A 137,345-nucleotide genomic window follows, 5' to 3' on the forward strand; every position below is an offset into this window, starting at 1 on the left:
TCTAACTAGAATTTACTGGCTTGCAGGATGCTTGGAGATGTAGCACTCCTCCACCAAGGAAAGAAAATCAGAGATGCTGTAAAACAAAGAAACTCAGAGAATAACATTTTTAAGGTGACAGAAATCTTTGTTGTCACCCACTTCGTACCATCTGAACGTTAAAGCTATGGACATTTCCAGAAGAGGAAATGCATTGGAAGGGCTCTGTTCAGACTTGCCTCTCCTCCCCAGCCTACTTTGCTTTCAGATTCAGGCTTCTGTATTTTGAGGACAACCTGTGTCACAGCAGTGATTTTTTTATTTTCCCACACTGTTCAGTGAAGTTATGAATCTGTAGTGACTCCCATCCAGTTGTCACTGCAGTTTTCCAAATGAAAACAGAAACAAACAAGGCAGGACCCTCAGACTATCTAAGAGTGGTAAGCACAACTTCACTTTGAAGCCATCTGTCTAACATCTGGCTTCAGAAGAAAAACTTACCAAGGGAGAATGTGGAGGAACTCAGGGTGTTTTTGTTGATTTGGGTGTTTTTTTTTCCTCCATTATTTCTACTCCTTTCTTTCATCTGGCTAGCATTAAATACTTTGTTTTTCTCTTCTGTGTGCATCAACATGCCACTGTGGGATTGTATTGCTTCATACACAGATAAATAAAAATAAGAGAAAGTTACCAGTGTTCAAGTGGAACCTCAGCTGCATTGAGGTATAAACTGCTCAAGGTTGAAGTAGAGGTGTGTTACTGGCTCTCAGGTAGGGGACAAGTTGAATGTTTTTTTTCTAAGGGAAGAATATAAAACTATGGATCAGTCCCATAGTGCTGAGGGTAAATGTGGAGAAGAGTTGGAAAAGAGAGAAGGGAAATTTCACTAGCTGATTCTAGATTGACTTATGAAAAAACTCATGGGAATCAAGACTGGAAAAGAAAACACATTGTGTTAAGTCATCTTATCCGATCCCTGCAACCAACCAGTGTAGGCTTCCTCCCATGGGGTTTCCAAGTAAGTTTAACCCTAGAGAATAATGAATGATTGTTGCTGAAGTTCAAAATTAGGTTGGCTTCTGGTTTCCACTGGAAGAGCTGTCTTTTCCTCTTTCTGGTCCATACATCTTCTATATTTTACACCCTGCCGAGATCTCCCAGACAAATATCCTCTTCCAACTTGAAAAGCAGGTCAAAAAATGGCAGTATCAGGAAGGACAGAGATTTAGAAGATCTCAGAAGTGGGTGGTCAGATAAGTTGTTAATCCCTTGAAAGAATGATTTCTTGCTTGTCCTGCTCTAAGAAAAATATCTTCTTCCTGCCCCCCTACCTGCCTTTGCAAACACCCTAGCAAAGATGATGATTTACTAGTTGTTATCTAACTTGGAGCTGTCAGTTTCCTGAGGACAAAGGCCCAGTGCACAATATGACAACAAGGTCTTACATTTAACCACAAAATCCCTTGACGCTGCAGCGTTCCAGCACAGCAGGCTGGAAAATGTGTTGCAGCTCCATATAAATCGAGAAGAAGGAAAAAGGAAAAAAAAAAATGGGAGAGAATATAATGAATTAAATATGGAAAGGAATAATACGCTCAAGTACAATCTCTTTTGTGTTGTCTTGATGTTCAATTCCATTTATTTTGTGTTGTCCCCACATGATCGACTTGCAGGGTTGCGCAGATTTATGTGTAGGGAATATGGAACTGTTTTATAGAGATTATCTGGAAGAAAGTTGGAGTCTTAGCCATGGAGAATAAGAAAGGCTTGTAAGTTCTGAGGGGCTTAAGAAGCAGCATAAGGGCAGAGAAAATCATGTAAAACTGTCATATTCTGCTGGGGTAATTGTAAGGATGCCCCAGCTGCCATTGAAATCAGTGCCTTTAGATTTTGTGAGACCATTAGCTCAGGCAGAGGAGAGCTGCCATTCCTCAGACTTGTTTCTTCAGACAGGCATTATTTAACTTTTTGGGAGGAACATCTAAATCACAAGTCAAAGTTTGGCAGCCTGGAATAGTTTTGCAGGACAACATGAAGATTCTGTGGTTCAGAAGCCTTTAAGCCTCTCATAATGGAGCTGTCCATCCCTATTCTCAGTAAGTGAATCTTACTGCTTTGGTATAAAGACGTGCTGATTCATTTTTTTTTTCTCTTTTTCTAACGCTCCTGTTATTTCTATTTGAGGTTTCTTTTCCTTTGATCCCTAATAGGTGTAGACAATGGTGAGCCTGTGTGGGGTTTTTTCCCTCTGGTATAGATAGATTGCAGATTTCTTCTTGGGAGCTGCTACAGAGTGAATGTCATACGATGTGTACTGATCCAAGAGTAGGTTACCTTAAGATGGTGAGCTACCATGCACTTACTGTTTCGCAATAACTGTCCAAGGACATGCTCTTAAACCTAAGCAGTTCCATGTAATCATAGCCATCTGAGTGCTAAAATGTCTGTTAGCATCTGACAAATTCCAAATGGCTTGTGATTTCATTATGTCTCTAATGTTAAACTATACGTGCAGCTAGGAAATCATATCCTGCTTCATTCAAAGCTGCATTTGTCTAACATCACCCTGAAGACTTTGTCTCTGACTGAAAGACTGATTGGTTTGTTAAGAGATCTTTGGTATGCTATCTTTAAAAGTACCTATCTTTAAAAGTACACATTTTGACTGAACTCAGCTAAAAGCTTTCACTCATTGCATTTTAAGGCATGATACCTCTCACAAGATTACTTTTGTGGCTTTACTTTGAACTCTAAGACATCCATATCTTGTCTGAGTTCAGGACGCCCAGAATGAGGATACAATTCTTCTAGTTATTTTAATAGTGGATGACCCAAAGACAAAACCACATCCCTGTTTCTACTCGAAAATTCCTTTTTCATACACCTGTGAATAATAGTAGATATCAAAACACTGCTCTGAAATGTCATGTGAATTTTGCTCATTTTTACTTTCTGTATGCTGTTTGCTGAACCTGTGCTTTGCAAGACTGAGGTTTTCACCCTGAGAGTAAGCTCTTCAGCTCTTCAAGCTTCAGACAGATTTTCCTCCTGGCAGTGCCATTTTTTCTTCACTGAGGAAGCTTTAGTCAACAAGGCTCTTAAATATTTCTCTGTCAGGGGAGGGAGATGAGTAAGGTTGAATCTCAGCCTTCATTGCCAACTATGATTTATTTCACATGCCTTCAGTGAAATGCTTGTGTTTGTTGTGGTAATTGAAGCAAGTAGTTCACGTATCCCCCTGATTCAACCTGTCCTCTTTGTTCTTTACTATCTTCATTATCAGTACATCATCTGCAAATACCACTATCACAGGTTTTGTATTCTCTACTTTGTTGTTGAAAACACTGTTGAACTAACAAGCACTTTCCTAAAGTATCTCGCTAGTGATGATCTCATTTGTATAATGCCTCTCCCATTAATGACTACATTATCTGTAGCTGAGATCTGTCACAGAAACGTTTTGGTAAGTCTAATATATGCCTTACTATTTCCTCACAGTGCTAAGTATTTGTTTCTTAACTAGGATCTCATGAGATACTAAATTATATGCTGTGCAGAAAAACAAATATACTCTGTCTCTATCAGATTGACCTTTGTCCAAACAAAGGTATCAGGCTGCATTTCCCCTGTGTACCAGAGCAGTTTTACATCTCTGTAGGTCTGTTTCTAAAATACATTGAATTTACTGGCAATTGGGGTTTAGCAGAAGACTCATCAGAAATATGCAAAGCTCAAATTTACTGCCTCTACTCCCATTGGGAGATGTTGGCATTTGTGTCTGGTTGTTGTTGGCCAGCATCTCCATTGTTGTCTGTTTCTTGCATTTCAAAAAACATGACCCTTTCTTTGAGGAGGTATCAGATTTCCTTGAACTCAAAGTCTATGCCTCTCTCTTGTGGTCTTGAAAACTTCATCCCACACTTCAAATGCTTGTAAGTGTGATCTGCCATGTTCCCCAGTTCTGAGGGATTAGGTTTATTTACTTCCAGATAGGGCAGAATTGGGTTGACAGTCAATGACCTGGAAGGACAACTTCCTCCTTCTAATCAGTTCTGGCTCTATTTTCCCTCCTCCGGAGATACTGCTGTTCTCCAATGTGGTGCTCAGGCAATAAGGTGTTATACGTGTGTCATGCTTTTCATATCTTGTTGTTCTTGGAACCCACCCCCTTATTTTCTCTGGATTTGCCTTCCTCACTGTATCATGTTTAACTTCTCTTGCTAAGGGCCTTGAAGCAGGGACCTGTGATTTCTTTTTGCTGTTTTTGTTTTCTTCTCTTTGTAATTGTAAAGGCCTGCAAAGTCACAGACCTCCTTAGCTCTGAATAAATAATAAACAATGCTTATGCTCTTCGTTCCAAGAACTTAGTCTGCAGATTCTTAAGAGGGAGCGTAGCGTCAATGCAATCGCAAAAGTGCACATCATCACCAGATGGGAATCAATACAAGGCATCACTGTAAAAGTCCACATGGTAGCACTTGTCAGTAATTCTCCTCCAATCTGTCAGCACAGTACTCTATCATACAAACAGGAGGAGCATGTTGTGGGTTTGTATATTTGACCCTCTCTGGGGACATCACTAATATAAAAAGCATTTCCACCAGAGGCTTCTTCTGTGCTTAGCAAAAGGAAATGCGTTTTCCTTCGTTCTCTCCTCGAGCATGTGGAAGCCCAGATTCAAAGATCTGAGCCACGCTCTTCTTTTATAGAGATAGCAGTACTGCAGGAGCCAGCGGCAACTGTGGTAGCAGCCTCCTACTCCTAAAGATTGGCCTAGGACCAGACTCTAGTTTCACATCAGCTGCATCTATGCTCAATTTTAATGCTGTTTCTGCAAATCGAGGCAGTAGAGCAATGGGACAATGACGTCCACCCATAGGAGCTTCATGCCTTTCCATGAAGTTCCCAGACTCTGCCACTTGGAGGAGGAATAACAGTGCATAGTGGTCTGTTGAGCCACTGCATGGGTACAAGGATGTAGCCATGCATGAGTTCACAATGGGTGTCCTTGACGAACGCGATGGCGGCAGTAGGGCCGCAACTCATTAGTCAGCCATCTTTATTTCTTTGTTTCCAGTGGGAGCTCTCCACAAGATGGCAATGTAACACCACATTCTGTCCTCTCCTCTGGAAGATGTCCTCTGTTTGGGGTTTCCTTCGTTCCAAGAATGGTGCCATTGGGTATCTACACCCATTGCATGTGGGTGTGCAAGCCCAGCTTGGGTTGAGGTGAATGCAGACGGTCTGCCTGGTGGCTTTCTGCAAAGGTGATATCAAGTATCTAGGGAGAGCACAAAGTCCAACGATGTGACTTTGCCACTCCTGGTTGGCCATGGGAAAAGACCTGCCATGATCGTATGGAGCCGCCAGGCCTGGAGCAGCATAGTGGTTATCTCTAGGGAAAATTGTAGTCTTAAGAAACAGAATCTGTTATTTTTATAATACTGAGTTTTACTTTATTGAACAAATAATCCTGCTGCAGTACATGGGACGTCTGTGAACCAGAGGACCACCTTGAAATGAATAAACTTGCCAAAAAATGTCTGCATTGTCTTATACCTGCTTCTTATTAACTTAAAAGCAGTCAGGAAAGACACTAGTTGAAAATGAGATGTGACCATCAATAATTTGTTTTTATCTATTTCGACCTAGCAACAGTATAAAAAAAAAGTGCAAACGAAAGATGCATAACACTAGCTTCCTTCTGTAATGCAGGCCAGGATTTTGTGAATTATCCCCAGATTTCAGTACTTCCCCTATGGCTTCTGTTCTGTCTCTTACAATAAATATTTGCTTGCCAACTTCTTTGAACAGCGAAAGCAAGCCAAGCCAGTCCTGGAAGGGGCTGAGCTGTGTTTGTTGTGTTATGTTTTGGGAAGCCCTTTTTTGATACGTGTGGATGTACTTTGCCCCCTTAATTCTCTTCATCATTTTGGGGGATCTATGCTTGTTCCTTTAGTTGACTCCTTGAGGAACCCTCCTAGAACATCTAGGGCAGTTGAGGGGCAGAAGTGGGAAAGATGGTTAAGCAGCTCCTTATCTATTCAGAGAAGGAAGAGGTTGTGTCTGAAACTGAACTGTCTTCTTGTCACTATGAAGTTGTGTTATTTTCTGAAGTACCAGGTGTTGGTCATGGCTGGAAAGAAGAGAGCAGATTAAATGGATGCAGTGGACTAATCTGGTATGGCAAGCTTTTTGCTCTTTGAAGCCTATAAGGACATTTCCATTTCCAAACCACAAATTATTTCCAGAAACTGGGAAACAAGAGGAGGGAAACAAGAGGAAGGAAAACTTGCACATGGCAAGCTCAACAGAGAAAGAAAAAAATCTTTTGCAATGAAGTCATTGGACAGAAAGTAAACTGCCCACAAGCCCTTTTACCAGAAGAGTTTGGATTGAGTTTGGATCAAGAGTCCGGTGAATAAGGGAATTATATGTAACACATACATATGAACTGTCAGGGCAATAAAGAGGTATTGTCTATGTGTTGGTCTCAAAGCTTCCACTGAACTCTTCAGTGCATGAGTCAGTCACAGAGAAGACCAGTGTATGTGGTCCCTGTTCCAGAGCCAGATTAAAGGAAAGGTGGAACTTTTCACAGAAAATAGTTAAAGCTTTGCTTTATCAGGCTTGCTGTTCACTAAACTTTACTTATCTTGTGCAATGGTTTCTGGCTCCTTCGTATGGCCTTCACCTTTGAATACTATTGATTAACTAGTACCTAGTTTGCCATATGATATGAAGTCCTCTTACATCTTTCTCTTCTTTATCTAATGGAGTTGATTCTTTTAACCCTTTGGCTGGGAACTTTGTCATTTACTTGGTGACTGGCAGCTCTTCTGTACTGCTCTGTGTCAAGGCAGCAAGTGAGAGAGACTGAAGATCCTCAGAGTGAAAGCCAAGCTCCTTTAAATTGTTAAAGCTCTGAATTATTTGTGTTGCAGTAGCATCTAGTAGGCGTGCTTCAGCTAGGAGGGTGGGCCTGCTGTGTAAGGCACAGGACCAGCGCATAACAAGAGGGCTGCTCCTGCCCTGAAGATCTTGTAGCCTCAATAGAAAACACAGAGAATGAGAGGAAGACTAGAGGCACAAAGAAAAGAGAGGACTTGGCTAAGATGATTGAGCAGTAAATCAGTGGCAGAACTTCGAAGAGTTCCCTTGAGTCCTAATCTGGTGACCTTTCTAGTGGGGCAGGCTGCCTCTGGCTTTTCACTGAAGTGTGCAAAGCATTGGCTTTTAATTTGCAAATAGATTAGAGCATACAGCATCACATGCCAAAAACTTCAGTGGGAAGTTAATGTTGCCTAATGGTGTCTTGTGTTGTTCCAGAGTGCATAAAGGATTAATCCTGAGCAGGAAGTCAGAAATTAATGCACATTTAAACTTCTGAGAAGTGGGAAACATACAGGTACATTCAAAATAACTGAACTCTGTCCTCTTCCAGCATTGTCACTGTGTATGCTCATGCACACAGAATCTCATTGAAAATTCAAGAAATGAGGCACATGGAAGCAGTAAGTAAAGCCTAACACATTTTCTGTCTGAGTGTATTTCATCAGGAGAAAAGGGGAAAACAGCAGAATGCTCGTTCCCAACATAAGCTGAGAATGGCAGATGATTTGATGTCTTTGAGATTTGAGGTGCGTGTGCTCCTCCGTGTTACCTCTTGCCAGGGCAGTCTGGCCCTGATACCCATCCTCTGGCCCAGCTTTTGGGATGTTTCATCCCAAAGGAGCTCTGAGTTCATCCCAGAGGAACTCTGAGCTCATCAACATTGTGATGTTTGCCATTGGTCTTTTAGTGATGAGGCCAGAGCCTCCGTGGTAGGATGTGGTTTCCATTTTAGATGACCATAATCTCAAAGCAGTTGCATGCAATGCCTCACCATGGTATCCCAGATGATCTCAACAATAGTCTGGACAGTACTCTCAGTTATATGGTCTGATTTTTGGGTGGTCCTATGTAGAGTCAGGAGTTGGATTCAGTGATGCTTATGGATCCCTCCCAACTCTGGGAATTCTACGATTCTGTGTTCTTTTAAATTTCTTCATACTCGCTTCCTAGAAGTTCATAGATTTTAACACTGGGAAGACGTCACTAGACTGTCTGACCTCATCTATACCAACCTACAAACTTCTGATTCAGCTATATTGAGCCAAATGTACTGAAATTGTCCACAGTGTCTTCAACAAAGGCTCAGGTTCAAATCTCAAGTGCTGTCGTTTCACACAGTGGAGCTATTGTCTGGGAGTTTTAAGGAGGTCATGGATCTGCTCATCCCCTCTGTGGTCACCACAAAGTTGGCATGCTAACAGTGGCTTGGTCAGGAAAGAGATTGCATTTTGGGATGGTGAGGCATGCTAGTTTAAGAGGCACTTGGAATAGTTCATCTATAAACAGAAGGTGATGCTTGGTTTTACCTATATTAGAACCGAGATTCCTCTAATACCTGACAGATTTAATCTAGTGCCCTTTTACTTCAGGGAAAAGTGGTCCAGCAGTGATGCATGTCAGTCGCAATTAACGGAACAGTTGGACACTTACAATGTTGAGATTCCTCCCTACCTATAAGGTGTTCACAGCTCAATTTTCCCCACCAAGAACAAATCAAACATCAAGAGTAATGTTTTTCTGTGAAGAAAGACCTAGTGAAAGAGCTGGGTAGGGCAAACTCAGGCTCTCGTGATACTTAATTGAACATGAAATGTTTGTGGAGAGTGATTTATTTGATATCTTTTCCCCTTATGTGCTCAGATGCTTTGAGGAGTTTCTAAATTTTGCACCCTGTGCAATGTTGAATCATCCCATCAGACAAACTCCAGTCTCCCATTATTAGCAATTTAGGTGCAATATGATTCACTCATTTTTGACTAGATGTCAAAAGTCTTGCATCCTTCCCTTGCCTGGATGAAAGCAGCTGTTTCTGTCTTTCTTAAAAAGGAAAGAAATGGTGGCTAAGGGAGAAGAAGTAGCGTACAATGGATGGCAGTTGCAAGTTATTTGCATAATGAACAATATCTTAGCAGTACTTCCATGTCACTGGGACTAAAATCCATACACCAAAGAGAAAATGACTGAAAGGTGACATCCATACAACCTTACTCATCTGGAGCTGGTCCATCTGGTCCTTGTCCTTCACACATCAGGACTTTTCAGTCATGACATACTTTTATTGTCTCTGTTCCATAGTGACAGTTCCGTCTCATGGTGGGAACTGAGGCATTGGCTAGTGAAAAGCCTTGCACTGTGGTTAGCTAGAGTCTGGCTCCAAGTCTTTTATAGCTTTTTCTTTGCTGCCCTGGGGCACGTTTCCATGTGTGACTTATTCTGTGGGGGCAAGAGGTTTCCAAATGCACCCTGGTTTCCCTAAGGGACCCAACACCCATTTCTGCTTTATCTCTGCAATGCCATTTCCTAGAAGCTGAAAATCTGTCCATGCCCTGTTGCTTTTCCTTATGTTCTTCCTCATATACCCACTACTGGCTACTGTCACACTAAAAATGCTGCACTACTTGGACATTTAGAGTTATGTAATATGGCATTTATGGTCTTATGAGGTTTTGGAGTTTTCCTGTTTTTCATTGTGGTCTCTACTGAGCAGTCAACATGCAGAATGACCCCAGCAAATTTGGTGTTTTTGCCAAATGCATGTCTTAAACACTTTCTCTTCCATGAAATCCTGCCTCCAGCAAGATTGGCAGTTGACAGAACACTCTACCAACCACCCAAAAATGTTTACTAGGTATGTGTTGTGCATTCAGCAGAGCGTCACAAGGCTCACTAGTGTAATTAAGAATTGTGCAAGTGAAACATGGCAGACTTCAAAATCCTGATCATTTGTAATGGCCAAAAGGAGCTGCAACAATCATGAAATCTGATTTTCCATGTAAAGCGGGCCTCAAAATGTATTCTGTTAATTGTTGCTGAGATTCCAGCTGCTTGTGCTTGTGTTGGAGGAGATATATTAGATACTTCATCAGCAATGGCCAAGAGTTAGATGTGAGGCTTTGTCGGAGGACAGGGCAGTGGTAAGGGGAGAGGCAGGTGCTGAAGCCAGACTGGTGCAGCAGTGGCCTGTCAACAGGGATGTGATTTTCAGAATGTCTCCTTCTATTTCTGGCAGAAGATGTCAGGGCCAGTGAATCCTTGAAGCCCTTGTGTGCAAGTCTGGATATGTTCTGTCCCCATTTGCCAGCTCTGCTGGAGAAATGTCTGTCACACCACTGTCCCATCCCTCGGAAGCTATTTGGCAACCTCCTTTTTACATCAACAAGACAGCTGTCTTATATGCTATCTGCTGACCATTTTCTTAGTTCTTCCACCCTTATCACATCCATGTTCAGAATTTACCAAGTGTCAGATGTCCCATCAAGAACCGAACTTAGATGAAAAATGCTGCAATGATGGTGGAAATTGCCTTTAAGTGACATTATTTAGCCACTGGTAAAGTACACTACAGCCAGTGTCAGGGCAAGTCCAGGATCCCCTGCAATCCTCTGAGCCCCTGCTGAATTTGCGGCTTACGTGAGGTCCCTGCTCTGTGCCATATCCCTTGTGGATGGGCACATTCTGCAGCAGGACTAGCCAGGTTCAGAACAGGAGAGGTTTATCTCCCTTGCTGTCACAGCTATTTTGCTCAGGTCCAGCTTAGAACATCTCTCTCAGTCAACCCATTGGGTCTACCAGTTCCTTTGCACCAGCTAACACCTTCAGATCCTTCCAGTTTCGGGGTCTGGGCAAGGTCAAAAGTTATTTTGGAATATGTCTCACCTTGAAAAGTGTTGCAAAACATGAAGTCATTGCTAGAACTGTTTGGAAAAATTATTTTATATGTTTTATATGTTGGGGTTTTTTGGTTTTTTTCTGCCACAAAAAGAAAATGTATTCAAACTGAAATTGTGGGGAAAGGGATGGTTTTAACAGACTTTCCAGCTTACAAAAAGGTTACAAGACTTCTAAAATGATTTTCTCTCTCCTTTTCTCTGTAGCTGATTAGAGGTTTGGCATTGTTTATTTATTTATTTATTCAAGTTTGGAATAGCATTTCTTTTTTTTTTTTTTTTTTTTTTTAATTCAACCTAATTTTTACTAGAGGAGAGATTAAACAGAGAAAAATCCAAATCAAATATTTGGAAATTATTTTTATCGGTACCAGTTTTTGTTTTTGCCTAGTGGTCTGTTAACATTTTCAGCATTTCCTTCCAATTTCTTTCTGATGTGGAGAGGAGCATTGTTTGAAATTTCAAAATCTTTTATGAGAAAGGGAAAGTCTTTCCTGCCAAGCTCTAGCTATGGCTAGAGTATGTCTTAAAACACTAACTGTCAGAAACTGTGATCTGATTTACCAGGGAGGGTTTTCTTGTGTTGTCACACCCCTGCATAGCCTCTGAGGAGTGAGTAACAGGGAGCTATTCCTGACGGCTACCACCTGTGTGAGCTCTTAAACATCTCTAAAATAAAGTATATCGTATTCTGGGAGAGGGAGATGTGCGAGGAGCCTCGAGTCAGCCAGGAGCATTTGTAAACAGAATGATGCGAGGTGGGAGTCAGTGAGTAAGAATAACAACGTGTAGGAAAGGATTGGGAAGTTGGAAGTTGGGGTGACTCAGTGTGAAGCCCACTGTGAGCATGTGTCAGTGGCTGACAGTGAATGTCCAGGGCACCTGTGAGGCAGAGTGTGAGCAGATCTCTGGCACAGTCCTTGTGATGTTGGCAGCTCAAGGTCTTCTCAAACCAGAAGAAACATCGTCTTGTTCACAGGCATGGCCAGCAAATCTGAAAATGCACTGTAAATTTGGATAAAAATCTTGTATTTGTGACTTATTCAGAGTCAAGTGGAAATGTCTGCTGAGCCAACAGAATATGTCCTGTGGTGCATGGTTATTAGGGCATTGGTCCATCTTTTTCCCTGCCTTTCGCTGATGCCTGGATTGCCTTTCAGATCAAATGCGCATTTAACCTCTGATTAATATATATGCATATATATATTCCCTTTCTTCCACTGAAGTTTCAATTGAAATAATCACCAAACTGCAGATTTTAGTCATTCTTTTAGCCCCACTTTGAACCGTATCTCTCCCTAGCAGAGCTGAATAGGTGAAATTCAGTATATCTCAGTACCTCAGAAGCATCACGTGCTCTTTCTTAGCTCCCCTACATGAACCTCATGGATGCTTTGCTCTTTACAGTGTGATGTATCTGACTGACTAGCACAGGCTTGGTAGAGGCAAAGGGAAGTATAAGTGCAGCGAGTTTCCAAACGACCCCAGAGAAGTGTAGAAATCATGTTGTTAACAGCCATATTCTTCATGGCAGCTATCCAGAGCCTTGTAATTAGATGTGAATATTACAGTTGGCTTCAAAACGATATAGAAATTAGAAATTGCTGTCACTTGGGGAATTAGAGCATCCTTTCATTGAAGGGGGGTGGGAGCAGATTGGTGGTGGGCTCGTTTCATGTTTTTGTATTCCAGGCAGTTTGCCCGTTGAGAGGAAGCTATTTATTGATCTCCGACTGTGAGGGTTAATAAATCTCTCTTCAGACTGGTTCAAACTCTGGCCAGGTCAATTTGAGGCAGATGATAACTGCTGCTGAAGCAGAGGCAAACCGACCAGTAGGAGCTACCCAGGTCTGGCCTGTGCTGAGAAGCTGGGGCTGTGTGGACCCTTGACCTTCCTTCCAGCCCCTAGCCTTGGGGAGTTTGGATTTAATGCATCTGGCATGGCAGTCCTTTAGTTAGAAGAACTGCATGTTTTCCTATCCCTTCACCCATGTCACCTTAAAGGAGGGGGGGGTGAGAAAGGTGGGGGGAAGCATCTGCATGGCAAACAGGCTGCTCTCATTACCCCATCTCCTCCCCTTGCCTCCTGAAGGACGTCTTCATTAGGAACCTCCGTGTGTGGAAATCAGCTTATGCTCCAGACAATATGCAAGGGTTTTATGAGAGGTCACGCTCTCAAGCCCTGTCTATCAGTGGTTACCCGGGGTGGCCACCCCACCCTCCTCCCTCCCCGGGTCTGCCCTTTGATTCCTCACCCCGAGTGGCAAATGCCTCTGCTTCAATAGACTTAATTTCCAATTGTCTCTACGCGCTTTGGATGTCTATCACACCCTGAACAAATACACTTTTTTTTCCCTCTGTATTTGTTCTTCTGCACTCGCTGCTGATTAATCGGTTCTCTCCCCACTGCAATGTTGCTGCTCTAATCAAGGACAGATTCTTGTGAAAATAGGTTGGTCCTCCCCTCCACCACCTTTGTGTGTGTGTGTGTGTGTGAGTGTGTCTGTTGTTTTTTTAAAGAAATTTCCTAGAACTGGTAGATTTGGCTGACTCTCAGGTCTCTCCTGATGAAGTAGGGTTAAAGGCAGTGCTGGGCCGCCTGTTTGCTCTCGACTTTAACCTTTTCATCATTCACAGAGAAAACCCTTTCCCCTACTCCCCTTCCTTAAAGGGTGCAAGTGGCATAGGAAGCCTCAGGGAAACTACTGATGAAGTTGGGCTCAGGTAATGCTTCCTACCATCCCTGAAGCAGTGATTTGATCACAAGAGATGCTGGACACGTTCTACTGGGTGCTGAGCACCCTTGATGACCTCAGGATCTGTGGCATGTGGCATTTCGTAGGTGCTTTCAGCCTTTTTCAGGGTTATTATGCACGGATCCTGAAGCATCTCCTGTAGTGTGATGGTGAAATTCATCATCAAGTAAATAACTTTCCTGGACTTCAGGATTCCCACACTTCCTGTTAGGTGTGGAAAGGGCCACACAGAATCATAGAACTTTAAGGAAGGTTGTAAAAGACCGCTAAGATCATCTAGTCCAACCGCTCACCTACCATCAATACTGCCTACTGACTACATCCCTCAGTGCCACATCTCCTGAGTCCTTGAGTGTCTCCAGGGCAGCCTGTGCCAGTGTCTGACCACTCTTTCTGAGGAGACATGAACCTGAACCTCCTTTAGCACAACTAGTAATAGGGCAAGAGACAGTGGCCTCTAGTTACCCAGGAGAAGAGGCTGACTCCCACCTCTCTACAACCTCCTTTTGGGTAGTTGAAGAGAACGCTTCTCACCTTCCAACCTGGGCCCTGGGTGTCTGGCAGCCGGGCAGACAGGTGAGCTCCTGCAAAGCCTGCGGAGGGCACTAGAGAAGTACAGAACGGGCGAGACAGGGCCAGAGAGGTAGTGCATGTGGCTGCCATCTGCACTGCTCCTGGTGCCGGCCCTGGGAGGGTGAGGTGAAGGGTGGGGAGAAAAAAGAACTCTCAGACCTCTTTATTTTTTTTTTTAAGTCTTTTTTTCCTCCGTGCTGTTCTGTGGAGCAACTAAGGTCTTATCAACACTTCCCTCCCCATCCGAGCTGTGATTACTGAGCCTTCCCATGGACACGCTGGGTGTATGTGTGCATAAAAATATATGGCTGTATAATTAGAACCAGCCAAGAATATTTGGCTGAAATGGTAGTGAAAGTGGGCGGGGGGCTCGGGGGTGTTCAAATATACCGATTCATCGGAGCCAGAACTCTTCATGGGAAGTGTCAGGTTTGATGAATTTCCCATGTTCAAAAAGAAAAAGAAAGAAAAGGTTTTGACATATTTGAAACATTCCAGTGCAGTGTTTTTTAAACCATCACCTCCCAGCCTCATTTTTTTTTCTGTTCACAGAGGTTTTTGAGATCATTCTGAATCAGGCAGAACATGGATTTGAAGTGTAGCCAACATCCTAAACACCAGCTAAACAGCATCAGTCAGTCTTCTTCCCCAAAAAAAGCCTTCTGATGGAACTGGTTGAGGCTGAAATGTTTCATAGGGATGTGTCAACTCTAGCCAAGATGCACATTTGACCAAATGAAGCAGTAGCCACCTGAAATTAAAATGCTTCCTTCTCCTATGCACTTGGAAGGCTCTTCCCGTCCCCAAGATACACTTTCAGTCCTGCACAGAAGCATCTCTTCGTTCAGTTCCCTTAGCTGAACTGGTCTTTCCTTAGTCCACAGGTTTCCCTGTATGTTCCCAGAAATGCAGAGACACAAATATTGGGATGTTTGGGAAACTGATCTAGCGCAGGGAGAATTTGGGGAACTTAAACCCACCTGCCTTAGAGCATCTAAGCTATTAGGAGCACATCGGCTGGAGGGCCATGTGGCCAGTGCTTTTTGCCCAAACTATTATTCATACTTGCTTAGGTAGAAAGCCCTTGTGTGGAAGCCCAGATCCTCAAAGGTTTGGCTTGCCTGGGGAGTCAAATGCCTAAATACCTTTGAGGATCGCAGCCTTAGTCACTGTATCCACAGCCAGCTTTAAATCCACTCTGGAGAACTTATAAATGCTTCTTTATGAATTTTTCAAGCTGGACTCTGACCCTGACTGTCTTCAGCCTGGCAGCACTGAGTGCTGCAGCCACCCTCCTTGCACCCCTTCTCCTGGTGTGGAGAGGTACCAGGGGGTGAACCCATTTCCATTGCCAGGGTGTGATGGGTGTCACCAGCCTGAAGGACAGAGGTTTGTCACCATACCAACACACACTTCAGGGGGCAGTGGAAGGGATGTGAGGCATCGCTGTTTGCTCTCTTGGAGGTCAAGTAAAAAACTTTCCCTGGAGGTTCTGCACCTTCCCAACCATTGTTGGGTACAGGCTACTGCATTAAGACGAGCTCCAGGTTTGGTCCAACTTGAATATATGTCCCCTTTTGTTCTGTTCCATCTTTATTCCCCTCAAAGCGTGCTTTCCCCTCAAAGCATGCTTTCCTTCCCCTCTTCTACACTGAATTACAGATGGCAATCACTTTATCAATGGTACCGTGAATAGTAGCAGCAGAACACAATGTAGCAAGAGATGAGCAATACAATGTCACAAGGAACTCCTACTGCGAAGTATTCCAGTGTTGGTGGAGTACTTTTAAGTGTTGATAGCATTTCTCTAACTTAGGATGTTTGGAGTCCATGTTTGGATTTCTCTTGTTTTATATACTGACAAACTCAAGCCTAAGTCCAGGCAGAGGTTGAAGGATTGGTCTGAGACTGTTCAAACATAGAAGGAAAGTGAGGTGTTACTGTGCTGGGAAACCTTCTGGCAGGGGTGCATGACTGAACTCCAGGGGACTACCTGTGTGAACTCTGCTGATGTACACATTGCTGTGATGCTTCCAGAGAAGCCCAACCGTGCCACTGCTGGTGGCCCCGCACCCAGGTGTGTTCAGCAGAGATACCCACTCTGCAATGCCAGTGACTTGATCCTCTGTAGATCCCTACAAAGCAGTATCAGTCCCTGACCTACTTTTGTCTCCAACTGCTTTTAAACAAAACCTTTCATATTCTTCTTTTTGCAGCTTCTTGCCCTGATTTCCTGCTTGCCTTCCATGCAGTGTCTCTGCATGTACGTTCAGACCCTATACTCTTTTTATGGACATTTTCTTGTAAATACTCTTTTTGGCTGCAACGCATTCTGTTAGGCATCCAAAGGATGCTTGATTGGCAAGTTTCTCTAAATCAACAGGAAAATTGACTGCACGCTACTCTTTTATTTTCGTCTCCAGAGATCTGCTCAGACTCTCTTGTTCTCGGAGCCAGTGATCAGACCTGCCCCCTCCCCACGGACATTTAGGGGAGCTTTAAGGATGCCCCGCATTGATTTTAGGTCCCAGGGAGCCCTCAAAGTCGAGCGCTGTCGGAGTGCATTGAGCTTTGTGGAAGAGCCGCGCATGACTGCTCCGGCATTCTCACGCAAGGTCTGTGGGATCGCTGGCCAAGCTGGGAACGTGCCGTGTCCAGCCCTCATTCCTGCTCTAGAGCCGGCACGGGTGTGGGTGAGCATCCTCTGAGCCAGTGGAGGCAGCAGCTGCGCGCTCTTGTGCTGCTGCCTCTCATTTATTCACCTGCTTTTGTTTTTCCCCATGTCTATCCCTGCCGGATTTCCTTCAGGCCCTTCTCTACTGAACTCCGTGCACAGCATAGGGTGGGCTCAGGACTGAGTTTGCCCAGAGGGCATTGCTTTGTACCTACCAGATGTGCTGGATTTCTCACTGACTCTCTCTGAGCAGCCCCCTGCTTCCTCTTGAGCTTGCTGTAATTTAGACTCACAGCCTTTTGCCAGTCTTTGTAGTTGATTTATTCTCCTGGTGTTTAATGTTGGATTTGCCTCTTTGGAGGAAGGTTATAGCCACCTTGGAAATATTTACAGAGCAGAACTACTCCTTTTTTTTTTTCCTTTTTTTCTTTTCACTCCTTGAGAGAAAACTAGTGTTACAGTATGTGGTTAGTCTGCCGTTCCCCAGCTAACAAATTCTCCACTGCTAAGGTCTCTATGTGAGCATTTGCCTTCTGTCATTAAGCCTTTAAAGATCTTGCCAGCCATTGGTTTGGCATCCAGTCCCTCTCAGCAGGACTGGTTGCCTGTATCCTGTCTTTAGCTAATGCTCTGTCAACCACAGGGGGAAACTCAGCCAACAAGATCTCTATCAGCCTTTCAAGGACCAGCAGCTCTGCCATGTGGACTGGAGTCCTGCACTCTGGCCCGATCTATTTATTAAAGAGCTCTGCCAATCAGTAGACCTTGTCAAAAATAATGTTTCCCCTTCTCCTCTCCATCCACCCTGGAAAATGTTGATGTCAATGACAAAATGTTTGTTTTTGTTGACTTTTTTCATGGAAATTTACAGGTTCCGTTGGAAAATGAAAGATGTGTTTTCAGCTGTTGAAGTCTTTTCAGATTTCCAGTAGAAGAAAATTAATTGAAAAATTATAAGGAAAGGCAATAATGACTGTGAATACACAGGTTTTGCTAAATGACCAGATTCTTGACAAGGCCACACTTTACTTATACTTAGTACCAATGAAATGGTTTTCTTGTCATGAAGGTGCTTCTGCAGGATGGCTGTGATGTCTGCTGTGACATGCATGCCACTTCCTTTTCTGAACAGTATTGGTAATCTCTCGCCACCCCCTCAGGATTCATTATTCAGCATTGTTGGTTGTCTCATCCAAAATTCCCTTCTTGCTGTGTCTAGTCACCTCCAGTGATTGCTGCTTCTATTCACCTCTCATCTCTGCCTTCCTCTTTTTACCTCTTTGCACGTGTGTGAAGATGACCTTTTTTCTGGTTGTGATTTTCTGGCTGGCTGCTCATCCAGAGGGCCTTCAAACATTGTTTCAGGAAGGACATTATTTATTTCGAAGTCAGGTGGGCTTGCGTGGATTAAATTCTTTTCAGCAAATATTTTGATCTGGTTGCTGTTTCCTTCTTTCAGTGTGGACTGTGCTGTGGCTATGTGAGCCATGACTGCAGTCTTCACTCCTTTGTATTTGAGAAGCACTGTGTGAATATAGAGGGAGCCCTCCCAACCTCATGGGACCTTAAGCAGGGGGTTTGCATGGATAAAGCCAAGGACAAGACCCTGTCTGAAGTGGTAGTGCAGATCTTTATTTGCTTTGAGACGTGCAGCAATCTGTGACAAAACCAAGAAGTTAATGCTGGTGACTAGTCCTGCACTTTGACCACAGCATCATCCTTTCTTGCTCTTTCAAGCACATCTGACCCATCCACCAAGTCCTGGCCTGCTGTTACGCTTCCAGTCATATACGCATGAGCATGTCTTTGTTCTTATCTACACCATGGGCTTTGCAGACCAGATGTGAGGCATTGTATCACATCAGGCTCCCTTCTGCTGTACAAGCATGAGGAAAGGTGAAGAGGGCTGTTCAGATAAAGCCTGGAACTGCCCCATTAGCTAGATATGCTCGCAAAGCCACTGGGATCACTGGAATTAAGCATTACAATATTCTGAGCAAATACTGTCCTAGCTTAGTTCTCAGAAATGCCTTTTTGTGTGTTTGTATGTGTGTGGAGGGGTTTTAGCCAAGTGCTCTGGCTCAGCCTCATTGGACCCATGGCTTTAACACCTTTTAGCACCATGGCTTTCCTTGAGCTGGTGTCCAGCTCAGCTGGCAGCTGCTGTGGTAGGAGAAAGTTTTGGAAACCCAGAAGGCCTGCCCGTGCCTTGCAGCTGCATGAGGTGCATCTGTCCCCCTTCCAGATCCTTTTGCTCTGGAGGTGTAAGCCTCAAGGAAAGAAATATGTCCTTCCTGCTGCTCCCTGACTATATCTGTGTTCAAGCTGCTGGCTCTGGGAAATAGATGCGCATGTTGGTGTTGGTCAGTGTGAACCGTGGTGTGATTGGCCCTTCACTCCAGCACCTCTCTTGTGCCATGTGCTTAATTACATAAGGGCTGGTAAGAGAAGCATGGGAAGAACAGTTTTTTGCTTTAGAGAAGGCAGCTCTGTTGAAATTCCAATTGTCTTGAAACATTTTTAGGATGAAAACTTTTTATATCCTGAAGTAACTTCTAAAAATGTGGAGCATTAGCTACTGTAAAGTGTGAAGTAAAGATATTCAAACTGTCTTGACCAGATTTGAAATGAGGAGTATTTTTTTCTTTGTTTGTTTGTTTTCACAGAGGATTTAGCCATATTTGGGTTTTGTCCTAACTTGGAGAGAAAATCTTTCTGATCTTGAGCGAGACCAAATTCCAGTGCAAGTCCTTACTTATTTTAGTGAAACACAGTCTCAGGCCACCATGGAAATTAGCAACAAGATTTCGCTCTGGGGTCAAACTCTGTTACTGCTTTGTAACTGCTGTTGTTCAGAGTGAGTTCTCTTACAAAAGGCTCAGTCCCTGTCTGGAAAGCAGGAAAATTACCAGGTTGCTAGTGGGAATCAATCATGCAACACAGACCAAATTGAGCGTGGTGATGGTTCGGAAGAGGAACAATCATGTGGGTAGAGCAGTGGTCTGGGATGTGAAATCTGGGTTCTCTCTCACCTGCAAACTCTCCCTGTGGCCATGGCTTGGTTCCCTGAGATCATCCTCATTAGATAGTGGTCTCCCAGTGCTGTTATTGCCTGGGCAATAGCTTTCAGCATGCCATTCATACCAATGAAATGCATTATGTATGCAAAGCCTCAGCCTGATGACGAAGGTGGCCGTTGGTGACGAAGGTGACTTGGTACCAGATACCAGTTCCTTGGCAATAAGGAAACATGCAAGCCTTTTTCCTCCTGGCTCCTATTACATTATTAGCACATTGCAGGCAACCAGGAGAAAAGTAGATGCTGGGAGCCTACAGGAAGCTCGCAAGATGTGGGATTGCTGGACGCAAGACCTGATGGACCTGGGAGTGAACAGGTGTATTCAGCAAGGGTTAGGTGAGGGCAGTATGTTTTATTTCTGAAGTGGCTTGGAGAGAGAAAGAAGAAAGGAAGGAGGAACAGCTGATTGTTGCTGATCAGTCCAAAAGAATGTGTATAAAACAGCTTTAGATGTATGTTCCTAAGCATGTTAAATATATTTACTGCCTGCTCTAATTGGTACTGCCTCAGGTTAGCCAGGACTAAGAGTTCCCATGGGAAGTATGCTTCAGTGAGTCAATGGTCTGAAGATCGGTGCCCGGAGTGCAGCCCGTGTTAATCATTGCCTCCACGCTGTCCTTTCTGACAGCCTGCTGCAGGAACATGGAGCTGGCTGTGCCAAGGGTCCACTGACCAGCTTGCTTCCTGCAGGGCAGCACCAGGACTGGGTGGCACCAGGGATGGAGCCGCCATCACAGGTGTCAGTCCCAGCGAGTTGCAGGCAAAGGCTCTCCTGTTTTCAGCACCTTTTCCCAATGCAAAAACCAAAGGTGTTCTTGTGCATGCAAGGACCCATGTGTGCACACTGCATTTGTTACCAGCATAACTCAGATGACCTCTCTTTTTTTTCTGAAGTGTTCAGTGCAACATTTGTCAACGAGGGGATAAAAAGGCATAAAACTGTTTCCTACTGCAAAATATCATATTGATGGAACCAGTGTTTTTGGCAAAGCCAGTGTGAATTTCAGTGTTTTGTTTTGTTTCTTAAAAATATCAACAACACAGAAAATGTCCAAATATGTAATATTGACATTTTCTGAACCAAATGCTTTGTCTCTTCCTTCTTAAAATGAAATATCCAATTTTGAGTTGTATGTGTTACTCATTGTCCAGGCTGGTTTGTCCTGAGGATGTTTCCAAAGAGCCCTCTGCAAGGCCTGCAATACTTTGGATGGGCAGAATTTCCCACCAGCTGTGTCGTGCATGTGTTTGTAAAAAGTCATCCTTGATATGGTACCAAAATGCCAAGGCAGGGGCGAGATGCAACTGAGATTGCCATGTCAGGTCCAAAAGGGAACAGATTGAAAATATAATCAAGTGTTGCTGGATTTCTAAATGTTTTTCTCCCAGAAAATGCTCAGTGGCCGGAAGAGTTAAGGTGGGGTGAAATCTGTGTGTGTGTTTTTTGCTGCTACTTTAGAAACATAGAGATTATGACTAAGGGGTGGGGTTTGGAGGAGCTTCTTCTGATAGTGTCAGTGCTGTTTTGAGGACAGATTTGGGTTGTTCTTTCAGCTGTCAGATGTGGTGGGTAATACAGCACATCTTCCAGGGCAGGCAAAATGGTATAAGGGTACAGCCTGGGGACTGCTGCTGCTTTGCATGTTGCCAAACCGTCGGTCATCGGATGTTCGTAAGGAGCAATGGTGTGGCTTATATTGCTTTTTGAGCTCCCATGTAATCGTTGTCTTAAGTGTTGTTTGTGAAATCTGCCTTTCTCCACCGTCAGTTCTTTTCCCTTGGAAATACAGAGGGAACCCAGAAGGATCAAGAAGCTGAGTACAGACAGTTTTGCTGGCCCTGGCTCTGGCCTGGGCTCTGCTTCCCTGCAGCCTTTTCCCTCCAGCAGCCCCAGCTCCAGCTTTTCTCTGGGTGTCCCAGTTAGGAAAAGAAGAGGTAACTACTTGCCAGCTAGTACCTTCTTATCTAGTCACAGTATGTTCCCCAAAGGGAATTTTTGGCCTGGTCTTGTGTGTGTGTGTGTGTGTGTGTGTGTGTTTTTATATGCTTTATTTTTATCTCAGAAAGGATAGACAGTACATTATGTTTTCAGTCCAGGAGGTTACACATTAGATAAGAGACAGACTGATACAATACAACTGCTCTGCAGAGTTATGTTCCTGAGATAGACAGCACCGGGAATGCAGCAGGTAAATCTCTTCCATCCCCCCACATCCAGGCAGTTGATTTTGTGTCAACAAATCCAGATCCAAGTAGAGATTTCAATGTTCACATTCTGGCAGCCAGAGAATAAAGTCCATGCTGCTCCCTCTCTCTCTGGTCACCCCTTGCCCATCCCACCCACTCCCCCTGCTTCCTCCTGGGCCCTATCTGCCCACCTCCAGGCTGTGGTTCAGTGGTTGCACCTCACTCCTCTCAGCTCCACTCTGCCAGCCCCAGAGTAGTGGCTGAAGGAAAACCCCACTGTTCTGCATGAGGAGCAGAGAAAGTGGGAACGCTGGGGTGCTGATGGTAGATGTTTTGGCATTTACAGCTAGGATCAGAGCTGGTTTATGTCTGTTTTTTCTGGCCCTTTTCTTGAGCATCCCTCCTGGATGCTTCTTGCCCTTTTCTTGAACTGTGGGCTAGTTAGTGCTGGAGACAGGATACTAAATTTTCAAGGATTAAGGGTGAGCCCCAGTACATCAATTCATTTTTTTTCTATCATTGAAATAACAGCTGTGGCAGGCTCGCCGGGTCTGGTTCAGCAGCATCACCTGGCCATTTCCACCAAGCCATCCCTGCTCTGGCAGTGGGGGTGTTGCAGGGCCACTGACCCACCCCATAAAGCTGTGTGCCCTCCCTTGCTGTCCCTGAAGGCTCTGTCTCATGTTGTGAAGATTAATGGTGTGTTGCAGCATGGCTGCGCTGCAGTGGGGATGGGTTTGTTTTCTCAGAAGAAACAGATAAAGGTGGCACCAGCTACTACCCAACACCAAAGCCAAATTAGTAAATTTATGATTCTTTTACTGACAGATGTGACGGGTTCTTTTGCATTTTGATCCCAAGCCTAGCAAAGCCTATGACCCCTGTATCAGCCTGACAATGAGCAATTGTGGCTGTGCTGCCCCAGCATCCATCAAATCCAATAATTAAGTGACTTGATTGGCATTGCAGAGATAAAAGTCATTGTAAGTAAACACTGTCACCAGAACAATGTCTCCCACTTAGAAAATGTTGTCGTAACTTCAGCTCTAGTTTCTGCGTGCTTGCACGATGCTCTCACCGTAGGGTCTCCATGCTTCACAAATGTTACTTAGCCTTTATTGAGCATATCTTTGTGGTTTACCTGTGAGATAAGAGCAATGCCTTATCCTAATTCCGTAGTGGGGGAAATGAGGTACCAAGAGATTATCAGCAAAGTGTAAACACTCATTTTAATACCTAACATGAGTCATACACAAAATAATTTTCCCCTTTAGCTTGTTTGTAGCTCTTTACACATCTTCAGCACAGCCTTAGGTAGCTTCGAGTCCAGTACCAGAGGCTGACTGCTGCTGCTCATCCAGTCTCTTATCTGGTATTTGGCAAATTGAAATGAGGGATATGTACACACCTCCCAGCTCTCTAAGTCTCTGACCTGTGAGGGCTTGGCATCACCTTCTTGGTGTCCTGCTGCATTTCTTCATGCCATAGTCCTACAGTATGCATTCGTATTTCATGTGAAGCTGGCACTACATCATCTCTGAACTGCCCGTTACTTTTGAAGACTCCCGTGGCAGTGCTAATTGAGCCATTACATAAGTCTTGCTAAGTTTATGGTAACAGAGAGTATCAAACAAATCTCAGGACAAGCTGTGCCTACGCCTCCCTTCCCCAGTACTCTGTCTTGACTGTCTCAGTGCTATTCCTGCACTGTGGATGTGGGAACCTTTGTGATAACTTCTGGAGTTCATTATAGTGATGGGAGACATGGCTGCTGGAGCCATGGTCAGGAAAGTCCACGCAGTTCTTACAATTCTTCTTGCTTACATCCATTTGAGGGATTATTTGCAAAGTTTTCCCAGAGCCTAAGGTCTCCTGGATTCAGTATCAGTCTTCTCAGCTATTCCATCACTCTTTGAAGCTACGTCCACACTGCAGCTCAGCTGTCTGATCTGTGCAGGATTGCCTCCTTCCACTGCATCCATTGTTAGAAGGGCTCCTAAATGCAGAGGGTCCTCTGATGGATGTTGCTGTGATCCTAAGCTCCCCAGAACAAAAATCCATGTTTTGGAAGAATTTAAATCCAAAACAATCTCACCCTGAAGGCATCCATTAGAAACTATGGAGTGAATGAATTGTGTCAGGAAGATACCCATGACTTGCTTGGCAGAGTGCAGTAATATTTTATCATTTCATAGGACTGAGCCAAAACTCCAGGCAAATTGTGTAACCTGCCCTTGGTGGGGGGTTGTAACTAGATGATCTTCGAGATCTTTTCCAACCCAAGCCATTCTGTGATTCTGTGAACATTGGGTAGAATTCAGAACCCATAATCAGGAAGAGGATGAAAAGAAGGCAATTTTCCATCACAGCTGAGCTAGAAGGACAGCATTTTGCTACTCTGCTTGACACCCCAACTGCAGAAAGGACATAGTGGACCCACAAGGGTACTTCATCTCCCAGTGGAGTAGAACAGCCTGCAAAGAGAGAAGTCAGCTCTTGCTCATGTGGATGAGACCCATCAGTGGGCACAGTTTGGTTTTATCTTGAAAATCAAGTCTTTTGTATTCGATATATTTCCACCAATGAGGTAAGACACTGATACTGGCTGCAACTGGATTTTTCCAAAGGGGTTCTCATTCCTTGCAACTCTCCCCGAACACCCCTGGACACTGTCCTTCAAAATCTTGTAGTATCTGCACCTTGGGCACCAAGCAGGCACTGTACTTGCAGTGATGCACAATATTTCAGTGCACTAAGAAGATAAATAGTAAATCACATCCTGAGAAGTTCCCTGAACATTCCTAAAATGGATTTTTCCATTGTTTAGGGTCCCATGCAGAACCCTTGCTGATGGGGTCTGGGAACATGATGTTAATTTGCTCATTAGAAGGTGGTTGTTTTTTTGTTGTTGTTTGTTTTGTTTTACAACGGCCTTCAACACCTATGAGCTTTCTAAAACTCTCACTATACCTCGGTAGCAAACTTCACTTGGAGGGAGTCATCCTCCTGGATCATAGATTCCATCCATCTCATCAAGTCTGTCCTGAATCTAAGCGTTTCCCCAGGACTCCATTCTCCTGGTTTGACACTGACACACAGATCACTTCCTAGGCTGGATAGACCCAAATGTTTTTCCCTATCCATTCCAGGAATGCACCCCATGTCTCCAATAGCACGCGTGTTCGTGGGGCCAGGAGCTGGGCAGTGACATATGGGGAGAAGCAATGCGGCTGTGAGCACCACAGGGAATGCCAAGGATGCCACAACAGGAAACGTGGAGACATAACACGGCCAAGTGGGGGGAACTGAGGCAGACAGAGTAGGAATGCGATTAAATTACCCCCGCGGGATTTGGCTGAGACACCCGGGCTTGCTGAGCTCATTCCCCCGTCAGAGGGAGGAAGCAATTGGACTGGCTTGGGCTATTTGCATTTTGTTTATCAAGATGGGAATACAGGGCAGCAGAAAATGGCACGGGTTGGGGAAAAGAGGTATTTCAGTGCATTCCCTGGCTCCTTGCCCCTCACCCAGAGCACTGGGAGGGAGGGCGAACCTGAGACTCCCTAGCAAGCACATCCTGCAGCCCACAGCATCCCACCACAGGTTCCTCATGGCTGAAGGGCTGCTGAATGCCTTTGGATTTGCCAGTACTTCCCCCTAGCAGCACAGTACCTGCCCACTGAAGCCAGGAAGAGGGTCCTTTTGTAGTAAGTCATGGGTATAGCATTGGGGGCTGTTCTACAGTGCAGCTGTGTGCCTCTGTGCAGGCTTATGCAGCATATGAGCCACAAGACCCTTCTTTGGACTCGTTCTCCAATGTAGTTCTTCAAAATAGTTCAGTTTTTTTAGCCTGAAAATGCTGGTTACCCCAGAGCCAAAGTATCAGAAGAAGACAAATCTGAGTTTTGATAGTGGCAAATGCAAACAGTCTCGGTTGTTTCAGCTTTGTGGAATCCTGCACTGAAAGTATTTTAGGTTCAGTAATAGTGTTATAAACAGAGTGAACGTGAAGTCGAAAAAAGACAAAACAAGTTGGGAAAGGTCAACACTGAAACATAATATTTTCTTGCTGCTGATCTCTGGACGTATTCATTGTAACTAAGGCTTTGATAAAGTTTTCAAAGTCCTGGCTTTGCCCTGATTCTGGTGATTTTCACAGGATTAGGAAACATTTTCCCACTTGCCATATTGATTATTCAGAGAGCAATGATCTCTTTGTCCTCGCGCTGCACATCGTGGTAGTGTACACATGGGGACGTGGGGACCGGTGTCCTGGCCCCAGCTGCAGCCTGGCTCCCTGAGATTGAGCTGCCATGCAGGCTGAGACCAGTAGAACAGAGACAGCATGTGTTCAGATGCCACTTGGGAAACAATGAGTTTTATGCCAGGCATGAAGATCATCTCTATGTTGATAAGCATCTTTAAGATAGTCAAATTTTAGAGTCAGGGGTACAGAGCTTGAGGCAGTTTTCTGTATTAATAAACCTTCTGCATGTTCATGAGGTGTTGCGGGGTCCAAAGCAGGACCAGCAGTCTGCTGGTGCACCTTCAGCAAAACTGCTTTAATCCCTAGATATATTTCCTTTGAAATACATATTTTTCCTGCTTTTTACCAGGTAACACAGTGCTCACAGTGCTACATTGTCCAACCTTTTGGGTTGCCTGGGTCGCATTGAATAGAGAAGAATTGCCCTGGGCTGATGATTTGGTTGTTGCTGAGCAATGGGACTGTGTTCAGGTGGGCCATGAACTGTTGCTATGATGGTAAGGAGCAGGGGGTGGGCTGCAGTATAAGCTGTTGTGAGCCACGTGTGGCCCACAGGCTTTTTCCCCTACCTGGCAAAGCTGCAAGTCTCACATGGTATCTGAGCAAGAGGTGAGGTTGCTTCCAGTCTTCTATGTAATTCAGAAGTCAGGATGTTTATTTAAGAGTTTCCAGGCTATGTGGACCGTGTCAGAGCTCTGAACTTTGCTGGAATTTCTGAAACAGTTGGCTATGGGTTTCAGCTCACATTTGAGAAGAGAATTCAGGTGAATCTTTGTCTCTTGGTACATTCATATTTCTTTTCTTGTCCTTTCCACTTTTAAGCTGTCACCTACCAAAAAGATGCTGAGGTCAGGATCCAGCTGGAGGCCTCACTGGTGGGCCTGCAGTTCCCTCTTTTAGTATTGCATGAGCTTGGGAGTGCTGATCTTTCTGAAAACTTGTTTTTGTCAGTGCTCAAAGCCATTTGCATGTTACACAAGAGGCTCAGAAGAAGTAGGCATGAACTTGTTAAAGTAATTTCTCTGACTGCAAGCTCTGACCACTACCTCCAAAATGCCAATTTAATGGCAACCCCAAGGAGTTGCCAGTCACTCTCTACAACCCCTATCCCTGGCTATTAGCACTGTCAGGTTTGGTATTTTAAGGTCAGCGAATCAGACATTCTCTCTGTTCTTGTTATTATACGGCAACTAGCAACTCAGACACAAACTAGAAGCATATCAGGGCACCTTTTTTCTGTCTTTTACTCTCTGGGTATCCTAAACTGATGGCTGAGGAACAAAGCAAGGTTTCAGCACAAACATGAACTGCTGTATGGATCTTGAGATGTTGCTGAAGATGTTTCTTTGAGAAACAGGAGGAGTCCCATGGGTGTTTTTGTAGGAGCAACCTTGTTAGTAGTCCTCTTCTGCATGGCCATAGCCAGACAACGAAAGGATGAGACCTTTATGTACTGTGAATATCACAAAAGCTGCAGGCTCAAGACATGGCCATAGTGATGACTCTCCTCTGGCTCGTTAACTTCCAAAAAGACTTTAGCCAGCCACCTTGACTAGAAAAACACACCCAAAACCAAAATGACACAGAAACAAGAACCTAGCTGGTTAGGTATAACCAGAGGACTTAGCTTTCTCCCTAACCATTGTCCACACTTATTAATGGTTAAACTCCCTTTCTGTCATTGCTTGCTATTTCAAGTCGAATCAGTCTTTCTTGAGTAGGGGAAAAAGTGAGCAAGGGAGGGGGAGCAATCTGAAGGACCCGTCTGTATTTCTCCATTTAAAGCAGCACCTCACATTGCCTCCAAGAGGCACTGGCTTTCCTGCTAAGGGACTTGTGTGAATTTAGAAGTGCGTGAATGAGAAGAACCCTTAGCCTTGCCTTGAAATGGATGAACGGACATTTCTGCACAACTCTCATCCTTCTTACCTACATGGCATCCTTCCCTTACCTCCATAGTATCCAAGAGCTTCAGTTTTCCTCTTATTTACTGCTGTAGTCTCCTGAGGACTTCTTATAAGATATCTCCTTACCAAAGCACATAGGGAGCTGTTGGCAGCAGAGAGGATTGAGCTGAGGTTGTCAGATTCTAAAGATCAGCCCTACATCTGGTGCACCCCAAATGTCACAGCAGGGGCCGTGTCCTGCAGGTGGCCCAGCACAGCGTGGCTGTGGCCACAGGAACTTCACTTGCCATAGTGCTGCAGGAAGATATCCATGTCACTGCTCAGCAATGGGTGTCTCAGCCCTTTGCTGAACTGAAACTGCTGAGAGCCACACATTTGCTAGACCAAATGTTTTTTCCTGTTGCTGTCAGATGTTCAGTGAGGATTAGATTCAGTCCCCTGCCTCGCTGTCCCTTCTGTCTGTTAGCCATGACGTTATATGCGAACCAAGTACACCTGAACTTGCTCCATAGGTGAAGATCCATACCTATTCCTCACTTGAGACTGGAGCCAAGCCACACTTGACCCTTCTGTTGAGTTTGAAAAGTTCATTCAACATTTTTTCCAACTTTTGCATTCCTCTGCCCTCTTTGGGATTTGATTCTGGAGGCAGAGACACCGAAATACCCTGAGGAATGCTGCCTTGCAGTACTTCTGACCCTGCTCAAACCGGTCTTTCTGATTCTGGTTAACTCTTGCCATTTCCAGGCCTTCATAACATTTGGGCAAGGTTCAAACAAGCATCCAGGCCAGGGGCTCTTGTTCGCAGGTGATCAGTCAAAAGACTCTCTGATGACTTCAGTGGCACTAGGCCAGATTACACTGACAGAAGATTATGATCCCAGCACTTTTCATGACTTGTCCGCACCAAGTAGCCGAACGTTCATGTTTCACATTAACCAAGGGTTATCAGAGTGCTTGGCACTGTAAGAGATGAGCTAATGGGGCAGGGCAACTTCACCAGCTAATCGAGAATTTAGACTAAAAGCCTGCAGGTACACTCAGGTCTGACCTCGGAAACAGGAGGCCACCACGTGCTTTGGGACTCTTAACAGAGTTCTGTGGATTTTCCAGTCAAATGTTTTCGGCTGTTTGTTTTTTATTCTTACGGTCAATTAAGTAATTTAACAAAACTTGAGTTTTTGCTAGGGTGCAATTTGTTTTTTTCTTTCCAAGCCATTGCTTCAGGAAATATATTGGAATCTGTGCTTTGCGTTCACGTTTCAGGATGAGGGAAAATAGCCTGATGTAGCCTGACGTAGGACAAAACGAGTGGTTCCTGCCTACCTCTCTGCCTCTGCTTGAGCCTGGTAGAGGTGAGGCAGTGTCAGACCCTTCTGGCAACCCCCACATGCGGCACCTAATAACCCAACCTTCAGGCAACACTGAGGCTTTCTGGGGGTCCATTGCTAAACTTCTGTGACATTTTCTTGCTCATTTATCAGGCAGAGTGCTGAGAAGGAGAACTGATATGAGTATTCTGCCACACAGAGACATCATACAGCATAGCTAGGGGCTCTTGAGCTATCTATCTTCTCCCCTTCTACCCCTGCATTACTTCAGTATACTCCTGTGATACTGCTGTAGTCCTGGTCATGCCCTGAGAACCTCCTGAGCCTTGGAGGGGGTGAGGGAAGCCTGAGAGCATCAGGGCTATACCAGGGCATGCATGATACATGTCTTACCAGCAACTGAGCAATGAAACATTACGTGGGAGATAATGAACCTTTGGCAGATAATTGACAATAGCATTCAGTGACGTTTCACCCAACCTGGATGGTTTGAGTAGCTTCCACCTATCTACCCCGTCTCAAGCTGATCAGAACTTCCTTGCTCTGCAAGAAAATTAACTTTTTAATTTAAAAGGGTAGGGGACAGGGAGGTGGACTTTCCTTTGTCTAACATGTTAATGAAAGATCATTCAGTTGACTATGAGAACAAGAACAGCCCCTTCTCCAGCTTTGCACAGCTTTTCTCAGAAGCATGCACCCTAAAGTACGGCACTGCAGGAAGAGAAGGCAGATGGGTTTCGGGGAGGTTATTGCCTCCTAGAGTAGGCAAGGCTTCAGGATGAAGTACTTGATGGCCACTCATGTGCACATCAGAAGTCCTAGCTGAACCTCCAGCCCTCCCTTCATGCCACAGCAATGTGAGAACAAACTGTATAGTAAGAAAAGGAGGCATGTTAAGGATTATACAAACACCCTGTGGCCTGAGGGAGTAAAGGGAGGGATGACTAATAGCATTTTCATGGCGAGGTGTGTTGTTCTGGATGGATGCAGCATATAGCAGCACCTCCAATTTCTTTAGCAAGAGGTGAAAATGAGTTATGGAGCATGAAAGCAGTGATGCCTCCATTGGGACTGAGAGAGTACCATATGCAACAAACAGTTCTGCTCCAGGCAAAGAGCAGTCAAGTCCCAAAGGATGCTGCTTTGCTTCCTTGCTGGCTTTTCATATTTCTCAGGGGAGACAGGGAACCTCCAGCCCATAACCCAGTGCCCAGACCTCCAGAGCAGTGACCCACAGCAGTGCTCTTGCTCCACCCGGTACCTCTGCCCAGATGGTGGGTTAGTTGAGCTTGTAAAGAATTCTTCTAACATTTCAGATGTGGAGAAACAAAAACCTAGAAAACCAAAATACAACTGGTGCCCAGTTGCCTCTTTGTCTGTCTGTGTTTTATTTGCACAGGCTGAAGAACCTCGTGGTGCCAGGAGGAATGTGATAGAAACTCTTTGTCTCATAAATTATTTTCACCTCATCTTCCCCAGGGGAGATAAGGCCCAAGAGTAGGGGCTGGCAGCACAGGCTCTGCTTCCAGCTTTGGCACTGACCTGCTGGGTGACCTTGGACAACTCACTTCACCTCCCCTGAGCTTCTGTTTCCCCTCCTCTCCTTTGTCTGCCTTGTTTATTTGGACTGTCAACTCCTAGAGAAAGGAATTCAGCCTCCCTGGCTGCTTGCAGTTCGCAGAGCATGACGGGAGCCTGGTCAGACTTGCTCCTGGGAGGTACTACAGTAAAAAATTCATAGTGATGTCTAAAAAGTAGCATTTAATAAACGATTGTATGTGAGCTTTGAATTATTGAGTGGCAACCATGAATAAGTGAGATGTCTCTGGCACTTTGGAGATCCAGGGGTAGCAGCGACTGCTGCTTCCCTTTCCCGTGGCCACACCAAAGGCCACATTGAGCAGCCCAGCAGACTGTGACATCTGCAACATGGGAGGAGTGGGGAGCGTCTGCCAGAGCAAGGAGAGTTTGCTGGAGGTAATGAAGAGTGCTCCTCTTGGAGCCTCCCCCTCCTGAACATCTGGACAGATAACAGCTCTTCTAAGACAGATTTAAGGAGCAGGGAGGCCTCCTGGAAAGGGCAGGGAAATGGCCAACCTCGGAGCAGAGAGCAGAGGGTTGACAGGGGGCAGGTGGGCTGACACAGCTCTATGCTCTGGGATTGGATGCTGGTTAGTGGAACCAGGGCCACCAGAACTCTATGGGGCCGATGCTCTTTCTGTGAAGCTGGGAGAGCCTCAATCCCTGTACATGCCCACTTTAGGCAAGTGTTGCAGCCTTGAAATCCATATGGATGGTAAGCAGCAATGGAATGAAGTGTTTGCTGTTGTGTCTGTGGCTCTGGAGGTAGCTTTTCCACTCGATGAGCCCCCCAGCACTGTCTCTCAGCTAAGTTGAGCCATGAGCCATACAACAGGCACAGGCACAAGATGAACTGGTCAGAAGAAGAGGCTTTCCTTGGCCTTAAGTTTCCTTCTCTCCGCTGCAGCAGGAGCCTGGGGGACTCAGGAGAGGTACACATAGAGGTGCAGGAACGATGCTCAAGCATAGGGCACAGGGGAAGTTCAGGTTGAATATTAGAAAAAGCTTCTCAGAAAGAATGGTCAGGCACAGGCTGCCCAGGGAGGTGGTGGTTACCAACCTTGGAGGAGTTCAAGAACTGTGGAGATGTGGCAGTGAGGGACATGGTCAGTGAGCAAAGTTGGTGGTAGGTGGACAGTTGGACCTGATGATCTTAGAGATGTTTTACAACCTTAATGATTCTTTGAGTGCTGCCAAGGATGGTTACAGGGCTGTGTTTTGCCATTGGGGCCAGCTTGCTTTACACCACATACAGCAGGTTAAGGTCATTGGATGTGTATTTAAAATAAATGCAGCAAAATAAGAGAGAAATCTCTCTTTTCGAAGCTTTCAGGTTACTGCTAAGCACTGCTCCTTTCCATGGCAGGCACTGGTGCTCAGAGACCACTGCAGACAGGCAGTTGCCAGGGTCTGAAGGGCTAAATTCCTGCTTCTCAGTCTCCAAATTCCTCAAATAAGTCCCTCCAATTTTTCTGTTTTCATAAAGACATGGCCTGCTGCCGGGTGACCTGGAAGAGGCATCGCAGTGCTTTGTCAGCACACTCTCCTCACTGCAGAAGCTAGGGACCAAATTGTCTTATTAATCATTTAGAAAGTGGGGAGGGGAAAATGAAAATAAAAATAAAAAGCACAGTTCTGGCTAATTGTAAGGGGGGGTAAGGGAGGGGGGGGGGAAATGAGGTCAGAGATCATTTTTCTCTCCACCACCACTTCACAGTTCACTGGCTGACAAGGGAAGCAAGATAACAAGAGACAGGAGATAGCTGGGGGAGCAGCTTTGCTCTGCAAAGAGGGGTGGGGAGTGCAGGATTCTGGCCTGATGGGGCTGGTACAGGGTTCTTCAGCTGCTTCAGGAGGGCTGCCTGGCACGACACATATGGTGCATGGGACACTGTCTTGTTTGTCACCACCCCATAGAAGTACCGAGATTCGTGCTTCTTGTAGCTCAGTTGGGAGTACTCATGCAGAATTTCCATTAGATGCATTCAATGCGAGCTCAGCCTGTGTGTTTGTTCACTCTGTTTTTATTTATTCATTTATTTTTTTGGTTGAACATCTATGTGAGAAATCAGACTTAGGGGGTGAGCAGAATCCATCCCTTCTTTCCTTCTATCCCCTCTGGCCGCTCCTGCTCCATGTGGTGAGGGCTGAAGCAGGCTAGACCTCCTCAGGAGCGTGAGATCCAGCATCATTCATTTTATGGGGCCCTCCCGCAAGAGCGAGGGATTTGTTACCCTGACTCCTGCTGGGGAAAGGCTCCCACAGCCAGAATGTGAAACACAATACAGCACGGGCTCTGACATTCAAGCTGGGTTATTTGAGGAGAGTTCGTTACACGGGGCCGACGCAGCACAATCCCAGCAGTAATTATACGGGCTTGCACCATTCTGACTGGTTAAATGCTAACTCTAGCCTGAAATTACCGAGCTGTGAAGCAGAGCAAATGTGCCGTGGCCAGATTTGGGGGTGTAGAGGGGGGGGAAGGGGGTCAGGAAAAGAAATTCTGACTGGATAACGCCTGTTCAGTGGAGATCCTTGCGTGCAGGACATGTGCTTGGGTAGCGCAAACACAGGAAGTTTGTTCCTGCAGGCAGGAGCAGAGGGCTATGGCAGGTGGCTTAGGAGCTTTCTCGGCTGTGCCACTCATGGTAATTCTAGTGCTAATACCAGTGTTAAGCTTTCTGCTGAAGAAAACGAAGTGATAGATGAGCAATGCAACCTGCACCAAAATCATTAGGATTGCGTTAACAGGGTCAGAGGGTTTCATGGGAATGTGAGCAAATAGTGCTGGCAAAGTGTCCCAGCTGCCACAAGCAGATGGGGCTGCTTGGATTCACGCTGCCAATTGCTGGTGTCCTTACCAAATCTAAAACTTCTGGCTGCATTTCAGTGCTGGTTTTGAAAAGTCTTTCCCACTTGGATTTCTGTCCATAAGTGGAAAAGCCAACACCGAGCATCCACTGTTCATCCTGTCTCATAACTTGGTGGAGAACAGCCGTGCCTGAGAAGCTGCAGCTCTGTCATCAACACTGCTGGATTTGGCCAATACACGAGTGATATCTTGTGGTGTAGGTTCAGAAATGAAGGCCTTTACCAAGGCAGTGAAGCAGTACCTCAGTCTTGGACTGTGAGAGTCTCTGGGTGGCAGCTGAATTTCTTCTGTGATGTTTTCAGTTGTATGTTGGGACACCAACCACAGCTGCTCAGAAAGGGGGCCTGCAAAAGAATCAGGAGCCCTTTGTAGAGCATCTTTCATCTGAAAGGTGCAGAGGCATCAAAACCAGCGTCCTGAAAGGTTTTTTCTTCCTCAGTCAAGCAAGCAGAGCTGATGCAGAGCATAGGTGACAGGGAAAGTTTTAATTCCCCCGTGATAAATCAGCCCATCTCCTGAAGCCCAAGTGTTGGAAGGTCCCCTTGATAACTTCAGCAGTGCAACAGTGCTGGGAGTGGGCAGGTAGGCTGATGTGACCAGAAACTAGGTAGCACTGAGCTCTGTCAGCACAGATGGCTCCATGCTCCCAGGCACAAAACAACTTCCAGTCCTGAAACAGTAAAGCACACGAGAAGAACCAGCTTACAGGTGTTAGCATTGGGAAGGATGAGCAGTGTGATATTAGAATCTCCAGCATCACCCATCACTGATTTTTCCCCCTTTTTCTTTTTGTCTGTGACACCAGCAAGGACTTTCCTGCATTTAGATGTGAAGGAAGAGAAGGCAAATTGCCTTGTTTTCGATAAGACAGGGCCTGTTCCTCCATTGCTCAACTGCCCATTTGCACAAGGCTTTCTGGCCCCGTCGTATCATGTTTCCCGGGGGAGTTACCATTGACATGGGGAGGTGAGGCCATGTTGGAAGGTAGCCTGAGGATAACAGGCGTTATAAAGAGGAATTTTTTTCCCTGCTGTTTTTGTTTGTTTTACCACAGAGGCTCAGAGGAGCTGGCCAAGAGCCTCACACAGCAGGTGCTGCCTGGGAATGCAAGGGGAGCAAAATTCCTACTAAATGGAAGCATTATTTGACACCACCGCCTTTCGCAATCTTTTTCTTTTGTTTCAGACAAACTCCAAGGCCTCCTGGGCTTTGTGGTCAAAGCTGTGTTGGACTCTTCTGCAGGGGAGGAAAGGGAAGTAGTAAGGGTGTCCCCAAACATGCCAAAGATTTGGGTGACAGAGACTGAGCCTTCTGGAAACAATATCACTGGGTTCCCACAGAAGTAGCAAGAAGACCAAGAAAAGCAAAAACAAAAAAACAAAAAGCAAAAAAAAACCAGCCCACTTTTGGCTCCCTCACAGCAATTTAATATCCCATTTATTTATTTATTTATTTATCTATCTATTTATTTATTTTCTGAAGAGATTGAGCCTATGCACCCACACTGAAGTGCATTGGACATTTGGTGACTGAGCTGCAGGAGTAGGTCGCTCCTCTTATTGGCTATGGCTCTCCCGTGGCCACTGTAAGACTGGAAGAGGCAGCATGGACAGGGGGAAGTGGAATCCTGCCTTTACCAAGGGCTTCCCCTGTGACTAAGGCCTCTCTTTTGCTTTGGTATTCCATCCCTCCACCTGTAAAACTGGTAGAAACCATGTGGGGATGATATGATAGCAGTATAGGTTGTGCAACTGATAAATCAAGTGGTGGATCTGCAGAAATAGCCTATCACTTCTGGAATTTTCTGACTTCCTTCTTTCTGGCTTTCTCATGGGCTTCAAGTCCTGTCCTGTTTTAAAGGCAGTCAGGTTGCCTAAGTCCAAATGCTCCCCTCGCAGTGAGAATGAGACAAAGATTGCATTTGGGTACCCTCGATTCATGAAACCAATATCACAATAATGACATCTGTTGTGTCGGGAACCCCAGAGCTTCCCTCCAGGTCTGCATGCCACTGCTGTGTATGCAAGATAGGCACTGTGGTATCAGATTAACCTAAGTGCAGCTGCCCTGCATCACCTATTTGCATGACAGTTCTAGGTGCTGCTTGCTATTTGTGAATGGAAGAAGAGGAAGTCATGAAAAAGCATGTGCCTGTAAATGAAAATGAGAGGAATAAGTGGGTGACTGCTTATCATACCACTCTTCGCAAAGCTAACATATTAGGCTTTCCAGCTTTCATGGTTTTTCAGGAATCAGGGTGATTATTTACATGTTTTAAGGCAGATGATAAATACATGTGCTCTTAACTTGAACACCCAATCAAAAGAATCCTTCAGTGGAGGTGGTGAAAATCTGTGTTCTGAAGTGTTGGTTTCTGGCAGGGGCAGTAGAGTAATGGGAAGAATTCAAGGGGAATTGGAGAGAGTTTTTGTTGTATTTCATGTACTACGGAAGATGGAGAAATCTATGCGAGACAAACATCTGCTTCTTCCCAGCTCTGACACTGTTATTTATTAAATACGTTTAAAAATGAATCCCAAAGGATATCAATAGGTGGAGAAGAGAAAGTCAGAGAGTTCAGAAAATGAATTTGAAATGAATCTCTTTCTGAAGGCCGTTTATGTAGCATTTAAATGTCTACCCATTCATAAAGAAGGAAGGACAACACTGAAAAAAGAAGAAGAAGGAAAAGAGAAAAAAAAAAGGGCTTGTGGTATAAATTGTCAGTGGTGAGAAAAGTCTGTCCTCTGCAGATAGCCAGAAGGACTAACTGTGACAATGGTCAAGCCCTTTCAGATAGGGAGTCCCACAGAATGGCAGAATGGTATAGCTGCTGAAAAACAAGAAAGATGCAGAATAGATTGCACAACTAATTCAAAGTTGGCAAATATGACTTCCTGGTGTGAGACACAGATCTAGCTCTGTCTGCGTGTCAAAATGGGATGGGGAAAGAGTAGTAATGTACGATTCATATATGAAAGGAGATGAGTGAGGTATTCAGAAGCCCTTTGGCAAGGCAAATCACTACACTGCCCTTGATTCAGCAAGAAAAGTCAGTTTGTGTTTTGCAGCAGCAAGTCCATTTTCTGTTCTTTTTTCTGAATGAGAGTATTCTGAAAAATATTTAACAAATATCCCAAGATCTCCAATGAACATTTTCTGAAAGGCAAATCTATGTTTCCTTATATGGAGTGGATTTTCTCTGTATTATTTATAAAGAAATAATAACACAAGCACTGGTGCAAAATTTTTTTAAATAGACAAAACCGAAGTAAAGTTGACTTACAAATGTTTCTGATCTTTAGTTCCAGTGACAGTCAAGAGAAATCCTCCAAAGTAACAGAAAATAGCTTGCCAGGCAATGCTGCTCATTTGTAAAGCAGGGAAAGGTACAGTACTGATGGCTAGACACAAAGCCAAACAAAAGTGTGTTAGAATCAAGGCACATTTTTGAATTAATGTGAGCTTCTAAATCAAGTGAGGTGGTGAGACTCCAGCTTTTGATATGTTCACATCCCCTTATCTCAGTACGTCCGGAGCTGGATGTTTTTCTGGAAAATGCAGCAAAATGCCTGGGCTCAGTACTGGGCTAATGCGCTGCAACCAAATGGCTTTGAAATATAGGAAGTCATACCAGATGTTCTCATGATTCCTTCTGGCCTTAAACCCTGTGAATCTATGAATGAGTTTCTGAATCTGTGAAATCCCAAATTCTAAGAATACAAACATATGAGTAGAGTTATATTTCTGGCCTCCAGATCTGAAGAAAGATATTGAATGCGCATTGTTGCGATAAATCAAAGAAGCAGCTGAATCTGAACTGTAATAAAAGTTGACTGCAGATCTTTGTGCAGAAATTGGTCATATGTCATGTGAGGACAAGGCTCAGAGAAGTGATTTCCCAACATCTGTAATGACTGCTTTTTGGAACAACCCCTTCCAAGCTCCACTGTGGTGGAGATCCTCCTCTGTCCTTCGTCCTAAATGCCACACAGGAGCTCGCTTGACAAGTGACGATCAACGAGGCACGAATCGCTGTTGACCACAATGTAATCGAGATGGGTATCCCTGCCATGAAAACCACCAGTGAGGCATTCAACTTGAGAGAAAGGGTTTTTGTTATGCTGGGCTGGTTTCAGGGGAAGCTCATCAAAACGGAAGAAATTGGAACCCGTAGTCAGCAAGAAACCGAGCCACAGTCGGAGCAGGGCCACGCCAAGCATGGATCCCTCCTCTCTCCCTTCCCCCACAAAAGGAGAAAGAGCAACAACAACAAAATGAATTATGACACTTTTGTATGATTTACTAGGATTTTTAAGTAATGTGATTTGTTTCAGGAGGAAGTCCTGCACGTGACCTAGAACCAGATTCAGGCAACATGATTTTGAGTCTCACTACTCTAGCTCACTCTTGCCAAGCTCTGAACATCCCATTTGCCAGATTTTCTCAGCCACATCTCTGCATGGAGAAGCCTCTAAAGCAGGCAGGAGCCAACCAGCATGCCCCATCATCACACCATGAAGCGATTCATGGGATGTGTGGTTGGCCACCACGTTGCAGGCCTCCCTTTTGCATGTGTGAGGATGCTGATACTTGGTGCGATGGACACCTACACAGCTGCTTGAAAGCAAACCTCCTTCAGGAAATGGACACCTCAGATGAATGAAATCATCAAAAGAAAAGCTTGCACTGACAAAATTCTCGAGGGAAGTGACCTTGTTATATAATGCTGAGCTGCATGTGCTCTGCAAAGTGCTGTGTGTCATTTGTAGAGGGCTCGTGGATTTTCCAGCACCTCCACCGATGTCACGCAACGCTGGGCGAAGGAACGAGTGCAGCGATGTCACCAGGCACTGCATAATGCCAATGACAGTGGAACTAATGTAGAGGCGATTATCTTTACATTATTCAACACTTCCAATTGCTCTCAGTTTTAAGTGGCTATATGATGTAATATTATATAAATACTGTAATAGAGGGTTTATTTATAGCCATCTTCACTGTTACCAGTGGAAGTATTAATGCATTTTTCCCACGCTATGTTCATTGACTGTTGTGGAGCAACCCATTTTTGAGGGACTGTGTCAAAAGAGTGTTTAAGCCATTCCTCAGTTGCAAGAGCGGGTGAAGTAGGTAAAGACAAAATGTAATAAGGGAACAACAACAAAAAAAAAAGAGAGGGAAGAGAGAAAAGAGAAGAGAAGAGAAGAGAAGAGAAGAGAAGAGAAGAGAAGAGAAGAGAAGAGAAGAGAAGAGAAGAGAAGAGAAGAGAAGAGAAGAGAAGAGAAGAGAAGAGAAGAGAAGAGAAGAGAAGAGAAGAGAAGAGAAGAGAAGAGAAGAGAAGAAAGAAGAGAAACATGCTTGAAGTGTTTATTAAGAGTGTTTAAGTGTCACTAAAGCCAGCAACTGTTTTGCAGGCTAGAGACTAAAGGATTCCCTGCACAGTAGGGCTCTGTAGCCCCCAGCTCTCAGCTCAGCCAGGAGCAGTGTTGGGGGAGAACCAGCCCTTGGGGCTGCATCAAACATGGGAACAAAGGCAGCTTTAGGGCTCAGAAATCAGAAATGATGTCATTTGCACTGCGAGAGTCACTCTGGATTTCTCACGGCGGTGGCCTTAATCGAGCTGGCATTCCTGCATGATCCTATTCAGCCTTCAGCTTTTCTCCTACTCTGGGGATGAGCTTTCCCTGCCTCTGAACCCACTAACACATGTGGCTCATCATTGCTTGCAGCATGTGCTGGGTCTCTCCATTAACAGCTCCACGAGTGGCAAAGCCATGGGGAGAATTGAGGGAAGGTGCCAAAGCTTCTCCAGCTAGAATAGGACTTTCCTCCTTCCTTACAGCTTTCTATTCTGAAGGCATGAAAATCCATATGAGATTTCGGTGTGGCAGAGCACAGCTTTTTGTGTGAGTGATGGCAGGAGGGGCCATCCCTTCCACACAGCACTGGCGTGCTGCAGGGAAGCGCAAGAAACTGCCTTTTTTCTCCATTTCACAACAAACAGAGCTGTGCTGTAAACAGCGTTCATCACACAGGGAGTTCCACTTAGAACTGGGTGAACACTAGAAAAATGCTGTTTACAAGTCCTCCTGCAAATAAAAACCACGAGTTTATTTTGGCAGCAGCAGCAATCCTCCTAGTGATTGCTGCTGGCCAGCAATCGGGCAGGTACAACAGTTGCTGAAATATTCATGGGATGGGGACACGTTGCAGAGACTTGTGCAAATATGAACACGCAAATCTGTATTCAAGCACATGTGTGCAGAGAGTGGTTTGCATGAGTTGATTGTGGGTCTGAGGCTTCTTCAGTCAAAGTGGAGAAACTCTGCTGCATGATAAACAGCGACACACACACGAGCTCACCAAGAAAGCACAAAGGAAAAAAAAAGGCCAATATCAAATACTTGAAACACAGTCAGGATGTGTGGCTTACAATCAACCCCGAGACCTAGAAATGGCTACAAAAACCGTATATGTAATTGCTGAATGTCAAACTCGTTTGTAATGTTCCCGCAGCTTTTGCAAATGGAGGCCCAAATTCAGCAGAATTCACTTGGATACAGTTCAAATTTGGTGAAGGTGAAAATATCTTACTGCAGCAGAGCCAAGAGATAGGACTCAATTGCACCACTAGTTGTGTTTGGTGAGTGGTGGTCCAGCCAGGTTTCCTGCAGAGTGGCTATCAGAGGTAGATTGATGGATACTGAGACCATTATGAGTGGGGATGGCATGGAAGGGAGCAGTGTGCGGTGGGAGCATGGGCTCACATTCCAGAGGTGGCCCCTATGGACAGGAGCCCACAGCACAGGGCTGAGAAATGACCTGTAGCTATGCTCAGGCTTTGTAACCCCAGCTGCACAGCCTTGTTGTGGCCAGGGACTTAACTGTGTGCTGGCTGCAGCCAGTGTATCGGCATGTGCAAGCAATTGCAATGGCTGGGAGGACTTGGGTTCTGTTTTATTTGCATTGTTCATTTCCTACAAATGCAATTACCAGGGGATAAATTAAATTAGGTTGTAACGTTATTTTGAACATCTTTTCTGTTTTTCTTTACTTCAAATTTTCTGAGAGGCCAGTGTTTACAGTTGAAAATACAACTTGGCAGAAGTGCAATCAGGAATGAGCAACACGTACCACAAACAAAACCATTATGGCCATTTAGTAAATTTTTTGTAGAGGGCAGTCAAGTTATGGGACTAATTTCCCACTTGATAACCACAGTCTTATGTCAACATTAACGCCATTGACTTCAGCTGAGCCCTGCAGGCACAGGACTGGTGTGATGAGGTAGAAAGCTGGCCCAGCCAGTGATTATGTATATTGCATTATTCAAAAGACAAAGCAGCTCCTGGGGGTAAGCACCCTGAAGGCTCTGAATGAAGCCTGTTTCTCACTGAAATCAATGTCAGAGCAGCTGCATGTAACAGGGGGCTGAAACTAGGTGCCCCAACCACCACAAGGAAGGCACAGCCACAACTAGTGCACTTTTTGGGCTGGATGCGTATTTAGAATAGGACCACAGAACTGTTTAGGTTGGAAAAGACCACTAAGATCACCAAGTCAAACCACCATCCCCACCATGCCTACTGAGTCATATCCCTCGGTGCCACATCTCCACAGTTCTTGAAGGAGGGGATGAGCACTGGAGAATGGATGGATGACTGCAGAGAGGACTGTCTTCCTCCTTGTACGCATCATCTCCAAGCCACTAATAATACCTTCTAATTGGTTAATGTTTCTCTAGTATTAGAAGAATATTTAAATTATTCCTGGCAGACAAGGAACTCTCAGAGTCACCATCCCTGGAAGTGTTCAAGGAAACATGTAGATGTGTTACTAAGGAACATGGTTCAGCTAGCAGTATTGGTGGTATGTATACAACTAGATGATCTTAGAGGTCTTTTCCTACCTTAATGATTCTGTGTTTTCCAAAGCTCCCAAACCAGTCATTTTATACATACTTGTACAGTCTATATGTGTAGGTATGGAGATACATAAACAGGAGAAAAGGCACGTGTTTTTTGTTGTTGTCACTGTTTTTCATTTTTAGGTCTAGTACGAGAGGAATTGTATCAGATATGCTGGGTTGACTAGCAGGATGGGTAGAATTGTTTGGGAGAGTAGAAGGCTGGTGAATATTTCAGGGTAATTACTAACAGTTAGTCCAAGAAAACAGAAGAGAAAAAGAGAAAAAGAGAAAAAGAGAAAAAGAGAAAAAGAGAAAAGAGAAGAGAAGAGAAGAGAAGAGAAGAGAAGAGAAGAGAAGAGAAGAGAAGAGAAGAGAAGAGAAGAGAAGAGAAGAGAAGAAAAAAGAAAGAAAAGAAAAGAAAAGAAAAGAAAAGAAAAGAAAAGAAAAGAAAAGAAAAGAAAAGAAAAGAAAAGAAAAGAAAAGAAAAGAAAAGAAAAGAAAAGAAAAAAAGAAAAGAAAAGAAGAAAAGAAAAATAGTGCAGCTTTCGCCTGTTACTGATTTCCTTTTTGGTTACAGGGGCCATTGTTTCTTTTAATGACAGGAAAAGAGAGCTGTCAGGAGACATTTGCATAGTGCAAATAGGGTCACAGAGGGGATGTGTAGATTAGTTAGCAGGGAGCAGGCAGCCATCGGTGTGCAACTGCAAGAATGGGTTTGTTTCCTGGACTATGGTGAAAAGCTGATAGGTTTTCCACATGCCATTGAGCAGTTGAGCAAATTTCAGGGCGAGAAGTGTCCCTGCTTCCTCCTTGCAGCAGGGTTGGAAAGGCTCTGGTGAAAGCGTTGCTGTTTGTTTATTTTCATAGCTGTGTGCTTAAGATGCATTCTTTGAAAATGTAGCTGATACGTCTGTTTGTATAGACTGCGCTGCTGGTGAGTTAGAGCAGGGGTTTGTGTTCATTTGGGAAAAGAGAAAGAATCCTGGCCATCAGAAATGTTTACTATATCAGGAAATGAATTCACTACTTGAGGGTTCCAGTGGACATAAAACAAAAATTAAAACAAGAGCCTTGTATAAACCCACTTTGTATTGTCTCCTCCATAAACAGCCCCATACGTGACAAAGCTCAGAGTGGGTGAGAGGTAGTTTTATTGGGGCATGTGGAGGGAAGTTAATTGCTGTCGTGTTTTGATTTTTTTTGCACATGTTGGTGAGTTCGAGGCGAAATCTGGTCTTCTTTTCTTCCTCCCGTTCCAGGGAGAGCTGAGCCTTCGCAGAGAAATAACACTAGGCAAAATGACTTCAAGCTGTCACCATTACACAACCTAAACTTTATTTCTTCATTAATGCATTACAGAGCAAAAAAACAATGAGAGCATTCCTCTGGAATGTGTGTTTACTGAGCACAAAATGATATGTTTACTGAAATAGCAGTTGCTGACGGGTTACCCAGTGGGAGAGAGCTTTCTCTTTCCGCACCGGTCCGGGACCCGGTGCCACTCTGCTCCTCAGCCTCTGGTGCAAGCAGAGGAGCTTTGGGATGTGTCCACATCAGCTGTGATGCCAACCCGAGGCTCGGCCGCATTGCCAGCACCTTTCTGCTGGCTTCGTCGGGGAAAGGAGAAAAAGGAATGAGGTTCGATGCATCCTTTGGTGGAAGAGGCATGAGTCAGAGGAGAAGGGCTAATCCTGGGATTGCAGGGCGGGCACTCGCCGTGGTGCGGGAGCTAGGGGATGCTCCGGTGCTGGTTGCACTAGGTAAGGAGTGGGTGTCTCCAGCTCCTCAAGGAAGGGGAAGGGAAGGTCCCTCCCCGGAGCCTAGGGGTGGCTGAGGACACACCGCAGCTCCTGGGACGCAGAAGCAGGGCAAGGAGAAACCCCGCGGGAGGAAGGGTGGGAAGGCAGGCGATGTCCCTGCGGTCACAGCAATGGAAACGGCGTTCCTGCCGCCGAGTGTGATGCGCACGTTGTGAGTGCCCTGGACAAAAACAGCCGGAGGGGAAAGAGGGGGAGTCAGACAGACAAAGGAAAATGAATCTGGTGGAGAAGCTTCCTGCTTTCCCCCAACGACTGAAGCAAAGCACGTGTGTGCTGGTGCATGCATGCACGCGCAGGTGCACACACACTTATATGCACACCTACACATCCAGTCTCAAAATGCAGAGGAAACATAGGATGATTCTTTCTTTCTTTCTTTATGCCACTAAGGTTCAGGCAGTAAAAGCAGTAATTAAGGAGCTTTTGCTCAGCACAGCTGCCAAGCAGACATCAGGTTGGCTGCTGCGCTGTTTGGTGTGGGTACAGCTCTCCAGTGATTCACAACCAGCTCAATCAGAACAGGGCTTTATCGTTGCTCCAACCAACAAAAACACAACTGCAGTGTTTTCTGTTCATTCCCTTCTCCTTTAAAGAGGAATACACATATACACCAAGGAAAAACAAAGCCAGAGAGTGCTTTTTAACCTGGTACAGCATATTACACTAATTAGGGGATGCTGTTAGTCATGCATCATTCACGACCCTGCCAAAACTGGGAACAAACAGTCCCTACAGTCTGGATAGGACTGTTTGAGCTAAACTTTGCAGAGCTTTCTGATCAGACAAAGCCCAAATAGGAAATATCCTCTGCCCTGCCAGTTCCCTGCAGTTTGCAGTGCTGGGGCAGATGCTACAGCAATGATGGAGAAGAGAGACCTGGGAAAGCGATTAGAGAAGATCAACCTGTTGACAAAGCAGTCAGGCTGGCAACAGCCTGTCTGCAAGGCAGGTTTTGGGGACTCTTGGAAGTTTTAACCTGCCCTTCCTGTCTTTATAACACTCAAAAGTATTATGTGGGGTCTTGGGCCATGTACTATGCCTGCATGTCCTAACAAAGCTTCCTGCTGACTAGTAAGTGAGACATGCACCATCAGTTGTCCCAGTGTGCCCATTCCATGTCTAACTGCTGAGCTGTGTTGGGTTCTCCCCCAGCATCAGGGAAGTTTATAGATACCAACCTACCAGCGGAGCACCTACATCCCATTATTTCTACAATGTGGGCTCCCTTCCTGCTCTCCTTCATTCTTTCCTTTTGGGTGGTGCAACCCATGCACCAGGACAGTGACTTTCTCCGTGTCTGTAGAGCGTCAGCATCAGAAGGCTGGTCTGGTGGGATTCCTGTTAGAGAGTGAGCTCCTCTGACACCACACTTCAGACCTGAGGGCTGTCTTCAGATCTGGCCATTCAGTGTTCTTCAAACAACAAAGTGATGAGGTGAAAAGTCCACCTTGCTTGTTTCCTACTTGTTTCTGTTCTCTGACATGCGTCAGCTACTGGAAATAATTGAAGGTTTCTTAAATTCCTATAATTGACAGAGCTCTCAAAGGGGAGTTGAAGCCTCAGGTTTATCACACGAGTCTCAGAATTGTACTTTTCTTTCTTATCTGCCATCTTACATTTGGCAGCGTAAAGTCTGATGTTTAGTCATTGTGTGCAGGAGGTTACAACAAGGTAGACTTCCTCATGGATGGAGAGTGGGGGCTTGTGGCCTCGCCTGCTCATGTTGAAGCCCTCAAAGTGGGTAAAACGTAAATGAAAGAGGAGAAGATTTGGGGACATCCACATGGTTGTCATCCCACCAAAGGTAATAGAAATCACTTTGTCAAGGGGTAAGATCCATAAGTATCCATAAGACTCTTTATCAGCCTGCTGAGTCCCAGCCACATCCCCCAGCTTCAAAATGCTTTGACTTTGGTTCTCCTCCACCCAGACCTTGTAATACAGGAAGCCACACTCGTGTCGTACCCCTGCAGGAGAAGGATGCTCTGTGCATCTCAGACTGATGGCAGTGTTCATGGCTATGGCAGGGACTGAGAGCTGAAACACTTGGATGTGCTTGGGATGAAACCACATGCAGAGTTGCAGGAGATGTTTATGTTCATGTCTTGGTGGACACCTCAGAATTTCATGCATGTTCTGGAGGAGATACCCTTTACATGGTGCTGTGGGGTTCTTGATGTCCTGGTTGATGCAAGAGGACACTGGGGCACTGCTCTCAGCAGAAACAGAGACATCCTTTACCCCTGAAACTTTCATGCTGGGGTGCAAGGAGGAAGGGCAGTTCCTTCCTCCCCACAAGGTGCCGGGGGAGCCCATCGCAGTTTCTCTGGACATGACTGAGGGCTGGGGAGGTGTGCTATTTGCGTACATGCCATGTCTGCATCTCAGCACCATGCTGCGAAGGATTGACAGGAGCTGCAGAAGGCTGAGTAAAATTTTCCAAAATACCTAAGTGAAGTAGAAGCCTCCTGTCCTATTTTTAAAACGTGACTAAAGCAGGCGAGGCCCAGAGCCTTAAAGGTACCTCAGCAGGAAGCTCTGATGGGTTGGGCAGGTGGCAGGCACCTTTAGGGGCTGCGTGCCGCTGTCCCACCCCCTGGTGACCCATCCTCTCATCAGTCTGAGAAGCCACAGAGTCAGTCCCCCAACACCCAAGAAGATGCATCTTCTGCACATCCCATGAATCATAGAATTGTTTGAGTTGGAAGGGACCCTTAAAACCATCTGGTCCAACTCCCCTGCAGTGAAGAGGGCTACACTAGATCAGGTGCTCACCCTGTCCAGCCTGACCTTGAATGTCTTCAGGGACAGGGCACGCACCACCTCCCTGTGCAACCTGTGCCAGTGACCGTGCACAGGGACCTGTGCACCACATCCACCAGTGGAGAAGCCCTCTCTCTTTCCAGCCAGTGCAACCAGTGCGGCTCACCCATGAGTTTGGTTTCCAGCCATGATTCCCTTGGTTTTTTCTCCCCTCTGCTCTTGGTTCAGGAGTTGCTGCCAGGTGGTAGCCCTGCAGCCTGGCTGGCATCCAGCCGGGTGTCCCCAGCCTCCAGCTGCCGCGCGCAGGCACGTTGCTCTCAGCAGGCCTTGTAATGCTGGCACAAGCAACATGGGGACTTCAGCATGGCTGTTGTCATCTGCCAGCGCGTTCCACGAACCCCAGCCCGGCCCAAAATACCTCAGGCAATGAACTGTCCCCTTTTTAATTGCTGCTGGTTAGTGACAATGACAAAGGCAGGTGGCTGGGGAAATGAGAACAGCAAGGCTCAGAGAGATGGGAGGAGTTAAGAAGTTCAAAAAGTAGTTATTTTTGCTGCTGGCTTTGTGCGTTTTTGGAAGCAGAGGACTGTTTGCATTAGATGTAGTGTGCACACGTTTCAGCTGCAGCAGCACAGTCTTCCCACTCCGTGTTTCTGCAAAACTTTCTGCCTATTTGTAGCACCTCCTGCTGTATTGCTCACACCAGCCCTTGCTCAAGAAAGATACCGGAGCCATACGTTGGAGCCGTATGTCTCAGCGGCGCGGCAAGGCTCAAGCAGAAGTGATTGCCAGAGGCAGAAATACCCTCATGGATGCAGCCAGTAGAATAGGTGGAAATTTTCCAAATTTCTTTTTGCAGCGGGAACTTTTTTTCCCCATGAAAAATGTGGAGGGAATGAAGGGAACGGTTGATAATGGCTTTTCTGACATGTCCTTTCCTATTTCTAACTTGTTCTAGTTGTCTTTTCTATCTCACGATGCCCTTTGCGGAGGTCTCAGTCTCCTGCTGATGTCAAGGCAGGAAGAGTGAGGAAAGAAATACTGTTGCCCAAGCTGTGGTGCTGAAAGCTGCTTCTTGTCAGCGCTCTGATACAAATAACTGTATAGATAGCAGGGAGTGCTCCTAGGGTTTCTGCTTTTGTGCAAGAGCCCCCCTGGCCTCTCAGCTGCTGCAGCAGGGCAGTGAGCTTGTCTTTCCCATGTCTCTGCCAAGCAAATCCTTCCTCTGTTGATCTCTAATATAGTAGGGAGAGAAATCTGTGGTAGTGGGTTGCTGGGCTAATATTGCAGAGATCATCCCAGGAACTTGGAGTGGTGTGAGCACCTATCCAAGTGAGTGCTCATTCAGGCAGGTCTAGGAAGATGAGCTGCATGATCTCCAAACACCATCCTCACAGTATGAGTTCACCTCTCTTTTAGATACCAGGATGTCTGTTTTCATAGAATCATAGAATGGCTTAGGTTGGTTCCAACCCCCTGCAATGGGCAGGGCTGTTCCCTCCCAGCTCAGGCTGCCCAGGGTCCCATCCAGCCTGGCCTTAAACACCTCTAGGGATGGAGCATCCACAGCTTCTCTGGGCAGTCTGTGCCAGTGCCTCACCACTCTCTGAGTAAAGAGTTTCTGCCTAACATCTCACCTAAATTTCCCCTTTTTTTTGCCTTCCTGTGGAGTTGGGAGATAATAGTAGAGCCACCGCAGTGATTTCTGAGCCTGCACATGAGTGGGACAAGACAGAGCCCTCACCTTCAGGGTCTTTCCTGCCGCCACTTCCCCACTGACCCCTGGACTACCGTGTGTCCTTCAGACACACATCCCTTCTCCATGATGCAGTGCTGGCTCCCATACCAGGGGAGCCACCAGTGTTCAGTTGAAAGCTTCTGATAAATGGCCACCCTCCCACTTCCCTGCTGCATGGACCAGATAGCTGCAAGCCAAGGCCATTACTCAGGGTATCGTCAGGTGTGTAACTGTGTCCTGTGTGCTCCAAATTGGCAGGGAGATGGCTATTGGAAGGAAGCTAAAGCCAAAAGGCTGTGGCACCTGGCCAAATCTGCTGTCGATTTTAAAGCTGATTCCGCTTTTTCTCCAGCAGAGCAAAACAACCATATTTTTCATTTTGCAAAGGACAAAGCTCAACAGGATGGCAATTTTTTATTTCTTTTTTTTTTTTTTTTTTTTTTTTTACTTTTGCTAGGAATTTATTGAACTATGTTACATTATTCTTCTTGCTGTCAGAAAACAGTCTGACTCCCCTCCCAAGTAGCAAAGTTTGGCTACTGAGCAATCAGGCTGCATGGGGCTTTTTGGCTACTGGTGAGGCTACTGTCTTAGCTGGTGGCCTATGAATGTCCTTCAAAAGCTTGGCATCCAGACCATTGGCGCCGGCGTTCTGCTATCAATGGGCAGCGAGCGGGTAGCACAGCTCATGGGCCCGAGGAGAGCAGAACCCCGCAGCTGTGCAATGTCTAATACAGCATCTGGTTTGCTTTATGCTCTATGTGCACGGCATGTCATCCTGGGAGAGCAGCCCTGAGCCGCTCAGGGTGAGTGCTGCGCAGTCCAAGGCCATCAGGGAAGGTCCCCAGCTCCTCAGTGCCTGGGTGAACTGAGAAATGCAAACCTCCCTTCACCGTGACCATGCACATGGTGGAGACACCACCATTTACCCCAAGAACCTCGTGCTCAGCCATCCCCCAGACACTCTATTCCGTGGTGGATCAGGTCTCCTTTAGGAAAACCTCCCTTGCCATGGAGAAATGATGCTGCTCTGCTGCTGCACTAGAGCAGCAGCAGAGCAGCAGTTCCCTGGGTTCACCATTCCATTATTCATTGTTATCCTCCCCTCGGGCCACCCTGAACAATTTCCTTCCCCTTGCCTCCATGTACACCCTTCAAATGGTTTTAGAATACAGCAATGAAAAATAAAGATAAAAAAAAAAAAAAAGAAAGAAAACCCAAGGCATTGAAAACATTCGAATATATTGCTCTACTCTTTCCTCCCTGCACCATTGTCTTAGGGGGACTGGCACAGGACCAGACTTCTTTCTTATTACCAATCTTAACTACTCCACTGGGCATCGAAAAATAAAGCCCTATAAAAGTCACTAATTAAATAAGTTCTCCCATCTGACCTAATATAAGCAACATGGGAGGTTGTACGATTTTATTTTATTTTTTCCTTCCCCCTCTCTTTTGTCAAGCCCACCCTTCTGATGGGGATTTGTTGTTTTTCTGGTGAGGGAGAGGGATTTCAAGGTCACGGAATGAATAAATGATGATAATGCGCGGCCACAGGGATGGGCGGGTTCAGCAGCCGCTTGATGAGTGAGTGAGGTGGGGGAAGCAAGGGGGCCCAGCTATCTCCCCTGGCCCCATCTCAGGGGGAACGGGGCTGGGGTCTCCCCTCCCTGCAGCAGCTGCTGGGCTCACAACATCACCGCTGCTGTTTGTCTATGAAACAAAAAGCTTTAGGATTCCCACTGACCCGATAAAGGGGAAGTCCCTTCATCATCATCAATGTTATTCATTAACAATAATAATAATGATGATGATTATGACGATAATAACAATAACAACAATAATAATAATAATAATAATAATTTTCCCCTCTAGCAATTTGTGGTTGTTTTGTGTAACCCAAGCTCCGTGGGGCTCCCCAGCTCTGGGCTGTGCAGTGTGTCTTTCTGCCCAAAAACTAGAAATATGGAAAATTTATCCTGTTGTTCTTGCAAATTTCTGATCATTTTGTGTGGCAAGATATTTTTCTCCCTCCTTTCCCACTTCCAGCCTCCCTGGGCATTCATTCACACGAGCCCACAAGTGAGATGAGATGAATGGTCTCAGCTTGAGCATGGCAGCAACCTTAGCCTAGTAGCACTGGGCCATTTTCCATCCCCATCTATCCCTCAGCTGTTTGAGTCCTGTCCATATCCAACAAGAGAGAAAATGGAAAAAGAAAGAAAATTTGAAATTCGACAGTTCTAAACTGATTCCTCTATATCTGCGTGATGTATTCAACATGACAGCCTTAGTATGGGATGCTCCATATGCTCTGGTCGAGGAGCCAGAGCCAGTAAGTAGCCTCGGATTTCCAGAGAACAATCAGAACTGCAACAAAAAAGCACTTTGCATTGCATCTGATCCTCTTTATTTCCTTCTTTGCCAACTCCTAGCTAACAAAGACTGCCTCTTGCTGCAGCATCCCAGGGTTTTCTAATAACAGGAAGCTAGGGAAGCCTCCGGCTGTGTGTAGAAAGAGGTGTGGCTGCCTCCAGTTTCGAGGAACAGCAGTGTCACAAGAGGTTTATTCTCCCCTTCTTTCTGCTCAGGCTGCTTCTCACCTGCTCCTGCACTTACCGTACTCTTTTTAAAAAAATTTCCTACCCCAAAAGTGATTGCACTTCCTTTGCCCATCCTTCCCTTGCGAAAGAAACCTTGGAGCATTGCTGCCCCATTTTGGGATGCTGGAGCTGTAGCCTTACAGATGGTTGGAGCATGCACCATCAAGGGATTTCATGAATTTCTTTCCCTTTTTTCTAGCAGGGGAGCACAGCCTCTGGCAATATGTAAGGAAGCTAAAGCTGGGTTTGCCCAGTGATAAAAGCTCTTGGCTGCTGCTCCTGTAACTCCACACTGGCAGAGTGAGGCAGCACAGACCTCTGGGGACGCCTCCTGACTGCCTCAATTTAGCTTATTCTAGGCCATGCTGAGAATTATTACCTAGAGGAGTCTGCCTCTCTCCTCTCTGCTACTAGCTTTTCTTATTTTAGCTTGATGCTTTGCTTCCCTCCAGCCAGACTTTTCACTCTGTTTTCTGCACTGTAGTAGGATAAACAGCCAGAATCTGGGAGGGGACTGTGACTATCTTGGAGGGCAGGAATGGTGGGAATCTTGTGATGGTATTTTCCCAGTGAAACCTCCTGAAATGCAATCCCTGAGCAGGAGCAGCAACAAGCCATGCAGCACTCACTGGTCACACCTGCATCCTTTTTCATCCTCTCTAGATTTGCACAATGGCCAAGGAAACCTAGCGGTGACACAGAGCAGGCAGGTTTGCTGCTAGCAAGCCACAACCAGCTTCTTACCTCATAAAGGGAATCCTTCAAATGTAAATTCAAATGTTTTTACATTAAAAAATGAGATAAGTATGCACGGTCACTAATTTACTGCCCAAGTAAGATTGAGTGAGAAAAAAGTGAGATTAGGAGAGAGGCCAAGTCTTGAGCTGGAGCACAGAGAGGAACTGTCCTGCAGCAGAGGAAAAAAATGGTTGAATATCATGAATAATCACTGAAGCTGATGAAGGGTCTGGCAGACAAGTCTTACGAAGAGGTAGCTGGGGGAACTGATATTGTTTAGTCTGGAGAAGAGGAGGCTCAGGAGAGTCCTTATTGCTTTCTACAATAACCTCACAGGACGTTGTAGCAAGGTGGGGGTTGGCCTCTTCTCCTGAGTATCTGTGAGAGATGATGGCCTTAAGTTGCACCAGGAGAGTTCAGGTTGGGCGTTAGGAAAGACTTGTTCTCAGAAGGTGTGGTCGGATACTGGAACAGACTGTGGAGTCAGTGTTTCTGGAGGTGTTCAAGACCCGAGGAGGTGTGGTACTGAGGGATGTGGCATGGTGGGGATGGATTGATGGTTGGACCTGATGATCTTAGAGGTCTTTTCCAACATTAATGGTTTCTATGGTTCTGTGAAGCCTGTATAGATTGCCAGATTTGTTTGGTTTCTAAACATCTTCAAAAAGCACATGATCAGAATTGGTTGCATCCTAGCTTAGTTTTGTAGTAAATTTTTTGCGAGTTGTTCACCTCCCACCTCTATTGGGAGGCGGCCTTGGTGATAGCAGAGGAATTGTATCTAGATGATCTTAACGGTCCCTTCCGAACCAAACCATTCTATGATTCTATGATTGTAAATTTTTTCCTTGTATCTAACCTAAATCTACCCTCTTGAAGCTTGAAACCATTTCCCCTTGTTCTGTCACCACAGACCCTGCTAAAGAGTCTGTCCTCTTCTTTCCTGTGTCTCCCCTTCAGATACTGAAAGACCGCTATCAGGTCACCCCAAAGCCTTCTCCAGGCTCAACAGCTCCAGCTCTCTCTGCCTATCCACGTAGGGAGGGTGTTCCATCCCTTGGGTTGTTTTTATGGCCCTCATCTGGATGTGCTCCAACAGGTCTATGTCTCTCATATAATGGGTTAGTTTCTTCAGGAACAAAAAAAAATTGTGATGAATGGCAGAAAAAGAAAATGGATTATAAATATATTTTAGCGTAGCTTCGAACAACAAACCTCTAGAAACATTTTTGTGTGGTTGGTGCTTAGGTACTTTAAAATTTTAAACAACCAAGATGAGAAAGCATGCAAATGTATTACAGTATACTGCAGTAATGTTGGGAGACATTCATGCAGATCAGAGAATATGAGTGTTTTCCAATATTCACTCACAGCTTAAATGTACGAATTCAGCTGTACATTTTCATCAAAAGAAATCTGCCTTCAAATGCTTGGTGAAAAGGGCTCATATTTTTATTTTAATTGTGTTTCTCTCATGAAATATCCTCATGTTTCTAGCTTGTTAGGTCACTGCTAAGAAGGAAACAACCAGTTATGTACTTCATTATTCTAGAGAGCAGAGAAAATCTCCTAGGAATATTTGAAATGTAAAGGGTATTAGAATACCAAAAATGAAATTGCATGGATTTCGATGGTGTGTCAGCACTTGCAACTGGCTATGCTAACACTAATTTTGGGGGGCCATCACACAAACTGCACCCCAATAGCAATGAGAGGAGTATTTTCTTACAAGGAGTTGATCTGTGTATTTTCTAAATAATACCACAAAGCAAGGCATAGGTGGATCCTTTAAAAATAATAATAATAAATAAACTTTTTCTCATTTGAAAAACCAAAGCTTTGGAATTACCCTGATAGTTCATAACATCAGCCTTCGAGACTGAACTGTTGAGGCAAATCCCGACATATTCAGAGCCGCAAGCAGCATTCAGTGAGCTGAAATATGCTTTATGATAGTCTTAAAATGAGAATTACCATTTCTAGTATGTGCTGGAATTTATGGGAATGCATTAAAGCTACAGCAAACCACCTCTGACAAGTAATTTGCTTGTAACTCTTCCTTCGGCACACATCATGGCGATGTGGTGCAAGCGAAAAGGATGCTGCTCAGCAGCAGGCAGGCGCTGGTTTTCAGTGCCAGACTTTGGATTTTCATTTCAACAAGGAAAATTATCTTAACCTACTTTATCCATTTGCTCTGAGAAAGAAATGCTCTTGTTTTTTCCAGCAACTCTCTTGATTTTATAAAATGCTTGAAACTTGAGAAGAGACTGGATATGCTTTGTCTCCATGAGAACTGCTTCATCCTGATAGATTTAGTGGAGAATGTGTCTGTGCTCCACGAATCTCCCCCTAAGAAATAGCTGAATGTATTGTTTCCAAATACTAATTCTCTCAACTTCTCAAAATCCCTTGGCACTTATTATATTCATTCCTCGCAAGCAGTAGTGAAAACAAATGTTCTTTGTGTAAACAGACTTTGACAGAATGTGGGAACCTAAATAAATATGGTTATAATATGGCATAAAAATCAGCTTCAAATCTGAAGCAAACTGAAATTGCATGTGTAAAGAGACATGTCATTCAGCTTTAGGAAAAAGAAACAACAACAAATGTATGCTGCAAAGCATTAAAACAGGTACATTTCAGTGCCAGTAACAATACGATTGAAGACCCGAGAATGGTGTAAATATGCAATGTTAAGTAAAACAGTTTCTCCAAAACGTCCTTTCACCTAAAAGATGATCTCTTGTGTGTTGTTTTCCTCCAAGAAAAATGAGCGTCCTCCCAGCACTGCCAGAGATGCGGGGCGTAGCTGTCCCTTCGGGTGGGCAATGACGCTGTAGGGCCGATGAAAACCAAAGATATTGTGAAACATTTACGTGGCTTAGTTAAGTTAGGAAAAAAGTCCTTACTCCAGAAAACACAACTGGCCACAAAGCCTTTCTATGAGATTGGATACCCTGGGTGGCTTTCTGAGGCACAAGGCCAAAGGCCAAAAGAGCAAAACCACCCAAAAAGTGTAATAATTACCCTTCGGGGCAATGAAATGGAACGTATGAATAAAGACAAGGAAAACCCATTAAGTAATATTATTGACATGTGTCTGACATCACCAGTAGCCAACCAGCATTCTCCACTTGTACTCCGGATTTCTGAAATCATTTCTTAATGGAATAAGGGTTTTTAATTCATAATGTCCTTCTACAGATGCTCAAGCATGCAGGTTTGCCAGCCATTCACATTCCCAGCCTACATGATGTTAATAAATCCAAGGTTTAGTGGAAGCACAGTAGTACTCCTCTGTCATATTAGTATGCAAACAAGTTTCAGCTTCACGCAATAGCATGAAATTGCTGTTATATCAGCATTTCTTAAGCACCTGTCCCTGACAGTGCCAAGCCGCTCTGAGAATTACAGGGGGAAGAAATGAGAGAGACCATTTTCCATGCGAGATGTATTGCTGCAGCAACAAATATACCTTTTGATTACATAGTGCAAACAGTCTTCAGTGCCAATTTCTGAGGGAAAATAAAGGAAAACAGGGCTCAGACGATGCTACAAGCCTGAAAAATGTGTCTGGACCACATAAGAAAGGCATAAATGGAAGATTTGTGACTCTTGAGGTTTTCAAGCTTTAGGGTCCAGACAGCTGCTTTACTTCCATGTTCTAATAGCAATGCAGTTTGAAGGAGAAGTGAAATCAGAGCAGAGAGACTATAGGCTGAATAATGCAGTTGCAGAACCAAATCTGAGTACCTGTTTAATGGAGTGTGAAAGGTTGGTCGTGAGGATGTGAGTAGTCATGAAACCAGGCTGTGTCTCCCCTGCAAATGTTTGTGCTCCTTCTCCTTACCTGTACAACAGCAGAGATGCAATTCCTCTCAGGTTTGATGCAAAGAAGACATTTTTTCCTGAGGAAGGTGCACCAGCAGGGTGTGTTTCTTACAATCTAGGCTTAGGGAGAAAATGAAGCCTTTCTTTGTAGGTACAGTGGGGTGTGATGATACAGATTTCTCTGGAGTTTATCCTTTCTTTTGTTGTTGTTGTTTTGTTTGTTTGCTTGTTTTTTCATGTGTGCAACATTACAAGTTTGCAGATTTAATAATGGTTCTCCTCACTGCTCTGGGCATGTGCCCTGCAATTGCCCAATTTAAAAAATTTGACCTCACCTCTGAGAAGCAACATCATATTTTGATGAGTAAAGAACAGGTCATTTGTAATTCCAAAATTCAGCTATTAATGACAGCTAAAAGAGGTACTTTGGAAAATGTGTTAATCATGTTAATGTATTGTGGCAAATTGGAAGTGGTGGTACCATCTTAAAAGTCAGAGAGGATTCAGACTCTGCACATTGCATTTTGGATGTTGAACATTATGAAACTGAGGATTACTAAATTGGTCTCACAGGGACATTTCCTAAGTATGCTATCAGCCTTCCCTTGGGTAAAGATGCTCCCATGGTTTTGTTTCATCCATGTCTTAAGATGTGACACTTCAGTGTTGTTAATGGTAAAAAAGGCATCTTTTATGTGCTTACCACAATAGCCCTGCCACAGACTGGGAGTTTTGGTAAAGAAATCACATTTCACTTTAGAGGCAGCTGGCAAAGTTTCTTTCCCATCAGCTTTTCTCTCTTTTTGTTAATTTCCCCTTGAAGCCATTGAAGACCAGTATCCTCAGCTCATATCCCCTGTGTGGAATCAGCAGACTCCTCCTCACGATGCATCTAGCAAGCCTGCAGCAGCAGGGCCATACTGCATCCCAACCTAGCTTAGGGACGCAGAGGAAAGGAGGCTGCAGCCCTCCCCTGTGCCTTACCTCTTCTACTGCTGTAAGATACAGAAGTTGGAAGCTTCTGAGTTACCAGCAATTTCCACTTTGGTGCATTATTGGCTTTCCTGTGGCGCTTTTATAAGACTGTTTATAAGACAATAGACAATAGAAGAAGTTGCTGAGGCTCCCAGTGGACACATGTTGACAATAAACCCCTGTAACAAAGGTCAAATGTGTGTTCCCAGAATAGCAGAGGGTAACATTGCCAGAGAAGCACAACATGGCAAATGAACTGATACAGAAGAGATGTCTTATTGTCCAAGCCATTGAGTCAGCTTGGCCCAAGAAGACTAATTTTCCAGAAGACCTGATCTCTTTACTTACAGCAAGGATATGACAACATGTCTCTTACATTGGTAATGCTTATGTCTATGCAAAGGTCCCTGTAGTCATAGATATAAAGCTAGTTAAAATGGTTTGAAGTGTAAAGATGCAACACCGCCCTGAATGTCATGTTCTTGACCAGGTGCCCCCATCGGTGGAAAGCCCTTCTCTCCAAGCGAGACACAAGAATGAGTCAGACAGCAGTTTAATGTGGGTGGGGTGGCTCTGCATAGTAATAGGGGGAAGGAATTATAAAACGCTATGTTCTATTTCTAGAAAGTTGTAACTTAACTTTTCTTTTCCCTTGTATGAAGTCTCCTTGGGCAGGAAAGCATTTTTAACACATGTTAAAAAAAAAAAAAGATGACCAAGTGAAGTTTTACTCTTTCTCAGGTCACTTTTCAGCTTATTGCAGCACCTAAAAAGAACTGAAAGCTCTTTTTTCATGTGTGTTTGCAGACGTATTGATTGTGATCTGATAGCTAGAGGATAACAAGTTGCCTGATGAAAGGGGTCAGCTTGTGGTCAGCCGTGGTCATTTCTGCTGAAGGTCAACTGCTGGTGCACAGATCTCTCAGGTTGGGTTTGGGGTTTGAAAGCTATCACACCAAGTTCCCCTTGGTGTAACACACATTGACCTCAAGTTGGCATGAATGGCAATGTGAGCTTGTACACGAGACCCTAGGTTGACAGAAAAGTTTGCACAGGCTTCAGAAGCACTTCTGCAAACAAAAACATTCTTCTTGAAATCTATATGTATCACTCCACAAAAAATACACCCAATCCATAAAGTGATCTAAGAAAGAAAGACTGCAAGACAGCCTGAGTCTCCTGTGTGCGCCATTGCTGCAAGAGCAGAGGTGAGATTGCTATCATGCAGTGGTAACAATTGTCCTCTGTTTAATGCCTATTTTTACTCTTCATGTCTCCACTTTTCCTGGCGTGCAGAGAGCTGGAACCAAAGGCACCGCACCCTGGTGTGATGGGGGATGTTAAGGCAGGAGTGCCGTGCCAACATTAAGGTTAGACCCTAGACTCCCCTTGATTGGCACCACATCAATTTTATGACTGACTTTGTCGTATGAGTAGCTAAAGCTCTGGGCCAAGAGACAGGTTTGGGTTTTGTTTTGTTTTTTTCCAATTTTGGAGCCCATTAGTGAGCAGCCAGTGGTGGAGGCAGGAAGCAGCTGCTCTGTAGAGGTCGTATTGGTGGGCTACATGATTTTCCTTTTGCAGAATACTATGCCACCAAAGCCAGTGGAGTCACTTAAAGACCCTGCAGCACCCAAATGGTGACACCATAGCCAAACTATCAGGGAAGTTTTCAGTACAGCACACTCTCTATGCACTTGGACAGCTGTGCCCCATCTGCCTTGCAGACTCAGTCTCCAGTTCAAGTGGGAGTAGACAGAGGTGTGGCGGGTGAGAGGGTTAATGGTACCTAGCAAAAACACTGGATATCCACTGCTTCCAACCAAGCCAGCAACTTGAAAGTTTCCCAACAGCAGTATTGATTCTTCTTGGTTACTGAACTTATGCAGCCAAATTCATAGCTCACCCAGCCAGCCCAGTGGACTGACATCTTCACAGCAACTGGCTCATTTTGAGCAAAGTTCCTTGAGGGATTTTTTTAAGTATTATTGTTTTCAACTGTCTGGCCTAGAATATATAGGAGCTAAGATAATTAATGGGTATCCCTGGAAAGACACATGTTCCTGGAAATCTTCTTCTACCTTCATGAATTCCATTGCTTGCTGTAGGTTTTGCCTTAGGAATGGAAAATAGCAATGAAAGTCACAGCCAAAATACCACTTTTCTGGTATACCAACACACTCTTGAAGGTCTTGCTCAAGATACTGCTAATTTTGTTCTTTTAAATGATGTGCATGTTGGCATGATGGACACATTCACTTTCTTGAAGTCTTCAGTGTTCAGTCACAGAATCTTTCTCCAATTACGTGAGAACCTTTCTCCAATTACATGGAATTTTGATTCCACACAGTCTAGTACTACCAGTTTGCTGGTGATTATTCATATCCTACCTAGTTTCTGTGTCAAAATCTTCAAGAGATGGAAAATTCTGTAAGGAATAGGAAAAAATACTGTGTTAGAAGCTCTAATAAAGCAGACAAGTAAGAATAGAAAGTAAATAAATAAGACCCAACTAAAACACTGTTCAGTGGCAGATGTACAACTTCACGTTGTCCGAGTTGGAAATAAGCTTGAAATATTTCTTCTAAACTGGTAACAATGAAAATATCTGATAGATATTTAGATATCTATAACTTAAAGAGTTTGGAGCTTCTCTGTAACCATCTTCGTTGAGGGAGAGGGGAAAGAAGAAAAAAAATCAGTAAATGCAGTATTTTATCTTATTTTTCAGCCACAAACAGGCATTACAGTGCACTCACAGGTCTTACCTTATTTACAAAAGGAGCTCCAGAGACGTTTTTATTACTTAGACACTGATGCGTACAGTGGGTGTCCCAAAGCCACTGATTTAGTTGTCTCATTGGTTAAGTGGTTCTGTAAATAGGAAAAACAAAATCTTCCTTTACCCCACCAATGCTTTACAAAGTTGCTCGGGAAAATTTGTAATGCATGAGGCAGCAGCAGTCTCATCATATTAACTTACAGACTCCAGACATTATGCAACCTGAAACTTTCCTAATTATACTGTCCTCAACAATTCCTGTCCACACTTTTCACATTCTCACACTCTTACAAGTGTGTACAAAATCTGGGGTGATTTAACCTTTACTTTATCAAAACAGAATGTTGATTTTTAGTCATTTAGGGAAAAAAAAATTGTTTCTGACCTTAGCGAGGCAATTCTTCTGAACCCAGCTTTGATATTCAGACTCCTGGAGAAGGGTCAAAGGGGTCTGATGATGGTGGACACCTTGCTGAAAACCACACTTATGCATCACTGGGCAAAAGTCAAGACAAGGACAGGGGTTCACTCAACAGTGATGAGAAAATGCATCTTCAGATGTCAGTTTAAATTTTGCTTGAGATAACAGTTGTTGGCTCACTCAACTTGGATGCTCCAAGTGCAAGTGTGTAACTGTATGAACTGAAATGTCTGTCTCCTGATTCAGTCCACTAAATAGACTTTCTTTTTAATGTAGCTTTGTTGATTTGCAGCAATCTCTGTCAGAATATTGTCCCAAATCTCTCATAGCTATTCCCGATAAGGAAGTCTCCCAGCATATTAGACGCTGCTGCTTCTCTTTTCCTTCTCTGCCATTAGATGTAGAGCAAGAGAAAGAGAAGAAGGTGAGACATTGGAACAGGCCGCCCAGGGAGGTGGTGGAGTTATTGTCTCTAGAGATGGAGATATGACAATGAGGGATGTGGTTTGTTGGGGAATATTGGTGGGGATGGATTGGGGTTGTACTTGGTGATCTTAGTGGTCTTTTCCAATCTTAATGATTCTATGATTCTATCAAGAGGATGGGTAAAGATTTCCTGTTCTGATCAGGCAGACCAGAAGTGTTATTTCTTATTAAGTTTTGCAGCTGCCCTGAGCCTCCTAACTTCTGACCTAAGCTGGTTCTGCATTGCCTGTGACAGGACAAGCTAAACTTTAGTTTAAGCAGACTCTTCTTGCAGGAAGCTGAGCTGGCAATGGGGTTTCCACAGTTGTAAACGGCAATACTTCACGGTCCATGAGCTGTGACATATTTGAGTGAACTGGTCCCTACTGGTTCTCTTGCTGCTACCTCTAAATCATCTACATGCCTGCGGTAACTTAGTTGTCCTTTAGCTGAAGACATCTGCCCCTCTGTTCTGTCCTTGCCTGCATTTCACCATCGTCTGTTGGAAGTTACTGTCTTTTTTGTGCTGCTGTCTTAACAGTCTAGGTGGTTGCTTCCTCAATTATTTTCAGTTCATTGCTAACCGATCTAGAGGGGCAGCATCCTGCAGAGGAGAGTTGGTTGAAGATAGTAAGTCGTCCAGCTGGCTCAGTTGCTTTTGGAAGATGTGTGACCAAGCCATAAATAGAACCATTTCCTGAGCTTTTCTTCCCAGACTTTATCTTGTTTATTCATGTGAATGGTACCTGGGGAATAGCTGTGTCTGGCCTTGGTTTTAATTTGCCCGTATTTCATCAGCGTCATGTCATTACATTGGTGTAATACCAGATTTAGAGGGAATTCATCTAGATGACCTGTTCTTGATAGCCCTTTAACTATGGCCAGATGTAGTGTGAGCTGCCTGTGGCCATGCACTGCATGGTGAGGAGCGCATGTAAGCGTGTGCAGCTGAGAAGATGTCAGACCTCTCATCACAGCACATGTGATAGATTCTTTTACTCCACAAAGCATGAGCAAGAGCAACCAGATGAAAAGGTACAGGATGTTTCTTGGTGGTCTCCAACAATGTGAGGTTCTATTCAGAGTGAAAATGCACTGGGGAGCAGCAGGTCATTTAATGGTAAGCAGAGAAGATACAAACGTAACCCATATGCAGCAGTGGGTGTGGTGTGCCTACACGGTCACAGGATTTCCACTCTGCTCACTTGTCCCTGCTCAGTCTGTGTGGCTTTGGAAAGCTGCATTTCCCTGTGCTGGTTCCCCATGTGTCACCCATGACACTGTAGCATGCAACAACACTTAATAACACACAGTGCTAAGCTATCCACTTTTTTAGCATCTTTTCTGCAATGATCTTAAAACACTTAAAAAGGGGAAATAATTCTGTTTTTACCAAAGGACTACATGGAGCCAAAGTATAAAGTGATCTTCACAGGAACACTTTCAAACCAAGCTTCCTGACTGCTTTTCCAAGAGCTGTTAAAGAATAGTGCTTTCATCCATCAGCCCTGACCGGCTCTGATCCCTGTGGCCACCAAACTTTTTTCTAGTTTTCTTCATGCAGAACCAGGAGCCCTCCACTTCAGGACTTGGGAGGGCACTGTCCTAACTCATGACTATGTCTGAGGGTTTAGCCCCTTCATGTCACCGTTGGCCTCAAGCTGACTCACTTTGGGAGATCTGAGCGTGAAGAGGAGTGTGAAGCTTCTCCAGCTGTTTAGCTGGGGCAATTCAAAAAGCCAACAGAAAGTCGCTGTCTGCTTTCTGAGAGCAGGAGACCAGCGGGATGCCTTGGGCTGCCAAAGGGCTCACCAGCACCAGGAAGCACTCCTGAGGTCAGATCACAGGGTTGGCTGGTGTCCACATGAACTGAGAACAGTGAGGTATACTCTGGGCACCCTGTTTTCCATTTCGTTACTCCATATGACTTAGAGCATTTAAAAAACAAAACAAAACAAAACAAAACAAAAACTTGGTTTCTTTCACCCCTATTTAACAAAGAAGGGAAGAATGAGTTCCACAGCATGGAGGAGGAGGTGGGTTTAGCTGATGCTCAACCACTCCAGCAGTGCACTTGGCTCAGTGCTCCTCGCAGCTTTACGTGAGGTCCAGTGCCTGAAGGTCTCCCACAGCTGGGCCCATCGCTGCATTATGTCCCAGGTGATCATAGAACGAAACTTCACTTTCTAGGATTAAACTTCAGGATTTCCCTGCTCCTAAGTGAGTTCCAGCTCTCCGGAGTTAACAGCATCTTGGCCAGATCCTGCTTTCAATTACATGCAGATGTAAAAGGCAGGGTAAATGCAGTACTCTGCTATTCCCCCCAGGCCAAGCTGCTCTATGAAAAGCTGGACCTTCCCACCTCCTGGGAGGTCAGAGAGAACCCCCCAAACAGCAGGAGTCTCCTGTTCCCCAATGTCACCTTGGGACATAATGCGCCTCCATGCTGTCTGGCTCCTCTGTGGCTGGGGAAGGGTTTGGATGCGATTCATTCATTGCAATCAAAACCCAACAAGTACTGGAAGAAAGTTCAAATGTATGTGAAATAACTTGTCCAAAAAGCTGGCAAAGGCAGCTTATTTTTCCTGTCTTACAAGAAGTTATGCAATCAAGTGATTAATTACCCGTGGCATGGTCTGAGGGGTGAAAGATTAATATTCCTGGAGACTGCTGCTGTTGACCTTGTGTTATACCCGGGATGGGAATAGCCCGAGCTTCCCAGCAGAATAAACCTTGCCCAATGGCGAGACTATCTTCTCCATAGTTGAGTGAAGAGGTTAAAGTTTTATTTTTCTTCCCAATTCTGTCCCTCTGGCAGGAAATGGTACCATCAAAAGACTCCCACCCATCCCCTGGATAAAAAGGAAGTTCAAGTCTTTTATAATTGAAGGGCTCTGCCTAATGCAGCCCCAGCCGTGTGGTGGGAGCCCAGCCTTGGATTTGTACACTGGTGGGAAGCAACTGAGACCCGGTGCATGTGCTAACCAGCAGGACATGAGCTGCAAAACCATCTCAGCTGGTTGCAGTTAGTCCCGGGGGGAGAACCTCAGATTCAATCACAATTTCAAATGACGGTTCTTGCCTGCTCATTACTGCACAATGTAATATTATTTCTTTCCTGGGGAAAGAATCATTTCCTGGGATGTGACAGAATTATTAATTCTGCATGCGGTTGCAGTACTCACTCATTCATTCCGCTCATCATGCAGAGCTGAGGGGTACAACATTTCTACAGCATAGGAGGACATGCCTTTTCAGACCCTGAGTGCATTGCTCACCCTACCTTTTTTAATGCAAGTCTGTTTGCTGCAGTCATTTTCTGCCAAAAGTTCTGCACCAATTTACTGTCAACAGTGTCAGCTTAGAACAAAATATGATATTTATATGATGTCTTATTTAAAAGATTGCTTTTCAGTAGTTTTTAACTTTTCCAATCTAAGTGTTCAATTCAAGAAGAACTTGCTTTCCAAGGGGAGGGTGTAGAAAACTTTCAATCATTTTACTCATTGAAAGTGTATTAACATGTAGCTTTCTCTTCATTTAAAAGCTTGCCTATTATTATTTAGCTTCTACCCCATTCTTTTGAGCATATCTTATCGTATCCTACCTTTCATGGCTGATTTGCTGTCTTAAGCGCTCTTTTAAAGAAAGAAAGAAAAAAAAAAGGTCATTATTCAATTTTAAACTACATGAAGAGGGAGTAGAAGGAAGAGTATATGCAATTTTTCTTTCTCAAGTAGTAGTTTCCATCAAAGCAACTTGGCATGTGAAAGCTGTGAAGGAGAGAACCAAACATAAGAAAGGAAACCAGGAAAAACAGAACGGGGGATGAGGGGTTACTTCATGTGCAATAAATAAAACCTCCTGTAATCTTTGGTCTTGTGAAAAGGTCAGTAGTGCTAGTGCCAAATAACTCCTTGCAGCAGGAATGCCGGACAGCAGCAAGACTGCCAGGGCCAGTGGGTGCCTCTCTGCTGAAATGAATGGGAAGGACAAGACAGACAAAATGTGAGATGCTGAATGGGAGCTGAGTGGGGTGATTTCTCAGAGCTTGGGAATGGCTCGTCTTAAGAGCTCTCCAAAGTTCTTCTAAAGTCCTCTGTGTGAGGTGGAGTTCGCATCTCCTCATGTCATTCACTGATGGCATTGGTCGTATGATTTGTGTCTGAGACTGACCTGGAAGAGCTTTGCACCTCATTTGCTCCTGGATCTCTTGTCTCAGGATAGGTGAGGCTGCAAGACACCTCATGAGATCATATATTCCAACTTCTCCACTCCAGCCAGATCAAATCATGCAGGATCTTGTCCAGTTGGGTTTTGAGTATCTCCAAGAATGGAGACTCCACAGCCGTGTCAGTGTTCAACTACCCTCACTGCAAAAAAGAAAGATTTTTTAGTGTTTAAGTGGCACCTCTTTTCTTTCCAGTTATGCCCACCACCCGCCATCCTGGTATTGGACATCACTAGGAAGAGCCTGAATCCATCTTTCCTTCTCCAATAAGATAAGATCATCCCTGAGCCTTTTCTTCTCTGGGCTGAACAGCCTCAGCTGTCATCCTTTCCTCATATGACTGACACTGTAATTCCTTAATCATCTTTCTGAGTCTTTTGGACTCATTCCATCACATCCATATTTTGTACTGGTGCATCCAGAACTGGACCTAGATCTCTAATGCTGAGGACATGGATACCATTGCCTCCTTCAACTTGCTGGCAATGTCCTTCCTAATAACCCAGGTTGCTCTTGGCCTTCCATTACCCTTTGAACTTTGTGAGGTTTGATGTATGGATTTGACCCGTATCTCTATCCACTATGGTCCCTCCGAGTTGGAACCACAGCCATCTGCTCTTTTAACTTTTCCTCCCAGTGTTGTATCACCAGCAAACTTGCTGAGTGTGTCCTCATACCCATCATCCATGTTATTAATGAAGATGTCAGACACTGCTGGCCCCAGTATTAACTCCTGGGGTGCACAACCTGTGAGTGGTCTCCAGATGGGCTTCATGCTACTGATCACAACCATTTGAGCTTAGTAGTTTAGCTAGATTTCAAGCCACCTCTCTGTTCATTCGTACCATCTATATTTCATCAGTTCGTCTGTGAGGATGTTACAGCAGACAGCGTTGAAAACCTTGTTAAAAATGGCATAAACAACATCCACTGCTATCCCCTCATGTCCCAAGCCAGTCATCTCATTGTGGAAGGCTATCGTGATGGTCAGGCCTGATTTTAGTGTATCAAGTTTACTGGAGTGTGAGGTTTTGAGAAATCAGAGAAAGGGAGCCACACCTCTTCTCCCTCTGGCCTTGGTTTTCATAATAGTTGGGGGGAAATTAGTGTTTGAGCTTTTGTTGTAACTAAGAATGCTGTCTCCCTTCTGGGGAGTTATGTATGTAAGGCAGAATTTACTGTAAAAGCTTAGTTACATGTGCTAGAATTTTAGACTGTGCTTTGGCATGAACTAAGAAAAAGAATAATCATTTAAAAATAAACCTAGCTATTGTATTTAACCTTGGCCCGTGCAGCCAGTGATATTTTGTGAGACGTTCCAGCTATCCACAGATTCTTTTCACCAAAGCTTCCCTTCAGGAAACAAAATAAATTAATGATACAAACAGGAAGCAGCTGTCTTTTCCTAAATAATAATTAAAATGGGGTCCCCTTAGAGGAGGGGGGGAATAAAGGGGAGGGAAAAGACCTGAAAAATTGATGGTTTAACTTTGACCAGCCTTCAGAGGCCAGGCTTAGAATAGCGACACAAGCTGTGAGGCCGGGAGGACTTACTTTCTTATGAGCCATTTTTGGATTTAAAAAAAAAGGAAAGGTCTTTGAGAGGGGCAGATGAGCAAGACAAAGGAATGTTGCTCTCTCAAGGCACACAAACTCTCCTCCTTCAGTAGTACTCATATGGAAAGAAATATTAATCATCATAACCACGGATGCTGTTCTTCAGTGGCTTTAATCTGCTATCAGCGATTGCTAGGAAATTCCAGGGTGTTCCTGATGTGTTGGTTGTTGTTTGTGTTTTTTTTGTCTTTGTCCCAGATTGTTAACTTGACACAATTCCTTGAAATTCCTCTTTAAGAAAGAGGGCTGGAAGCTCAGCTCCTTCCAGCAGCAGAGAAGAGGCAGTGACAGTGAGGGTAGCAGCAGGCAGGGGGTCCCGCTGTGCCCCACATCCTGCTGGGGCATCCTAGAGGTGGGGGGACCTTTCCCCAAAGGTCTTAGCACCACAGCCTGTGGATGACCAAAAAAATATCTTGGACTCCAACACAGAAACCAGGGGAGATAACCAAGACAGCCAAAGCCACAAGTAGCACAAGTGCTGGGACTTTTTTATCTTTTGTGAGGACTGGCTGAAGCAGTAAATTGATACAGAGTGATGGTGTATTTCATAGCAGCATGAAATCACGTTTTACTACAAACCACAGTTTTGAGATTACTGTCTCTCAGGGGAAAATGCCATGATGTAAATATACAACATGTCCCTGAGAAGACTTGAGATGCACCCTCAGTGAGTGCTTGGTCATTTGCTTGCATACATAGCCCTTACCTGTGGCTCTAGGTGATTGCTGCTGGTGTTCAAAACACAAGCAGCTTAATGGAAGCTTTTTATGACTGCAGTGTGAGAACTTACACAAAAGGCACTGGTGAGGCACTGGCACAGGTTTCCCAGAGAGGTGGTGGATGCCCCATGCCTTAAGACACCCCAGGTCAGACTGGATGGGGCTCTGAGCATCTGATCTAGTGTAGGTGTCCCTGTTCATTGCAGGGGCGTTAAACCAGATGGCCTTTAAGGGTCCTTTCCAACTCAAACCATTCTGTGATTCTATGACAAACCTGTGCCATAACACCTGGTGAATTTGCCAGTGCCACCCCTCAAATATAGAAAGCTGGTGAGATAAACAAATTTTGTGTTTAATTTGTAGGATTTCAAGACTCTGCCTGACAGAAAAGTTAGCCTTTTGTCAGCTGTCAAATGTACCAGTGAGCTGCTAAATGTGCTGGGGATTTGCAGGTGAAAAAGGAAACGGTAGAAAAATTGGTGACAAGCCTTGAAATCATCAGAATGTCAAGGTGTTGAAACTCCAGGAGAACCTTATGGCATAGGCCAATATAGACCAATTCTGAATTTTTTAGTTCTGAATTTTTTAGAACTGATGGTTTTTAAGATAGAAAGGCAATAAGGCATCTGGATCTGAGAAAGATTTTGACGTGGTTCCTTTTCTCTGCCCTCAGTGTCCCGATTACCTTTCTTCCCCCTTTTTTCTCTTTATGTCTTGTCCTAAAAACTCATGTTGACATCCTCTGAGTTAAATGAGCAGTAATACATTTTCATTTTCAGCAGTCTCTTGCCAGCCCCATATCTGTAGCACTAAAGAGGCAGTGCAAATCCAGTGGTAAAAATGCAAAGACTTAACAACACAGGGCTTGGAAGTTTCAGAAAGTTTGGACAGGACTGTCCGAGACACTTAGCAACCTTCACCAGGTCACAGACTTTTTCCACATAAAGTTTTATCTTAAGTTCCCCTTAGATAAGGATGCTGTCTTGACATCACCATGGAAATTCCTGTCTGTGTCCTCTGTGTGAGAGGGAAACGTGTTAGGGGTCTCTGATGGAAAAGGAAACATTGCCATACGAGGAATTTGCAATCTGTGTGCCTTCCCCACTGGAAGTGCACTTCTCTCCTTGGCTCTATTTGTCTGTTGTCAGCCATGATCTCTGCTGTAATATCTCACACTAAATAAGATGCAGTCTGCCTCTTTTCTGCCATGAGGTGCACTGAAACAATAATGGCAGGGTGTGCTCCTTCCCATGGTCAGGAAACAGTAGAACTGACAATCCTGGACAAACACAGCTCTTAAAACAGAAAACTTCAAGAGCAACAAAAGGAATTAATACTTCTCCAGTGCCACAGAAACACCTCCATGGGGTCCCAAGAGCCAAAGCAGATGGCAATGTAGATGTCACCTTTGGTTTTGCATGCACTTACTGCACTATATGGAGCAAAACCATCAGGGTTGCTTGCGGTGTGAAATGTGAAGCTAATGTGCGTGACATTGCAGGGTCTGGCCTTGCTGAAATGCAAAATCATTAGACATCCTCCACTTAGCATGCCTTATCTTCCCAAGTGAAGACGTTAGAGTAGTAAAATTTAGAGAAAAAAAGTTTAAATTGGCATTTAGACTAGCAAAGCACAAAATAAGGGGGAAAAAAAGAAGGTGTATGTCTTTTGAGGCTTCTTGGCTCCTGACAGTACATGTGTTCTCATTTTTAGTTCAAACTAAATTAATCTATTAAGGTACAGGAAACCTAATTTCAAATTTGACTCTTTTTGGGCAGACACTGGAATACCAAAAAAGGCAGCTAGGTCTTTATCACAATGCACAATTCAAGGGAAGTCAGAGGTATTATTCATGAGGGTGTGACATGATGGTCATGCTGATTCACTCTTGTACTCCAAAACCCTCCCCGTATTTCCTAAGCCTTGCAGCACTTAGGGCCACATTTACAAGGGTCCTTATTTGGCGAAGAGGGCTACATGTTTAGGCCAACCCTTTTCCCTCCCTACCACAAGTTATTGTTTTAGAAATGGTTCATAGAGATGTTTTTTTATGTTTGTATTCATTTAATTATTTATTTTTAAGATTAAGCTCCCTGTGGCTAAGAATAGCTTCTGTGATTATGTGAGCAGCAGCAAAATGTAAAAAGAGTGTCAACAATGTGAATGCCACTGGAGGCAAAAATCCCACTCCACCCGTCGCGACACAGTCCACTTTGATATGTCTCTGGGTAGCACTTGGCTAATTTTGTATCCTCCTCAGTGGGATCCCCAATTGACGTGACAAAAGAGATAGCAAAGTGAGAGTAATCATTCTGCATCCAGTAATGCCTCTGGTACTGCAAACATGCTGATAACCAGAGATTGCCAGGAGCATTGACAAAGCTAGATGTTTTGTTCCATAACAGATGGTTTGCTATGAAGTACCCCAAATCTTCAACTGATGGATTCTCAGAAGGTAGCTCCTTGGTGTAGCCATGCATGCTTTGCTCTGTAACTGCTTGGAGACAACAAGATAAAGGAGCTCCAAATATACATCTTTCCTTCTTTTTCTTTTTTTTCACCAGAATTTTTTTGTCCAAATTCTCTCTCAGGGTGCCCTGGCATCCTGACAGCTCTTGGTTCTTAGCGGTTTCTCAGAGTGGGAAATACAAGTCAGGAGGCATCAAAGGACCAACTGGAAGGATATGAAGGGAAAGCTAGCAAGAACACTCAGTTGTTATTTAGAGACTCATCATTAAATGCTGTTTCCCAGGGAAGAGGGTTGAGAATGGCTCGATGAAACTACAAATAAACCTTTTAAAACAGATCCCAGGTAGGATGTATGAAGTCCCACGTGCTTGAGTTTGCTGGGAAACTATAGTGGAAATGCTAAGTCATGGCTTTAACCAATGACTGAGCACCTGGTGGGAAGGCAGGGCTAACCCAGGGGAGCTCAGGTGTATGCACTGATCCTGAGTCACCGGAAGGAGCAGATCTGGGATCCACCCCTTCCAAGACCTCATTTAAGGTTCGGCAGTGGAGGCAAGGGTATTTTGCTGGAAATCCTTATGTACCTGAGGCCTTCCAAGGGTAAGCAGCTGCTTTTCTTTATGTTTTATGCCTATGGCTGTTGCATTTGAGCAAGTCCTTGCTTGCTGCAGCCTAGGAATTTGCTGCTCTGCTGTCCTTTCTATTGCATTACAGAAGCTGAGGCAGCTCATCTGAGACACATGCTGTCTCAGCAGCTTCAGTATTTTCCTGCTGAAGTGCCCATAAGTACTCAGAATCCCAGTGGGCAAATTGGTGACCAGAGCAGAATTCTAGTTTAATGCAAATATCTGGGTTTGCAACAGTTTCATGCTGGAGTAGGAACAAACAAGACAAGAGTACAGAAGAAGTAGTGTACAAAACCAATGTTATTGACAACACTTGATGATATCAAGTGATGGACTACTTGGGAATTATGTACATAGGGTGCATTACTCTCAGAGTGACCTATTTATTTCCATGGAAACTACAACAGATGCAAAGAACACAATAACGATGCTTGATAAAGCAAATTCTCAGTGCTATAGAACACTTATTTTTTAGCTTAGTAACCATTAGTTATGCATTTTTGCCCGTGATGAACAACAGTCTGCATGCTTTGCTTGAAAAAATCTGCACTAGTAGAGGTGTCCTATTGTTTCACAGCTGCTATGATGGCATTGCTGATAGGAAAATGTTGCCCACGCAGTCCATCCATCATCAACCCAAAGGGATGGAAATCAGGAAGTGCCAAATCTGAACTATATGGTGGATGTGGTAGGACAGTCCAGCCAAGGTTGATGTTGTGTTCCAAGGCCTTCAAACTGGTACAAGGCTTGGTGTTGTCGTGTTGCAAGAGAGAGGTTTTCTTCTCTGGCCTGCCTCTGGAAGTTTGAGCCTTCAGCTCTGTCAGTGCCATGATGATTCCTCCAGATTCCAGGAAACCCAGGAGGATCGCCCCTTTTTTGTCCCCCAAAGACAGTGCATATCATTTTACCTGCTGAGAGTTGCGTCTTGAACCTTTTCTTCAACAGGAAAGTCACTTGTTGCCATTTTGACTCCAGTTCATAGCGGTGCTATCAGGGTTTGACTGTGATAATGAAGCAATCCAGAAAACTGTCACCTTCAGCCTCTTATTGGTTCAATTAGTCCTGACAAACTTGTATACACTGTTCTTTCTGTTCCTGTGTGAGGTTTTGTGGGACCCACTTGACACAAACTTCGCAACATTCCAGTGTTGCTGCCATCGTTTTCCAGTGCATCGGAGGCAATGCTCAGCTCTGTATACAGTTCCCTGGTCATAATCCACCAGTCTGTACAGATGGGAGTCTAGTGGGTGAGGCTGGTTGACAATGGTGATTTGGAGCTGATTGAAAGCCTTCCTTTGTGGATATGAAGGTACATAAGGATGTAAAAACAGCTATATTATATCAGACCAAAGGTCCATCTAAGATGCCAACCTAAGATCAAGCCCCCAACAGAACTTAGGAGTGGAAGCCTAAGGAGGAGTAAGAGCAATGGCAAACACGTGCAGTACTTCCCCTCACTGCTCCTCTAGCTATTTTCAGCTAAGGAACTTCCTGAGCCAGATATGGTTTCTGTGTATTTAGTAACTCTCAGTGGGTTTCTTTTAAGTGCTCTTCTTGAATCCATGTACGCTTCTCATATCCACCCCATATATCCCTTGGTAAGAAGGTCCCTGGTCCTTCTACCTGTTGCACTGAGGGCCATCTCCCTTTGTTGGTTTTTCAGCTTGAGTCCCTCTGGCTTTAATAACGCTGCCCATTCTTGCACAGGAAGAGTCAGTGCAGGGCGTGCCATCCTGCTCCATGCCTCACAATCCCGGAGGTCTCTCTCGTGTACCTCCCAGTCATTTCTTCTCTACCCTGAAGGTACCTGTCCTACATGGTAGGAAACTGAGCCGCAGGGCAGATCTTGTGAAGGACTTGTGCTATTTTTGTGCACGGCCTTGCTCGCCCTCAGACTCCAAAGGGTCTTGTTGCATCTTGTAGTCATGAATGAAAGCCTTCAGCTTGCTCAGAGCCTGAGTTCCAGCTCTAATGCTGCAAGTATCACGCTTTGGCAGAGTTATGGGGATATAAATAATAGCTTGCACTCCAATCTCAGGGAGGAACTGTTCCTAACCGTGCTGTACTCACACAAGCCATTCCTGGAAGCCTCTTCACTTTCCCATCCTCCCTTGCACCTTCCTAACTTTGCCAGTAACCCATACTCCCAGCTTAATTTCCAAGAGTCTTTTGAGGTTATTTGTCTACAACCTCCTTTTTGTAGGCAAACTTGTGAAGGCTTTGGCAGCAGCCAGTGCCTTAGCCCTTTTTTGCTCCTTGTGTTGGCATGTAAATCCTTTGCAAGTGCCTGGACAAGCCAGGAACTTGCCACCTGCCTAAGTCTTGCTGAGTACCTACTGAAAGCATCGCGTGCTCACTGCTGGCTAAGTGTCACTGTGACCTCTGAGCGCGCCATCCAAAATAACATCATGTATGCAACCAAGAATAGAAAGAAAGGAAGGATGCATTTTATGTAAATGTAGTCAGAAAGTCTGCAAGACAAATTGCTTGAAGTGGTTTGAAAGATAAAGAAAAGTGACTCACTTCCAGAAGGAACTATTTCATCTGGGCTGAGAGGAGTATTGTGTCTTAGACAGGTACGTGGTTGCCGAGGTTGATTGGTTCAACGTACTGTCCAATGGGCATGCAGATGAGGTGTGTTTTGCTAACACCGAGGGAACTGCAGCTGGAGGATTTATCAGTTTACCTGCAGTGTGGTTTTCACACACAGCTTTTGCAATAAGAGCCAGCATGTTCTTAACAGAATATGAACGTGTGTGGCACATGTTCCCAGGCAAGCAGGAATCTCCTGACTAATTTGGAGTAACAGTTGTGGCCCATTTCTGAGGGAGACCAGCTATCATTCATCACAGCTTTTGTTACAGCACTCCTGGCTTTTCTAAAGCCCCGCTCCCTTCTCCATCCACAGAGGACAGGAATGCAGTTTCACCCGGAAACCACCTTTCCCTTTTAACCGAGTGCCTTTCTGAAAGGGTTTGGTATTTCCCATCTCTCGATACCACGTTTTTTTCCACCGACTCCACAAGCAGTGCCAGGAGCTTCAGCGAGTGCCTAAATCCATCAGCGCACCAGGAAGCACAGGAAGCCAAACACCGAAGCGTCCCATCCCGTGTGCAGCCAAGGGGTCAGAGCCACTCTGCCCTGCGGCGCGACGACCCATTATCGTCATCCCCTCACTGCCAGGACAGGAAGGCGCTCTCAGCCCGGCTCCGGCGCCCCAAGCCCTCCCCGGGCCACCTCTTCCTCTGAAGACATGCCGCAGATGCCGGGGCTGGTGGCCGGGTGGCACAAAGCCTGCATTGTCCGCGCTCGCTGCCCGGAGAGGAGATCTAATTGTCTTCCCCTGCTCACAGCAACAATTTGCTGGCAGCGAAGCCTGTGTCATTATATAACTGGAGATAGCCTGACTTGTAAACAGATCTCCAGTGCATGTCTGTCTTGCCTTATTTTGGATAAACAATAAGCTCCAGGCTGGCCGATGATACCTCGGTGCTGTTTGTGCCCTTGCAAAAAGCAGTGGCAGAGGTGAGCAATGCCTTCACAGGGGGCGGTTTGTCAGGGCATCACCTTCTTGTTCGTGTTGATAGAAAGTCAGTAGGGCAATTCTGGGAAACACGGGGCTTTGACAATCAGCTTTGAGATTTTGCAGTTCCTTTAACACTGTTTGATTTCCAAACTTCTATTTGTGAGTTTTTCTTTCCCTCTTCCTGCTTCCTAGCCCTATTTCATGCTACCTGGGATGGGCAAAAGCCATCCTCCTCTCTTCCCATCCATGAGGGAACAATTCCAGGCATGACTTCCAAGCTGGTGAGGGACTGCCTACTCACAGAGGATGATGTTCAGTCTGCTCCCTCTTCACTTCTGGGGACAAACCCTACGAGGGAAAGCAAAATCTGCACCCTATTGGCCAAGCTTTCACCTGAGCAAAAGGAAGGATGCCCAAAGATGTCTTCTGCCAGTGCTCTTTGGGATTGGAGCCGAAGGCATCATATTGTTATGGTCATCGTTTCACAGGCATGGGTTGATGGTTGGACTAGGTGATTTTCATGGTCTTTTCCAACTTTTATGATTCTTTGACACTATGATTCGTGATCCTCACGTTCCTTGGAAACCACTAGGGATGCTCTGTTCCTGAGTTTGTAGAGAAGAAACTACTCCCCCTTTTTGCCTTTCACCTTTTATGCTTGAGCACATGGTGATATCAACAGACGCAATTTCTAGTCTGTAAAGCTGCTTCCCACTGACTGCAGGGGACAATTTAATCTTTGTGTTAACTTTACTACTGGGTTTCCTAGATCATTGCTTTGCTCTTTGAGCCTGAAGTAGCAAGTGAGAAAGGGGAGACAAAAGGAGAAATTAGGTCTGATTTTTCTCTACAATGACCAAATGGGTTGAGAGGAAAGGGCTGCTTAAACCTGGTCAGAGCATTCCTGAAGGCAGGTGTCTGCAGTGCTACCCTTCCTGGAGAAGGACTAAATCTGAATATCCCACCACCAAAACCAGGCTATTTACCTCTTTAAGGTCAACCCCTTACTGCACCTTTCCTCTGCTCTCAATATTAAGTTTGCCTTTCCTCTCCCTTTTTTTTTTTACCTCTTTGCTTTTCCTGGGCCTCTGAGTCTCTGGATACTGTGTCACTCCCACAGAAAGAGGGCAGAAAAATACTGGGAGGTTGCAGCTGTATTCTAGCTTGGCAGCTGCTGGCTCTGTGTGTCCATCTTCCTCTGCTACTTTCTCCCCCACTGTTAGATTCAATTTCATAAATAAATACCCCACGTATTGACGTCACTGTAGGCCTTGAGAAATAATACTCCTGGCGCTTTCTTTGCTAAGTACGGGGAACAGAGGAGTGAGGGAGGAGGAACAGAAGCAACAACATCTTGGAAGATGAAGACTTAATATTCCCCTAATTGCCTCCCTCACTTTGTGGCTATGCCCCAGCTGTGAATAGTACAAAGATTACTGTTATCATTTTGCCCTTGTGACTTGAGATGGGATATTCGAGTATCAAAAATTCTGATTATAGATTTTTTTTTTTTTTAGGAGAAAGGATGATGGGGGCATACTATGTCCTAGAAGCTGGAAGGGTTCCCTCAAAGGTCCCTGAGCTCCTATCATGCAATTAAGAAAATTTTATCCAAAATGCACTTAAGTTCATGTTTCTGTGTCTGTTTAAGACTCTAGTGATGTTTCCAGCCACGTCTCATTGAAAATCTGTTTCCCTCACTTCATTACTGGAGTGCAGGTGGCTGCTTCATAGACTAAGCTGTGACAGTTCAAAACCAAGATCACTGAGTTTGTGCCTTTTTCCCATTTCTAGCATTCCACCATGCTACTCCTCAAAACCATGAAATAATTTGTGTCTTTATTGGTTTATTTTGCTAGAAGAATAAAAGATTCCCTTCTCTGTGACCTTGCTCTTTGCTAAGCAAGAGTTTAGCAGGTTGGAAACTTTAGCTTTCAGATCAATGTTGGCAGGTACCAGGAGAAGGCAGGGGAAGAGGATCTTGCAGGGCTCTCTGTAAAGGCTGGCATGATTTTGATGAGCAAGGCATTCCTTGGAATGCATGCAGCTGGGAGTGCAGCAGCAAAGGAGGGAGAGAAAAGACACCAGATGTGAAAGGTTCTTATAGCTGATTTGCTTTATTGACAATGTGGTACAAATGGAAAGTACAATAGTTGCACAATCTGGGCAGTATGAATCTTACCTGTTGTTGAGTGCAGACAAGTGAAATGGTCAGTGATGCATCAGTGCTTTTCCCAGGCTACCCCACAGCCATATAAAACATCAGTGGATAACAGTATGTAGAAAAAAAAATCTTTTTAGAAATAACATCAACAAGAACAACAAATACAGTTCTTCCCTTCATTTAGTGCATCTAGGTACATCACCAAAAAAATGAGCTTTTGAGAGCAGAAGGATGGAATGGGTGAAGCTTTGAGTGAATGAGGAAGTAATCAGTCTGTAGGTTCAGTCTATCCTGACAACATTGGTCCTACTCACTGAACACTAAGAAAACAGCTCAGCTGCTTTCTGGATTTAAAAATGAAAACTTATCTCGGAGATAACATAGCAAAATGGAAAAAGAAGAAAAGTATATGATGATTAGTGTTTTTGTCGTTGTTGTTCCCCCCCCCCCCCAGTATCTTCTCATATTCAGAAGCCAGGACAGTGATTTACACACCTTGCAAGGCTGTGGCCACCTCCCTACAGCAGGCTCCACAATCCCTCCTTTCCTCTATCCCAGCAGGAATTTCATTGGAAAAATGCCCTCTGAGGTGATGCTTCATGCAAAAGTCCCTTGCCCTTTGCTCCTGCAGAGCTCAATAATAGCACTGAGACCAAGGGAGTGATTTTTCCTGGGGCACCAAACACCATTACAGACTTCTCTGCTGGCTTAGTTGTTTGCTTCTCCATTCCCATGTATGTCAGGAGAGATCAGGAAGTCACTGGATCAGACAGATTGGAGGTTTGTTGGGTGTCCAGACCCACTCCAAGCTGTAGAAATCCTCCCCAGATATTTCCTGTTATGCCTGTTATTTATCTATTGACCTGCAATGGAGATTTGCAGGCAACAGAAATAACTTGAGGTTCCTCAGAAGAAGCAAAGCCACCCTCTTACCCAGTCTTACCCACTGAAGGGACCTTGCTGGACAAGAGCAGGCTCAGAGCTTCTTGGGGCTGCTGGGATCTACCCCTGCAAGCCAGTGTGATCTTCACTGAGCCATAGGGCACATCTTGAACAATTTTCAAGTTTTCCAAAAAATAGCCCCAGATTTATGGCTTTGCTCTGGACCCATGTCTGGTGAGGTAGAAAGGAGCCACTTCCTGATGTGCAGTGGCAGATGTACTCCTCCTTTCCAGCATCCCTGGCCTCACTACCCAAACCTCAATGTGCTTGTGCATATTTGTCCCACTGATGTGATGACCCAATCACAAACACCAGTATGCAGGAGCTATCAAGGTTGTTAGCATGCTGGGAAGGAAGAGAGTTCAGTGTGCCCATGCAACTGCCAAAGTCCTTCATTTATTTTATTTTGCACAGAGGGGATTTTGAGTGCTTTGCCCGAAGGTAAGGATGCTTCCAGCAGCATCAATAGAGTGCTTAGAAGTAGCATTGGCATCCTGATGGTGCTCCCAGCCCCAGTTCTTTGCTTCCTGTAGAAGAAGGCAAGAGATGTGGCTAACGTTTCACTGTTTTTAAGTCATCTCTGAATGTCCCTCATGACCACGATTTATGCAGGGGGGTGGAAAAAAAAAAAAAGCAGAAAGGGAACGAATATGCCAAACACAAAACTTCCAGCAGCAGCCACTGCTGCAGTCATATTGGTCCTCACCCCACAGAAGGACACCCATTTCTGCAAACAAAACTGAACTGTGACAAGTGGTGGGGTGGGGACAGGAACAGACCCAAATTTTCTACACCTGCAATGAATTGGAAAGGGCATGAGACAGTGTTGTTTGGTGTGGCCTTATCCCCACCCAGTTCCAACCCAAGAGCAAAAATAAACCAAAACTAAAAGGAAAAGTCAGGCTTTGTATTCTGGATGGATATTTATTTGCTTAACAGGTTTTCTTTTTTTTTTTTTTTTTTTTTTTCTTTTTTTCTTTTCTTTTCTTTCTTTCTTTCTTTCTTTCTTTTTTTTTTTTTTTTTTTTTTGGTACAAAGCATCCAGGAAAGCTTTTAATTCTCTTTTTAAAAAATAAAAACTAGGTTTCTTTTAAAAAAAGACACATGAAAAGGAAAAAAAAAACTCAATTATTTGCAATTGTTTTTGTTCCACCTTCCCACCCCACCCTCTTCCCTTCCCCCTCAACCCCTCTTTAATTTGGACCAATTTTCATTCTTTTCCATATATATTTAATAAAATAAATAAAGGATTTTCTTTGTTGTGTATTGCAGTGCCATTTTTTTGAACAAAGGCTTCATGGCTCAACATTGCAAGGTAATAACAAACAAAATGATTATACATTAAAATCCTCCCTCTCTTGAGACTCCCCTAGCCCTCCCCTCAAAACCACGAAATAGAATACAATTCAAGTAGTCTTTTTTTTTTTGTTTGTTTTAAATGTATGGATATATAAGACAAAGCAAGTACAGAACTGGTTAACAGAGTGTCCCCTTTTTATTAGCAAGTGAGAGTATATCATAGGGAGATGTAATTGATTCCCCCTTTTTATGGTTCCTAGACAGATAATATATATTATTTTAAAAACCAACCTATTTTACAGCCCACTGCCCACCTCTCCAACCCATCTGCTCATTGAGTCCTGAGCCTCGAGCAAGAGACTTGCTTTTGCCCCGCCTGAGAACCTGTCCTAGCCATCAGGCAGATGGAGGCCACCATGCTGATGGAGGTCGCCAGGTTGACAAAGGCCACCATGGTGACAGAAGCCATCCATGCTGATGGAGGCCATCCGTCATCCTGACCGAGACCATCGCACACACTGATGGAGGAAATCACGCTGATGGAAGCTGCCATGTTGATGCAGATCATCCATCATGCTGACCAAGGCCATCGCATTGGTTGAGGCCACCGTGCTGATGGAGGTCACCATGTTGCCAGAGGCCATCCACCATGCTGACCATAACATTGATGGCGGCCACTATGCCAGGGGGGACACTTGCCCCGTGGTGAGGAGGATCCCCATCATTCCCAAGGGCCATCCTCCACAGCCCTGGGCACGGGGCAAGGGGAGGAGGGCAGGGGGTTCTGCAAGAAGGACGCAAGGGGCAAGAGAAGGAAAAGGAGATGGAGGGACACGGGGCTGGCACTTCCGCACAGCGAGCAAGCCGTCAGGGCTGAGAGGATGGAGAAGCTGATCTCCACCAGGGTCCACGCAGAAGCAGGGCCTGGAGTTGTAACCAGCAATACCTTCGCCATTCAGAATAGTTTGTCTCTAGAACAGTTCCCTTTTAGTCTAAATCGTTGTTTTTCTTGAAAGAAAAAAAAAAAAAGAAAAAAAAAGAATGTGTGTAGATGTATTTCTGTGTGTGCGTGCATCTGTGTACATGAGTGACAGCCAACTAGCTCATATGGTCATGACCAAGCTATATTTCAGAAGAGAAAAGAAACACATTTATCACACTTTTCCTAAAACGAAAAGCTAAAATTTCAAGTTCAGTATTCGCTATCTTGTCCTTCCCTCCCCACCCTCCCTTGCTATTTCTGGGTTTTTTCCCTTCCAACTTACTTTAGCACCATAACACATTTTAAACATTACAATCCCTCTTCAGATACTACACAAAATGTCCCATAAAAATAGTGCTTTTTTGCCAAAAAAGTTATATAATATATTATATATATAAATCAACTAAATCCGTGGCAAATGTGCAATGCAGACGCCTCCTCCATTTAAAGTGAGCATCAGCTCACTTTTTTCTTTTTTTTTTCCCCTTTCCTTCTTCTTCTCTCTCTTTCTCTCTCTCCTCTTCCTCTCTTTCTCCCGTCAGCGATGGTTTTAAAAAGGTGCAAGTCGATTTGGAATCTTGTAATTAAGCACACACACAAAAAATGCAGATGGGTCTCCTCGGAACTTCGACTCAGTTACATTTTCTTGTTAAAGGTGCAAAAAAAAAAAAAAAAGGTTATAAAAATAAGAAAAGTTACCAACAGAAAAGAAAGAAAAAAAAAAAAAGCTGGGTGGGAATGAGGCAAAAAAGTTACATCCCTCAACATTTCTCCCCATTTGTTTTTGCTTTTCACTTTATTGTCAAGAAAGACATGGAATGGACTCTTCTTCTTGAGGAAAAAAAAAAAACTTAAAAGAAAAGTTAACTTCATATCCTTTTTCCCTCTTGCTCTTTCTTTTGTCTTCTAGTGTTGGCACTGGGGATGTCACTCAGCGCCCGGCAGCAAAAAGTTCAAGTGCCCAACTGTCCCTTCGTAAGTACAAGGCTTGAAAAATACTGGGTGCGCGAGGGAAACGAAACAGGCCTGGGAAACGAAACAACCCTCCCCCCCACCCCAAAAGGAGGACGCTGCGCACGGCCGCTGCCATCCCCTCCTTGCTTGTGTCAGTTGTTTGGTTGGGGCCGGAGCGGCGTGATGGTGCCTGCCGCCCCGCTCCTCGGCTCGAGGACGGAGGGGCTCAGGGGCGCCGAGTCTCGCCAGTCTCTCCCCGGGAGATCACAAATCGAGCCGGCCGGTCACAGTTCATTCCTGGGGGCCGGTCGCTTCAGGGGATGCCCGCGGCGCTGGGGGCCGCTGGCTGGGCAAGGAGATGAGGGGACGATGCATCGCCCTGGCTTCTTCGGCTGCTTGCTGCCCCTCCGCCTGCCACCGGTACCGGCGGGCGCGCAGGATGCCAGGCACCTCCCTCTGCAGCCGCTGCGAGCTCTTCTTCTGCCACACGTTGTACTTGGAGTACTTGGCGTGAGATGGCTTCTGGAAGCTCTCCTGGGGAAGGGAGAGAAACACAGTGTCAGCGCGAGGTGGGTTACCAATGCTGCCCTGGGGCTTCCTCTCCCTATTTCTGGTCGCTCGTGTTACAGGTTCTGTTGGGCTTCCAGCACAAGGAGGATGTGGACGGAGAAGGGCCACAAGAATTATTAGCAAGCTGGAACACCTCTCCTATGAGGAAAGGTGGAAAGAGTTGGGGTCATTGACCCTGGAAAAGGTTTCAGGGAGACCTTGCTGCAGCTTTGCATTATATACTAAAGCTGGAGAAAGACTTTACCACGGCCCGTAGGGACTGACCAAGGGGCAATGGTTTTAAGCTGAAGAAAACTGTACATAAGGAGGAAGTTTTCCACAGCAAGGTGGTGAGACATTGGGACAGGCTGTTCAGAGAAGTTGCGAGTGCCTGCTCCATGGAGGCATTCAAGACCAGGCTGGGTGGGCCTTTGGGCAACCTGATCTAGTGGGATGTATCCCTGGCCATGGTGGAAGGCAGGACTAGATGATCCTTAAAGGTCCCTGGACTGGATAATCACTATCTTCAGACTCAAACTGTTCTACGATTTGATGGTTAGAAGTTCATTTTCTGCAACTTCTTTGACTCCTCAACAGCTGTAAACACTTCAAGATTCTGCATGCTGCCTTGGCTGCAGAAGCAGCAGGTCTTAGAGCCAGCAGCAGTCCTCCCCCACCCATGGCCTCTGTTTTCTCCTCTTTCCTCCTCTTTCTTGCTTCAGGGAGCTAGCAGCCGCAGTGCAGCCCTACCTTGTTGAGGGCTGGGAGGCCCGCGAGGGAGGTGGCAGAGAGGTCACGCTCTGACTTGACGGACTTGGCACAGTAGGTTTCCAGCAGAGCCAGGTCACAGCTTCGAAAGCAGCATTCCTCCACGATGCCGCGGTTGATCCTTCTGTTATTTCGTCCCACTGGTCTACCTGTAGGGGCAGAGGCCTCAGCATTAGCCATCAATGTAGACCATAGCTTCGTCACCCTTTACCCATTTCCTTGATGGCATCTCTCCTGCAGTGACTACAGACCCAAGCTGGGACCTCCACATGGGTGGGACATCCCCATGATCACTGTATTTCAAAACCAGCAGCGCTTCTCCCAAAACACTCATCTCCTTTGACATATGCCTGCAAAATGCCTGAGTTTCACATGATGACAAACGCTCTCAGTGCTGACAAGGCTCCACATGTGCGCTCGACACTAATTAAAGGCACTTTCTGTTGCTGTAATTTATTCCCTTCCTATTGCTCCTTAGCAAGCCCAGTGTGGACGGCAGTCCGGATGCAGACGCCGCACCGATTACCACAAATGTCTGTGATGTTGATCCTGGCAAGAGAGTTATATTAGAAAGAAGCAGCGCGGTGCTGCGGCTGCCAACCTCCCTCTGCCGTGTTGACGCTCAGGCAGGTGAAGCGAACCAACACGGCTAAATTTTACCAGATGGGACAGCTCGTAGACAGCTGCAGAAAGAATACAGGCCCATGACGGCATGCCAAGAATAGCTATTAAACTTAATCTTTTAATAAGGGTTCCTCTCCCATTTCTTCCTGCAGAAGGATGCAAAAACCTATGTCCAGTGCAGCAATAACCAGGCGCATCTCATGTCAGCATTTAAGTACAGACGACTTACTCCAGAAGGAAGGCTCGGATCAGCTTTGTTTTGTTCCTTTCCCTCTTGAAAGAAAAGCAACGGGTAAATTTGGATTTTGGGTGCAGAACACAGGTGCTTGGGAAGGGCAACTTCCAAAATGTATAATGGTTCCAAACTAGACGGTTTTATCTGGGCCTTCAAACACACTGGAAAGGCAAGGGGCTGAAGGGAAGGGGAGCAGTGCCACACCGGAGTAGAGGCCAAGATCAGCAGGGTTGCAAATAGGACCCAGTACCACCAGCTGGGGGAATGCTGCTCTGTGCACAATCCATGATCCCTCCAGGCGCTCCAGACAAAGGCGCTCAAGATTTTAACGCTTTGGCCTGCAGGGTGTTGACTGATTTCCTCATGGGGAACTCCATCTGGATGACCACCCGAAGTGCCCCACGACAAGATGCAAAGCCAAGGCATTTTCTACATGTACAGTGCAGCTTGGTGCATGCAGTGCAGCCCCGTGTGTGCAGTGCAGGCACGCATGTGCAGTGCACCCCTATGTGTATAACACCAACACGCAAAACACGCTGTGACCTTACCTCAACACACACTCTGCAAAAGCAAAGTCCCTGGCAGCACAGCACCTGCTATCTGTCAAACTCAGCCCTCGCTCCATTTGCAGTGAGCCCTCTGCTCTGCTCTGGAGCATCACCGCCACTCACTGAGGTCACGAGAGCAAACACAGCATCGGGTGCATCGCGATAAGGCAACTGACTCATATCGTGCAGCCCACCCTTGGCAGTCATTTAAATGCTTGATTTTCCACATTCTTCCCCATTCCACTTCTCATTTTGGCAATTAGCTCTCCTTTTTCTTTTTTTAACTCTATTTTTACTTCTTTGGAAAACTTTCAGATGCAACCTTTAGCCGGCTGTATAGGAAGGTGAGAAGGATGGCTCCCTCTCAGCAAAGGCTTGGTGATGGGAGCACTCCTGGGAGCTTATTTTTCTGTCTCTGAAATGCCCACTGCCATACAAGTGACTCCAGGGCAGGCAGTCTGGGTGGCAATGCCCAGCAGAAAGGGGGGAAGAGGAGGCAACCTGAGGCCGTGTGCATGTACTCTTCACATATGTATGCCTGTGGTAGATGTCCCTGTTCATTGCAGAGGAGCTGGACTAGATGACCCTTAAAGGTCCCCTCCAACTCAAACAATTCTATGATTCTATATTTATGCTGGATGTATATGATACATATGCATCAAAACCAATGCAACTGCCTCACACCAAGGGCACTGTCTGGGAGAATCAGTCCTGGGCTATCTGCACCCCTGCTTTGCCCGCCCATGGGCATGTCCCTTGCCCTCCAGCATTGCCATTGCTGTGTTGCATAAAGTCCCTACATGCCATTCCCCTTGCTGGCACTGCCGCCAGCATCCCTGCAATGGCCTGGGGGGGCACATCTCCCATTACATAATAGTCCATACCCATCGAGCCAAATGCCAACCCCATCCACTGTGGGAATGCTGCTGCAGAGGAAAAAAACAGGCAAACACAACGAACAGGGATTTAGCCTCAGAAAGCACCTGGAGATAATAGCCCAGGGGAAAAGATGTCAGTATCTTTCTAGTTAACAGTGATATTGCTGCTGACCTGGATTGGGAAAAGGGTTTTGTTCTCTAGCACAATTTATGCACTTAACTAAAGGTTGAATTCCTTGGCTTTCACCCACCAGCAGCATCTCGCTTGAACATCACTGCCAAAGCCAGGACATGGCAAAGCAGGGGGTGAAGCATTTCTCCTCTGCTCGCCTTCCACTTCCCATTTCAGCAGTTACTGCCTTCCCCTAAGGCATCGTGCTTCCTCCTGGCCTTCCCAGGGGTATCGAGAAGCAGATGTGCTCCTCAAAAAACTGTGCTCCACCAAAAAAAAACCTCTGCCTGCCAGTGCCCTTTGGCATCACGCTGTCCCAATGGGTGCACCAAGCATCCCAGTAGGAACTGGTGAGCACTCCAATAAGGGGTGACCAAGCATCCTGACGGGACTTGCTGAGCATCCCAGCAGTGCTCCTGGGGCACCCCAGGGGTGGGAGCACCCAATGGAATGGGAGTGCCCCTTCCCTGGATCGTGACATCGAGGCATGTCCCCAGCCTCGGTTCCCCTCTCCTCCGGTCCATCAGGCGGCAAGCCGAGTGGAAGGGGACTTTGGGTGCAAACAGTCCCCACACCCCTGGCGCAGGAATGTCGGGAGCAACAAGGGGGCCTTTGTGCAGTGCCGTCCCCGTCCCAGTGCCCCCAGCCTGGCCCTCCCCTAGCCCCGGCACTGCGCTTTCCCCCCTGCTTTTTCCTAGTATTATTCGCAGGAGCGGCGGCGCGCAAGAATGTGCCCCGTCAGCACAAGCGGCCGCAAAGAGCTAAATTCTTATCAGCTGTTGGAAAGGAGGAAACAGGAGCTGTTGTTTACAGAGAAGTCGGACGCCTCTCCCCCCTCAGCCTCTTCTCCCCTCCCTGCCGATGGTGCATGACAACAAATTTGCTGCCGGGACTTCCTCTTCACCATGTTTTAATTTTCCTTTTTTTTTTTTTTACTTTTTCTTATTTTTTCCACGCTCAGCATCCATCCCCATGGCCGTGCCTTAGGATGGCATCACCTTGTCGGCACCTGCAAGCCTTTGAGTCATCCATGAGGATTGCTGCAGAAAAGGGAGAGCAATGCGGTGGCTGCAGCTGAGGGCTCCAGCCCCCCTGGAGCTGTTCCTTTGCAGCCCCAGTGCTTAGTGACATCACTGCTGTGGGTTTCAGGTGCAACTGGGGATGCAGCAAGTGCTCACCATGGGACCGGTGTCACTTGTTCCCAAGGGTTTGCCATGCAAAGCGTTGCCCCTTTCCCAAACAAGTCACCTAAAACAGCTACCTCAAGTCTTAAAGGAGGTCTAAGTAGTAAAAGCCCTACAGTGGGATGCAAATGGTGCTGAAACACCCACATTATTATGGGATTTGGTAGGCAGCTTCAACGACCTGAGCCCAAAGCATCAGCCCTCGTGGTACTTGCAAGAGCACCTGGTGGCTGGTTTCATGCTCTGTGCCAATGGACAGACAGGCATCCCCATCATCAGGGTGCACCCTCATCAGTGTACGCTGTGTATTTCCCCACCGTGGAACACCAGGGGTCTGAAACACTGCAGACACACTGCATCCAGATGCAAACTTCTCTGTCTTGGAACAGGGAAGCTACACCTTAGCTTAAATCACTGCTGCAGCAGAAAACCAGTAGTAGATTTTCATGCCATTTCCATCTTTCTCAAGATTACCAGGCAGCTCCTTGAAGCAAGCCCTTTCCAGCATGCAGAGCCACCTGTACTTGTGGGATGAGTCTGTGAAAGTCATCTAGCTGACGTATGAAGCACGCTGTTAGCACAAGTTCCTCCTCAGATTGCCCATCTCATGCCAGCAGCAGGTGGAGGAGTGGTCAGGACAAACACAGACTCAGTTTGAAGACATAAACCATGACTGTGAAACATAAACATGCTCTAGAATCTGTGCAGTGGGAATAACATTTGCCATGAGAGGTCAGGAGTGAATATTGGCAGAAGAATTTATGTCTTTATTGGACCAACTGATGGAGCTAGGGGGAGCAAAGAGATGAGCTGGGGATGACCAAGACCTTCATCAATTAGAGCCAGTGACAGATGTACATTCACTGCAGCCTTGATGGATGCTGAAGAGATGAAAATATAGGACTGATGGGGTTTCCTTCATCCCCCAGTGCTTGAGCACTTCAACAAGAAGGAAGGGGACAGGTGAAAAAAAGAAGAGCAAGAATCTCCCTGTGAACACCAGACTGGTCACTTGGCACAAAGCTACGTTTCTGCCTTCAAAAGTGTTTTTATTTTGGACTGAGAGGCCGGGTTATTCGAGGTGAATGGAGGTCAGTTTGACTGCAAAACAAAAGCCCCGTTCCCTTTCATCCCCAGAGAGGGGGAGGAAAGAAGAGAAGCTTCTTTCCTTGCTTCTGGGAGGGAGATGGATGCTCCTCTATAGAGAGAGGAAGAGGTGTGAGACTGGGATGGGAGCTTGCCACTGATATAGAGGGTGAAACCCAGTCCCCCCACCCCAATGTTGGCTCAGTGGTAGAAGAAAAGGGGGAGATGAGAAGTGAAAGGGCAGTCATGGTGCAAACTGCTAGCTGGGCTCAGAGAGAAAGGAATGGTGTTCATAGAAATATTACATCACCAGAACAAAGCCATCACCTGCAGGGCACAGCTAGCGGGAAAGTCACCTACAGTGCCAACATCCCTGGAAAATGACACAGGTTGAAGCCTGGTGGCAGCCGGACCCTACAGCCTATCCCTGCACAGCCTCTGGATGAAATGGCCCTCAGCTAATTGCAGCCCAGCCTGCTTGAGTACAAGGTTGTAGTGGAAGTACTAAGTCATGTCTTGAACCAGTGACTGAGCACCTGGTGGGAAGGCAGGGCCAACCCAGGGGAGCTCAGGTGTGCAAGGCACCTGAGAGACCAGAAGAGGTGGAGCCAGGATCCATCCCTTCCCAGACCTCATTTAAGGGTTGGCAGTGGAGGTAAGGGTATCTTACTGGAGATTCCTGTGTACCTGTGGTTTTCTGAAGGTAAGCAGATTCTTTTATTTCTGTGCCTACAGCTGTTGCATTTGAGCGAGTTCTCATTTGGTGCAGACTAAGACCTTGCTGTTCTGCTGTTATTGTTTCACTTTCCCTTGTGTTACAAGAGTCTTCTCCAAAGCTTGTGGCATCTCGCTCCCTGTAAATACCACATTGGAAATAGAGGGAGGATGCTCTCAGAATCACTATCTAAAAAATAACTTGCTATGCTACTCAAGAGTGACTGTGTATTACTGTAACATAATTTTTTCTAGAGCAGAGACAAAGATGCCAAGTGTAGCTGCTACCTGTGTTTTTTTCCTTGCTGCTTTACCTTGCATTTGCATCTTTCCTGTGTTTCTGTTATAGAGTTCCGTTAGTAATGGGTTTCAGGACATGGACTCTTGCCTCTCCTGTGCCAGCAGAATACTATAGTGCTGCTAGAAGGCATCACACCTAAGGCATCCTCATCTGCTCATGTATTACTGAGTATCTATTGCCTTTTCCTCCTCATCTACCAGTTGAGCTCTTGTGCTGCTAATATGTATGATCCAAACACCAAAAGCACTCTCGAGGGAAAGTGTGCTCTGGGTAACACCTCCAAAGACTCCTGCACTTCACGGACAACAGCGACACTGCAGTTTTTGATGCTAGCTATGCTCTTTAGAAGATCAGATATCAGTGTCATCTCTACATAGCCAGAAGGCCATCTGGGAGAGGTAGGAGCAGCTTAGAAACAGTGGATGTATCTGAGCAGAGCCTGTCTGAGCTTAAAAACAAGCTGGAATCCCAGCTCAGCAGAAATCCTCATTATTTTGAAGACTTACCCACATCAACAGCAAACCAACCACCTATCAACACTGTCCAGCCACATCTTACTGAGGAACACAGGACCTAGCTTCCACCCCCCTGGACCAAGTTCTCTGTGTCCTCCACCAGTGCATTCTCACCATGCTCAACACCACCCAAAAAGCACTGAGGTGGAGAAGCTGTCCTTCCCAGCCCAACTCCACCTGCATCACCTCAGCGTAGAATGAAGTGAGCACTGAGCATTCTGTGAGTATGTGGCACTTATAGGTTCATAGATGCATTAGGTTGGAAAGGACCTACAAGATCATCTAGTCCAACCATCCTCCTAACACCATCCCTACCCACTAAACTACTAAATCAACTACTTACTGAAGTAGAAGCCCCTGTCCCCGCAGACGAACTGCAGCGTGTCCACCAGCTCCCCACCACAGAGGGTCTCTGCCGTGCCATATGCTGCAGCTGAATCCAGTGCATAGGCCAGGAAGGCCAGCAGCAGCAGCAGCATCCGCCTGGCTGCACACATCCTCTGCACCTGGGGAGAAAAAGGAGGACGTTAGATGGAAGATTGGCATGCCATACCTGAACATGTGCTTCCCCAAAGCCAAAGGGAATGAACTTTCTGCCTGCTTTTGGTGAAATAGTGGCCTTCTTTGCATGCACCCAGAAGGTGTTGCTCAGGTGCAATTGAGAGGCTGATTGCTCATGTTTCCTGGTGAGGACTGGAACCAGAAAGACATGCTGTAGGAGCAGAGTGATCCATGGGGGTATCAGCATGAGGATGCTACTACAGCACTTCATGATGCAACAGCTACCTGCTCTCCTTCAGTGATGAGCATCGCTGCATTTGTGCAGCCAAATAACCATAGAGGCCAAGAGGACAGCAAAAAATTAAAAGGGGAATTGTGTCAAAACTGCATTTACCCATACTGGCTGCTAAAACTCAAGCAGAGCATCCCCTCTCCCTGCTGATGCTCAGCCAAGGCACTGGGTTTCACCTCCCATTTTCATCACCATAGCATCTGAGCAACTCGAGAATAATATCAGTTAATGAATATTACCTCACCCCCATGGGATGCTTGGAGATGGAGCCGAAGCCCGGGATAGATTAAATGACTCACCCAAGGTCACAGGGGAAGTCTGCAGAGCAGCCAGAAAATTAGCCCAGCTCCCCCAGGGCCCTGCTGCGGCCCTGCCAGCAATGAAGCCACCCTTGCCACCAACTGCTACAAGCACAGAGCTCCAGAAGTATCAAAAAGAAGCAATGGTTCCAAGTTGTAAGTTCTCCCAACCAGTGGATGCCATCATTGCAGTACCACCTGTGCTGCTTCAGTCATGGCAGCATCAGCAATGCAATCCCCTCCCAAAAAGCCAGTGATTATCCCATGCGTTTTTGTTCTTCTTTTCTCTCACTTTTTTTTCCCTTTATTTTCAAGTGCATACAATGCTGAAGTGGGACTTCAGGATGCTCCCTGCCCCCAGCTAGGCACTGTGGGGATGTGCCTGGCCTTCAGCACCTCATCTCCTCTCCCTCTCCAGCAATGCCTCGGCTGTGGAGAGGATCCATTGGGATGCACCATCTGCATCAGGACTGCTTTGGCTCCAGCACTCCCCTAGCTCAGGCTTTTGTCAGCAGGGTGATATCTGATGCCACGGAGACCTGATATGTTCTACTCCTTTGCAAAACACCAACTACTGCAAAACTTGTGCTGCAGGTGCAAGCCTTGCCTCTCTCCAGCTCTTATTGGTTGTCCAAGCTTTAAATACCAATGAGGAAGTCCCCTGATGTTATCTATATGGGATAAAACCATGAAGATGGTGATGGTCCCAATGCTGTCACCACTCTAAAGGAGAACCAACATAAGCCCTTCCTTCTCATTTCAACTATTAGGTACTCAGTGCTATGTCTCCACAGCCCCCTTGGGGCAGGAGTATGAAGCCCTCCGTGCCTTGTGTGTGCATACATCTTCCATCACTATGGCTTAAGCCCTGTCCGCCATCAGGAGTCAAAGCCTTTTGAGCCGTCATATTTATTGCAAGGCCTTTTTCATTTGACGGGTAACAGAAACAATGTGGTGTTGGTATACTCCTGAGGGATGAGGTCCCCTCAATGCTAGAAGAGATGCTACATCCATCCAAGTTTCATCCTTGCACAATGCAGCTGAATCGGTAATACTTGACTGCAGGAGGTGCATGGAGGGAGGTCATGCATCTCAGCACGCATTTTCAACCATGGTAGCAAACAAGAAGGCTCTTGCTCCTCCCCTTGTCCACAGTGGCAGACATAGGTCCAGGAAACTGCCCTGGGCAGGCAGAGATGTGCCCACACTCCACTTTATTCCTTGTGTTTGGGGAACCCTGAGCACCTCTCTGCAACCCTGTGGTAGAGAGGTCACTGGTGGTGGCACAGCTATGGAGACGGTCCCCTTGGAGCAGCAACGGTGTGATTGGAGCAAGCCTGAGGCAGGTCTGCCTGCCTGAGGCTGCCTGAAGGGTTTGCTGCACCTACAGCTGGAGAGGTGATTGTAGTCCAGCTGCTGGGGATTTAGAAGCCAAGAGGCCATGGTGTGCTAAAAAGGCTCAGTTGCCATATGTCAGAGGAAGGCTCGGGCATCCCTTGTATCCAGGCTTGTGCTGGGCCAACTGAACCATGGTGCCTGCCTTGGGCAACGTCTCCCAAAAAATGGATACTGAACCTCCTGTCTGACCTAATTGCTTCTTCGGTCTGGCCTTCATTACATTTTAATATGAACAGAACAACATAGGAGGGAATTGACAGATGGCTCAGTCTGGAAAATTTGGTTTTGGACAGCAAAAATTAAAAAAAAAAACTTGCTCTTTGTGGAGCACCAAAAATGGCAAAACATTTTCAGTCCAAACCCAATGGTTTGTGCGTGTTGGGGGAAAAACAAATTTTTGCATGTCATCCTTCATCACCCTTCCAAAAAAGCAGGTGGATGGGACATCTTTAAACTGCAGAAGGTGCCCAACACTTGTGCAGGGAGCAACGCTCACAGCCAGAACATCTCCATCCCAGCACACAGCTGAAGACATGGCCTCCCTTGCATACTAAAATGTGTGTATGGAGCCATACAAGTTTTGCCTACGAATGTGAAATGGAGTATATAACTGCTGTGAGTGGAGAGGGGATGTGATGCATGGCGCAGAAGTCTCTCAGAGAGCAGGGTGCTGACCTGGATTGGGGTGCAGCTCTCCGAGGGCAGGATGTGGGCATACACCAGCCGTCTTCACATCACACCAGGGCCCTCAGCCCTGCTAACAGTCACGGTGATGCCCTCAAGAGCAAAAGAGCAAAGACTAGCGGGGAGAGGAAGGTGCCTTGGCAGCCAGAAACCAGCCTGGGTGGAGGAGCTGCCCATGGTACCCAAGGGAGAGGAGCCCGTGTGTTCAGTCTGGAGCATCCCATGTCCCACGTGCACCTGGCATTTCCCAAATCATTATCCCTGGGGGCTTCAGGCTGCAAAAGCTCCTTTCTAAAGGAGAAAGGGTGTAATCGCAGCTCAAAGGAGGCAAAATTTTTGACTGTGGCGGATAAAACCCACCTAGGATGAAGGTTTTCACTGCTCAGCTCTAATCACCGGGATTGAAAAAATAAATAACAAAAAAAAAAAACCCTCACCATTCTTGGCACCTGGCTCGTATGACACGTATATGGCTGAGGTTGGCAATACCGCCTCTATTTTTATCCCTTGCTTTTTTGTCTTCACGACTTGTCCCCATCAGCAGCCCCGTGCCGGGGGTCACCTTTCTGTGCCCATGCCCCACGGCCAGCGCTACTGGAGCTGCAGAAAAATCAGGCTCCAAAAGGTGAATGGGGTATTCAGTACCATTTACTCACCCCACTGGGGAGTATTGCACAAATTTTGGTAGGCGGCCCAGAAACGTTTGATTTATGGCATGAAAAAAAGGAAATGCAATCTTGCTTAACTCTTCTAAAGACAGCTGGCAGGACCCAGGGAAGGGATTTAAGTCCATTTTAGTAGCCTCACTTAACTTCTTTCTTTATTGTTCCTCCCTCCTTTCTGCCTCCACATCGAAAACCTGGAGTATATCAGGGAAAGTTAACAGCAAGTTAAGCTGTTAAATCAGAAATTGTGGTGACTGGAGTTTACTGGCAAGTGATATTCCCACAACACGTTGAACTTGCTTTATGTCTTGGCACGGCTGCTTTAACCCTTTCGGAGCTATGCAGTGGCCCCCACGCAGATTTCTTCCCCCGTCCTTCCTGATCCCCTCGTTCTGCATCTCCCTGCTCTGACAGCCCCAGCAGCCTCAAAAAGCAGAGCCAAGCCAGAGCGGAGTGGGAGGTCAGCCCCAGGACACGGGCGGGATAGGGTGGGCCACTTCCAGCGCTCCTACGCGATTCTGGAGCCGCACCAGCGCCTCAGTCCCTCTAAAAATAAGACCTCACCTGCTGTGTTTGCTTTATTTAAAAAAAAGAAAAGACGTACAGAAGTGCTTTTCCTCGCGAGGCCAGTTCCAAAGCCCGTAGGAGTCAATGGAAAGCCACGCACTGACACCTCCAAGTGTCTCGGTCAAAGCGGCAGCCCCGCAGGCAGGCTGCAAAAAGGATCACCTGTCAGAAAGGGCCCCGGGACACACACGCAGCCGCCTTCGAGGTCTCCGATTTCATGCGGCGGTGGGAGGGGACCCGCGGTGTCAAATCTTTTATCCCTTAATGAATTTTCACAGGAGCCGGGATAGCCCCTTTGAAAGGCTGAGTGAACTTGTGTGGGTGTCGACACCGCCAAGCGAGATTTACAGCTCTGACCCGCTCACCCCCACCGAAATTGTCAAGTTGGGTCCAAAACAGTTCAGCAGAGCTCAAATCAGAAGTGTCAGTCAGTTTTATTCCTCCAGATGTCCTTAGCACAAAGTCACCCCTACAAAACCCATGACCCAGGCTCCTCCGCTCCACTGTAAATCACGCCAGGAGGAACGAACGCGGCGCGCTGAGCCCCACAGAGCGAAAGGAGAAACCGCACACGCACACCCGCACACGCAACCTGACAACAAATAAAAACAAAGAAAGCCAGGCCCGGGCCTCCCAAGCTCAGCTCGGTGTCGGGAAGAGATGGTTTCCCACGGGAGGGTGGGAGGCAGCGCTGCCTTCCAGGTGCCCGCTGCCCGCCCCGACCTGGCAGTCACAGTGCATCGCTGCCTGCAGGAGCGGCGGCCACATCTGCTGCTACGGTTACACGGAATCTCTGTTTCCTCATGTGCCCCAATTCCCCACTGCTCAACGGAGTGCTAAAACCCTTCCAAGTTGTTCTCTTAAAACAATTACTGCAGGGAAAAGCAATTGGGAGGGAAGAAAAAAAAAAGGAAAAAAAAAAAATCGCACGAAGTCGAGGGCTCCATGCCAACCATTAACTCTCACTCCATTTTGGCTTCGCTCTCTTGTTTTTCCTCTCTGTATTTTTATCCCTCCGAGACCGAACGCGCCGCGCTGTTTTTCGGAAGAGTTTATAACGATCCCCCCCGCTCTCGGAGCCGGGGAACGGCCCCGTCCCTTCCCCGCGCCGCGCCGCCCCGTCTCCCCGCTTCCAAAATCGCGCCGCGCAACGCCGCGACCTCGCATAGCCCCGGCCCCGCGGCCAGCCCGGCCCACGCACGACCGCGGCCGCCCGCACACGCGCGCTGCTGCCGGCCGCCCCCCACGCGGGACCGCCCCGCGCCGCCCCCAGAGCGCAAAGGGGCGCGCAAAAGGCGCGCAAAGGGCGCGCAGCGCTCCCGCTGCCGGCGTCCCCACGCGAGGCGCGCGGCGTCTGCGGGCCCGCGTTCAAAACATGCGAAGCGCCGTGGGGGGGGGCGGGGGGGGACGCGGGCAGGGGCACCCCCGGGGCCGCCCCGCACCCCCGCAGCGCGGCTCGCGAGTCGGCGGCGGGCAGCGCGGCGCGGGCCGGCTCTCGGGGTCCCTCTAGCGACACGCGTGGGGACGGCGGAGCCGGCGCGGCTCGGCTCGGCGTGGCGCGGCACCGGCATCGCGGCACCGGCACCGCGCGGCACGGCCCGCTTCGGCGCGGCGCGGCGCGGCTCGGCACGGCTCGGCACGGCGCTTACCTTGGCGCTGCCGCTGCCGCTCTCAACTTCTGTCGGCGGCGGGCCGGGGAGGAAGGCAGGCTGCCGACAGCGCTCATCCGTGTGTGCCCCGGCGCTTGCCATGCTGCTGTCCGGCCCTGGCAGCGATCGCGGCTCTGGCTCGCCTTCCCCGCGCCCTGGCTCGCTCTCCTCGCTTTGCCTTTTTGATATGTCAAGTCCCTGCTTGATTTGGTCTGGAGGATGTTATTTTGTTACGATCAGGTATTTTGTTATTCTAGAGAGCAGGCGAACGCTTTCCTTTTTCTTTCTTTCTCCTTTTCTTTCTTTTTTTGTCCCTCCTTTTTTTTTCTTTTTTCTTTTCTTTTTCTTTCTCTCTCTCTCTCTCTTTTTTTTTCTTTTCTCTTTTCCTCCTGGTTTCCCCCCTTTTCTTTTTTTTCCTCGTCTTTCTCTCCTCCTGCCTTGACTGCCCCTTGGGTGGCTCTCACTTTTTGGTTGTTGTGGTGTTTACTGACTGCGTCCCCTGGCTGGGGCGGAGGGGCCGGCTGCCTGCTGCCCGCTGCTCCCGGCTGGCTGCCCCACGAGCGAGGAGACGGGCAAGGCGCTCTAGCTGCCCCCCTTTTATACCCCCCCAATGGGCATGCTCTGACTTCCCCAGCGAGCACCAGCCCGGCCACGCAGCCAATAATGTTGCAGAGCGATCCCTCCCTCTTTCTCCCTCCCTTCTTCGTAACCCTGCGAAGTCCAGCTCGGTTAGCGACGGGAAGTTTCAAGCCGCAGGCTTTCCCCGCCCGGGAGGGGGCTGCAGCCCACCCCTGCCGGCCGCTGGGTGGGCTGGGGGCCGCGCATCCTTCGCCTCCCCCCCGCAGGTGAGGGCGGGCGGCGGGGGGCTGCGTCCCCGAGCCCTGCCCGAGGTGCTCGGCCGCCTATCCCTACCCTCCAGCGAACCGAAACTGCCGTGGGGTGAACGGAAGCAGCGGGACCCGGCGGTGCCAGCCCTGCTTTTGGGTCCCGCTCCGGCTGCGCGCAGGGCACAGGTGGCTGTGCCATCCGTCCCGCTCTGCGCCGGCCCCACAACATCTGCACGGCAGCGGCGGGCACGCAGGGGTGCTGGAGCACGGCCCCCCGGGGCCCTGCCCCGTGTTACACACCCCTGTGTTGGCAGATGCAAGCCCTGCTTTGCCCGCGCGCATCTCTAGGGACAGCATGGATGCCCGTGCTGCGCGGGGACATTTGGATTTGGCACCCCACTGCACCTCCCCGCAGCGGTGTCCGCTCTCCGGGCTGCCCCTGCCTCACACCAGCTTGTGCAAGCAATCCCTTTTTAGCCAGAAGGACTTTTTGCCAGGTTTTGCCACGAAGCGGTGTGCGGTCTGAACGCCTCCGCTGCGACTGCCGCTCCGCCACCGGAGCTGCACGGTGATCACAGCTCACCTTCCCCGCTGGGAAGTGGCTGCCCCGGGGGTGGGTGGGCTGCAAGGACCCCACTTGCTTTCCACCCGGGGCACTCGCATCTTAGGCGCCGCATGGGCAGCTGTCCGCTCGCGGGGATGCGCAGCTCAAGTTGCGCTGCAAAGCACGCACCCACCCGCAGCAGACGGGGGCAGAGCTGCCGGTATTGCACCGCGGGCAGCACATCGCAGGTGATTCTCACGGCAGGCAGTGGCACGGAGGGGCGAGGGCTCAGCAAATCTCACTGACATGCGCTAAGGAAACTCTTTTTAAAACAAAATGTTCAAGCTTGTATTTTTTTTCTCTCTTTCTTTCAAGAACAGAGAGCTCGGTGCCTCTCTGAACAGCTGGAATCGCCATAAACATGCCGAGGAAAATGTGAGGCATGAGCAGGACTGGTCCCTTCCTGTTGGGCTTTCGAGGTCCTCCCCTGCCCAGCATCCTTCTCGTGTGCAGGCTGTCCCTTGGGCTGTGTCACTGCGCATCGTGGCCCAGCAAACGCCCTGCTGTTGGGTGGTGAGCAGCCAGCACGCCTGGGAGAGAAGCGTGATGCTGGGAAAGCACTTGTGTGCACAGCATGCTCCGATGTGGGCGTTAGATCTCAGCTCCTGGTGTGAAGAGGTGGTCTGGCTGTCGAAGAGAATGAGCTCCTGAGAAGTCCTGCTGGCATCTCCAGGCTTCTCCACGAAGAGGGATATCCACTGATGCCCACCTTTGGCTGTAGGAATTTCTCTGAGACGCCCAGGACTTGGAACATCCCTACCACGGGTCCTCGCTTTCTACTCATCTCCTTGAGGAAGATGAAGCACCTCTCCCCACAGCAAGCAAAACCTCATCAAAGGGAAGGACCCAGCCTTGGCAGGGGGCTGTAAGCCCTTGTTAATAGCTGAAGGAGTCGGCTCCCTTCCCTTCCCCCAGCCCAGCGCGAGGACCTCCTGAAAGGAGACAAAAGAAAGCTTGGAGGGGGTTAATCTCCCTGAGAAAAACAAGTGATTTTCCAGTAAACAACTGCAATAGCAAACAATGGGGGTGAAAAATAGCGATCATAAAAAAGTCCGCTCTGAGGAAGAGGCGACCCAATAAGAGAGGTGTCCCTCTGGCTTGGGGGGGACAAACCTTTTGGTGCAGCTTCGGCGGCAGCGGCAAAATGCACCCCACAAGTTGCCGAGTTGGGTCTACTTGGGCTTGTGCCTTTTGATCTTTTAATTGCTTCTTAGTTATCCTTCAGTGCAAATAAATAGTGCATTGTGTCAAGAAAGAGGAGGGGGGCGGGGAAGGGAAGAAAGAGACACAAAAGAAAGAGCTGTGCCCAGAAGAGAAAAGGAACAGGTTCTTTCCCCCACCTTTAAAGGAGTGGATATATCTGTTTTTTGGGGGGTGAAGGGGGAGAAGGGGATGGGATTAGAAATCAAAGCGAAATAGGAGAGAAGCGCATTGAGCCTCGGGCATCCTTACAGTAGGAAGAGGAGAGGGAGGTGGTAAAACCCTCAGGGAGTTTATGCCAGGAGTTATGAGAGGATCCACGAGTGTAATATTGTTAAAGGTCAGCCCAAACCTAATTTAAACTAGGGATGTGTGACCTCCGCCCTTCATTTAGTACAGTCATAAGGAACATTACACTGCAGATAGCTGGAACAATAGCTGCCTCCACCCCAAACTCCAGCCCCTGGCATTGCCTGACAACAGGGCCTGAGTAGAGCCAAGGCCATGGCTGGAACTGCGGCAGAGAGAGGGAGATATAGAGAGAGAAGGGCTGGGAGGAGCACAGCTTCCACCCCAGCATCACGAGAGCTCCTGGGTTCCACCTGAATCCATTGAGATGCCCAGGGGATGCCCATCTGCAAAGCCCCTGATGGCATGGCCCATTGGAGCCCACCCAAGCAGCACTGGTTGGCCATCTACACATGGCCAAGTTTTCCAGAGGCAGAGGAAGGGATGGGAAAAGCTGTTGCCAGGCCGGACCTTAGGCAAAGATGTGGGCTTTACCCTCCACCCATAAACCAGAGCTGGGAGAGGTCACCTAATCCCAGCTCAACCAAGGCATCCATTGATTCTCATTTGGTTTATTTCCCAACAAGCAGGAAGGGAATTTCTTGGCATTTGAGTTGCGTGGTTGATGCTCTGTGCCTGCAGCATTACAAAGGTACCCCAATTTGTAAAGCACCTCCTATTCTCCTTTGTCAACAGTGAGGACCACTGGGAGAAATCAGACTATGCTACTGATGTGAGACCACAGTAAGGTGGGGGCGATTCCTGAGTTGGCATCTCCTGTCCTTGAAGATTGGAAGAAAATGTCACCACAAGTGAGAATGGACAGTGATCAGGATGAGTCCTAAATGCAACCGTTTAATGGCAGGGAAGTAATCTTAGTTGGCCAAGAGCATTTTTCAGCAGCTTTAAGAAAGTGATACCTTTTGTTTTGTACAGCTCAAGAGATTGGCAATAACACGGTGTCCTTGTGTGCCACTAAAATATATTGATCTCAGGGCAACTGGAACTGTTTGAACGGGAGAGATTCATTGGCAACAGGGATGTGATATATGTGAGGTCCCTGCATGAAATTGAAGTCAAAGAACTCTGAGTGGGAGAAATATTTCACCTGGGGCACGTGGTCAGCAAAGAACAAGCAAGAGTGGATGCCAAGAGGGTTTGCTCAGGTCTTCTGTGTCTGTTGCTGTGTTGTTATATGGGCAGGTTCATCAGCAGATGACCTTCTTTTGGCATGTTCAGGGGGAAAGGGGACTCTTATAGCAAATCCTGCCCTGGTCTGCCAATACCTTGGGGCACTCCTTGGACTCGGGTGCTCAGGAGGGTCACTGGCAGATGCACACTAAGGACCTGGATGCTGCTGAACACAGCAAAACTGAAGTTCTTCAGAGTTCAATTATTGCACTGCGCCAGAAGAATTTGTGACAGCAGTCAAAGGCACAGGTGTTTTCACCCCTGTTTATATGGAGGACAAACCTGCATTTTTCTCCAGACTGAACAGACTTGGTATTCCTGTAGCATCTTTTAAAACCCAACGCACTGTCTGCAGCGTGGCCAAAGCCAGGAGGCTGAGGGCTGGGTGTGCCAGAGGGTCAGATCATCCCAGGGAGAGAGGGATGTGTCTCCTTTCTCCTCACCATCTGTGGAAGGGAAAGCATCTCTTGGCCATCCTCAGCTGCCAAAGTGGTCACCTAAAAGAGATTTCTGAGGAGGGTGGGATAGGGTAGATAAGGAAGAATGCTTCCCCTCTCCTCCGTTTTGTTGTTGTTTTTTGCAGAGGGAGCCTGGAAGGCTCCGAGTTTTGTCTGATTATTCATGTAAAAAATGTTCAACAAATACAGTAGCAGAAGGAGAATGGGTCTGTGCCTGTATTAACAGCTAAGCACATCACAATGTTTACCCCCCTCCCCCCCTTTTTTAAGCATTTTCATGGCAAGGCTCACAGGAGTGTCATACAGAGGAAGAAATCCAAGCTCCTTGAAGGATCAGGAAGAGCTCCAGCAGGTACGAATGGTTCTTCCAAGCATCAGGAGATGAGGTTGGATTTTCACAGCATTGTGCAAATAAAGGGAATTATGTATTTCCTTCTGGAGCAAGTTCATACACTGTCCACGCACTGACTGTGCTTTGGTACAGTTCCTTAGAGCTTCTCCTTGGCCCCCTGAAGCCTTCCAGCTCTGCCGTGGCCTCCTGCACTCCCAACCAGTTCAGCTCACATATTTCAGACATGTCCCTTTACTATTCCTCAGAAAATCAGACTTAAGAGCCAGAGGGAAGTATCACTCTCCAGCAGGTTGTTTTCCTAGATGCCCAGTGCAGGTGGTGGCACTCCACACAGATGGTGATGCATCGTAGGGAATATATGTGGGGCCCTTATTGAGTACAGAGAGGCGGAGTGGTGCAGATACATCTCTGTTGTGTAATTAATGGCCTTGGAAAAAAAAAAAAACTCAGCCTGTTGGCTAAGCCCGAATACCTCTGAGGGGTTCAGGAATCCCAGCTATGTATCTTTCAGGCATTTCTTCCTCTTTTTTTTTTTTTTTCTTCTTTTATTTTTTTTTCCCTCACATTGCTGCTGTGCTTTAGTGTGGGTCTTTGTTTGCAGCTCTTATTGTCCTGGAGTAGAGCATTGGGTTGGGAGCTTCTCAGGGCCAGGGCTTCTCATATTGGGGACCCCCATGACTACCTTTGCTTGCCAGCCCCAACTGGGATTACCCCTTCACTTCATCAGGCCAAAGGGCTTTGGGGTGGGAGAAATGGTTTGAAGGGGTAGTGAAGATCTCAGAAGAAGGAAAGATATGGGGCTTTGATCCCATGGGCAGGTGTCTGTGGATACAGAGAAAAGGAGAAGCAAGGAGATCATACATGCTTTCCATACCCCATGCACAGCCTCTCTGTGCCACAGCTTTGGGCAAGTCACTTGTTTTCCCCGTGTTTTGCATCTCCATCCATTGGCTAGGTGTGCAAATACATCTTCTCCCCTTTACCTTGCTCCCTTAGGGGCTGGGACCAACCTTGCTGGAACTGAGCCTACTGATGCCTAGAGCTGGAAACAGTCACATGGGACTTTGCAGTAGGGTCCCTATTGCAGGTAGCAGGGGAACACATGTCCCAGAACACATTGCCTATGCCGGGGGTGACGGACACCGTCATGGGGGAGCAGGAAGCGTGCACTGAGTGGGGTGGGTGATTTGTTTTCTGGCTCAACCAAGACGTTCAAAATCATAACCCAGGAGGGGAGGCAACAGCACTTGGCAAACAAATTTACACTAAGTGCACTTCCCTGGAAATGTTTATACTCTACCGCTGAGAAATGTGGCGATAGAGCAGCACGGCGCCAGCGGAGCAGAAGATGCTGCGTTGAGCCAGCTCCCAGCCAGGGTGGGCTTGGGGGCACAGGGGAAGGTGGCAATGGTGGTATCACCATCCCCACCTAGCAGGGGGTGTTCACCTCAGGACAGAGGGCTGAGGGACAGCAGTGTACCCTTTAAGGTTTGGAAGTGTGTGGGGATGGTTTGGGGTGAGGTGGGGTTTGCTTTTGGGACATGATAACCACTGGGACCTTGTATACTCAAAAGCCTCACCTCTATGGAATCCTGTTGGCCATCAGGGCTATTTGACCTTCAAGGAGTGGTCCGTAGATGGGGCTGGGATCTGCAAGTAATATCACAGTGCAAATAAGTATTGTGTGATCCTGTGTGATGGAGAAAGCTTTTTCATGGGGCTGGTTGCATTCCAGCAAGGAGGAAAAGTCTGTGGACAGAGACACGAGGGCTTTGTAGAAGTCCCAGTGCTCCTAGAGCTGGAGACCTCACAGGGTGCCTACCCTAAGCTAATTGCTAATTACTAGGCAAGTAACCCCCACAAAAAAATACATATAGCTTTTAAAAAGAGCACATAGTGGGCTTACATAGCACGCGTGTGCACACATGTATTTTTGTGCTGAGGGGGTAGAGAGTTCTTGGCTAAGTAGGTAGAGCCAAATGGCAGGTGACTCAAACGCTACCCCTATTTCTGTCCCCATTTCAGTGATGCCACTGGGGGTGACTCACTTGCTGTCTCCACATCTCTTCATCAGCTGAAGATAACTCCTACTGGGATACAGCAATCCTGGTGTGCTTCAGCATCTGGAAGATCCTAAGAGGAATGACACAGAGTGATGGGAAGCACAAGCATCTTTGTGCTATGAACATCTCCATATCTGCTGCGGGGCACAAGCCTGGGAGAGAGCTGGGGAAGGTCTAAAGAAGTTTCTATATACACTGTATAAATATATATTTATGATGGGCAGACTCTGAACAGGGTGGACTTTGCTAGCTTTCAGCATCAGAAGTGCTAATCCCATGTGCTGGCAGCCCCAAGTGTGTGTGTGGCCAGTGTGTTCTCAGCCCTCCACGAAGCCCCAGAATCAATGGGCAAAGGGTTAACTGAGCTCCCGAGGCAGGTGGGAGCACAGGTCAGGCTGAGTGATATCGCAGACATGTTATTTGAAAAGCTAAGAAATTGTGGAATTCCTCACCTAATCCAACTTCCCCACAGTTTAAAGAAAACTGCAGCGCAAGATATGTCTATGTCTGAGGGAGACCCCCCTCCACAAGCCTTCCCCTCTATGTTCTATGCGTGCCTATATGGAGTTCATGCTCCAAGCCACCTCCTGTCCTGCTGGGCTTCCAACCACTGGGATCTCTGTCCTGGAAAAGCCCCTGAGATGCAGCAACGCCGTGAGAAGCCAGGTCCTTTGCTCCAGCACAGCAGCCCAAGGAGCCAAGCAACTGTATTGCTTTTGTATTTAATCAAAGCTGGTTTCAGCTGGAAAAAAAAAAAAAAAAAGTGGGGTGTGAGGCTTTAATCTGGAAAGTTTTACAAATGGAAAAAGGCAATGACTAAGAAGACTTCCAGAAAAGTTTAGGGTTTTTTTTTCTTTTTTTTTCTTTTTTTTTTTCCCCCACAACATTTCCTATCATTTCTTCATAAAATTTATTTTACGGGGTTCTGTTGGAAAATGTGTTTCTTGCAAAAGGCAGGTGTTGGCAGAGAAGCCCGTCCTCTGACGGGTGACTGTTGGTCCTCTCCTGACCATGGTGGCCCTTTTCCAATCTGAACCATCCCGGCAGGACTGTGGGCTGCAAGAAAATAAATGCGTTTTCTTGTGGAGGGGACACGCAGCCTGATTGCTGAGGCTTGCTGAAGTGGTGGTGGGACCATGATGTGCTCCTCCCTTGGCTCCTGGAAAGCTCTGTGGAGTGCTCAGCTTCGTGGAATGCAGTAAGTAGATCAGTGATACTTCCTAGTTAGAGAAATGTGCACAATAAAGGGTGAGAAAATCAGCTGGTTTCCCTTAAAGGGATGAGGGGTGAGCTCACTCTGGGAGTGACTGGAAGGTTCCTGGGCATTTCACACCTTATATTTAGGTAGGCAGTCCTCAGCCAGTCCTCTTGCTGACATTTTCCTGCACAACAGGATGTGCTGCAGTGCTGCAGGGAAGTGGCTGGAGGGCTAAATGTTGCTTAACCCCACAGAGAACCACTTAATGCCTCAAACCATGAGAGCTGAGGGTGATTTCATCCATCTCTGTGAGGTTCATCCATCCCAGTGAGGTTCATCCATCCTGCACCAAAAGCAGTGTCAGGAGCAAGGAGAAATACATGGCGAGAATGGAGGAGGAATGTCCACAGACCTCCTGGCACTGTGTTAGCTGGGAAACAGTTAAAAACACTTGTACAAAGAAATTTCTGGTAATGGTAAATCAGTGGGAATTGATTGACTCTTGCATACCCCACCCAGCTTAGGACATCCCCAGCTATGAGAGGTGGTGGTGGTGTAGGACTGTGGATACCTGAACATGATTAATGATTAGCAAGTGGACTAGATGGTCTCCAGAGATCCCATCCAACTTCTGAGATTCCATGCTTCTATGATTATATTCATGGCAATTGCATCCCTATTGCAAACCTGCCACTCGTTTTATTTCTTCCAGGTGTGTTTTGTACAGAGCTTTCCAAGTCCAGCAGGTAGATCTTGGCAAATGAGAAGATTTTTTTTTATTTGTTTGGCCTAGAAGTGAATTGTTTGGAATTTTTAAAGATTTTTTTCTTTTTTTTTTTCCCTTAGTTTTCCTTAAAAGCAACCATTTCAAGTATGTACAGATCACACGGGTGCTTTATAGTCAAAACAATCACAGTAACTGCAAGAGGTGCCAGACTGGAACAACCTCTTATGCACTAATCTAATCAAAAGGAAAGAAGAAAAAAAAGGTGCTTTCAAGAGATAGATTGAATTCCATTGTCTTTGCGTGTGATATGAGGAGAAAGAGAAAAATCTAGCAACGGGTAGCAGACATCCCCTACAAGGAACTTTTAGAGGAACCATTTTGCAAAGATGAACATTGTCATTAGGTGACAATTTGCCTGAGTTTCCAGAGTGTTTCAAGAGTTTCCATCCCAAATCCCACTGAGACCCTCTCGTGTGTCCTGCCCCAAACCAGACCAGTGTTGGGGAGGGCAGTGTACCCAGGGGTCCTTCCTGCACGCAGCAATACAACTAGGGGCACTACACCTATATGGTGTATGATGCCCATTTTACAGCTGCTTTCTCCCACTCCTTGCTGCCTTGGAGACCCGCTTTAAACCAGCAACAGCACCACCAGGGTATATAAAGTAGAAAATGAGTCACTCAGAGCCTATTCTCCCACTTCTGGGATTCTCTTTCACACCCAGATGGGGAGTAATCTCCCAGGGAAGGAGGTAGGATACGTGTTTAGGTTTTATTTAATCTCAACATCCAGCTTGGGATGTTGGTGCTTGGCTTTTAAATGAAGTAATTCTAAAATTCAGATTTTCTAGGTGTTACCGTCAGGTTCTGGTCTCAGGGGAGAAAACAGCTAATGGTGGAAACCTCAATCTTCAGCAGTCGCTTTGAAGGATTTGCCCTGGCTTTTCTGCAGATCAGAGAGACCAAACCTGGCTATCCTGGGGAGGGGGGAAGGAGATGGCAACACTTGGCATAAGTCTTCAGAGCTGCCACCATCACGGACCCAGAAATCTTCTGGTTCTGCCTCAGTCACCAAACCCAGCCATTAGGTGCTCGTCACCTCGCCAGCCTGCAGGTGTTAGCACTTGCTATTCCCAGCTTGCTGTAAACGAGGCAGCCTTGTGTTTTGGAATTGTCCACACTATGAGCAAGCACAATTTCTCCTCTCAGATCTTATGTTAAGTGCCTATAAGCTGGAAGTGTCCAGCATCACTGGGTCAAGAGATTATCATCTAAAAACCAGGAGTAGTGCATGGTGTAGTTGTATGAGGCAGAAAGTGTCTTCTGCTGATAGTGGGCATAGGTAACAGTAGGAGAGATTTTTCAGTGATGAGAGGGCCACAAGATTTCCCACAGCTGCTGCCAGAATAAGCATTTAATGCTGTGGTGAGCAATCAGCTCCCATTTAAAAGGCTCCATGCAAGCAATGCAGGTCTCCTGCGTCAACAACAGCTGAACCATCTCACTGGTAGGTGTCTCTTGTTCATTAAAAAACCTTTCTGCTGCTGCAGGTCTGACTTCAGTTTCTGTCTCCCATCACACGTTTGGCTGCTGTGTACTACAAGGGGCTTTCTCATGTCTGTTGCCTCAGAAGTAACATTTTTCGTAGCCTTTTTGTTATTGATCACAGTGCAGTGAGCTGCCTTACTCCCTGGCAGCAAGGTAGGTTTCAGGCAGGTGAGGTCATCCCTGCTGCTCCTTTCTGCTTCTTCCCCAGTTTCCTTTCATCCTTGATGTACTTTGCATTGAGCATGTGGCTCATTGTCTTTTATCAGGCTTTGCAAGGGGTGTTAATCTGCCCAAGGCTGTGCTCGTGGAACTGGAACGTGCGTGGTGTCTGAAGGAAATGCCCCCAGACACAGCGTGATGAAATCTTCCCCAGCACTCAGGGCTCTGCTCTGCCCGTGCTTTTGTGACATATTTATCTGATCCACGTCAGCATCCCCTTGTGGGCTTGCCCTAGCTCAATCCCACAGACACCTGGCTTTGTTACATGGCTCCCTAATCACTGATCTACATGGAGACAAGTTTCCAAATTGACCGTTTTTGCTTGAGGAGATTTCATTTAAGCACCTGGGGGATCTGACTGGTTAGAAGAGGATGGGGCTGGTGTGCATTTGGGTAACTAATTACGTTTCTATTATTGTATGTGAACAGAGAGGTCCTCCCCACTGCTGAGGCACTTCACTGGAGAATAACTTAGACCCTTTTCCTAAGCCAGGAGACTGTTACAGATCCTGCCAGCTGGTAAGTCTTTAAATCTGCTGGAGTGATTTATTTATTTTTTTTTTCCACTCTGTTTGTCCTAAATCTGAATGTAGCTGTGCTCTAAATACTTGGCAGGTGGGCATCTGTAAGAGCCCAAACATAGACCTGATTAACAGGGCAAATTTCACTTGGGGTTGCTCACCCATGTACCCGAGATCTCCAGAGGGTTTCCCAGCAGGTCTGTGCCCCGTTGTCCTGTAGCTGAGATCCCATTCCAAATCCAGGCACAACCTTTATTTCAGCTCCTGTTGTCCTGATAAGGTTTTCAGATGTTTTCCCAGTGCTTCCCGAATTGTCCCGCACTGAAACACTGAGCGCTCCCTCTGCTGGCTAAAACACTATTTCATAATCACGCATCCACACTATACGCACTGAATAGGTACTGGGAGAGGGTGCAACCTTCCCAGGGCAGGTGCCACTTGTGGGATGCACTGAAGTGGTGGGCAGCAATGTCCCTGTCCTCGTCGGTGGGGCAAAAAGAGCCAACAGCATCCGATCCAGACTTGGCCTGAACCAAAGTTCCCTGACATGGTTTCCAAGCGCAAGGTGTATAATCCCAAATACCTGCATGATGGAGAGTTGAGGAAGCAGACAGTGCAGCAAAATGGGGCTGGTGGTTACCTTCCCAAAGCCCCATGGCTCATCCCATTTGCGTGTGGGTACTGGCAGCAGTAATGAAATGTAGGGAGGTAACCCAGCTCTGCTTGAAATGCTAGTATTTCTGTTCAGGACATATGCTCTGGAAGTCCTTCAGTGTCAGGGTGAGGTGGAAGACTTTCTTTGGGGATGAATGCTTGGCTATCGTGGGCCTAACTCTAAGCACACTCAAAAGAGTATTGCTGGCTCAAAAATGCGTACCTAACCACCCCAAAGCACTCTGTAGGCATGTGTTACACCCAGGGAAAATTCCCCTAAAGATGATTTCTCAGCCCAGCTGAACCTGCAATTACCACGCTGGGATGTGCACACTGGAGAATGTGCTGAAGGGAACACCTCAGCTTCAGGATGTCTTCTCTTGGTGTATCACAAAATTCCAGATGTTATGGTTTTATGCTGTAGCAAATCTGATGGCTTGTGCTTATAATGCTGAATTTCCTCTCTGCCAGCATTTTCACTATGTAGATAGTGAGGAAGTTGAGTTACCTGATATTGCAGCACGTGATACAAAGTCACGGCCCCTCTGTGGTGGAAAATTGGCACAAAATGAAGTTTTTATTCTAAGGAGCTTCCTGCAGCTTCTCCCTCTTCACCAGAAATCCTTCACTGCGATCTTCCTTCGCACGGGAAATGGGTATGGGGCCAGGAGAGGCACAGGCACCCATGCTGTCCCAAGTCAGATTCCCATGTCTTGGGCTTCTTCAAGAGCCTGGGGTTTCAGAAACTTGACCTAGATTGGAGAAATACTACCTTTAAACAAATATCAGAGCAGGAGCAGCAGCAAATTGACTCACTGTTGCTTAAGATGCCTGCAAGAACTGGTAGATGGTCAACTGTTCCACATCTTGGCCAGCATTACTGCTGGGGTTGACAGGTTATGTGCTTGCAGCACTCCAGCTGTCTCCTTGCTGCTCCATGGCCTCGATGCAAATCATTGCTTCAATATGACACGCTGAGCTCCGGCAGGATTTTCTCTGACCTTGCATTAGCTGGACTTACTCACTCTCTCCAGCGTTTTTGGATGTTCCTGATGCTGCTTGCTGTGCCCCTTGCCTTGTCCCATACATCTGCAGACAGAGGTGCAGGATTCAGATGCAAGCTGCCCTGTGCTCTGTCCTCTGGAAGCCTTGAGGACTGCAAGGGGAAGGAAAGCCATGGCAAGGATCCGGCTTTAGCAGATTCCCAGCATTTTTGTGGTGCCCTATTTTGGTGACAGAGCCATGGGTAATTGCTGTGCTCTGGACAGATATGTGAAACCTCGGGAGCTTTTCCAGATCGTGAGGACTGCGTAGTCCAACAGGAGAGACAAATTCCTCGGGTAAGACTCCAGAAACCAAAGCTGCTTTAGGAAGAAACTGATGCAAATAGCCTTTTTTGGATTTGGAGAAGGTGCAGTGATGGATAGCAAGAGCCAACATGACTGACTAGAAAGTTGTTCCTGGTGTATTGTTATTAAATGGAATGCACAGCCAGAGCAACAGCCTCAAGCACCTCTGCGCAGGGTGAAGACTAAGGGAAAGCATCTCAGAAATGACACTGGGGGGGCCTGCAGCTAAAAGCATAAGGAAAGATCAGAATGGTATCAGTGCAAAGTGTCCCTAGTGTGAGGTCAGCAATCTCGCAGATGCAGAAGAGCTGCTGGAGGAGCACTTCCCAATTTTTTCCCCTCTCTTTTAGGGACTGAAACTCATTATTTCAAGCTGAAGTGTCAGCATTTGGAAAAGCATGGCCACTCCTAGCTTGCAGGCTCGTAGAAAATGACCAAAGAGAAAACAACTTAAATGCGGTTTGTGCCTTGTGTGTGTTTTCAGTCTAGGAGTAGATCAGGTCCTGAGCTGCTTCACTGTGTTTTCGCTCACCACAAAAATCAGCAGGAGCCAATAGGGCATTTAGTAGGGATAATTTTCAACAGCCTCCTGCAGCGCTCACATGCCAGGTAGGAAAGCCAAAAGGTTGGGAGTGCAGCACATCTGCAGCCCCCAGTGATGAGGACAAGCTTTCCTATAAGTGGCAAAAAGGATAGCGAGTTTAGAAATGTTTCCACTGAAACTTCCACAGAATGGTTTATCGTCAACAAGAGGCGGGTGGTGTCATTTATATTTGATTTTCCGTTTTCTGATTAGAAAAGAGGAAGCTGGGCTGTTTTCTGACAAAAAGTTACATTCCAGAAATTGTCGGTTCTGTAAAATATCCTTCCCCTGAAAAAAAAATCCACCATTAAAAAGGCCAAATAACAGCAACCTGGAAATCAAAAGCCAAATTCATTTCCATTATCCATTTTCTTCCAAAATGGGAAAACATTTAGTGGGAAATTTTAGCAAGAGCAACCATGTGCATCCTGGAAATCCTGATATTTACTGGGCATAAAAATAAGTTTAAAGAAAAACCATATTTTGGCCAACTCTTTCAGGAAAAGAAAGGAGCTCTGTGCAGCCCAAAATGTTTGTCCATATCCCTGAAGCTGGTTGGGGATGGAGGGAGAGGATGAAGGCTCAGATCATTTCCTTGTGCACTCTGTGCACTCCTATGGGGTTGCTTAGCTTCCTGTTATTGTCCTGGCTCAGCTTCCACCTCTGCTGCCCAATGGGTCTACAGGAATGTGGGACCAGGCTGGCATCACGCTCCAAAAAACTGACTTCCTTCCCTCAGGATCATTCCCCCAGTGACAGTGAGCTGATGTTGACTTCCCAGATCAACTTATAGCCTGACCTGAAGCTTTCTTTCTGCTCCAGGTGAAAGGAGAAGCAGCTATATTTTGTTGAAAGATTGCTCTAAATCAGAGGGGATGTTGGTATGGTGTGGTGATTTCTTATATAAAATTAACTTGTGAGTTTGGGGGGTAACACAGAGCGTTCTTTCACCCCAGAAAAGGAAATAATACAGTCAGATTAACCTGGGGAAAGTGGGAGCCTTCCCTTCTTCTCCAGACAAGCGTTGGCAGTGCAGCCCAACCAGCCACCCCAAGGATGCTGTTAGTCATCACATGCTGCCATCCAGACACTGTACTTTTCCTCACAGCAGCTCTGCTCGGGCCTGGATCCGTTTCCATTCCTTCAGGAATCTCTCCCCTTTCCTCAAAACCAGAGACCGTGTCGGGAAGTGTTCAGGAAACAGGGGCAACTTCGGTCCTTTCTTTTCTGGGCAGCGTTAACAACTCCGCAGCCTGAAGAATTTGTCTTGCAATCCCCTCTGCGGCTCAGCTTTCAATTCTCTATTCAACCAGCATGAATGAAGCAAAGCCTTTATTTGCATTCTCTTCAAATTGCCCTTCACCGCTAGCATGAGACCTTTGGAAGTTTGTTGCAAGGAACAGCAGAGCCAAGATATTTCAGCTGGGCATGATGCCCCACTGCTGCCGCAAAAAATAAAATAAAAAAAATCACTTCAAAGCAACTGCTGAGTCAGAAAAAAACAGGGCTTGGATGCATTCACTTCCCAAAGATCACAATGCAAAGCCCCAGCGGGAGGAGGAGCAGGGAGGGAGGTCAATGGAAGCGGCATTCCCTGTCCCTGAGTCACTTCTCCTTCAGGAATTTGGGAGATCTGGATTCTCCTCAGTACATCTGCTGGTACAGAGGGCTTTGTAAAGAAATCCTACGAGGATGGGTGATCTGCAGTGCTGCCCATCCTTGGTTTTGGGGGTGAAGACTGTGCAGCAGCCCAAGCCATCTGACAATATCACATTTTCAGGGTAAGGAGCTGTGTGCTCCAGTGCAGAATGTCGCCTAGGGTTGCCTTCAGGCTTCCTTCTCCAGTGTGGCAGAAAAAGGGGAAAAAACATCTTTGTTCTCCTTTGGCCTTCACCTCACTGCTGCTCTTAAAAAGCAAGGAGCTGGCCCTGTCCAAGCCCTTTATGTTATTTCCAGTTTTGAAAAAGCAAAGTGTCTGCAGAAGGATTTTTATTATTATTATTTGAGATTTTCTGCAGCTTTTAAATTGATGCAGTGTTTGCTCCTGCACCTCCTGCCACATGTTGCACACAGGATCGTTCTTTCTTTAGGGATGAAGGGAATAAGGGACCTGCTGCGTTTTATTCCCTAATGCACAAAGGTGGAGGAATGATGCAGCACAGCCACCAGCTGCCATCATGGGTGAGTCACCAGATGGGTACCTGGTGTGTCCTACCCCATCTACACTCCACCTTGAGATTTTGGAATAATTCCTACTCTGCATTTGCTCAAATCTCCTGCTGTTTTTCAGTGGAAGGAAGGAGTCCACTCTGGGGTAATACAGATCCTTGTGGTTTAGCACATGGTCTTGCCAATGGGATGTGGAGAATGAAATCCCCTCTGCGATGGCAGCAGAGTACCCACACTCCTCACAGACCTGCACAGAGCCCAGACTACCCTTCCTCCTATTTAATCCAGCCTTGCTAAAACTGGTCCAGTCCTGCAGGAAGTGCTGATGTTGATGAATCAACATTTTCCAGCTAAAAACGTGGCATTTGCAATTTCCCAACAAGTCATAATTGAGAGCATTCAGAAAAAAAGCAAACAAACAAGCAAGCAAACCAAACAATAGCAGAGGGCAGGGAATGAGCTGGGCATCTCCAGCCAGCTGCCCTCACTGGATCATTGCGCCCGTGGCTGCAGCAGCAGCCACCAAAACTTGTTTTTTTGCAACTTCTTTCTGGTGGAAGCTGGTTTTGGCTTAGCAAATGCATGCTTTGGCTTTCTTACTTATGTTTGATAGGTGTGCTGTGTATATTCCCATGCCATGATCTGGGACCCCAAAGCTACTAAAATAGGATGGCCCATCTTAGGTGTTTCTATATTTGTTACCGATTTCTTGAGGCAAGTATTTCACTAAACCCTCTAGGTTTCAGTGACTCTTACCTGGCTTCTTGTTTATCTAAAGCCAGTGCAGGGCTATGAGCTTCCAAGCACTGTGTCTGCAGGCAGTTGGAAATCTCAGACTTGGATCTGACCCTCCCGCAAAGGTAGAGACCATCTGAAATTTGAAGTCTTGATAGAAAGGAAGACCCTCTTCTTGTCTTGGCTGGAAAATTATGTAGACACATATGGCCCTCTAGACATGTTCTTGCAACCTCCCTTCTACCCCCACTGTCTGGTAGTAAGAATCACAGCAAAATATGTGGTGCTTTTGAGAACATGAAGAGGGGTGGAAGTGGTGCGTGCTTTCCAACAAAAGCTGACAGGTTATTCAGTAAATACAGTTATGGAAATGTTTCCATCCATAGGCTGATCTTCCCTTAAATTGCGCCAGGACCAAGATCTTTCATTACAAATTTCTGCTATTGAAAGACAGTGGGATGAGTGGGTGGAAAGTCTATAGTAGGAAGAAAGTAGAGTACACCCAGCACCACAGGAAAGGCAGAGGTATTTCCATGGACTTTGTGGCTGTTTCCGTTCCTGTAGTTCAGCTTTTAGGCAAGTAATGTAGCAGTCATTGAGGCACTGTCATCTCCTACACCACCACTTTCTCTTCAATTTTTTCTTACTCCCATCTTTTGTCATCATTAGACCTGTACAGTTTTGGAAGGGGCTTGGTGTGGAAATCTCAGATTGGCAGTAGCAAATCTCAGTTTCATCACAGAAGAACTCCTTTGCTTACTTGCTGTCTACAGATCCTGGCTACTTACTCCAGGATTTTGGTTGTATGCGGTGCAGAATAAATTCCAGTGACTCCACCACGTTATAGATTTTCAGCTGTGAAGGGGAACAGTGCCTCAAGATCTACAGCAAGTGTTAGTTCTCTTGAATCTACTTTCCCTCCAGACCTTGCAAAGGAGCTCAATCACAAAACCTCTGCCTATGAGCTCAGAGTGGCTTTTCTTTGAGATGAATGTGCAGAAAGTTGAGATTGCAGGTGCAAAAACAGGAATGGAAGTTTAAGCAGCATGTGTCAGCATCTCAATAATCCTCTCTGTCTGAGTGCCTGGAGGTGCTTTGTTTCTGTCAAATTTCAAGGCTTCTGCAAATATCTGCTTAAATGAGAAAGGAAATTTGCGGTGTGAACTGATTGTTGGCAGCAAGGGAAAGCAGAAGGCCGTCACGGAGGGCAAGCATCTGGTCCAGGACTGATACACTCAAAGCACAGCCCCGAGCATCAACAGTGATGGATGTTGCACTGGTGGCAGACAGTTCAGGGAAACTCTTTTTGGTCAAAATCTGCTTTCTGCATCTGATTTGTCAAATACTTGCGGATAGCAGGCACGTCCCATAGTAAGAACTCTGCCTGGGCCGCTGATGAACAGAAGGGAGAACTGGACACACTTTACAAATTGGTTGTGGCACTCGGCCATGATTCTTCTTGTTACAGTTAATAGATGACTTAATTCTTTGCTTAATCAGTACTGTTTCCATTACACAACTGAGGAAGTTCCGTCTCCCAGCCACCTTGCTATATTTAGGCTGTGAACTGCAGGAAGCTGACCAGCATGGTGTTTTTGCATGTGTTCCCCAGTAACTTTTCCCTAGAAAGAGAAGTCTCTCTCAATGCTTTCCTCCCTTTCTGCCTCATCCACCAGTCACCAAGGGTAAGGGATGTCTGAGGGTCCCTTCTGACTGTGCAGCCTGCCTCTTTCTCTTGCAGCTAGTTTGGGTGTCTAGAGATGGGTGGCTCCGGGGCCGTTTAAAACTGTCTCCTCTGAGCACAACCAGCCAGCCCCTAAAGCAAATGGTGGTGTCACTTCCCTCAGAAACGGACACAGAGACAATGGATACGCAAACCACGGACACGTGAAATGGCACAAGTCTTCCCATAGATCAACAAGGTTTATTCAAATGCTTTGAAGGTGCGATAGAGTTAAGTGCATGTCTGTGCCTGCTGCCGGCGTCTTGGCTAGTTGCAGTAGTTCTCCAGTTGGTAGAGGGAGCACGTGTTGTGGCAGCATTGCTCAACAATCCCTCGCTTGACCTTCTCATACTCCTCCTGCTGGAAGGGCAGCACTCCTACCTCACCACGCAGGGGACTGCTCACTGCCAAGGGAGAATAAGGGAAGTCAGGGTTCATCCAACACCAAGGCCAAGCCGTTGTGCCCCATGGACACCCCCTTTTCAGATACCAGGAGTGTAAGCCAAGACCTGCCTGGGAAATGGGGAGCACTTGCAAAGGTTTCTCAAAGCTGATGCTCTCAGAGCACCTCAGGTTCCCTCTCTGCAGATAACCCTCTGCTTTACAGGGGAGACACGTGGAGTGGACAAAAGGATACAGGGGCTTTACCAGGAAAGGCATGTGGAGACAAGGAGAAATCCTGCACGCTCCCTGGGACGAGCAGCTCATAAATAAGATGATAGATAGTTAGCCTGCTCAAAGCAGTGAGTTTGAAAATTTGTGGGCAGAGCTGTTCAAGTTTTAGATGCCCAATGAATGCACAGAAAATGGCAAATAAAACAGTGATTTTTCTCCTGTAAGAATAAAAGAGCCACTAACAACCAAAAGATAGTGCCTGGAAAACAAGACTAAAATGTGGTTTTTAGGGAAGCAGAAAAGCATAGCACAAGATGCAAAGTCCCTCAGCACCTGAAGTGTGATACAATGAACAAGGCACCTGAGTAACAAGAAACCATTATGCTAGTTTGCTAAAGGGAAAATTTAGAAAAGATTTAGCCCAATATTAAGTAGAAGAGGAAATAGCTAGTTGATGTTTTGTGATTTGTTTTCATCCTTCAAGCCAGCTGCAAGCAGACTGCAAACGCAACAAACTCATGTGACAAAGAGGTAGTGGCTCAGGCAAAAATCCTAGAAAAAGAAGTAAAAAATCCTCAGATATTTTCAGCCAGGTTGGCTCTGATGAAATTCTCCATACAGCATTTAAGGAACCCAGCTCATTCATCATGGTCTTCAGAAGCAAATCATCAAACAAGTAAGCAAATAGCAGCTTGTCTTGCTTTTCAGATCAAATCATGGCAAACTCCTCACTTGCCTTCTGTGACATTACCTTGCTTCACCTCCAGAGACCACTGGGACTGTTTCACAGAGCAGTTGCATATGCAGGAGAAAGATGCAGATGCAAGTGAGATCGATGTGTGTTAGGAAGAGGACTGGTGGGAGAGATGTATCATAGTTAGGGGAGGTAGGTATTGTTCTATCTTGAAACTGGAGTTAAAATGATTAGGACTTGGCAGGAGTTTCTTCTCCATCTATTCAAAAATCTTCACTAGTGGCTCAGAAGATGGAGGAGAGAGTTTGTTTGCTGGGTGATAGAGGACCTGAAGCTGAGAGGGACTGCAAAAACCTATCTCCAGGAGAAACAACAGTCTTGTATTACAGCTGGTGCATTAAGCATCTTGGCTCCATCTAATTACTAACAGCATGCTCAAGGACTTGCTGGACTAACTTGTCCCACCCACTTGGGAACTTGCACAGCTTGCTGTTGCACTTAGCTGAACAAAACCAGATTATGTTGCTGTATATTTCCAGATTTCCCTCTTCCTATAGGTGCTATGAGCAGCATTTATAAAAGCTAGTTGAATGTGGGACATGACTGGTGGTAGCGAGTGGATATAGCAGGTGGTAGAGGTCTGCCTTGGGAGAAGCTATGATAGCTGGGGAAGATTTGGACTTCTAAGCCATAAGAAGGGCTGTGGTCCTTACACAATGCTCCCATGTCTGGTTTTCCCACACCTGCACTTCTCAGTGATTGCAATGCTGAGGAGAGGCAGCAGTGGGTCTCTGCATGGCACACTGAACCCCACACCATTCCTAAGTGACAGCTCAGGAAGGAGATTAGCAGCAAAGTACAAAGAAGTTGTGCTTTTTAATGTTATGCCTCTCTTTTGCAAATCTGTTTCCAGTCTCACAGTTAAACTGCTGATAGGAGCCATTCACTCTGCCCACAGCTCTGCTGAAGCTTGGGCTGGATCACAAGTGAATGCAAGAAGCATAGGACAGGCTCTTTCCCTGGAGAAAATGTTCAAAGAGTAAGTTTAGGAGTTTTGAGAGCTTGTTGTAGGCTGGTAGCTTCCAGAACCAGATCAGAAAGGCCTGCCTTGGTGGGAATAAGCTGCCTCATCTGGGGGCAGGGCAGGTGGCAAGGAGCTCTGGGCTGATAAAAGTGTTTCCTGTGTTACAGATTTACAGAAGAGCTGCTCTGCTAAAACAAAAGGCAAAGCAAGGAAGCCAACCTACCGCATTTCTGTGGGGGCTGCAGGATATCAGCTTTTTGTCCTCTTAATCTGCTGTACAAAATAAGGTAAAGATGGACACTGACTGCATCACAACTTACTCTGGTTAATCCATTTACCACCGTGAAATAAGAGACAATATAAAGCTGTGGGGGGCTGCAAGCCTGCTGAAGGGCAAGATTAGTACTCAAAATTACCTAGGAAACTATAGAAACCCTTTGAAAAGATGTGATGCTGTTCATCAAGAAATGGGAAAGATGTTAGAGGAAGGCAGGAAGATAGTGTTGCACAATCAAGGCAAGGAAGGGGTAGAGTGGGGTGGATTGCTAGTAGTGGTCATGCAAGGACTGCTGATCCAACTGAGAGGTGACCAAGGCATCCAAGAGAGACAAAGCAGGTTTGGTGCTGCTTTGAAAAAGACAATGCCTCTGAATAGGAACATGGTATGAAAACCATACAATACCAGTTTGCTTTCTCTGCTTGTAGCTGGCAAGGCTTTTCCAGTCATTGCTGTTCCAAAAAGGTGTGGGCCAAATGTGGAACAGTTTGCATGGACAGAGAGTTAGAATATATGACCTAAAAGGGAATTCTGGGGCTGTGGAGGGCTTTTGGCTCACAGGAGGTTAAAATAAGACATGGAAGCGGTCTTGAAACAGTTTGAAAATCACCTATGAAGGAGGAATGATAGAATCTTCCTTTTGTCCACTATGGAGAAGATGAAAAATAGTTTATGGTAGGAAACATTCAGGTTAAATATTATGAGAAAACAATGAAGAAAAAGTCAGTTAAGCTTGAGAACAGTTTCAGTAGGCAGGTTTTTATGACCATACTTGATGTGTCATAGAACAGGATAAGAGGTAGTGTGCGTCAAGAAGAGGCGCAGAAAGTGCAGAACTTCTTGAGTTTCTTCCACCTTTTTTTCTTGTGATCACTCCCAGGTCAGTGTAATTGCCACACAAGTGTTGGGATAACATGGTTGTCATCCTCTCTCTACCAAGAGAGAAGCAAAAAATTTGGAGCTTTCTGTGACAATTCCTTCTGCCTCATAAATCCCCGTTCCCTGCTTGCCTTCCCAGCTGCCTTTTTAGCCTGAAGATCTTTAATGGGCGATATGATGCTGTTGGTATGTTAAAGGTATTCCTGGCATTCCCCATCAAGGACATTCCTTGCGTCACCATCAAAGATAGGCAGTTGCTTTTTGTATCACATAGCATATGACTGTAGTCGTGATCAACCTGACTTACCTAGAGGCTGCTCGACATCCCGTCGGGCTTTGGGGGAGTAGAAGAAGCCACGCTCTCCACACACTAGGTAGAGAGCTTCCACCAAGTGGGAGCCACAGAGGTGCTGGTTGGCAGCTGCATAGCTGGTCCCAGGGCCAGAAAAAACAAGGAGGGCCAGAAGAGGCAGTGATCGGATCCAGAGAGCCATGGTGATCTGGGGGAGCCCTGGGGGTAGGAAAGAGAGAGGAGACACAGGGAGGTTTACAAGAGAGGAATAAGTTGTCATCAGGCATCTTATGTCCCTCAGCTCCTTTGACGTGAAAGCAAAAAAGCAAATGGACCTTCTAAAGAGAAAAGGAGTATTTTGCACATCAGGCTTTGAAAGTCATAATAAATGATCAGTTATAACCTGAAGCCTGTCTCCGTCCGCGTGTTCACACCAGTGCTGGCCTCCCTGCTGTTTTCTCATAAAGAGACAAACCAGACTCTAAGATCTATGTATGGAGTGGCTTTTCATAGCAGAGCCTTCAACCCTTGAAGGCATTTAAATGTTTAAATCCAAAGGCTTTTATTAGTCAGACTCAGTGTATGCAGAGAACCTCTCTCGAGCTGAGCAGAAGAGGCTGCAGTGTGAAAATCTGTCTTGGGCGTAAGTGCTAAGGAAAACAGAGCTCACCCTGGAGCAGGGGCATTGGTGCTGGAAGTCACCTTGCTGAGCCCTGTGGCATACCTGCCTAGGAGAGCAGAGATCAATTGTCACTTTCAGAGAAGAATCCCACTGCCAAAGCAGAAGGGGCTGTGCTTTATGCTGACCCCAAACAAGAGTAGTGTGCTCAAAGACCCGAGAACTCATTTTTCTGGACTATCAAGCCAGCTCTTGTTACCAACGGCTAGATCCACTAAAGAAAGCAGCTACACAAACCAGTCAGAAGCTAGAAGGAAGGCAACTGAACTTACCCAAAGAAGAGACAGCAAGAGATGGAGAGAAGTTTGCTCTGAGAGATGAAGACTGGTAGAAATTTCCCCATTCTCTTTCCTATATTTATATGATTTACACTAGCACAACTGACACAAGAGCTAGGACAAGCCCCACCTTCTCAGTGACGATCTAGCCAAAATTTTTGCTGCTTGTGCACATTAATTTCCCTAAATGTAGCATCAACAGGTCTTTAGGCAAGTTAAGAGAGAAGCATCGCTTTGCAGTTTCCGTCTCATTTCAGCTGACCTGCTTTTCCTTACCGGGAGCTCTGTCCTGAGCCATCAGTGACCCTTTTAGCAAGAGATAATAGTGCTATTACAGCCGCAGTGATTACTAACGACACTAATGCTGGCAATAGGCACTGCTGGCATTGAGGTGGCCAACAGCTGTTTCTGAAATGTAAAATTGAAGGCAAACATGTTAATATGTTTGATGAATATCACTTTGGAAAGTATGCAGCAATGAGACCGAGCTGTCAGTGCGACCATGCTGCTGTCAGGTGCTAGAGGAAGGAAAACACATTACTGCATGAAGCCCTGCTCACTGCCCACGTGGAGGGTGGTGAAACACGTGTCCTAGGCTTGGGCTGGGGGAGGCAGCATCTACGTTTTGCAGGAGGCTTTGGATGGCTGTATTAGCTCAGCGTGGGGCCAAAATCAGACCATTTGAAATTTGGTACTCTGCTGTTGAGTGCAACAAGAGCAGCCTCCATATTTAGTGAGAGCAATTGCGGTGCGCTCACATTTTCTCATGTTCATGGAAGTTAAAGCTGGCTCATTTGAGCTGGGCCTCTGATACTGATATATTTTTTGAGAGCACTTGCTGTGGTGGGCTATTGAAATTCAATATCCTGTTGGGGAAATTGGAGGTGGTTAACAGAAACCAGGAGATAGCTGGTTATCTCCATTCTGTCTGCTCCTTCTCAGAAACAAATTCTTATGGCCATGACCTCATAAATTCTGTCACTTCACCTTTCCTTCAGAAATTAAGTTACAAATATAAGTTGCGTGGTCAGCACTCATCGTTGTGAAGGAGACCTTAGAAAAATGGCTTGTGTATTAATCAAGTGCAGTGATGTCTCCTGGTAGTTCACTGAAGGAGGGCTTCAGTGGAGAGAGGTCATTGGTTTGCCAAGTCTGTAATCCTGATGGACACAAGTCCCAGATTCTGGAGGTGGTTTACAGGAAGGGACCACATCTCTAGTGATGGTGGCTGTGAAGGAAAAGGCAAAGTAGATTCTCAAATTTTGTCTACATCAGCTTGCAGAGAGGCTGAAACAGCTGAGATTTGTGATTCTTCATGATTTCAGTGTGTCCCAACTGAGACACCAGCTGTCTGAACTCCATTGCCTGCTTAACCTAGAACATGCCCGATTCTCTGTGCAGAGTGTAAATCAGAGGAATTTCATTGCAAAAGGCCGAGGTTTGATGCAGACTCTCCATTTCTTTCATTGCCCAAGCAATTCCTGCCAATTACTTCCAACAGCATCTAGGAGGTAGGAAGTCCCATTTACCTCTGTCATGTCTTTGAGCTTGAAGTATCGTATGTTTGTTAAAAGGACCATGACTGCAAAAAGCCAAGTGAAAAGTGCTAAATCTCTGATGAGTACAAAGGGAGGGGACTCATCTCCTCAAATGGATGTGACAGAAGGTTATCGGTTACATCCCATGCCATGTAGGTCTTTCATCCTCTCGCTAATAAATCCAAATTCTGATGCTCAACTACAGCTAATAGCATCTGCATGGTGTGTAACACTATCCCTGTCTCTCTCCCCCTCAAAAAAGATACTTGATGTACTTGAATGACCTAGTGCTATATCCATGAAGAGGGTCTCAAGTTTCAGGGAGATAGGAGTACTCAGCCCTTCTCTCTACTAGGAAAAGATGGCAAATTAGTGACTACACAGGATAAAACCTGACATGTTATCAAGTTACTCTTAGAGCACTGAGCCCTCAATAAGCATCTGTGGGAACCATTACCCTATGAATCCCATCACCCATCATTTTGTGTTCACAATACAATTTTGTGTTCTGTAGAAAGAAGCCTCAGCACAGTGGCTGCCTTGGAAGGGCTCTGGAGCAGGCTATTCAGCAAATTAATCATACGCTGAGATTTACCATTTAGGGATTTCCTTCTTGCATTTTTGAATGTTACTTGAGTGCACCTTAACTTGTATTTATGTTACTGATGGGGAGTTTGTAAGGAGGCTTCTTTATCCACTATCTTCTCACTTTGAGGTAGCTTCCCTGCTGGGCTTCCCCGTACTCAGGGGCAAGGCTTACCCCATTGATGTAGAAAAAACTTATTATCTTTTGTTCTGAGAGGGTCAAGTTATTAGTCTGTCACTCTCCTTATGCTAGGCAGTACCTGAGTGCTCAGGAATTCTTCTCAGCTTGCTTTAGTGTGAGTGCAAAAATAAGGCAGATGTTTTATTGGAAGAAAAAAAAAAGATACTGCACTGGCTTGAAGTTCAACTTTTCTGCAGATATTCCTACTAGGAATTTTCTCCCTTCCAAAATATGATAACTTTGATTATTTATTGGAAACCTTTTTTTTTTTTAACTATAAATGTGCCTTTGGAATACAAAAAAGTGCTAGCAGTGATAGAAACAGATATAAAATGGATATAAACTTTGGAAAGTTTGTCTCAGGAAGAAAGCTTCCATGCCAGCAACGAATTCAGAGTGAGGGGCAACAGGGAAGCCCATTTCTCAACATAAAATCAATTTCTGCAGCAAAATCTCAGCCCACTCCTTCCAGGATGGGATTTCCAGTGATTTCCACATGATGAAGCAGAGATGGGACAAACATTCATCCATTGCTTTGGCTGTCTGAATAAGCCCTGCTCAGCTCCTGCTCTTCAGCTCCACACAGGGCTCACTTGGCTGAAAAGTGGAAGTGGGCTGCTTCCAGCTCCTGTCTATTGTGCTAAACCACCTCTGGACGTGACTTGAAGCCATCTCCCTTGCTCACATCCCCCCAAACCCAGGCAGTTGCATCAGTGGGAACAAGGTTTAGGCAATCCCCAGTATCATGTAATCGAGTTTTACAGTGTGCTGCCAGCACAATAAAATCTTTACTACTGTAGATGTCTTGCATTTTCGAACCCTGTGCAGCAAAAATAACAAGCCCATTATGGGGGAACTAGTTAAAGATTGCAAGTTTTTGCAAGTTTTACTGAAAGCAAAGGTCAATATTGAAAGTGGACAAGTGCTCAGGCAGTACCTGGCTTCCCCAAAACACTGGCCACCACTGCTGAGGTGGCTTTACCTTATCCTCATTGGTAGCTCCTTTGCAGTTCTCATCTGTAAGATGAAGGAAGAGGGAATCCCAGCACTGATGATAGATGTTAATCACATGAATGCTTGCAGCTGAGCCCTGTGATGCCTGCAGAGATAAATGGTGGCCCCTCTGGACAGGTGGGGCAGCCCCTGTGGGCTTGGCAGGAGAGAGGGCTGCTATAGCAGAAGGTGTGGTTTATCTAGAGCCACACAATGAGAGGTGGCCTTGCTTCAAAAGAGGCATTGTGCAAGCGGGCAAGAGTGCTACTCAGGAGGATAAAAGTAAACTGTCAGATCCTTCCATAAACTAATCTATGTGGTTGTCTGCGTGTGAGATGTGTGAGCTATCCCCATCTCCCCTCCAGATACTGGGCCCAAGGGTGATGAAGATTTCACAATTTTCTGGGCTCTTCCAGTCCAGAAACGTTACCTCACTGCATAGAGCACAGCTTTTTCATGGACAGGAGGGTGTAACCCAAAGCCCAGTGTAACCAACCAGGTTTGTTCCATTGGCATCTGTCATCTTTGGATTAACCTTTAACAGCCACGTGACTGCAAAAGAACGTGGAGAGGGTCATGAGTATATACACACTTCTGGAGAGGTAGCTTGCTGGTAAAAGATGCTCTAGGGAGTCTAAGCACCAGTTGCTTTCATTAGAAGATGAGAGTTTTCCAGCTGTGCTATGACTCTGAGTACAGACAAACCTTCTGTCTACCGTTCTTGAGACCTTTGTACCTTTCAGCAGTGAAACCCCAATTCAGAGCAGCCTTGCTCACCTGGGATCCTCATCCCTGCAAATTTGTTTGTTTGCATCTTGCCCTAGAATTGCCTCTGCCAACTCAAACCTTTACAGAAGTGCAGCCATCAAGCAAAACAGACAGAATTTAATGACCCTTAGAGTAAAATCCCCATCCATCTTGGAAAGAGCAAATGCAAGGTTATATATAAAGATGGAAAAAAAGAAAAAAGAAAAACGACCAACCTGTATGACCATTTTAACCTGGTAAAATATTACTGAACACAGACTTTATGAGAAGTTAGAGGTTGAAATAGCAGCTGAGAGCTGCTAATAGTTCCTAGACACAGCTATTAGCAGATGCAGCAGAATAAATTAGTTTGTTTATCAACGAGGAGAAGATGAAATCTGTGGCTATTAATGGCCCAAACGTAATCCTTGGTTTAGATAGAGAAACATTAGAAGAACCAATGACGCCCTGCTAGAGGACAAGTAATGAACAAAAAGCAAAACCAGCAAATAACTTCCACAGAATTGAAAAGCCCTACAAAGGCAGCCTGATCAACACCAACCCAAGAATACATTATTTTCGGAATTGTTGTTACCACATCTGCACACAGCTGTCACCAGTAGAGACTCATGGTACAACCACCATGGCTTCCACAACAGGTGGTAATATGCACCATTTGGAAAGTGAAGACAAGGATAACACGGAGAAGCCTTTGATTAAACAGAGAAGACCTGGTCCTTTGCCATCACACTGGGCAGGCCACCAGAGAGCAGCAGATATAGCAGAGCAGAATGTGATGTGAACTATAGCCAGCCCACGCAGCAAGGTGGTAAGGCAGAAATAAAGAAACAATGAAAGGATGGTTTTTGCATGCTCAGACTGGGTTTGTCCTCTGCTGTGAAGTCTCATGAATTAAAAATAAATTACCTTGTCAGATATTTCTGTGTTTTCTGCTGCTGCTCTTCTCTGTAGGTGTTGGCGCACTGTGTACTTCTGCCACGATGTTCCCCATGATAAAATTGAGGACTATATGTGACACCATAGGTGAACACTGAGGCACAATGTACTATTCTCACAAAGCACTTCCTTCTGAGTTCCAACAGGAGACTTGGAAACCCCATTTTCTGGAATAAACTTCCTCTATCTCCCTTGTTTCCACTTCGGGGCTCCCAGCTCTGATGCTGTTAATTATCCCTGGCTAAGTGGATCATTTTGAGCACTTAAAGCCACTTTCAGGATTTGGAGGCACACCGGTAACCAGTCCTTGGGTTTGCCTAGGGGCTCCTAGACAAGGAGGTGCAAATCCTACTGATAAGACTTGTTAGTGTTATGGGGCTTGGGAAGAGGGGGTGGGTGGAGACAGGCACATAGATCGCGGGGCCAGGAGGGGTGAGCAGCCCCCCCCTCCTGTGGGGAGCCCCACAGGCAGTCGGGGTCACGCTGATTTACGGCAGCAGAGGAACTGGGGCCGTTAATTCAAAGTTGCCGCTTATCGGTGTTTGGAAAGCAAGCTCTGATCTGTTCGTTAGCGATTTGGCCTTTGCTGTAAATAGAGGGGCCCCTGTGCTTTGCTCTGACATTTTTGTCCTTATTATCTTGTCTCAGCCTCAGAGGGAGGTGGAAGAGTTATTTAAGGTTGACCTTAGTGGAAGGAAAATGAACAACTCCCTCTTCCCACCCTGTTTTTCTCTCCAAAGTCCCGGGTAACAACTGTTACGTTGAGCTATCTGTGAGATACTTAATCCTCTACCATCCCTGAAAATATTTTGTAGATCAATTCACCCTGCTGTGCCCAGAGAGCTGACAGAGAAAATAATCACAGAGAGACTGATCAGAACTAATACCAGGAGTGAAAAATTGATTTTGCATCATAATCCCTTTGGGAAAATCAATGAAAATGGACCATGACCACATTGGCTCTGGAGCTCACTGCTGAAACTGTCCAGACTTGCATCCCCGTGATTGACTTTGAATTCAAAACTGTGTTTTGAACAAGTTTCAAAACCAGTTGTTCCATCCCAAGGTAAACCCATGATCAGCACATAATAGAGGTTGGTCAGAACAGGAGGGAGGGAGTATTGCACATATGTACTGGAAATTTAGACTGAGATCCAAATGTTCACAGTTCTGGGGCAGAGGACTTGAGAAATGTTGGTGCAAGTTAGAAATACGCCCAAGCTCAAAATGCTTGTGTTCTTGATCTGCCACCATTAACCAAACCAGCTGTGTAATGGGAGCTCTGCTAAGCTGCCTGAGCGCAGACCCTGGGGTGCAGTCTCATGCTTAAGCATTGTAAACTTATCTGTTGAGTTATGAAAAATCTTCCAAACAGTTTTCAAGAGATTTTGGATCCTTTCTCATCTTGCTTGTGCCAGAAAAGTTTCAAAATATTGGATTTCCACTAGAAAACTTCACATTTTCCCAAACATAGTAATTAACAAGTCTAGGAAAAATTAAAACTTTTTTTTTTTAATAGTGAAAAGTGCAGTACCTTGTCTGGTCCTTGGGGAAAAAAAATTATTTGAGCTGGATTAGAAATATGAATGACAGTTCAGGTCAGCCTCAGTCTTGTCAAAATCAATGCCCATCTCGGGGGGACAGGGATGTGTGTGCATACCTGCCACTATAGGATCTGTAAATAATTGAGTTTTGATCCGTGGCATCACGGCACAAGAAGAAAGATTGGGTCCTGAGGGGGCTGACAGAGGTTCAAGCCCCAGATCTGCCACTTAGACACTTTTTCCCAAAGCTGTTTAGGCATGTAATTACTTTTCAGGCTCTGCGCCTGGTCTGCATCTCTCTGATTCTCTGCCTCCTTTTATCTGTCAGTTTTACAGGGACAAGAGCACTCCTATACCTCCCAGGCGTGTAATGAAGATGAATTCATTACAGCTGTAACACTTTAATGAGCGCCATGAAGATACAGGGTATCCTTACAAGTCCTAAATGAGGGAACTCCCTCTCAGACTGTGCTGGAGTGTATGGATGCATGGTCCAGACCTGTGTCAGCAGGACATTAATCCACCTCTGTCAGCTACTTTGGAAGGGATTTAACCAGAAAAAGAGCCTGGCTTTCCTGTAAAAGCCAAACTGGTAGCACTGGGTGGATTTTATTTCCTTAGATATGGGAATTGCTATGGAGTAAGAAACATTCACAAGGTCTTGGACATCTCTTGTGATCTCCAGGGGCAACTGTGGTCCCTGAGCACTCTGTGTCCCACCTTCCACTCCCACATGGATGCAGCAGGTAGTTAAGGTCACATAAAATAATCCCTCTGCTTAAGAAAGCAGGGTCTATCCCTACTGACTCTTAGGAGGATGTTCAACACACTTGTTGCCTAACTCAGTCACTTACAATCCAGACTGTTTAATGCCTGAGAAAACCATGAGTATCCCCACTTCCTGGGGCCGTATCAGTTATTTTTGTGGTTACAGAGAATTGCTGACAGTTTTATCCCGTTATTTTTCTCAAGTGACATTTGTTGTTTGTTTTTTTTTTTTTTGCAGCAAATCACATGAAGAACTAGGTGCTCCTGTCTCCTGGTGCTGGGGATGCTCAGACTAACAGAAGCTTCTGAGAGAGTTGCACTGAGTGGACTACAGGAAGAGGGATCTGGCGTAGGCAGAATACCCATTTGCAATCTTCACTAAAGGCATCTTCCCAGTGTTGAAATAAATCCTCTTCATTTCACATTACTGGAACTAAGCAGAAATAGTGGGAAATACTGGGAGAGAAAGCATGTAGTGAAGGCAAGACCCCTGTTGTGTTACTATTTTAAAAGAAAAAAAAGACCTCCCAACTACTGTTCCATGCATAATTTCACAATTAGTAATAGACCGGCAAAGAAAGGCTTAGATCAGCTCATCCACAAACAAGAGATCATTTTCCATCTCGGATCTCATATTTTACATGAGCCCAAGTTACAGCTTTCCTGCCCTCATGGGCCCCAGGCTGAATTTTGCCTGAGGCAGGATGGCAACCAGTATGTAGAAAGCAGAAGGATACAAGAGCCAAACTCAGAGTGCTAGACCAGAAATATAGTTTTTATTCTTAATATCATGTCAGCAGCAGCACGATTCCAAAATGAAAAATAATTCTGTTTCATATTTCTTTATGCAGAGAGACAGAAAGACAGATCCATTCACAGCAGCAGCAGTGACAACAGCAGAGACCACTCAGCAAGGCACTGGGACGCACTGGGACACACTGGGAGGGTATGTCAGGGCTGGCTCAGAGGAAAGCTTTTGTCCTGTCTTCCTCTCTTGCCTGCCCAGCCCGTGTTTCATGTACTATTACATCAGCTTTCTCCTGGTCACCTTTCACAGAGCTCATGGCCACGTTTAACAAAGTCCAGAGAAATGGCAGAAAGGCTTCTATAGAATCATAGAATCGCTAAGGTTGGAAAGACCTCTAAGATCATCCAGTCCAACCATCAACCCACTACCATGCCCACTAATCACATCCCTCATATTACATTTTCACATTTCTTGAACACCTTCAGGGATAATGACTCCACCACCTTCCTGGGCAGCCTTTGCAACGCCTCGGCAGCCTTTCTGAGAAGAAATGTTTCCTAATAACCAACCTGAACTTTAATAACCAACCTTGGTGCTACTTAAGGTCATTCCCTCTCGTCCTATCTCTGTTACTTGGGAGAAGAGACCCTCACCTCTCCACAACCTCCTTTCAGGTCACTGCAGAGAGCCATGGAGTCTCCCCCAAGCCTCTTCTTCTCCAGACTAAACAATCCAGTTCCCTCATAAGACTTGTAATGGCCCATAACCCAACCCAAAGGATGTGAGCTCATCCTTAGCTCTGAGAAGCCACATCATCCTACACATCTGTTCCACTGTCAGAAAAAAGGACTTTATTACAGCATCTTTTGGTGGAGAGTGTGAATGGGGGACACATAGGTGCTCACTGAAGTCCTTCCTTTGGAGCGACGTTCCTCAGTGCTGCCATTATGCTCCCAGAGCAACTCTCTAAATCCAACCAGCCTCATGCACCAAATGTAAGGGATACCTTAAGATGAAATTGAAATCTTGGGAAAATTCTGACTAGACTCGGGAAGAGCTTAAAAAATGGAAATAGTGGAGGGCTACAGGAAATCCCAACAATACCAGAGATTACAGCCCAGGCTGCGAGTGCCTCTCCTGGTGTTGCTTCAGTCCACAGGAAGCTGATGGGTGATACAAGCCAAATGTTCTCCGATATGGGAGAGCAAGGAGTGAGACTCAAGAATACACCATCCCTGTTAGGGGCTGTTATGGGAAGCAGTAACAATAATCTGAGTTGGCTGAGACAAGGCAACGCCAGGATATTAAGTGCTCCAGTGTTAAAATTGTGCTTTTAAAAGGGCCTATCAAGTGACTTAAAATAAGTTGTCTTTAGAAAAGGAATACCATCTAGTGGCCCAAGAAGGCAATAAGAAGATGCAATGGCAATTAGAGAAGCAGATGAGTTTAGAAAAAGAGAGAGAAACAGCAAAAGGGAAGAGATAAATGTATATAGTGCAGGAACCGCCCTGGAGCAAGGGAGAGCTCAAAAGGGACCTGATCATAGTGAATGTGAAGCTAAAATTAGATACTTGTAAAAGCAGATTGGGATGTAAAGATTAAAAATAACTGCTGGAGCTTCAGGAAGTGATGGAGAGAACTGGACTGGGAACTGTCTGAAGAAGATGATTTCAGAGATGATGCAAACAAATGGGAAAAGAAAGAGAAGCTGAGAATAGCAGTATATCCCACAATAAAAATGACTGCCATCCTGGGACAGGCAGGCACGGCAGAACAAACTGCAACAGCAGAGGCAAGACAAGGATATCCCAGCATTAATCAGTACACTGGGGAGTATGGAAAGCTTTCAAAGAACTGCCAAAAAGTTGTTAATTTATCAGCGGGGCCATGTGTCCATTGCCCAATCCCAGCAGAGCACTGTTGTCTCCACTTCTCTGGCAGCCACAGTGCAGTCAGGCTCCTTGGACAGGGGATAAGTTAGGAGAACTAGTGGCACAAATGCACTCCATGATTCACATATGGCAAAATGAAAGAGAAGGACCAATTTATAGAGCTACTTTCACATTAAGAGACAAACAATATTTACTTGCATCCCACAGGGCCAAGCACCTGCCCTGCTGCACACACTTCTGTTCAGAAACTGTTTGAATGATGCTCTCTGAAGGACACAGAAAAGTTATTACATAGATGATATTCTGGGCACCACAGCTACAGAAGAAGAGTTACAAGAAGGAGGTATCTGAGTTTTAAAATTAATAGACCAAGAGGGATTTAAAGTCAATTTGAATACGGCACATTTAATGCAATCCTAGGTTAACTGCTGGGGAATTGGAACTGGTGAAACAAGATAGATGTTAGGAAGCTTAAGCTTTCTGTGAAATAAAGACTCCCATTACTCAGACTGAACTCTGGAGAGTGCTGGGAGGATTGGATTACTTGTGGCACCATATCTGTAGCTTTGCTAGTACTATTGAAGCATTATGAAAATTACAGAGGAAACAGGAATGGAGACGAAGTAAGGAGTGCAATGACAATTTACCTACAGAGAGGAAGCTGCTTGAAGAACTCCTACAACAGAACACACTGTTGAAGGAAAGTCACTGATAGTAAGAATTTCAGCATGAGCTTATTATTCTGTGGGAGCAGTACTGTTACAGAAACAGTGAAGAAAAATGGATACCAATTGAATATGTGTTCCCCCTTCTCCAGGGGCCAGACCAAAATTTCCCTGACCATGGGGAAGCCTGGTCTGGTCTGTGATGGTCCTCGTAGCTTTCATCGTTAATACTTTGGTTGCATCCCATTTTACTCATACTCTGTTCTTAAGCACAAAGAGAAGAAGTGGGTTAAAATGTGGATGTTCTTTGAAAGGAAACCAGCAATAAACCAAAGGTACTGTGCACCTATAGGAGTGCTAAGCTTGTACAGAGAGGAAACATAATTGAGGATAGTGTTATTAGTGGAATGAGGGAACTAGAGAAAGGATCTTGGCAAGGAGAAAAAGCACAGGCTGTCATAGAAAGCAGTAAAAGACATAAATCCAGTGTCTCTTTACACATAGCTACCTTGTTGATACTAAAGTAAAATACCGGCTGTCTTATAGTGAGAAGGGTGATGGTAAGCAGATAATGGGACACCCACAAAGAAAACTGGATGTTTATTTTACATGCCTAGAGAGAGAGTGAGAATAAAATATATGTGAAGGAAGCTAAAGGACATAAGAAGGCTTAATGCAGTGCTAAGAAACAATTAATAGCAAGTATATAAATTGACTCTGAGTTTATTTACGGCAGCCTCATCCAGGAATCAGCTAGAAGAGAAGAAGGTATGGATACTGTGTCTGGCTGAAATGAGATCAAATCCTCTCAGACTGTTATAACATTAAAAAAAAAGAGAGAGAAGAAAAAGAAAAAGAGAACAGGATACTATAAAAAGAGTGCAAGGAATTTATATTTGGCCCCAAATGAAGCAAATGAAAATGGGATGAGCTGTGCATTTACTCAGAGTGCAGTGAAGCACTGATACAGGCTGTCCAGAGAAACTGTGGGTGCCCCAACCCTAGAGGGGCTCAAGGCCAGGCTGGGTGGGGCCCTGGGCAGCCTGATCTAGTATCTGGCAACCCTGCCCATGGCTGGGTGTTGGAACTGGGTGAGCTTTAAGGTCCCTTCCAATCCAAGCCATTCTGTGATAGCATGATGCAAAAGTGAACTAACAGAAGAAATCTGCCAGCACTATTGCATTGGCTAAACCAAAGGTATTGGCAGGTACTGAAAACGGATCGTGCTCATGAACTGTCACAAACAAAGGTATCTGTATCTGACAGCAGAAACGTCTTTTCAAGAGAGGTTGAGGCTTTTCCCACTAGAAAGAATACAGACACTGTAATTATAACATGCTGCTGAAGGAGATCATCCTTAGATATGGGACAGCAGTTGAGATAGGATGAGATGAGAGTTTTTTTGTAAGTAACTCAAATCTTATGAGTAACCAGGAGATTAAACAAAGACTCAATATACACTACCACTTGCAGTCCTCCAGACTGGTAGAAAAAAATGAATCAGAGTATCAAAAATAGACTAAAGTTAGTTGTAGGGTAATATCCAAAGTGATGGACTGAAAAATTACCCTTCATCTTAGTAAATTTAAGAAGCAGTGACAAATGAGGGACTGGTTTACAACAGTACTGTATTTTGTTTGGCTAGTGTGTTTCTTGGTGGCTCCATGTCCAAGACTCTAAAATATTGGGGCAGGGTAAGGAAGAGATGAGGCTTAGAAGCAACATGAGAAGTATAGGGAAGCTGAGTAAAGAATAATAAAATTCATACATTGATAATGAAGTAAAGGGCCAATTAATATATCTGAAATTGGATAGAAAGGAATGAGCCTTAGGGACAAAGCAGAAGGGGACAGATTATGTTACTAATAGGATAAGTCCTCTAAGATATTAAGTAGATGAGGGCAATGGTAAATACAAATGGGTTCATGTTTCTCCGATGTCTCCCTAAGAGGCAAAGTCATTCTGGAATCTGTTGCGGATTTGCCAAGAGCATGAACACAGAAAGCTCCCCAGCACCCAGCCTGCTCGGCAAGCCCAGCCCTGTCCCAGCTCAGGAGCAAGGGACTGCCACTCACTCACACTGGCATGTGTGGCTACAGCAGATCTGTTTATGTGCTTGCACACGAGCAGTGCTGGTTTATGCCTCAAGCTTTGCTTATTTGCTATTTTTGTAGGGCAACAGATTTTACTACAGCCCCACAAGCAAGCAGCAGCTGAGAGAGTAATGGTGCAGCGATGCAAACTCTGAGGCAAAGCGGAGGAGTTGAGGTCTCCGGCAGTTTGGAAGAATTTTTAACTTGGCTCCACACTCCATATTAACAGCTTTGTTCTTTTTATAAATTGCATTAATTATAGACATTTAACAAGGCAGAAAATGACTGCGAAGTGCCTTGGAGAATCCAAGGTGACCACCCTCAGACCTTTGAGGCCAAATCAGTGTCCTTTTCATATTGATATACCTAACCTATGACCTAGCCTGCCTTAGCCTCGATTACCTCGTTGTCACTGCTTTATGTGAGAGTTTTAACTTAAGATCCTAAATTAAAAATTGTTACAGCTCTTAAGGGAACCTAGAGAGTTACAGCTCAAAGATCTGGATCCTCCCAGATTGGGAAATCATAGCTGAAGCTTTGGAAAAATGTTCTAAAATTACAACAGCTGAATGAAATAGGTAGTTTTGTTCATTTACGGGACAATTCTCCAAGGAGGACCAACTCGGGGAGAAGCAGCCAGACCTAGCACTGAACTGCTGATTTCTGTAATGCTCTTTAGAGCAAGTGCCTGAGCGTGGATGAATTTGGGAGGGGGTCAAATGAGAGGAAGCAGAAAGGATGCTTGAAGCCAATGGGAGACTAACTGCGTGCTGTCAGCAGCTAGCTAGTTACACATAGAGATAAATGAGGGTTAAATATACCTAAACAAAGATCTGAAATGGGAAATATGTATTGAATTGTAAGGTATTATGACTGAGTGACAGTAGAGGTAACGCTGAAAGGTGACAGCATTTGTAAGTATTGGAGGATACCTGCTGAATAGCCAAAATTAACTGTTAGGCCATATATTCCTTTCAGGAATAAATGATAAAATCCATATATGGAGGATGCTAGAAGTCTATATCAAAACATTACTATTGACAATGCAAACAACTACTCATACTTCCCCAGCCTACCGTCCCCCTAACTGTTGTGCTGCCTCTGCACATCCCAAGCCCAGCTCTGATACTGCCCAGCTGCATAACCTTGGGCCACACTTCTGAGCAAACTGTTCAGTCGTGAGACAGCTGGCAAGAAGATAAGAAGGGCAGAAACAGGGGGAGGAGAACTGAGAGCTTTGAGCCAGAGCAAATGATTTATATCAACAGTGAAAGCTAGATGAAATTGGACTTGAGCATCTTAATTGTAGGCTACTTTCCTCAGAAGTAAAGAGCAACAGCATTAGTCATACATCTGAGCTACATCAGGTGACAATGATATAATAACAAGGTGATGCTGTATTTGTGCAAAACTGGAAAACTGAAAGTATGTGAAATGCTCCCATGGGACTTGATTGCCAGAACTGATAAACTCAAGCACCAAGGCTGCCCAAGGCCACCAGCACATGTGAGTTTCAACAGCTGTGGCTGCTATCTACTGTGAGCAGCAATAGCTAAGCTACTGAGCACCAACAGCACAAGTTGTGATCTGTGTCCCTCCCCTGATGAAACCCCATCAGGGAAATTACAACCCAGGTGAGGCTAGGGAGGTGAGAAGTGGAAGGCATTAGGAGTTGATTGAAGCTGCATGTGACAGGAGGGGTTGCCACAGCCTCAGGAGCTGGAGCTTTTAAAAGAGGGCTTGAAGGCTTTACTTCTGGGCTTGTTCTACAGTGCTTGAGATGGGGTGAATGCAGGTAGGTTGGGGCTCCTCTATGCTGTGCTGATACTGCTGGCTTAGGTTAGTATTGAGCCCCAAAACTCCTTATACCCTCAAGGGGCTATGAGCACAGGGGCTCATGTTGCAAGAAGCTGTGGGGAGGCTGGGAGCTTAAATTTTAAATCTTGTGATTTTGGTTTCAGCAGAAGTGCTCCTGAGCAGCTCTGCATTTCCTAAGTTCAAGGGGATGTAGCAGGCAGGAGGTGGTGGGGGCAGATGTCCTTTGTGGAACTGTTATAGGGAGTTACTTTGGAGCTAAAAAGGCAGACTAACTTATTCTCTCAGACTGAAAATAAATAAAGAAACCTTTTTTTACTTTCTTCTTGTTCTTTTCCTTTTAATGAAGCTGGCTTTCAATAAAGCAACTTTTCTCCTCTTCCTTGCATCCAGGGGCCTAGTAAATAACTCTTGACTTCAGCTTTATGGCCTGGCCCAGTTTTTGAACCCTATTAAGCCTCTCCCAGCAGTCAAAGGCAAAGCCACCCAAGATGCCAGCAGGCCTTGGGTTTATCCCTCTATCTTCCTCTGAACTGGCCCTACATTCCAGTGTGGCAAACTGTTGGGGTAGCATGGGGACAGGCAGCAGTGCAAATGTTTGGAGACAGCAGGTGAAAGTTATGGGCTAGCAACAGGGGAGGGCAGAGAGGAATGGAAGAGCCCAGTTCTCTTATTAACTGATCACATTGAGCGCGTTAATCAGCGAATGAAGCTCATCCCTTACGCTCTCCAGGGAGTGGCAGATGGTCTGGGGGCTGTCCAGGAGCTCGATGCTGTGGGTGTAGGGTTCGTATTTCACTGAGAAGGGACGCTTGATGTGTGCTGCGTAGTTTCTGTAAGGAAAGGGTACAGGGTCTTGGTACAAGAGACAGGTCCTGAGCCTGGCTCCTACCCTCCTCCTCCCCATCACCATTCACCCAGATCACAGCAGGCAAATGCCTCTCTTAGGCAGAACATCCAACTTAACACAAAAGCTTTGGTTTCTTATCTTCCCAGCTTTGTGGGGCTGTAGAGGTAACTAAGATCATCACTCCATTCAGCAGAGAGGACACTGAGTTTGACAGCAAGTTTCTTGGGGCTGAAAACATGGGCTTATGCCAAACTGGAGAGGGCACTGAACTTTTCACCTCTGTGGCTATCTCCAGACACTTTCTACTTGCTTTTCTTTTTCTTTCAGAAATACCAAAGAGATTTAGACACTAATTGCAGGGAAAACCTCTGGCATTATAGTATTACAGTCCTAAATCCTTTCTGCCATTCACTTGTTTACTAATCTCTGCTTGGGGAGAGAAGACTACCTACAGGCCATGTTAGGATAGGACTGAGAGGCAGCAGGTCTAATCTGTGCACGTGGATGGGAATAGCATCACCAGGGTGAGCAGAGTAACGCTGCACCTTTTCATACCCAGGTCCAACTCGAGCCTGAACCTGAGTGACATCCCTGACTTCTCCTGGCACATCTCAAGTCTGAGACTTTATCATCAGATATACATGGCCAAATGTTCATGAAGATCATGGTGAAAACACAGCAGGAGGAAGATTTCTCATATTCAGCTCCATGGCTTACGTCTGTACACTTGACAAGGTAGGTTTGTGGGTTTTTCTTCTTTGACTCTTAATACTGAGTTGAGAGTCTCCTTTTGTGTACCCATGTTTAAAATGTCAAACTGAGAAGACCTGTGATGTGCGTCTGCTCCTGAATTGCTTAGCTTAGGATACCCTCTTGTGGCTACCGTGGGTCTGCACAGACTGGGAAGCGCGTCGCTTTCTCTAATGCTCCTGGGCTGATTCTGTGTGCTGTGGGAAATCTGATTACCAGGATTTGGGGGAAAAACATCACTGGCTTCAGAGAAGACAGGGGATCACTTAGCCAAAGCTGCAGGCTGTTGAAGTATTATTTTTTTTTTTAGTGCCTATCACTGTCACATTTTCTAGCATGAGCTTGAATAAGTAGTGTATTTTGCCCCTTTTAAATGCAAGGAAATAACCCATGAGCTGGGTGCTTTTTTTAAGGCAGACTGTGTGTGTAAGGAACTGTTCCCTGGGTGCTTGCTTTTGAGCGGCTAGACCCTGAGTGATGCAACTGAGTGTCATAAAAGCAGAAAATGAAGCTCAGCAATCTTTGCTCTGTTATTATGTGAAATGCCTCATTTGCAAGATCTGCAAAGTCATGTATGCTGTGCTCCACGTACACTCCATGCTAAGACAAAACGGGATAGATAAGTTTCCTCTTACAGCTGAATGTGACAGGACTGAGTTTTCCTCCTGTAAATTACTCTATGGCCAAGATGATGATGATCTGAATGGACATCTGTGCATATTGCTACCCCTGCAGTCTCAAGTTATTTGCAGTTGCATGCAATGTGGAAACCAAATCTGTACTAGAAAGATACTGCATGGGGTCTGTTAACTGTGCTATAAAAACTCTCTTTTTCTAATGGATCCATGTCATGCAATTGTTTTTCCTTGTGTCCAAGCTACTAATGATGGCTGGGTTTTTTGCTGGTTGAAAGATAGGTGGGTAGATTGCCCAGCTTCTACTCTGGAAGACAAATGCTTTTTCTGCCTCCTAAGTTCAGAGATCAAAAGCATTTTGAGCAGCTCTACACGTTTATCCTAAAACTTTTACATGACACAGTTGATGTGTTCCAGAGGGACACATGCTGGTGGCAGACTGCTGTTGGTTTGTTGGTGCATGATGTGGCTTTTCCATGACAAGGAAGCAGAGGAAGTCCTAATGAGTGCTCTGAGCCTCTGTCTTCTGGACTTCCCACCAGCTCTCTACAATGGGAAGTAGAGTGCTTCTCCTGGGAACTGGAGATGGTCTTTAACTCCTTCTTATGAGATGTGCTAGATTTGTTCCTTCTTTCACTCCCTCAGCTTTCCCTCGATGAATGCTTCCCTCTCTGTCCTCTCCATCCAAACCCTCCAGCCCACCTTATGCTGGGTAGTTTGTGTATCAGCCAGAAAGAACTGATGGATTACTTTACTCTGTGTAAAAACTGGGTGAATGTTTATTTAGTCCTGAATTTTTTTGAAAAAGCAAACTGAACTCTTTCTAGATCTCTTCTAAGATTATATACTGGAAGCAGCTATGGTGCCAAGCCTTGTTTTGAAATAATACAGCTTTGTGTTCCTCTGCTTGGGTTTCCCTCAATGCCCAGTCCTACCTCAGTTTGTTTTTGGCATCGCTGAAGCTCTCAGACACAAAATACACTGGCTGATAGTTCTGGTCCTGGTAGGGCTGAACAGCAGCAGCATCAGGGTCAAAGTCCCGTACCTCTGGTTCATCTGACAAGGAGTGCTATGGATACAGTGGGAAAAAGTGTCAGCAAGGAAATGAAAGAACCCAGAAAAAAGCATGCTAGAAATTGAGAATATATCAGCAAAAGTCATTGCAGCTGTTCAGAGGAAGAAGGGTTTTGTAGTAAAGAGTCTGGAGCAGGGAAGTGACTTGTGCTTGGACTTACTAGGAGCTCCCCATAGGAAGACAGGAGCCCTGCCCCATAGGCTTTGACTATCCCATTCTGTCTGCAGAGTCCAAACTCCACTGTAAACCAGTAAAGCTGTAAAAAGAAAAGAAAAACACATGGACACAAATCCTCCTCTTAATTTCCCTGTCCATGCGTTGTGGTGAGGGTTTGGAGATGCTTGAATGAATCGGTGCCTGGCATGTCCATCAAACTGGATGTAGGATAACCCTCTGCCTCCTTACCTTGCAGCCAGCCCTGCTGGAGCAGAGTGCTAAACTAAACCACTGCCATGCCAGGACAAACCGTGCCCTGGCTCCCTGTATGCCTGGCCACTGTGTGGTGCCACCACTGGGTGCCCTTGGAGCAGGCCAGTCACCTTGGTGAGATAGAGACAGAGGAAGTGAATGTAATTTAATCCTGTCCCAAAGAATCCCAGCAATGCTGTTGTTAGAAATATGATGCTCACTGATACTCTGGTTCCTCTGAAAATTCTGTTAATGTACAAGTGAGCTCTGCTGTTCAATTGATCTCTGTTCTGCATGGTCATCTGGGGACAGCTTTTTTGGGGACCCTAAACCTGTTAATGTGAGGCTATCAGGCTCTGCCATTACCTCTAGCACCACAGACATTCTAGTGCAGGAACTGGGGCCCCTCTGGTGCCAACAGAAAAACTTACTGTTGCCAGTTTCTCAATTTCTTCATCAGTTGCTCCTAGAGATGCAAGCCCAATGTCCTGGGAATGTAAGAGAAATGTCAGGATAGATTTGCAGCAAGATCCATTAAAACATGCAGGAGCTTGATCAACTATCCATTTCTCAGACAGTACAGATATCCAGTTAGCAGTTCTGAAAACTCATAGACATCTTTCTTGTGGATAGTGAGAGGGTAAAGGAAATATCAAGTTATTGCTTAGGGAATTCCTGTCTGTCTCATAACCTGTCCTGTAGCTGGTGTCAGGGAATTTGCATTAGCCAGTGTTTGTACTGAAGCAATTTGTTTGAAATGCTTATTTTGCATATCCTTTCTTGGTTTCTTCTTTCCCTTTCCCTGCTACCCAAGTCCCCTAACTGGTGGCTCCTGCTGCAGTCATTCTCCAGCTGTCCCATTGCAACTCCTGCGTTGCCACTCCTGGGGTCTCCCTTTCTTTATGACCCCTTTTCCTTAAATCTTTTTCTTGATGGCTACCAAAAGACGATTAGTGAGGCCCTTACACACAGACTTCTCTGTTTTTATTGCCTGGAAACAACAGATACACTCTATTTGAGCTGCTAAGAGTATTCTGTGACTTAGTTGCACTCAGATTTGAAGGCTCCCAAGTATTCTTCAACTTATAGCCTATAATAAGGGTGTAAGTTTGGTAAGAAGAGGCAAGGCTGAAAGCAAAGAGGCGTCAGCCAAGGTTGGAACTGAGGCAGTCATATCACGTGTTGAGGGAACAAGTACCAAACCTAGATGTGTTTATATACTGTGAAATCTGTTCCTAGCTGACATCTTCACTGCAAATAAGTGCTGGATGTGCTATTGCTATAGCAATTGATGTGGAATATGTTGTCATATCCTGTAGAAAATCTCTTCCAGGCAATATCTTTGCCAGGAGCATGACAATCAGGCCCATTTGGGTTCTTACCTACTCACTTATGCTCTTGGGGAGAAGCAGCAGAAAACTACCTTACCTGAGAGAACTGGGCAAATGTCTTGTCAGCCAGCATTGGCACATGCCCCAGTAGCTCATGACAGCAGTCCCTGCCATTTCCCAGGGGAAAGAGGAAGATATGGTCAGCAGCAGATAGCTTGCCCTTGAGGGAAAAAGCCAAATATTCTTTGGCTGCCTGTGCCAGCAGTACTCACGGCTCAGGGGAGTGCATGGGCGAAGAAGCATGGCGGATGTACTGCGTGCACTGGAACACACGGAAGGCCAGGCTGGCGAGGAAGTCGCGTGCAGACAGAAGGCCAGCCACAGGCCGGAGCTGGAAGCCAGTCCTCTCTGAAACAGTGCACGAAGCTTTGTGTGAGGGGACAGCTCACATTCTGTGCTGCTGTCCTATGGTTCCAGCACCAAAAGAAAAATACTCAGTGCTGGAAGCTAAACAGCTCCTTCACTGCCCAAACTAAAGTTCCTGCTTCTGCTAAGGAGCTCATTAGGTGTTTGTTGGGGTTGATGATGGTCTTGACCTTCAGTTGTACTGACCGTGTTTAGTTGTGGGTTCAACCATCTCTCTTCCTCCATATTTAGATTTTTCTCATTTCAGCTGCCACCACTGTGCTGGGGCCCTGGCAGCCTCAGATCCATGTCCCCTGGGCTTTTTTCTGCTCCATCTGGGACTTGTACTCACCTTTCAGGAAGCGGGAGACCTCCTCCAGCTGGGGGATGTTGTTCTCATTGTAGCCACAGAACTTCTCCAGTAGATTAAAAGCTTCTAAGTACTCCTTGCAGGCATGAGTTGGATACAGGCTCTTCAGAGTGCTGTACACCTCCTTCCTTCAGGACAAGAGGTGATACAGTCAATGACTTCACCGCTTGTTCCTCTGGACATACGCTACCAGGTTCTCATGCCTCTAGATTTCTTGTCCTTTGCTTTCTGCAGGACTAAGTCTGTCTCTTTGAATGTTTATAGGGTACACAAATGTACATATCCAGAGGAGCATGCTGCGTCCGTCATATCTGCACTGACCTTTGAGGTCAGAAGGCAGTATTAAAGGCATTAACTGGAATTAAAATATTTCCTGTAGGTCAGTTCCTGGAGCTGCATTATAAAGATAATCAATATAAACAAAATGTGACTATGTTTAGGAGTTGAAGTTCTCAGTGGTACCCCCTAACTCATATAACTTCTCTGTGAAAGCTCTTGTGAAGGAAACTCGTAGGGTTGGGTTTTTTTTTTTTGTGAATCACTACAACAACCCAGGTTTTGATTCCCAGCTTCTAGTGCTGAAGCCATGAGTTACGGATTAAATCAGCACTCACCAGGTAGCAGTCTCTTCTGCTGTGTACTCCACGTGA

The 137,345-nt window shown here is 46.0% G+C and overlaps 3 protein-coding genes across 3 annotated transcripts in view; all 3 read right to left on the reverse strand.

Moving 5' to 3' along the window:
* Positions 1 to 78,634: 78,634 nt before the first annotated feature.
* On the reverse strand, positions 78,635 to 93,548 carry IGF2 (insulin like growth factor 2). The gene is made up of 4 exons (XM_065755196.1): positions 93,200 to 93,548; positions 87,488 to 87,650; positions 80,870 to 81,036; positions 78,635 to 80,104 (listed from the first exon to the last, which is right to left on the reverse strand). Exons 1-4 carry the CDS (start codon positions 93,299 to 93,301, stop codon positions 79,862 to 79,864), a joined length of 675 nt encoding a protein of 224 aa, XP_065611268.1. The 5' UTR covers positions 93,302 to 93,548; the 3' UTR covers positions 78,635 to 79,861.
* Positions 93,549 to 111,874: 18,326 nt separating this feature from the next.
* On the reverse strand, positions 111,875 to 115,605 carry INS (insulin). The gene is made up of 2 exons (XM_065755739.1): positions 115,404 to 115,605; positions 111,875 to 112,011 (listed from the first exon to the last, which is right to left on the reverse strand). Exons 1-2 carry the CDS (start codon positions 115,588 to 115,590, stop codon positions 111,875 to 111,877), a joined length of 324 nt encoding a protein of 107 aa, XP_065611811.1. The 5' UTR covers positions 115,591 to 115,605.
* A 15,939-nt stretch (positions 115,606 to 131,544) lies between these two features.
* Positions 131,545 to 137,345, reverse strand: part of TH (tyrosine hydroxylase) — a 15,383-nt gene continuing 9,582 nt past the window's right edge. The window contains exons 6-13 of the mRNA XM_065755205.1: positions 137,310 to 137,345; positions 136,678 to 136,823; positions 136,193 to 136,328; positions 136,018 to 136,087; positions 135,021 to 135,077; positions 134,342 to 134,437; positions 134,042 to 134,175; positions 131,545 to 131,704 (exon numbers count right to left, since the gene is read on the reverse strand). The exon at positions 137,310 to 137,345 is cut by the window's right edge and continues 15 nt beyond it. Coding sequence (XP_065611277.1) covers positions 131,545 to 131,704; positions 134,042 to 134,175; positions 134,342 to 134,437; positions 135,021 to 135,077; positions 136,018 to 136,087; positions 136,193 to 136,328; positions 136,678 to 136,823; positions 137,310 to 137,345 — 835 coding nt within the window. The remainder of the gene's footprint in view (positions 131,705 to 134,041; positions 134,176 to 134,341; positions 134,438 to 135,020; positions 135,078 to 136,017; positions 136,088 to 136,192; positions 136,329 to 136,677; positions 136,824 to 137,309) is intronic.

The sequence above is a fragment of the Cyrtonyx montezumae genome, unplaced genomic scaffold (assembly GCF_038088225.1).
Source record: "Cyrtonyx montezumae isolate F1298 unplaced genomic scaffold, pur_monq_1.0 scaffold_10, whole genome shotgun sequence".
NCBI classification, from domain to species: Eukaryota; Metazoa; Chordata; class Aves; order Galliformes; family Odontophoridae; genus Cyrtonyx; species Cyrtonyx montezumae.

Bases quoted from the DNA above. Each gene is read 5' to 3' on its own strand.
- IGF2 (XM_065755196.1), bottom strand. From the start codon at position 93,301: ATGGCAAGCGCCGGGGCACACACGGATGAGCGCTGTCGGCAGCCTGCC. The intron at 81,037-87,487 runs GTAAGTAGTTGA...CTGCCCCTACAG, and splicing joins GGACAGGGGCTTCTACTTCA to GTAGACCAGTGGGACGAAAT. The intron at 80,105-80,869 runs GTAGGGCTGCAC...TCCCTTCCCCAG, and splicing joins GCCTCCCAGCCCTCAACAAG to GAGAGCTTCCAGAAGCCATC.
- INS (XM_065755739.1), bottom strand. From the start codon at position 115,590: ATGGCTCTCTGGATCCGATCACTGCCTCTTCTGGCCCTCCTTGTTTTT. The intron at 112,012-115,403 runs GTAAGTCAGGTT...CTCCCTTGGCAG, and splicing joins GGATGTCGAGCAGCCTCTAG to TGAGCAGTCCCCTGCGTGGT.